Source organism: Quercus robur, chromosome 11, assembly GCF_932294415.1.
Source record: "Quercus robur chromosome 11, dhQueRobu3.1, whole genome shotgun sequence".
NCBI classification, from domain to species: domain Eukaryota; kingdom Viridiplantae; phylum Streptophyta; class Magnoliopsida; order Fagales; family Fagaceae; genus Quercus; species Quercus robur.
Window position 1 is genome coordinate 2,965,285 of NC_065544.1, and position 106,882 is coordinate 3,072,166.

At 34.3% G+C, this 106,882-nt stretch overlaps 7 protein-coding genes and 1 pseudogene across 13 annotated transcripts; 4 read left to right on the top strand and 4 right to left on the bottom strand.

Annotated features, from left to right (window-relative positions):
- The first annotated feature begins 10,933 nt into the window (after positions 1-10,933).
- Positions 10,934-15,375, top strand: LOC126705560 (suppressor of mec-8 and unc-52 protein homolog 2). The gene is made up of 10 exons (XM_050404614.1): positions 10,934-11,122; positions 11,339-11,529; positions 11,758-11,872; positions 11,961-12,009; positions 12,101-12,190; positions 13,045-13,113; positions 13,198-13,321; positions 13,747-14,117; positions 14,293-14,676; positions 14,985-15,375. Exons 1-10 carry the CDS (start codon positions 11,073-11,075, stop codon positions 15,264-15,266), a joined length of 1,725 nt encoding a protein of 574 aa, XP_050260571.1. The 5' UTR covers positions 10,934-11,072; the 3' UTR covers positions 15,267-15,375.
- A 1,721-nt stretch (positions 15,376-17,096) lies between these two features.
- On the top strand, positions 17,097-17,729 carry LOC126707121 (uncharacterized). Its single transcript, XM_050406718.1, has one exon. The coding sequence runs from the start codon at positions 17,097-17,099 to the stop codon at positions 17,727-17,729; it is 633 nt and encodes a 210-aa protein (XP_050262675.1).
- Positions 17,730-17,863: 134 nt separating this feature from the next.
- LOC126707122 (uncharacterized) lies at positions 17,864-22,570 on the top strand. The gene is made up of 3 exons (XM_050406720.1): positions 17,864-17,960; positions 20,916-22,160; positions 22,455-22,570. The coding sequence occupies exons 1-3, from the start codon at positions 17,864-17,866 to the stop codon at positions 22,568-22,570; spliced, it is 1,458 nt and encodes a 485-aa protein (XP_050262677.1).
- A 4,313-nt stretch (positions 22,571-26,883) lies between these two features.
- LOC126705480 (uncharacterized) lies at positions 26,884-46,944 on the bottom strand. Of its 5 annotated transcripts, none has more exons than XM_050404507.1 (5): positions 46,567-46,944; positions 45,006-45,438; positions 29,570-30,365; positions 29,316-29,417; positions 26,884-27,107 (listed from the first exon to the last, which is right to left on the bottom strand). In XM_050404507.1, the coding sequence occupies exons 2-4, from the start codon at positions 45,391-45,393 to the stop codon at positions 29,330-29,332; spliced, it is 1,272 nt and encodes a 423-aa protein (XP_050260464.1). In that variant the 5' UTR covers positions 45,394-45,438; positions 46,567-46,944; the 3' UTR covers positions 26,884-27,107; positions 29,316-29,329. The 5 variants fall into 5 exon arrangements, with proteins under 5 accessions (XP_050260464.1, XP_050260465.1, XP_050260469.1 ...); XM_050404508.1 differs by lacking the exon at positions 46,567-46,944 and adding an exon at positions 45,920-46,530; XM_050404512.1 differs by lacking the exon at positions 29,570-30,365 and having other exon boundaries at positions 44,231-45,438.
- Positions 46,945-57,047: 10,103 nt separating this feature from the next.
- LOC126707123 (germin-like protein subfamily 1 member 7) lies at positions 57,048-58,406 on the bottom strand (annotated as a pseudogene).
- A 6,671-nt stretch (positions 58,407-65,077) lies between these two features.
- On the bottom strand, positions 65,078-66,146 carry LOC126705481 (germin-like protein subfamily 1 member 11). Its single transcript, XM_050404513.1, has 2 exons — positions 65,978-66,146; positions 65,078-65,729 (listed from the first exon to the last, which is right to left on the bottom strand). Exons 1-2 carry the CDS (start codon positions 66,102-66,104, stop codon positions 65,194-65,196), a joined length of 663 nt encoding a protein of 220 aa, XP_050260470.1. The 5' UTR covers positions 66,105-66,146; the 3' UTR covers positions 65,078-65,193.
- A 14,589-nt stretch (positions 66,147-80,735) lies between these two features.
- LOC126707189 (uncharacterized) lies at positions 80,736-86,376 on the top strand. Of its 3 annotated transcripts, none has more exons than XR_007648856.1 (5): positions 80,736-80,938; positions 81,362-83,668; positions 84,001-84,199; positions 84,431-84,607; positions 85,917-86,376. XR_007648856.1 is itself a non-coding variant. In XM_050406784.1 (5 exons), exons 3-5 carry the CDS (start codon positions 84,143-84,145, stop codon positions 86,095-86,097), a joined length of 429 nt encoding a protein of 142 aa, XP_050262741.1. In that variant the 5' UTR covers positions 80,736-80,938; positions 81,362-83,668; positions 84,001-84,142; the 3' UTR covers positions 86,098-86,376. The 3 variants fall into 3 exon arrangements, 2 of the variants coding, with proteins under 2 accessions (XP_050262741.1, XP_050262742.1); XM_050406784.1 differs by having other exon boundaries at positions 85,903-86,376; XM_050406785.1 differs by lacking the exon at positions 81,362-83,668 and having other exon boundaries at positions 85,903-86,376.
- A 1,438-nt stretch (positions 86,377-87,814) lies between these two features.
- LOC126705440 (AT-rich interactive domain-containing protein 4) lies at positions 87,815-99,669 on the bottom strand. Its single transcript, XM_050404463.1, has 15 exons — positions 98,571-99,669; positions 98,174-98,371; positions 97,350-97,403; positions 97,087-97,175; positions 96,523-96,796; positions 96,356-96,412; positions 93,976-94,007; positions 93,616-93,751; positions 93,309-93,482; positions 90,883-91,449; positions 89,539-89,676; positions 89,368-89,466; positions 88,784-88,884; positions 88,591-88,681; positions 87,815-88,351 (listed from the first exon to the last, which is right to left on the bottom strand). The coding sequence occupies exons 1-15, from the start codon at positions 98,748-98,750 to the stop codon at positions 88,256-88,258; spliced, it is 2,286 nt and encodes a 761-aa protein (XP_050260420.1). The 5' UTR covers positions 98,751-99,669; the 3' UTR covers positions 87,815-88,255.
- Positions 99,670-106,882: the final 7,213 nt, after the last annotated feature.

Here is a 106,882-nt window from a genome sequence, read left to right on the forward strand (position 1 = left end):
AGATTAATACACCAATTAGTTTTTTGTATAGTCGGAGATTGAACCTCAAATTTCTTATTTAACTATTAAAGATTTTATCAGTTGAACAAACTGAAACCCACTACTATTACATACTTAATATAAATTTCATTTTGAATTTATATTTTTAAAATATGATTTTTGTTAAAATTGTGAAAAACAAGATTTGAGGATTTTAACTTAAAAACACGATTTCAATTTATGTGCCAATATGTAAATAGTGAGTGTGTAACAAAGAGTGTATAACTGTCATTATTCTTTAATTTTTAATGATGAAATTGGTTAAATATTTAATTATAATTTATTTACTAGAGAAAATTGATATTTAACGTGCTTTCATTTTTTTTAACAAAATTGATATTTAATGTGTTTCTAACTTTGCACTTTGCAGTTACCTATTTGCTCACCCAAAAGGAAAGAGTAAAGACTTTACTAATTCTTATTTTGGTAACTTGGCAAACTTGTTCACGTATATGTTAGGAATCTATTTTTTGAATTAGTATTTGTTAGGAATCAATCAACCCGACCACCTGCACGGTGTTATCACTATTTTTCTGCTCATCCCAAAAAAAAAAAAAAAAAAAAAAAGTTATCACTATTTCCTATTTATTAACCTTTAAATTTTTTTTTTTTTTTATCAACCTTCTAAAAATTTTCTTCTTTATTTTAAGACTGTTCTTCTTTTTTAAGAGTTTTATAGTTTTACTTACTATTCTTGATTTTTTTAAATAAAACATATAAAGACAAATTCCACATCTCTCTCAACTATTGAATTATCCATTAACTCAAAAAAAAAAAATTTGAATTATCCATATAAAAAAACATTATTGAATTATCCCAAAAAAAAAGAAGCTTTTTTATAGTAAAAATATCTTTTTAATATTGGTAAATTCCAAGAAAAAAATAACATTTTTGTGGTTGGGTTAATGGAAAGAAACAACAAATTATTATGTGGAAGTGTAGTTGTTTTAATCATATGATTCATTAAGCCTTCTAAACAAGTCACTTGACTAATTACATAGTCATCATATGATTGAAGTGCATATGAATGATTTAAAATTAAAGGAAACAAAACAGCAAAATAGGGAAAGTTACAAATTTTTCAATGTAATGTGATCTAAAATAGAGGTAGAGACAAAATTTTCTTCCATCAATTTAAAGAAATATTTTCCAACCCATTACATAGTGATCATGTGCATATTTTAATCATATAATTCACAAAGTAATTTAAACAAATCACATAACTAATTACATAATCTTATGATTAAAGCATATTAGCTTGTAACCTCATGCATATACATAGAAAAAATTAAGAACATTCACAATTACACAATATATAATATACAAATCAAATTATATGCATTCATAGTGTACATAAAGACTAATAAATTTGAATTATGTTTACATTATTTAATGCCTTTTTAATTGCACTCTTAGGTTCTTGTAGTGTTGTAAATAACTGCACCAAATTTAAGAAATATATTGAATTGGACACTTGGCATCAAATTAGTCACTAATTGAAATCAATTTGGATTCTAATTGGATTTTCTCTTAATTTTGGTTTTAAGAGATTCGAGTGTCATTATTGTTGGTCTTTTTGGCTTCTTCTATATCAGGTGTTAATGCATTATTTACTTTAACACAATAATTTTATAATCTAGATAAGACATCTTACGCAAAATTAGCTACCAAATTTAGAATTTAATTGATTTTTTTTTTTTCAATTTTGGCTTTTTCTATATATTAAATCATTACAAATACATTAATTTAATGTGATCTAAAATAGAGTTAACAACACGATTTTCTTCCATTGACTTATTAAGCTATGAAAACAAAACTCATGATTGATACACAGTGATCTAATTAATTAATTCAATATCATGCGAATGATAATCTCAAGGAATTGGCCTAGTAGTTCTTAAGAGTTAAGACCTCAAGAGGGCTTGAGTTTAAAACCTCTAACCAAAATAACAAAAATAAAAACTATGAAAAAGTTACCAATTCACCAATCTAATGTGATCTAAAAAAGGATTAATTATTGAAAAAAAATTCAAACCGATTTAAAAGAAGTCTTATCCTACCCATTATATTGTTCAAGTTCCATTATCTATAAATTTATTTTAATCCAACAAGCCATTCAAGTTGTCAAAACAACTTTACTACAAACTTATTCAAAGGAAAATTCTATCATAAAACTAATATCAATACAGACAAAATGGTTGAACACTTGAACTCACATTGGACTTGAATTTGGGCAGCCACCTTCTTTCTTGTCATATGAAAATCCGTAAGTTGATTCAAACTTATATAAAACATTTGATGTGATACGTATGACTGGCAAAGGATTGGCTAGGTAATGCCACGCATTTCCTTGAAACAAAAAGCTTCAAAAGAATCAAAACACCTACTTAATTATTATTAATTATGAGTATTATTACTTTCTAGCTAATTCAAGATTATACACACAGAAAGATAGAAATGTGTTTGCTATTTTCTACGACTTTTTCAACAAAAATTGAGTCGAAGGATCGTATTAAATTTTTCTATCTAAATCTAATCATGAATTGGGTTACAATACGTGCATCATTATTTAACACGTACGTACTACGTACAATGAATTAAATCTGTAGCCCACGTTAAAACTTATATGAGTCTCTATCACTTTTATCAAAAAGAAAACAAAGAAAGCATAAATAAAAAAACCTACGTTATAAGTCCAATCATAAGAATAATTTTCGAAAATTTATTACAAGAGTGGCTCATATATATTAACAAATTTCTTTCCTGTGTGAAGTAGCAAATTGATAGAGCAATCTCACCAAAGTCATCATTTATTGTGTGGTAATATATATAAATAGTTATTAAGATCTATTTGAGATCTGCTTATTTTGTTGAAATTGAAAACTTTTTGCTAAAAGTACTTAAATAAAAGTAAAAATTAGTTGAAATAATACAGTGAGACCCATGAATAATACAAAACGTTCATGAATGATAGTAAAAATAAACTGAATAGTAAAATAAGTTGACAAATTTCATATGCCAAACGCACACTAAGTGTATAACTACCAAAAAAAAATTATACATAGTTGAAAGTTACATACATGCATGGAGTGAGTCACTCAGTGGACTCGAGGTGGACACGTAGCTTTGACTTCAATTCAATGGCTCTCCATCTCTCCCAGAAAATTGTTGTGCAATTTAAAATTTAGTCATATCACATATGTATGTATGCCTTGGCTTTTATTTATCTATATTGGAATTAAAATAAGATTGTGATGTGCAAGGCAGTCATGTAATGAAAACCACTCTGATATGTTTGTTCACGCACACAGTTGCACCCACGATTGCCTGCAAAAGTTATTACCTGGCAGCCTGCTAATAATTGATTCTAATTGCGTTGGAGTACAATGGGCCCATCTCCATACTAAACTCCAGAAGAATGTAAATTGATGCAGTTTTTTTTTTTTTTTTTTTTAATTTTTTTTTAAAGAATCAGTTAAAATATATTTGACAAGTTGTACTTTAAAAAAATTAAGATTATATATATATATGTTAAAAAATTAAAAGAAAAGCTCATGCCAGATACTCACAAGAAGTAATAATGCATTCACATTATCTTATGTCAAAATTATTGTCTATTTTAGAATAAGAATATGCTTTTTTTTATTTTAACTATTTGTTTTTTTAAATATTCACATTTGATTATTTATTATATACTATATTTTATTAAAATACATCAAAAATTTTGATTTTTTAAAAATCATTTTCGTCTTTTTATACGCAACAATTACTATTTATTTTCTTTATTCACCCTTAAGAAACGCAACAAAATAATAAAAAGTTGTTTTGCATAAGTTATAGTGACTTGTATATTTACACAAGCACTATAACAAAATTTCACATTATATAACCAATTCATAATTTGATGTGACCATACACGTTGGTGATTTTTGGATTTCATTAATATTTTGAGCTTCATACTATTTTACTTGAGTTGGTACAATGCTCAAACCCAACAAAATTTCAAAATCAGTAATAAGCAAATAAGAGAAGTGACACGAGCCTGAAGTTTTCTACCAAAACAGGGAAAAAAAAATTAATATACATGATCACGAATCAGGTGTTTAATTAGAATAATTTAGGCTTGTCATATACCGAATACATGCCTCCTCTCTAGCTTCCTTTTGTTTACTCGATCAGATATGTGCCTGTGGGGCAGGGGACTAAGAACTCCAATCAATATGGCCTGTCATTTTTGGGAAATTGGTAGTATAAGTATATACTATTTCATGCGTGGTAGCTGAAGTATATACCATTTGCACTATTATTGATGATTTCTTTAAATAAATAATATATATTTTTTATATTATTTGTAAACCACTTCTATATTTACATTATTCCCTCATTGAGCACGTGCAAAATTGTTGTTGATGACCACACGAAAAGAGGGAGAAGTCGGCCAAAATGACAATGACATATAACATTTTACTGATTACGAGTCTGTTTGGATACAGTTTATTATTGAAAACTGAAAACACTGTAGTAAAATAATTTTTAAATGAGTGAATAGTACCGTGGGACCCAATTTTAAAGAAAAATTTGCTGAAATCTGTACTTGCGGGTCTCGTGAATAGTGCACAAGACCCACACTAAAAAAGCAAACATGCAAGTCCTTGTTTTCAGTGCAATCCAAACATAAATTTCTTCACCTCAACAAATATATTTTTATAAATTACTTAATTATAAAACATAACAATTTCTTCAATTTATTTATTGTTTTCAACTAGTTTTTGACACTTATAAATGTTTGGATTTTTGACCACTTTCGCACGAGTTTCATGTGGGTGAGACTTAATTTGCTGCTGCTGCTGCTAACAAAGCAGCTAGAGCCTCCTTGACCCACCACAGATAGTTGCATGCAGTTGGGACTTTGCATAGATAAGATGTTATTATAAACTTTTAGGTAAAACTTATTCTTGAAAATCGATTTACAAGAGTAGGGTGTCAAAGAGCTTATAAACACATGATTAAGTTTATAATAAATCCATTTAAGATACTAGGATCATAACAGATACCTAATCTACCTTCTAGTTGAGCAATAAGTACATGTCATGGTCTAAAATTTAAAGAGAGCAGAGATACCTAAACAAAAAAAGGTATTAACTAATAAGAATATTGAAAAAGTTTATCTCTAAACAAGTCTAGAATAAAATACCTCTAACCTTATTCTTTTTTTTTTTTTTTGGAGAATAAAATAAGGCTGTGGTTTCGCTGGATAGTAGACAGGGACAACGAGAATCTCATTAATCCATTCATGCGTGTCACTAATTAGATGACGAAGTATTTGGCTACCTTAAAAGAGTCATAGTCACTAATTAGATGATGAGGCATATGGCAATGAATAAAAATTATAAAACTCCTCACGTGTACTTTTAATCATATAACATATTTAATGAATTATATGGCTTGTTTAAATAATAAATGTGGATAGTTTTATAAATTATCACATGATACATTGAATGAAATTATTTTCAAATTGATTTGAAAGAAAATTTTATCCTTGCCTTTTAATAGAAAGAGAAAGAGAGTGTGTGTGGATGTTTAATTTATAGAAGAACAGTCCATTTTTATGACAATTCTAATTTTTCTTTTTCATTTTTAATGTATTTGCTCATGTACTTTAGAAAGGAGCTCATTCAAGCCCACACCAATAGGAATAACTTTCTTTTGTCCTATTACCCAAAAAAAATTAAACATCTTCTATCTAAAAATCCAAGACATTCTCTTTTTTTTATACCACAAAAGGATGATACATAGCTATCAGATTACAAAAAAAGTTAGATCAGCCCAACTTTGGTGAATTGGCATTCTGACTGCCATAGATGTAGCATTATATATAAAATCAAGCACAATCTTAGGAACCTCTAATAGCTTACAAAACATCCAGATCAGCAATGAAAGACCTTTCTTGCCAAGCTGGTTTCTTGGATTTACTTATCAGTTGGATGAGATCTTTGTTGTTGGTCAAAATAAGGATCCTTTGAAAACCACGATTTCTGACTATGATGACAGCTTCCATCAAAGCCTCTTGCACAGCCCCATTAGTTGTACTTGCTTTGCTGCTAGCAACACCACAAAATTTGATAACTCCCTGATGATCTTTAGCTTCATAAGCCCAAGCACTCTTATTGAGCCTTGAGTTTCTAGTCCCTGCAATTTTAATCAGGAGCTGCCACTATCCAATGACTGTGTTGGGTTCATTGCTCGGCCTACTACATCTAATATGTGGATTAGGTTGGCTGGAGAAGGCTTCTTTGTACCTGCAAGACAAAGTTTGGGCTGTTAGGAATACTTCCATGGGATTTGGCTGTTTACCTTCGTGTACCACCATGTTCCTATGAAGCCAAAAAATCCACAATGTGGTAAATATGTTCTGCATATATTCTAAAAAGCCTTCTTCATTCCAAGACATTCTCTAAGACTAGTGATTCTTCGATTGTTGGCATCCCTATACACCTAGACCTAGTCGGAGTAACATGCATAGAAAATAATGGCTAAGTCTAGTGATTCTTCAATTATTTGTGGTGCCATTGAATAGTATTATTTGGACACGTAGATTTAGATTTGAGTGATCAAAACTTAGATACTTTGTTTAGATAATTTTAAAATATCAAAGATTTGAATTTGACTGAATCCCCCAAGAATTTTAAACTTTTAATATCAATGTATTTGAAATTATATTTAAAATCATTAGATTTGAAATTAAGGCATTTAAAATTCAAATTCAAATCCAAATTCAAGTTTCCTAACGCAACCTTGATTTTTTTTACTTGTGTTGGCTTATTTAGCATTGATGGTTGATGATTTGGTGTTGCCTTCCATGAGAGAGTTTTTTTTTTGTTTGTTTGTTTGTTCTATGCCACCAAAATTTCCCACCTAATTGCTTCAATCTCACCTGCCTATGGATTGGTTTTACTCTTTTTAAATGCCGCATCCACCATATTCTATGATTCCTTATGGTTACAAAAATGATGAATTCCCATTTGTGGGTGTCCATGACTTTGTTCTTGAAGGTGATTCTTTGGTGGTTTACAACGCACTTTATGGTTCCTCTACACCACCATCTAAGATAGCACCTGTGATATGGGGTATTCTGATGACTTGTGAGCCTTTAGATAGAATTGATTTTTCCCATGTGAAAAGGCAAGGTAATAGACCTGCTCACTTGTTAGCAAAACATACTTTAGGCATTGCGGATTATTTGACTTGGATGGAAGAGACCCCTTGCTTCCTAGAGCAAGCTCTTCTCCATGATGTACACTTTATTTGATTTTCTGAATGAAAGTTGCAATCTTCCCATCAAAAAAAAAAAAAAATGATGAATTCCCATTTGTGAGTTTTGTTGTGCTTTGATGTTAGAGACTATGGCCTCAAGTTTCTTAATGTTGTGTTAATTGCCTTTTAAATAGAGGTTCAACTAAAGTTTTTTGACCCTTAAATCGAGGTTGTATATGAAGTCGTCACTTATTTTATCAAATAGAAGAAAAAAAAACCCATAAAAATACATCAATTTGATTGGTTGAAATTATTCCATTTATATGTCATTGGAATATGCTGGGTCAATTTTGGAATGACAAATAAATAGGCTTATCACTCTGGGTTCGAAATAAAAAGGAATTAGCCCACAACTCACTCTAGTGTTTTTTTTTTTGTTTTTTTTTTAACGCACACTCTTTATCGCTCTCCTAGTGTTGTCTTTGTATCTATGTTTCACTTTTCAATAAAATCCTTAGTTCACGAAAAAAAAAAAAAAGAAGAGACTTTTGTTGCATAGCAAAAAAAGATCCAAAAACAATAGCTCACAACAGGATGAAGAAAATAGAGGAGATGATAATTGAGAAAGGGGGAGCACTATTGTGATGACACGTACAAGTGTACAAGACACCCCTTAAAGATATGCTGCTTATTATGGTTCAGAAGCTTAGGATAGAGTAAGCATGGTTTGTGAGGTTGGTAAGAAACTAATTAATTCCGGGCATTTTAGGTTTGGGCTTTATAGCATAAACAGATTAAGAGAGCATATATTATCCATCTTCCATTGAATCAAATCTTTTGGTTGCTGGATTCTTAGAAGAATGGAAGCCTTGAGCTTTGTGCTTATTTGAATATTAGGATTATTTGATTTTATGATATTTTCATGTAATCTTGACTAGGTCTTATTTTATTTTTGAAGGAAACACACCCAAAGAACCTGTTAAATTTGTGGCAACTAGTTAGTTGGCATTAAATGTAGCTAGACTACCCCTCTTAGCCTAAGGTGATTAATTCGAAATTTGTGGCAAGTACATCAAATCGTTTTAGCGTTTTTCTTCATGTGTTGTGGGCCTTGTGGCCAATACATGGATTTGCTCTTCGGCCTTCAGACTTTACCAGTGTACCTAGCTTACCATTCAAAGTTCATGAAAATATTGTAAATATAAAATTTCTCTTAATTTTTTCATAAAAAATACATGGGTTGGGGCTACGCATGTAAAATAAAATATAACAATTAGAGATAGTGGCCCCAAGAGGAATCAGACCTTGCTTTGTATGGGTTTTTAGAACTATTAGCAAAAGAAGCCATCAATAGAATATAAAAAATAAAATCTCATCACCTTATTCCTAGATTCAATATAAAAAATAATTACATAACTTTGAGTTCTAATTACATTATAAAAGGTGAAAATTACAAGATAATGCCTACTTTGGAAACATTGATCTAAGATTAAAGGTTAAGTTATAGAATGAGAAGGTGTTAGACACTCACTCAGGTCGATGAGTCAATCTTTTAGAATATGGTGACCATGGTCTTATCATACAATTATCATCTAAACATGTCACAAAGAAGAAAATAGTATATTATGTTCAATAAAATGGTTTTGAACATAATAATATCATACAAAAGCCCTAATTCCATGCATTCATCATGTTCATCCTTTGTCATCAAATATAAACATGTTTGCAATCCTCAATCAATAGGGATTAAGATCTAACCTAGCTTACTCAGTTTGAGGTTTATAACTGCATGCACAATTAGTTTTATGAACGATTGTGAGTTTTCATTGGGATCAAGTCACTATCAGCACCTCTACCTTTGGATGGTCGAGGTTTGGGCAAAACCTCCTTCATTCAAGCTTGGAAAAGTTTGTGAAACACCTCCTTCCTTCAAGGTTCTCTTGAAATTTCCTTCGAATCTTGGAAGATTTTGGCAAAGCAACAACGTATTTTGAATGATTTGAGTATAAAAATTGATTGAAGTTTGCTTTAACTCAAATTTATGCTAAGAAAGTCATAAAATTGAGGCTTTTAAGGGGCTCCTTCGGTCCTTCCTCTCTTGTGATTAGAAGTGAGGATTCCTCCTCTGTTTATAGAGGGGAATCCCTTGGTTGATGTGTTGGAGTGAGTTTCAAACTCTCAAAGGATGATAATTTTAGATGGTTATCTCAGATAATAATTGGATTGGAGTTGGAAATTAGAACAACTAAAAATGAGAAGAAAATTCAAGGTTTGGGTTGCATGTGTTGATTGGCTAGCTCTGAATGCTGATTGACACTTGCTCTAGGTGACCAAGTGCCAATTGCACTTGAGGATCAAATCCAAGTGTTGATCGGTAGTTAAACCTTGAGTCTCGATTCAATTATGTTTTGTTTCTTTTGAGACATTTGCTATATTTCTAAGTATCCTTTGAAACTAGTTCGACCTTAGATCTATTTTTTACCCAACTTAGAGTCAAATGATGTTAAGGATCATTTATGAATTTTAAATATTAATTAATCATCTTAAATTAAAGATGATTAACTAGTTATTTAGATTTAGCCCACTATCCAATGGAATTATCTATTTCAACATTATTCAATGCATGCATTCTCATGATTATATTAGTTTAACTCAATAAGATTATTACATGTTATTAATTAAAAGTGATTATTTAAAGAACCAATCGTAATTACATATGATCATTCTATTCGAGAGAATACCCAAACCTTTAAAATCTTGATTTGACTATATTTTTTTGATCTAGTGCTCTGATTTAAGAATACGATAGTTTGTTCATACTATCATTCTGTTTGTTTTGGGGATAATGTTTTCTAGAAAATGAGTCATTTTCCAAAAATTATTTCCTATAAAACAATCTCATTTTTCTATGTTTGGTAGCAACCCTAAATGAGTTGAAAAATAATCTTCTAACTTTCGTTATTTAGCTTGCTGTGAGATAAATTTGTTTTTCAAAAAAATTTAGTGGAAAACAATCTCTAAAAATAAGCCTTAATTTTTCTGTTGACCAAAAATAGTTTTCCTTTGACTAATTTTTTCTAATACCACCAATCATTGGAAAACACGGAATATTATCTTTACACAAAGTTTTCCATCGAAACAAACGGACCGTATATATATGAATGCTTTTTTTGCCTATATTTCGACCCCCCTTAGCTTGAAATCTCAGGTCCATCCCTGGTCATGTGTGCTTAGTTTGTCAAAAAATAAAAAAAAATAATGCCATGTGGCAAAATGAAAATGGTGCTATATTTTTATTAGACAAACTAAACATGTGAAACAAGTTTATGTAATACTTAACAGAAAATATGAATGAAAAATGACTGATACAAATGGAATATAACTTCAGGGGAATAAAATCTAAAATTTGAAATTTTTAGAAATAAAATCCAAAAGATCCTCAAATTTTAGCATAAAAAAAAATTAAAAATAAATAGAAGTAGAAGAACGGCGTACCGTTTAGAGATTAGAAGAAAAAGAATGCCGTGTTGTCACTTTGCCGAGGCCGTGTCGAATAAGTAGAAGAGGGGGGGTATTTAAGTAATTCGAAAATTATCAGCCCCAATATTAATTTTGTCGGTTTTGGCTGGTTTGGTTTATTAGTTGGTTCTCAAATAGTAATGCAAATCGCAACCGGGAAAAAAAAAAGAACTAGGCTTTATCATCAGCTACCAGAAATAATTTAAAACCCTAGATTTTATCATCAGCTACCAGAAATAATTTTATGATTCGCAATCAAAATGACATCTGCTTCAAAGAAACATTATAAGGAGAAAGTCGTTCGTCGCAGGTAAAGTCCATCTGATTCCGACCTCGTAGAACACAACTCCTGTTTAGCTTTTTTCTAGGTTTCAATTTATGAAATTTATTTATTTGTGATTAATTTTTGGTTTTAGGTATAGACATTAAAATTTCAGAAGCAATATACGAATTTTTTTTTTTTTTTTAAAATTTTAATTTTGTTCTGACTTGTGAGTGAGAAGTAGGGAATATTGTGATTGTGCAGAGAGGAGAAACAAGAAGAAGCGGATGGACCCAAATATAGAGACCGTGCAAAGGAGCGTAGGGAGGACCAAAATCCAGACTATGAAGCCACCGAATTGGGTTCTTTTCATGCTGTGGCTCCTCCTGGAACTGTTGATATTCGCGCCGCCGATGCACACAAGCTATCTATTGAGAAGAGCAAGTACCTTGGAGGTTCGTGATAGTCTTCTTTATGTATCTATGTATATTATTTTGCTGAGACTGAAAATTTATTGCTGAAAGTACGGTAGTTAGATAAAGGTAAAAGTTAGTAGAACCACGAATAGAACTAAAAAAATAAGCTGAGTAGTAAAATAATTTTCATTTTTCATTGGTATCCAAACTGGGGATTAGTTTCACAAACATGTTGGTGATCTTGGGTGTGTCAATGTTGTATTTCAGGTGATGTGGAGCACACCCATTTGGTCAAAGGTTTGGATTATGCTTTGCTCAACAAAGTAAGAAGCGAGATTGACAAGAAGCCTGATGGTGGAGATGATATCGATGGAAAGTCTAGGTAAATTGAATTTTCTTTGTTAAATGTAATATGGTCTTGCGTTATTGATTGTAAGATGCATTAACACAAACTACTTATTTACTGACAGGTCATCTAAGGAGGATCAACACATGTCCATTCGGACTCCGACTGCAAAGGTGATTTGACTTCTTGAGAATGCAAAAGGGCTATGGAACATTGTTGTGATTTTAGCTTATTGTTTATTGATGTCTTGTGTTTGTGTTTCAGTCAGTGTATAAATGGATAGTCAAGCCTCAAACTAATAACAAATCGAATGAGATGTTCCTTCTGGGTCGAATGGCCTTTATTTTTAACATGGTAAGAATATTTGTTGCTTCTATATTCTTGTCTAATTTATATCTGCCTTTATTACCTTATGCTTGTCTAGTTTATAGCAGTCTTAATTACCTTAGGGTGTGCTGGGAGCCCAATGTTGGCTCTTCCTGATACAAGCTTGATTGTTTTGTCATTTTTATGCCACTTACAGTGTGTGTGCTTATTTGAAAGTACTTTAGTTTTTCTGGCCTTCATTCAGTTTAACAAACAGATATTAGTGTGCATAGTTTATAGGAAGTCAAACTGTCAAAGAAATGCGATATCTCATTACACCTCTATTGCCTGAGTGAAACTTGTAGATTGTGAGCAGATTTATTTTCTTTGAGTTGCCTACCCCTCTGTGTAAGAGGTCATATGGCCCTTGTGCTTATCTAGAGGCTTGGACATTAGGGTAGGTTATGCTGTATGTTATGCATGTTGATCTTGCACCCAATTGGTATGAGATCATGGGACTCTTATTACGTATGATACATCGTCCAATTTGAGAATGCACGAACATTAAAGCTTTAGAATATATGGAGGGTTAGGGACCAAGAATTGGTTGAATAGTAAATTATGACAGGAAACATTTTTTTACTTACAACAAAAAAAGACATGAAACATCAAGAATTCAATTTCATGGTAATGTGTTTAGGAAGTCTCATTTATAATAGATTTCTGTTTACCTATCAAAAAAAAAAAAAAATTGGTAATGTGTTTAGGAAGCTGATTTAAATGTTATATATATGGACTTATATGTTAGGACTGGTACATCATTTTAGTTTTGTGTTGTTAATCACTAGTCTACTCTGTAAACACAATCTTCTGACAGAAATGTCTCTTTTCCTGCATGCTAGGAGGGTGGATACTCCAACGAGATTCCAACAACCTTGCATAGGAGTAAAGCTGATTGTCCAGTGCCCGAGGTTTATATTTTCTTGATCCCTTTCTGGCATCTAGTCTTTAATGATGGGCAGCTTATCTGATTTAGGCGTGTACTTACTTTGCAGGAAATGGTTACTGTGAGTGTCGATGGCTCTGTGCTGGATCGAATAGCTAAGATTATGTCATATCTTCGTCTTGGCTCTTCTGGGAAGGTTCTTAAGAAGAAGAAAAAGGAGAGAGATGTAAAAGGTAATTTCTACATTCTGCTAAGAGATAAGCATTACAGTTCATTGAAATCATTGTTATAGAAGATACATGACTTTTATGTTGTGACTAAACACCTAAGAATGTGTCCTTCTGAGCTGCATAGACATTTATGTGCTTTGTGGTCGTTCAGCTGCTCTACAAATGGGCATTTCTGGTTAGCACAGTTATTCTGGAGATAAATTGAAGTGCTTTGATATATGCCTCACCAAGTTGCATGTTGAGTATGATTTGAGATGATAAATTCCAAGATTTTTTTTGATGGATAAAGAGATAGATCTTATGGTCCACTGTGGTACTCCACAAATGCAATTTTCATTGCTTTTTCTTTAGCATAGTTTTTGGTAGATCATTTTTCTTATTCATCTATGTAATATAGGTTGTTTTTGTACCTCCATTTTCTATTTCAGTAAAAATTTTAGCTGCTGGTAATGAATATGATGAAGAGGATAAGCCATCAAAGCCTAATGGTGGGATGTCAAAGAACCCAACTGAAAGCGAGCTTCTTCCGCCACCTCCACCTCCACCTCCACCTCCTCTAAGGAAAAATCATCTTGATTCAAGAGAGAAACAAGGCCCAGCAGTTGCTAGAGCAGAAGATGATGACATATTTGTTGGCGAAGGCGTTGACTATGCTATTCCTGGTAAAGATTTGAGCCAGAGCCCCCTCTCAGAGGACATGGAAGAGTCTCCTCGAAATAAGGAAAAGCCTTCCTATTTCACTGAACCTGCTTATGGTCCAGTCCAACCCTCTGGGCTGCCTCAGGAATGGCAAGGAACGGTAAGTTGATCCTAGTAATCATTCGCCTTTAGATTTGAGACGTGGGGAAGATATGGTAACTGAGCTTCCAATTTATACTTACCTTCCCTTAAGTTTCTATATTTTTCTTGTTGAAATGGACTATGTTTGTCCCTTTTCTAAGTTGATCGTATATTTATGAACCTTTTGGTTTCAGAATGGATATGATGCGATGCAAGCACAAGCGATGGCTGCTGGCTACCAGGGGGAGTGGCAGGATTACCAATATGCTGAACAACTGGCTTACCCTGATCAATACTTCCAGCAAAATATGCAGGCTTATGAAGTGGAAGGAGATTTAAATATTGTACAAGATCCACGCTTTATGACTCAAGAAGAGAAGGACCGGGGCTTAGGGTCTGTTTTTAAGCGGGATGATCAGAGACTTCAACAATTGAGGGAGAAAGATTCTCGAGAAAAGGATCCTAACTTCATTTCTGAGAGTTATTCTGAATGCTATCCAGGGTATCAAGAGTATAACCGTGAGATTGTGGACAGTGATGATGAAGATGACCTATCAAAAATGGATATGGGTGGACGAGTAAGTGATCTTTTATTTTGTTTATTATTATTATTATTTTTTTTTTGGAATCAGAAGCAGGTGATCTTTCCCAAGGTGGAAACATGTTTGGTTTTGCATATGAACATATGGTATAATTGATGCTTAATTTTAATCACTTACCTTTTAGTTGGTTTTGAATAGTATGGAATATTTATTCTGTGATGCAATGCCATATTCTTGTTCAGATGTACTTTTTTTTATATATTAATAAATGGTTACTGTAAAGTGACTGGTCTGGTATTCATAATAATTGATGCTTATTACATTATTGAAATGTTTTTGAACAGGCAAAGGGCCGTCTTCATCGGTGGGACTTTGAGACAGAGGAGGAATGGGCAACTTACAATGAGCAGAAAGAAGCAATGCCAAAAGCTGCATTTCAGTTTGGTGTGAAGATGCAAGATGGTCGAAAGACACGGAAACAAAACAGGGACCAGAAGCTCAATAATGAGCTGCACCAGATTAACAAGATACTTACCAGAAAGAAGATGGAGAAGGAGATGAATTCTGGTGAGGGTGGCAACCACTATGAAGATGACCTACAACCTGGAAAGAAGCTTCGAATATGAAATTTGATAGTTGTTCTAGTGTTTAAGAGAAGTTTTCTTTTGTAATCTGAAATTGGTGATACTCTTAATTTTATTTTATTTTTTAATACAAATACAATGGGCTTTCATAGTTCTTTCTTGTAGAATTTTCATGTGTTTTGTTTTGGTTCATAAGACAAAATACTGAAGAAGTAAATGGAGTTTAGGAACGTCGGTGTAAAGATGAAAATTTGAATTGATTGTCGTCATGGGAATTTAGGATAGGAGCCATCAAGGAATCCTCTAAACATTTTAGCTACCTTAATCTTGATGGGGTCAACCATAGAGAAGTGGGGGACATATTGCATATAATGTAATAAGTAAAGAATATAGTTTTTATGTTTTTGGTAGAAAAGGGCAGTTTTATTTATTTATTTATATAGGGAGTACAAAAACGAATGGCATCGTTTAATGGGGCAGTCTCTGCAAGTTCTCATTTGCCTTGGGTCCCATGCATAACACTGATATACAAAAGATGGGCATCGGTCTTATTCTTCCGGGTGGCTCTGTTGTCCTCTTTACACAAATACGAAGGATGGTCTAGGCTTGCTCCATAATATTCGTGCAATCACAAATCCACACAGATAATATTAATAGTTCCGCCAGTAATTATTAATTGTTTGGAGATAGAATAAATACATTTATTAGCTTATTATCTGTTTGCTTGTTCACACTTAGGCTAGACACACACTAATAAAAAACATGGACTTAGATGATATAGATTATGATGAAGGTTATAGCATAAGAGATATAGACAATAATTGGTTCAATGGTAATATGGATTATGATGAAATAGATTCTGATAGACATGACATGTAGAAAAAATGGCGTAAGAAATGTCTCAAAGACGTTTTTGACAGAAAGTAAAGAAGAATGTTACATAATGCAAGAAAAAAATGACATAGAAAGACAAAAGAGTAATAAAGATAGCCTAATAGAGACAAGTGAAGTATGGAAAGACAAGACAATAAAGAAACTAGTTCAATACAAACTATACCTAAGAAGATGGATGAGAAAGAGAACAAAAATCAAGACTTGAAAGACTAAAAAGGTAACTTTTACGGAAAAGAAGGGCAATGGTCATATTGAAATAGTGCAAGACAACCTAGACATAATTGATAAAGACAAAGAAAAAGGAATGTTAAAGAAAGGAATAGTAAAAGAAATGATAGAAAGAATGGAAAGACAAGCCAATAAGCTAACCAACTCAAAAGAAACTCTACGTAAGAAGTTGGATATAGAAAAGAACATAGAAAAAAACATAGAAAAAAAAAAGACATGATAAGGAAAGAGAAAGAAAATGATAGTTTAGTCAACAAAGGATGGATAAATGATAGTTTAAAAGAAAAAATTGATGAAAGACTAAAATCAATTGAAAGATCCATACTATATACCCAAAATGATAGTTTGGCAGAATTAATTAAAAAGATAGAAGGCCAAATTGCCACAAATTGTTAGCCAATTAATTACTAGCATTGAGTTTACTTCTAAAATAATGTGATTATATCCTAAATTCTATGCCAAATCAAGTCCATAATCCATTGATCATGCCAATTTTGAAGGATGCCCTACCTCCCCCACCTTACCAGGATTGGCTAGTACACTACCATCAGTGTTAAGAGTAATATAAGGGTTTTCCTACCGTGCTCTCTTGCCCTAGGGCTTGTAGTAGCAGTTTAGTGTCTTGCAGCGTCTTGCAAGAGTGTGTTGACCTTCCTTGGGTAAGGTCAGGTTCTAGTGGTATTTTATTTGATCCCAGTTTCTCTCTAGAGATAGGTTCCTTTCTCGGTGGTGTTTAGTAAAGGGATTATTATGGTTGAAGAACTTGAGGAGCTTTGGAAGAAACTGTCATTCACCGAGGAGGAGGATGAAGGTATTGAGCTTGGAAGTGGTAGCACAAAAGTAGCGAAAGAAAGAGGGAAAAATTGTGCAGTCCTGAAAGTGTTAACACAGAGAAGTATAAGCGTGGATGCCTTGAGGAAAAACATGAGGATGATGTGGAAACTAAACAAGGGGGTGCAAATATCCGAGATAGAAGAGGATTTATTCTTGGTTGAATTTGGAGATGGTAGGGACAAGAAGAAAGTCCTTGATATGTGTCCTTGGAGTTACGAAAAACAATTAGTCTTAATTCAAGATTTTGAGGCAGAACTAGCACCAAGGGAGATTGACTTTAAATGGTCTTCGTTTTGGGTTCAAATGTTCAATCTGCCCTTGAAGAGTAGGACAAGAGAAATAGGAGAGGTTATTGGCTCCAAGCTGGGGACGGTTTTAGAGGTGGATTTATCTGAAATAGGGGTCCATTGGGGAAAATGCCTAAGGGTGAAGATACAGATCGACGTAACAAAAAGACTGGTGAAGGGGAAACGGGTTACCATAGAGGGAGGTGAAAGCAGGTGGATTAACTTCAAATATACAACTGTGGGTTGCTCAGTCATGCACTGAAAAATTGTCCGAATAGCTCTAAAATTCCTCAACAAAAAATTAACAACCTACAATACAGGGCGTGGCTGAGAGGGGAATCGATAAGGAGAGGTTTATCGATAAGGAGAGGTTTTAAGGATCTTACAGAGTGAAGCATGGAAAGTGAAGGTGATGAAAAGAGTTGGGCAGCCGAGGTTAGACCAGAGAAAGGGGTGGAGAAACCTAGTGAGGCCAGGGAGAAGACTATGGTAGGTGAGGAGCACGTGCCTAGTGTAACGCCCCAAAATCATAGGCAATAAAAGTCTATTTAATCTGAATAATCCATAAAAAATATTACATAAAAGAAACTAGCAACCTTGAATCTGATTACAAAAGTCAGAGCTCTAATTCACCAAATACAAAATATCCTCAAAATAATTCTCCAATACAAAGTTTAATGCCATAAAATAATAATAAAATTCTCAGTTCCACAAAAATAGTTTGTAACTTCTGTCTCCCAAGAATCTCTACTCCAGTAATCCACCTAATGTATCTGTAATGGGAAATAAAGGGGGGTGAGATAACTCAATAAGTGGAATTCACTAACATTGGGGTGTGGGAACAAACCTTTCAAATGAATAATTCTTTCAACAGATTCATAACTTATAACTCATCAATATTATGTCATCAACTAATTCATGTAAAAGAAAATAATATCTTTATATTGTGAGCCATCATAATATATATATTGATACCATCACATAAACAATTTCCTAGACTTTTCTCGTGGTCAACGTTTACGCCCCGTTGACAGGGTTGTGTTGTCCCCTTTTTGAGACTGGAACCTCCTTTCATCCCATTTCTTAAGGATGGCTCCTTTGGAACCTAAAGGTACACTCCCTTGCTAAGGAGTTTCCTTTTGGATCCTCAATAGTATGCTCCCTTGCTAAGGAGCTATCAAATGTGCACTGTCCCCTTTTGGGACCGTCCCTTGCTAAGGACTAGCTGCAGCATGATTGTCCCTTGCTAAGGACTAAATACCATACTGAGTTTCTAATCACGACTTGCCATAAGTTTTCAAAACATATTCAATATGCTCACAAAATAATCCATTCATACTTCTCAAAATATGAAGACATATTCACACATACAAGTTTAAATAAAATTAGGTTGTCCCACAAGTTTTTCATAAAACGAATAGCCAATGTGCACATCAAACATTTGTAAAATATTCATTTATATATAGAATATCAACATATTTCTTTCATATAAAATAGTTTAATAATCAATACTGTTTTGGAAAAACCCCCAAAATTAGTAAACACCACTTACCTCTTAGCTGCAAAAATAAAGGAAATCAACCTCCCTTGAATCACAACAATTCAGTAGAATTAGAAGCTAGCAATACCAAAAATAGGTTCATCAATACACAATTTCCCACTTCAAAATTTATTTTCACACTTAAACGGTTTTATCCTAAACAATATTAATATATCCAAAATCCTCCATTTATTCACTTAACTATCAAATTTACTATTGGAAGCCACGTATTGCCTTAATTTGTTGCTTAGCATTCCCTCTTGATGCCACTGGATGTCCATTGACTCTAACCATTATATATATATATATATATATATATTCAATCTAACATGGGTAGCCATGAGATAGTATTCTTAATTTATCAATCCGGATGCTTACATTTTTCCCTTGAAGCCACGATATATATAAACCTATCTGATCAACCTAGTATATAAAGCTATTAATCAAAGGTAGAAGCCATATATTAAAGTTATGTCAAATCCTTTTCAAAGCCTATGGAGGACCATACGGCTATATAAATAAAAAGTTCCTATTTTAATATTGTGTTCATCAACCCAGAGACCCAAATCCTCTTGATGCCATAAAGCAAAGGACATGGCTGGACCCTTATTTGGGCAAAGACAATGGTAGTGAAAAGAGTTAAACCAAAATATATATATAAACCACAAGTAATCCTTTTTCCTTTCACATGGTGACAAAACAAATGATAAAGTCCAAGCCTATTAGACACCATTCAAAGCTCTGGACATGTAGCCATATTTGACCATTCTTATCTAATATAATACAATTATAGGAACCCTTTTTCTATTAGAATAATGATAGTCTAGGTTCATATCAATTGCAAGCTATTATACTATTCAAACTTCTTAAATCTTGAGCATGAGAAACATCATACCTGAAGACTCCAACTCAATGCCACAGTGAAGAAAGGCAGAATTCAATAGTCGGTTGAAGCAAAAAGAAATCCCGTCAGCAAAACACGTGTGACCTAAGAGGAAAGGCTAGGGTTTTCAAGGCCCATATATGTACTATGTCACCTCACTTGGGCTTCATATTCCATAGTATTTATCTTCTTTTTAATACCTTAGGCCCAAATTAATTTAATCCATTTTAATTATAGGCCTCCATTAAAAATTTACGTATAATAATTTAATTGGTATCAAAATTATGGGGTGTTACACCTAGGCTGACTAGTAGGGACGGTAATAGCCTAATTTGGATTGAAGTGAAACAAAAAACACCAGAGCATTTGACATAGGAGATACACGAAGAGGGAAAGGTTAACAAGTTTGGTGGGAAAGCAGAAGAGAGGGAGGCACAAATTCGTGCAAAACCATTAGAAACTTTTCTGGCCCAACCCGAAAATTCTGAAAGCATGCAGTGGGAGAAAGCAGCTAATCAGGGAGCCGAACCTGTTTTCAAACTCGAACTGGCGTCAAACCAGTCTCAAGAGAAGCAAGTGCTAAGCCCAGCCTAACCCGATACAGCTCAAGGCCCAATGGCCATGGCATACGACCTAATTAAGGGTTGGACTGTGGATAAGTTAGGCCCAAAGAATGGACATTGGAAGCACTTGGCAAGGGAAGGAAAAGGAGAAAAAGGCAAGGAGGGTGCTGGCCCAACCAAACAAAAACAGGAGGGTCCAACTCCACTCCAAGAGCTGGACCCAAACGTGGTAAATCAGAAAAGAAGAAAAGAGAAGATACATAGCAAACCTAGCTCCGAGGATGAGAAATAGATGGATGGCGATGAGGCAGTGACTGTGACGCAGCACCGTCGAGCCCAATGAGTATTGTTGCCTGGAATTGCCAGGGTTTGCGGTTGACCCTGGCAGTTCGTATACTCACCGATGAGGTGAGAACCCGAGACCCATTGTTGGTTTTTCTTGCTAAACTAAAGCCAGCGTAGGTCGGATTAAGGACATTCAGGCGGAGCTCAACTTCACGCAAGGTATTGTGGTTCCGAGCGATGGGAGAAGCGGCGGCCTCGCATCGCTATGGAAGGAAGGCACAGATGTAACTTTTAAAAGTTGCTCGAACACGCATATAGATGTGGTTGTCTGTGAGAGCTCGGCGTCAATTCCTTGGAGGGCAACGGGCTTTTATGGACAACCCAAGACTGAGAAGCGCTATATATCGTGGCAACTGTTGGATACGTTGAATGCTCAATGCGATATGCCGTGGATCGTATTCGGCGATTTCAACAAGATTGTCCATCCTAGCAAAAAATCAGGTGGGCAAGAAAGAGATGTGAAGCAAATGGAAAGGTTCAGATATTGTTTGAGCCGATGTGGGTTAGTGGATATGGGCTTTGTGGGGCAGCGATTCACATGGTGTAATGGGCGCAGTGGAGATCAAAGAACTAAACTAAGGCTTGATCGGATGGTTGCTAATGAAGAGTGGATGTCTATGTTCCCAGAGGCAAGTGTTTTTCATTGTTCAATGTCGATTTCAGATCATTGTTTGCTGGCTTTGTCTCTCAAACGAAGACAACCAAGAAAGCCCATGGGGAAGCGTTTTATGTTTGAGGCTATGTGGACGAGGGAAGATGGTTGTAGGGACATTATTGAGGCAGCATGGGATCCACTTGAGAATAGTGCAGTGCATTCCATCTTAGACAAATTGAAGAAGTGTCAAGACCATCTTCAGAGGTGGAATTGGAGGGTGTATGGGAATGTAAACAAAGTCCTTAGGCAGAAACAATCAAAATTTCAGCAATTAGAAGTGTCAGAATGCACTAATGAAAAGGTAGAGGTGATTCGGAATCTAGAGGCAGAAATAAACGAGGTTTTATTAAGGGAGGAAATTATGTGGAATCAAAGGTCTAGAGCGCTCCAGATTAAATGGGGAGACCGCAATACAAAGTTTTTTCACGCCACGGCCAGCCAAAGGCGGAGGAAGAACAGGATTTTGGGGTTGAACGATTTTGAAGGGGTGTGGCAGGAAGATCAGGGGATAGTTGAAGGCATAATACTGGACTACTTTGAGGCCATTTTTATGTTTGACCATCCAACCAACTTCGAAGCAAGTCTAAGCGCAATCAACAGCCGAGTCTTAACTGAAATGAATGAGGAACTGGTTGCGGAATTCAAGCCTGATGAAATAAGGGCAGCACTTAAACAAATGCACCTAACAAAGTCCCAGGGTTCGGACGGTTTGTCTCCTATTTTTTATCAAAAATATTGGGATATAGTAGGCTCTGATGTTATTAATTATGTGTTGGATGTGCTTAATGCTGGTGTATTGCCAAGTAGCCTTAATGAGACTTATATATGCCTTATTCCAAAAGTTAAGAACCCCCAAAAAATTACTAAATTCAAGCCGATCAATCTATGCAATATTATATATAAAATCATATCAAAAGTATTAGCTAACCGCCTGAAAAAAGTCCTCGCAGTAGTCATTGATGAATGACAGAGTGCATTTGTTTCGGGGAGACTTATAACAGATAACGTGCTAGTGGCGTTCGGAACAATGCATAGTATTGATCTTAGGAGGAAAGGAAAGGAAACCCTCATGGCCATAAAGCTAGACATGAGCAAGGCCTACGATAGGGTAGAATAGGTTTACTTGGAAGCTATGATGAAGAAGATGGGGTTCCATGAGAAGTGGATATCTCTCACAATGATGTGCGCGACAATAGTGAGTTACTCTGTTCTGATCAATGGGGAACCCAAAGGTAGAATTACTCTCTTGAGGGGACTTCGGCAAGGAGATCCCATTTCTCCATACCTATTCCTACTTTGTGCGGAGGGTTTGACTGCCATGTTGAAAAAGGAGGAGGCAGCGAGGAACAACAAAGGAGTGGCGGTGTGTAGGGGTGCTCCTAGAATCTCCCATTTGTTGTTTGCTGACGATAGTATAATTTTCTGTAGAGCCACAACTAAAGAAGGAAGTAGGGTGCTTAAGGTGTTAGTGGACTATGAAGGTGACTCAGGCCAAAAGCTTAACAAGGAAAAGACTTCTCTCTTTTTTAGCAAAAACATGAGGAGAGAAGTCCAAGAACAAGTAAAGAGTCAATTCGAAGCTCAAATTATTAAACACCATGAGAGGTATTTGGGGTTGCCGCCACTAGTTGGGAAGGGAAAAAGGAAAGCTTTTAATTGCATAAAAGACCTTGTGGGGAGAAAAATTGCCGGGTGGAAAGGCAAATTGCTCTCTAATGCGGGGAGGGAGATTCGCATCAAAGCGGTGTCCCAAGTTACACCTACCTATACGATGAGTTGCTTCAAGCTTCCGGACTCTTTGTGCAAGGAGCTGAATTCCATGATGAGTAACTTTTGGTGGGGGCAGAAGGAAAAAGAGAGGAAAATGGCATGGATCTCTTGGGAAAAATTGGGCACTCCAAAGAAGGAATGGGGTATGGGTTTTAGGGACTTAAGGGCCTTTAACTTGGCCTTACTCGCCAAACAAGGGTGGCGGATTCAACAAAATCCTGGTTCTATGGTCCATAGAGTTTTTAACGCAAAATACTTTGGAGGTAGCTCGTTCAAGGATGCTCAATTGGGTAGCAGACCTTCCTATGTGTGGAGAAGCATCATGGCAGCTAAGGAGATTGTTGAAAAGGGATCTAGATGGGTCATTGGTAATGGCAAACAGGTGCACATTTGGGAGGATAGATGGATTCCAACACTGGTCTCTTTCAAGGTGGTCAGTCCGAGGGTTCCTCAAATAATGTGGAGTGGGTTTCGGACCTTATTAATACTGACACTAGAAGTTGGGACACTGCAAAGGTGAATAGTACTTTTTTTCCTTTCGAAGCCCAAGTGATCTTGGGAATTCCTATCAGCCTTCGGCTTCCCATTGATGCCTTGACATGGGCATGGACTCCCAATGGGCGTTTCACTGTCAAAAGTGCGTACAAAGTAGCCTAGCAAAGTATGCATAAGACCAAAGGCAGAGCAGATGGGAGAGAATGTTCAGATGGGACAAGCCTAAGAGCACTATGGAAATTAATTTGGAATTTGAATTGCCCAAATAAGGTCAAGCACTTTATGTGGAGGGCTTGTAAGAATATTCTGCATAGGGGGATTGGGGTCGAAGTCAGTTGTGATTTGTGTGGAGGAGAGGAAAACTCGGGCCATATTCTGTGGAGTTGCAAGGCAGCAAAGGAGGTATGGAAAGCAACGAGTTCGAAACCTCCTTCTTTGCTTGACTTTAATCTGGAATTTGTGGATATAGTGTGGGAAATTATGGTGAGATTTTCGATGGTCGATTGGGAGTTATTTGCCATTATAGCCTGGAGCTTGTGGAACAATAGAAATAAGCTTAGACATGGAGGCCGAACCAAACAGTTTGATCAAATAGTTAAGGAGGAAGTAGAGTATGCAAAGGAAGTAAAACAAGTCAAGCTAATTCCAACTCAACCTCCCCTTGCTGGTAAGCCCCCTTAGATTCCTCCTAGACCGGACTGTTATAAAATTAATGTTGATGGAGCTGTTTTTCATGAATTGAGGGGTTGTGGTGTGGGAGTTGTGATAAGGAATGAAAGGGGTCAACTGATGGGAGCATTGAGTGGGAAGCTTGATTTACTGCTGGGAGCACTGGAGGCTGAAGCCAAAGAAGTTGAAGTAGGAGTGCAGTTGGCGTGGGACATGGGACTAAAGAATGTTTCCCTTGAATGCGACTCGCAAATGGTGGTCAACGGGTTAAAAGGAAGGGACATATGCCATAATTCCATTCAGAAACTGGTTGAAGGAATCCATGAGGGTTTAAGGCAGTTTAGATCGTGGGAGGTAGGCCATGTTTGCAGAAATAGCAATGTTGTAGCCCATCTATTGGCAAAATATGCCAAGGGGTTAAATGAATGTATTATATGGGTGGAAGACATTCCTCTAGTTATCTTGAACCAGGTTCATAAAGATGTATCCTACTTGATGTCCGATTCTGATTAATGAAAGTTTGCGTATGCTGTATATCAAAAAAAAAAAAGAAAAAAAAAAAGAGTAATATAAGGGCTTGATGATGCGATGAGGTTTGAGTCTAGGTTGCTGACTAGTTCAAACATGGTAAACTAAAACTGGAGTTGGAGAAAAGGTCATGGAGCAAGGAAAATATGACTTGGGTAACAACTGCTTTTACTTGATCATTCAGATCTAACATGCAGTTTTTTTGTTTGTTTTGTGATTTTGCGTGTCCTCCTTGCATTGTCTTGCATGTTTCCAATTAGGGCTTATCTTGCAGTTCATGCAAGAGATTTGACAAGGGCGATCTTTGTCTTGATGGTTCAATCTCTTGAGCCATCATATCCCGTGTCAAGAACTTACATAATAAACATTGACTAGTCGTGTTGTGTTTGTAGATTATGTTAAAGGTTGTCAATCATCAATCATTCATGTACCATTATAGGGGTGCATGAACAAGACAAGATGCCATTGAGTTGCCTTTGGAGATCCCCTTATTTTTACGCAATCCAAATATGTGAAAAAATGAATAAAGAAACAGACAGTATAAGGACACAATAAAATCTAGTAACATTTTCACGACAATCTTTTTTATTTTTTTTAAAATTTTTTTATACAAGATAAAAATTCTACTCTAGTTTAATCTAAGTGTATATGTGTGTGAAACTCCCTCCTAGAGACTTGAATCCTGGCTCTTGCCCTCCACACCCCACAAACACTTATATTTGTGGAGTGACCATCGCACCAAGGATGTGCGGTGGTACAACAATCTTGTTTTAAGTTGTAATGAGTTCTGATGTAATCTAATTTTATTTCGACATATGATGAGCCAATAACTCAAGTTTCTTGTGAAATTTTGATGTGCTAGTAGAAGTACTCACAATGAAGAGAGACAAAGCATTAAAAAAATTGTGAAAATAAGACCAACGAGTGTTTGCGTTGTGTTAGCATAAGACCCAAAATTTTCCTAATGAACCCCAAAAGACACCTACATCAGCTTATGTATCTATAGGGCAAATCGGATTTTAACTACTGTGCTTGTGTAAATTTACAAGTTATTGTATTTATGCAAAAATAATTTTTTATTATTTCTTTGCTTATCCTCAAAAAAAGAAAAAGAGTGGATGATGATTGTTGTGGGTGAAGAGAGAGAAATAATTAAAAAAATAAAGAAAATTAGTATTTTAATGAAATAAAGTATCCAAATAGATAATTTGATGTGAGTTTGTGGTCAGGTAATTTTTTTTTAAAAAAACAGGATTTTTATACTAAGAGTCTGTTTGGAAATAACTTATTTAACTGAAATTAAAAACCTTTTTACTAAAAATACTATAGATAAAGCTAAAAGGTAGCTAAAATAGTACATTGAGACCCATAACTAGTACTAAAAAGTGCAATGAGACTCATAATAGTAACAAAAATAAGCCGAATAGTAGCAAAAATAAGCTAAATAGTGAAAAAATCTGGCTTTTTAAGCCAATACCAATCGCAACCTAAAATAGAGTAATAGTCTAATATACTGAGATGTGAATGCTCTAAAAAATGTAAAAGTAACATAACTGAGGCTTAGCGTGTGAGTAACCAAGATAGTACTCTAGAAGTGTAGAATGAAAGAAATCATAACGCTTTCAACTTGGTTTTACCATATGATAAGAGAAAGAGAAACAAACGACCCCACCCTAGACTTATTCGCCACATATGTACAAAAATGTAAATATTTTAATCATCAACTAAGCCAGACTACCACTTAACATGTTAATTCCATTTGAATAATTGTATGGCAATGATGAGGAATGTGGAATTGTGGATAGCAGCATTTATGAGAGAATTAAGAGTAAAGGGTCTAAGTGCAACATCTAGGACTACCCCCTCACCATATTTCACGTTTAAATAGAGATAACAATCATGTCTAGATAATTGAAGGTACAATAATTGAATCAGCAGTCTCCCAAATGTGGAATAAAACTCTACACATTAGTAAAAACAAGGTGAACAAGTATATTTCATCCAAAATACTGCACCCTGCAAACATATTTAGTTTTACTAACCTCTAAATAAAAATAGCTTTCTACTTCATTAGAGTGTAACCTTACAAAGCTTTTAAATATAGGCAAAATATAATAGAAAAGTCAAAATAAACCCTAAAGCTCAGATAATGACGATCTATACAACCTCTGCAGAAACAACTCTTCTCATCCCTGTTGTCCAAAAAAAAAAAAAAAAAAAAAAAAACATTATTAGAGAAACAAAAAAAATTTGAACTTTCTATTTTGCCATTTAATTTCTCTAATCTTACAACATAATGAACAAATATTTGTTTGGAATTCATCAAAACAAAAGATAAATCAACCTAGTTAAGGAACCCACACACAATAATGAAGAAAAATAATGTCACAAATTGTTAAAATATAAAAGCTCAAAATCAAGACCCACTTTCAATTAAAAATGAAATAAACCCAATTACAGGAAACGAATCTGTGTGTCTCAAATTTTTGCAAGCAACAAATCCCAACAAAGAAAAACCCATTAAAATCAATATCTCACTTTTAATTTATTATTTCTTTAGCTTTTCATTTAAATATTATTTCTTTATTAATTTTTTATTATTTCTTCTACAACTCACTTTATCTATCTCTCCCTCTCTCATATGAAGATTTTGAAGAACAATTAGCAAACCCACAACCCACAGCCACCTCCACTGCCCACCGGCCCCCATTACCACAACCCAAATCCACCAAATCATCTCAAAAACCAACCAAAATCTCACATAAAAACAACCAAAATTCAACAAACACACAAATGGATTTGGGAAAGAAAGATTGGTTACTTCGAGGGTAACCACCTCCTTAGCAAAGGAAAGACTTAAAGAAAGGAAAAGAGAGACTTAGAGAGAAATAGGAAGAGCAAGTGGTTAATTTTCTGGATAATTCCCATTCAACATTTGAAATCTCCTCTTATACAATTCAATCCCATTTTCCTGCCTAAACTACCCAACCAATGCAACTAACTAACTAAGCACAGCAACTACTAACTGACTAACAAAATTCAACTAACTAACTAAATACAACTCAGCATAGCCAGTACTCAATTAACAATGCTAATCATACAATGCTTATCAAATGGCTATTAGCAATGCTTATCAAATGGATGGCTCCGTAACACCTCATGAGTCATGGTTTTTGGTGTTTGGTGTGCCAAATGCCAAAAATTTGGCACACTTGATGCCAATGCTCTAATGGCATCTAAATAACATTCTAATTAATCTAATGTGTCAATGGTAATAATTAGTTTGTAATTACAGTATGAATCTCAAACTATAATCACTACAATCTGTCAATAGTTGTGACTAATACTAGTGACAATTAGTTCAATTTGCTCAAGCCGGTGAGCTATTATAAGACTAGCCTTTTAACAACCTATGTAATGATGCTCAATTTCTTCATCTTAGTCAAATCCTACTCTTCCTCTTTGCAACCCCCACCCCCCAAAAAAATATAAAAACATGAGGAAACAATGAATTCAAAGTCCAATAGATATACTATGTCTATGTTAGGCATTTCAATTCATATGACTACATGATAAAAATAGGTAGACTATTCATTTAACTTTATTTCTATTGGACTTTATCTCATGTGTATAGTAAGATTTGTCATAACCTCCTTGCAGGTGAAAGCAACTACAAATAACAAAAAAAAAAAAGTACATGCATAATCTCAAACTATAAAGTTCTTGTAATAATGCATATTGATGCAGCACACAGTAGATAACAGGCAATAAAAGAGTAACAAAAGGAACAGAACAAACCCTAGGCTTCACCACCTAGAACCTACCTGCAAATCCTAGGCATCACCACCTGGGGGCATTTGGCATCACCACCAAACAGAGAAACAAAAGAGGAGACATTTCTCAAGTCTCAACCCATAATAATATTATTCTTATTCAAATTTATCTGTCTTTCACCATTACAGGAGTGCTAGTTATATAGTTTTAGGAATTATACTAATATGGAGAGCATCTAATAAAATCCTTAAAAACCGTCAACATTCATAACCAAATTCAAAAACAAAATTAATTGCAAATCTAACAAGTCTACTATGTCTATGTTAGGCACTTAAATTCATATAACTGCATAATAAATATAGGTAAAATATTCATCTAACTTTACTTCTATTGGACTTTATCTCATGTGTATTGTGAATGATTTGTCATAACCTCCTTGGAAGTGAAAGCAACTACAAATAACAAAAAAAATGTACATGCATAATCTCAAACTATAAAGTTTTTGTAATAATGCATATCCAAATTATTCACAAGCTCAAGCACTTACCACTAATATTTTAAAAATGAAAAAAAAAAAAGTGTCATCAATATAATAAGTGCATTGCATTAGAACAAACAGAGAATACCTGTTTTTTTTCCCTTAATTTTCCAATAGGTTGCAGGCCCTTAAAGGCCACTCATTTGATGACTTCAGTTTCTTCTTCTTTGATGTATAAGATCCTTTATCCCTACAAAATGGAGCATACAAATAAGTGACAAAAGGTAATGTTACTATTAGCTGCAAATGAGATAAACTCTCCCTAATGCAATTATTGGGCTAGATCAAAGGGCAAAATAAAATAATAAACCTCATTAGACATATAGCAGGCAAGAAACTTACACTAACACACTTTCAAGAAGGGGTATCCAGTCATCCACGGAATACTTATGGACTGACAGAATGGAAACTCTCAACCCATGTTTGCAAACATCATCATCCTCTTCTTCTTCTTCCTCTTCTTCTTCTTCTTCTTCTTCCTCTTCCTCTTCCTCTTCCTTGTCCACCTTAAGCACTACACAATATATATAATGAGAATAAAGAAATCTCCTACTCTTCTTCATCATCTTTCTCCTCATTGACTGCAAGATAAGGCAAAAATTCCCATCAGGCAGATTGAGAAGATCTGGACGTACAGAGATCAATCGTTCTTGCCTCCCAAAAATACGATCAGTGTGCAGGCTTTCTTCATAATGTTTTTGATTGACTAAATCAAATGCATTAATACGGCAAATATAGTCATCCTCCATCCGATTAGAAGCCCAATATAGGGTGCTACCAGCAGTAACAAAACTGCCAAAATCAAAGTAATCCATTTCAATTGATCTTACTGGTCTTGCAACCCTCTCATGAAAACCCATCTTACAATCAGCTAGAAGTTTTTTCCAATGACATGCTGCAACATCATAACCATAGATTTGAGCAATCTCACAACCAGGTGACATTGTAGCAACAAGAATCTTTTGATCATCCTCATCCTCTAGAGATGCAGTAAACACAAGATCCGACCTAATGCTAAATCTAGGATTTGGCAAGGGTTCCCATTTTCTTTTTAGTGGGTCAAAAACCTCCATCCAGTGAAAACGATTGTGCAGATTCTTTTTTAGGTCAAAACCACCTAAAACATACAGTTTACCACCTAGAACGATGGTATGCGGGTTGCATCTCTCGGTTTTCAACCGAGGTGCACGACTCCATCCCTCCTCAGCGTGCGCAAGGTCCAAGGTCCACACCTCACGACATAACGAATCTTCAGACGTTCTGACCGGAGCGTCCGAGGAAAGATCGTTGGCAACAAAATAAAGTTTGCCATCTAACACAGCAAAGTGATTGCATGTCTGTGCCGTTTGTATCGATACGGGTATGAGATGCTCCACCTTTTCCTCTTCCTTTTTCTTTCTCACTGTCGAAGAAGAAGAAGAAGAAGAACAAGCGTATGGAACGTTGATGACATAAAACTTAATGTCATCATCACAACCAAAATTGTCTTCTCCTTTGCCACAAAGACAAATTTCAAACGTGTTTTCCATCGATGAGAAGGAGGATGAAGTAGACAAAGCTGCTTTTTTTGAGCTGAGACAAAAAAGTATTGAAGCTGTTATTAATAAATAAACAATTGAATGGGTAAAATATAGTCTTATACAATTAGTAGAAACCATGCCAAGACTTATTATTCAAGGTTATATTCAGAGACCATTGTGATTCAATTAATCTCCTTTCTAGTATATAAACCGATCTCACTATAGGCTAAACTAACCATCCCTAATTTTCAATACCCATCAGAGAATAAACAATTTAAAACTTAACCAAATCCATAAAAACAATATCGCCAAATATATTAGTATATTTGGAAAACGTGTCATCAAACAGCAAACATATATCGCAGAACACTCAATAAAAATATCGCCAAATACATTACCTTGAGCGAGTACATACTACATAATAATAATACATAAAACAACGTAATAAGACCCATTCTTCTCTCAGCCATGGCACTCACTGTTAAAAAATTAGATATGTCTCACCTCGTGTCCTTGAACAAAAAGGCCTGTATCCGTGCTTTATCTCCGTGGACTAATGGCACTAGTCGTTGCAGCTTCTCTGTTGGCGCTGGCCAAACTGGGTCTGGTGATTCCTCTGATACTTCTGGTGCGTCTTGTCGAACTATGAGGTTGAAGTGTTTTTTTTTTTTTTTTTTTTTTTTGCACTAGAACTGTTTGTGAAAATATCTGTGAGAGTAAACCCGGTTAGAGACTAGTACATGTCTTGCGCGACTGGAGGAGACACAGAGGGAGAAGTCGGTGGCGGGTTTTTAATTTTTATAACACTGTTTTTTATAACACTTAAAAAAAAAAAAAAAAAAAAAAAAAAAACGGCAGAAATCAATTTAGGGTTTAAGGGTTTTGACTATTGTGAGAGAGAGAATCTGAGATCTCCCATACATTTAAATATTTAAAGAATCAGTTTTGTGCTGATTGGGCTCATATGTGACCGTTTTCCATTTACTGGGCATCCCGGCCCGGTATAGATGTCGGCCCAGATCCAGGACCAAGACCCTAGCAACGAAGCAATAGCAATGCCATATTCTTGTTCAGATGTACTCTTTTTTTATATTTATAAATGGTTACTGTAAAGTGACTGGTCTGGTATTCATAATAATTGATGCTTATATTACATTACATTATTGAAACGTGTTTGAACAGGCAAAGGGCCGTCTTCATCGGTGGGACTTTGAGACAGAGGAGGAATGGGCAACTTACAATGAGCAGAAAGAAGCAATGCCAAAAGCTGCATTTCAGTTTGGTGTGAAGATGCAAGATGGTCGAAAGACACGGAAACAAAACAGGGACCAGAAGCTCAATAATGAGCTGCACCAGATTAACAAGATACTTACCAGAAAGAAGATGGAGAAGGAGATGAGTTCTGGTGAGGGTGGCAACCACTATGAAGATGACCTACAACCTGGAAAGAAGCTTCGAATATGAAATTTGATAGTTGTTCTAGTGTTTAAGAGAAGTTTTCTTTTGTAATCTGAAATTGGTGATACTCTTAATTTAATTTTATTTTTTAATACAAATACAATGGGCTTTCATAGTTCTTTCTTGTAGAATTTTCATGTGTTTTGTTTTGGTTCATAAGACAAAATACTGAAGAAGTAAATGGAGTTTAGGAACGTCGGTGTAAAGATGAAAATTTGAATTGATTGTCGTCATGGGAATTTAGGATAGGAGCCATCAAGGAATCCTCTAAACATTTTTGCTACCTTAATCTTTATGGGGTCAACCATAGAGAAGTGGGGGACATATTGCATATAATGTAATAAGTAAAGAATATAGTTTTTATGTTTCTGGTAGAAAAGGGCAGTTTTATTTATTTATTTATTTATATAGGGAGTACAAAAACGAATGGCATCGTTTAATGGGGCAGTCTCTGCAAGTTCTCATTTGCCTTGGGTCCCATGCACAACACTGATATACAAAAGATGGGCATCGGTCTTATTCTTCCGGGTGGCTCTGTTGTCCCCTTTACACAAATCCGAAGGATGGTCTAGGCTTGCTCCATAATATTCGTGCAATCACAAATCCACACAGATAATATTAATAGTTCTGCCAGTAATTATTAATTGTTTGGAGATAGAATAAAATACATTTATCAGCTAATTATCTGTTTGCTTGTTCACACTTAGGCTAGGCACACACTAATAAGAAACATGGACTTAGATGATATAGATTATGATGAAAGTTATAGCATAAGAGATATAGACAATAATTGGTTCAATGGTAATATGGATTATGATGAAATAGATTCTGATAGACATGACATGTAGAAAAAATGACGTAAGAAATGTCTCAAAGACGTTTTTGACAGAAAGTAAAGAAGAATGTTACATAATGCAAGAAAAAAATGACATAGAAAGACAAAAGAGTAATAAAGATAGCCTAATAAAGACAAGTGAAGTATGGAAAGACAAGACAATAAAGAAACTAGTTCAATACAAACTATACCTAAGAAGATGGATGAGAAAGAGAACAAAAATCAAGACTTGAAAGACTAAAAAGATAACTTTTACGGAAAAGAAGGGCAATGGTCATATTGAAATAGTGCAAGACAACTTAGACATAATTGATAAAGACAAAGAAAAAGGAATGTTAAAGAAAGGAATAGTAAAAGAAATGATAGAAAGAATGGAAAGACAAGCCAATAAGCTAATCAACTCAAAAGAAACTCTACGTAAGAAGTTGGATATAGAAAAGAACATAGAAAAAAAAAAGACATGATAAGGAAAGAGAAAGAAAATGATAGTTTAGTCAACAAAGGATGGATAAATGATAGTTTAAAAGAAAAAATTGATGAAAGACTAAAATCAATTGAAAGATCCATAATATATACCCAAAATGATAGTTTGGCAGAATTAATTAAAATGATAGAAGGCCAAATTGCCACAAATTGTTAGCCAATTAATTACTAGCATTGAGTTTACTTCTAAAATAATGTGATTATATCCTAAATTCTATGCCAAATCAAGTCCATAATCCATTGATCATGCCAATTTTGAAGGATGCCCTTCCTCCCCCACCTTACCAGGATTGGCTAGTACACTACCATTAGTGTTAAGAGTAATATAAGGATTTTCCTACCGTGCTCTCTTGCCCTAGGGCTTGTAGTAGCAGTTTAGTGTCTTGCAGCGTCTTGCAAGAGTGTGTTGACCTTCCTTGGGTAAGGTCAGGTTCTAGTGGTATTTTATTTGATCCCAGTTTCTCTCTAGAGATAGGTTCCTTTCTCGGTGGTGTTCAGTAAAGGGATTATTATGGCTGAAGAACTTGAGGAGCTTTGGAAGAAACTGTCATTCACCGAGGAGGAGGATGAAGGTATTGAGCTTGGAAGTGGTAGTACAAAAGTAGCGAAAGAAAGAGGGAAAAATTGTGCAGTCCTGAAAGTGTTAACACAGAGAAGTATAAGCGTGGATGCCTTGAGGAAAAACATGAGGATGATGTGGAAACTAAACAAGGGGGTGCAAATATCCGAGATAGAAGAGGATTTATTCTTGGTTGAATTTGGAGATGGTAGGGACAAGAAGAAAGTCCTTGATATGTGTCCTTGGAGTTATGAAAAACAATTAGTCTTAATTCAAGATTTTGAGGCAGAACTAGCACCAAGGGAGATTGACTTTAAATGGTCTTCGTTTTGGGTTCAAATGTTCAATCTGCCCTTGAAGAGTAGGACGAGAGAAACAGGAGAGGTTATTGGCTCCAAGCTGGGGACAGTTTTAGAGGTGGATTTATCTGAAATGGGGGTCCATTGGGGAAAATGCCTAAGGGTGAAGATACAGATCGACGTAACAAAAAGACTGGTGAAGGGGAAACGGGTTACCATAGAGGGAGGTGAAAGCAGGTGGATTAACTTCAAATATACAACTGTGGGTTGCTCAGTCATGCACTGAAAAATTGTCCGAATAGCTCTGAAATTCCTCAACAAAAAATTAACAACCTACAATACAGGGCGTGGTTGAGAGGGGAACCGATAAGGAGAGGTTTTAAGGATCTTACAGAGTGAAGCATGGAAAGTGAAGGTGATGAAAAGAGTTGGGCAGCCGAGGTTAGACCAGAGAAAGGGGTGGAGAAACCTAGTGAGGCCAGGGAGAAGACTATGGTAGGTGAGGAGCACGTGCCTAGGCTGACTAGTAGGGACGGTAATAGCCTAATTTGGATTGAAGTGAAACAAAAAACACTAGAGCATTTGACATAGGAGATACACGAAGAGGGAAAGGTTAACAAGTTTGGTGGGAAAGCAGAAGAGAGGGAGGCACAAATTCGTGCAAAACCATTAGAAACTTTTCTGGCCCAACCCGAAAATTCTGAAAGCATGCAGTGGGAGAAAGCAGCTAATCAGGGAGCCGAACTTGTTTTCAAACTCGAACTGGCGTCAAACCAGTCTCAAGAGAAGCAAGTGCTAAGCCCAGCCTAACCCGATACAGCTCAAGGCTCAATGGCCAGGGCATACGACCTAATTAAGGGTTGGACCGTGGATAAGTTAGGCCCAAAGAATGGACATTGGAAGCGCTTGGCAAGGGAAGGAAAAGGAGAAAAAGGCAAGGAGGGTGCTGGCCCAACCAAACAAAAACGTGAGGGTCCAACTCCACTCCAAGAGCTGGACCCAAACGTGGTAAATCAGAAAAGAAGAAAAGAGAAGATACATAGCAAACCTAGCTCCGAGGATGAGAAATAGATGGATGGCGATGAGGCAGTGACTGTGACGCAGCACCGTCGAGCCCAATGAGTATTGTTGCCTGGAATTGCCGAGGTTTGCGGTTGACCCTGGCAGTTTGTATACTCACCGATGAGGTGAGAACCCGAGACCCATTGTTGGTTTTTCTTGCTAAACTAAAGCCAGCGTAGGTCGGATTAAGGACATTCAGGCGGAGCTCAACTTCACGCAAGGTATTGTGGTTACGAGCGATGGGAGAAGCGGCAGCCTCGCATCGCTATGGAAGGAAGGCACAGATGTAACTTTTAAAAGTTGCTCGAACACGTATATAGATGTGGTTGTTTGTGAGAGCTCGGCGTCAATTCCTTGGAGGGCAACGGGCTTTTATGGCCAACCCAAGACTGAGAAGCGCTATATATCGTGGCAACTGTTGGATACGTTGAATGCTCAATGCGATATGCCGTGGATCGTATTCGGCGATTTCAACGAGATTGTCCATCCTAGCAAAAAATCAGGTGGGCAAGAAAGAGATGTGAAGCAAATGGAAAGGTTTAGAAATTGTTTGAGCCGATGTGGGTTAGTGGATATGGGCTTTGTGGGGCAGCGATTCACATGGTGTAATGGGTGAAGTGGAGATCAAAGAACTAAACTAAGGCTTGATCGAATGGTTGCTAATGAAGAGTGGATGTCTATGTTCCCAGAGGCAAGTGTTTTTCATTGTTCAATGTCGATTTCAGATGATTGTTTGCTGGCTTTGTCTCTCAAACGAAGACAACCAAGAAAGCCGATGAGGAAGCGTTTTATGTTTGAGGCTTTGTGGACGAGGGAAGATGGTTGTAGGGACATTATTGAGGCAGCATGGGATCCACTTGAGAATAGTGCAGTGTATTCCATCTTAGACAAATTGAAGAAGTGTCAAGACCATCTTCAGAGGTAGAATTGGAGGGTGTATGGGAATGTAAGCAAAGTCCTTAGGCAGAAACAATCAAAATTTCAGCAATTAGAAGTGTCAGAATGCACTAATGAAAAGGTAGAGGTGATTCAGAATCTAGAGGCAGAAATAAACGAGGTTTTATTAAGGGAGGAAATTATGTGGAATCAAAGGTTTAGAACGCTCTAGATTAAATGGGGAGACCGCAATACAAAGTTTTTTCACGCCACGGCCAGCCAAAGGCGGAGGAAGAACAGGATTTTGGGGTTGAACGATTTTGAAGGGGTGTGGCAGGAAGATCAGTGGATAGTTGAAGGCATAATACTGGACTACTTTAAGGCTATTTTTATGTTTGACCATCCAACCAACTTCGAAGCAAGTCTAAGCGCAATCAACAGCCGAGTCTTAACTGAAATGAATGAGGAACTGGTTGCGGAATTCAAGCCTGATGAAATAAGGGCAGCACTTAAACAAATGCACCTAACAAAGTCCCCGGGTTCGGACGGTATGTCTCCTATTTTTTATCAAAAATATTGGGATATAGTAGGCTCTGATGTTATTAATTATGTGTTGGATGTGCTTAATGCTGGTGTATTGCCAAGTAGCCTTAATGAGACTTATATATGCCTTATTCCAAAAGTTAAGAACCCCCAAAAAATTACTAAATTCAAGCCGATCAGTCTATGCAATATTATATATAAAATCATATCAAAAGTACTAGCTAACCGCTTGAAAAAAGTCCTCGCAGTAGTCATTGATGAATGACAGAGTGCATTTGTTTCGGGGAGACTTATAACAGATAACGTGCTAGTGGCGTTCGGAACAATGCATAGTATTGATCTTAGGAGGAAAGGAAAGGAAACCCTCATGGCCATAAAGCTAGACATAAGCAAGGCCTACGATAGGGTAGAATAGGTTTACTTGGAAGCTATGATGAAGAAGATGGGGTTCCATGAGAAGTGGATATCTCTCACAATGATGTGCGCGACAATAGTGAGTTACTCTGTTCTGATCAATGGGGAACCCAAAGGTAGAATTACTCTCTTGAGGGGACTTCGGCAAGGAGATCCCATTTCTCCATACCTATTCCTACTTTGTGCGGAGGGTTTGACTGCCATGTTGAAAAAGGAGGAGGTAGCGAGGAACAACAAAGGAGTGGCGGTGTGTAGGGGTGCTCCTAGAATCTCCCATTTGTTGTTTGCTGACGATAGTGTAATTTTCTGTAGAGCCACAGCTGAAGAAGGAAGTAGGGTGCTTAAGGTGTTAGTGGACTATGAAGGTGACTCAGGCCAAAAGCTTAACAAGGAAAAGACTTCTCTCTTTTTTAGCAAAAACATGAGGAGAGAAGTCCAAGAACAAGTAAAGAGTCAATTCGAAGCTCAAATTATTAAACACCATGAGAGGTATTTGGGGTTGCCGCCACTAGTTAGGAAGGGAAAAAGGAAAGCTTTTAATTGCATAAAAGACCTTGTGGGGAGAAAAATTGCCGGGTGGAAAGGCAAATTGCTCTCTAATGCGGGGAGGGAGATTCGCATCAAAGCGGTGTCCCAAGTTACACCTACCTATACGATGAGTTGCTTCAAGCTTCCAGACTCTTTGTGCAAGGAGCTGAATTCCATGATGAGTAACTTTTGGTGGGGGCAGAAGGAAAAAGAGAGGAAAATGGCATGGATCTCATGGGAAAAATTGGGCACTCCAAAGAAGGAATGGGGTATGGGTTTTAGGGACTTAAGGGCCTTTAACTTGGCCTTACTCACCAAACAAGGGTGGCGGATTCAACAAAATCCTGGTTCTATGGTTCATAGAGTTTTTAAAGCAAAATACTTTGGAGGTAGCTCGTTCAAGGATGCTCAATTGGGTAGTAGACCTTCCTATGTGTGGAGAAGCATCATGGCAGCTAAGGAGATTGTTGAAAAGGGATCTAGATGGGTCATTGGTAATGGCAAACGGGTGCATATTTGGGAGGATAGATGGATTCCAACACTGGTCTCTTTCAAGGTGGTCAGTCCGAGGGTTCCTCAAATAATGTGGAGTGGGTTTCGGACCTTATTAATACTGACACTAGAAGTTGGGACACTGCAAAGGTGAATAGTACTTTTCTTCCTTTCGAAGCCCAAGTGATCTTGGGAATTCCTATCAGCCTTCGGCTTCCCATTGATGCCTTGACATGGGCATGGACTCCCAATGGGCGTTTCACTGTCAAAAGCGCGTACAAAGTAGCCTAGCAAAGTATGTAGAAGACCAAAGGCAGAGCAGATGGGAGAGAATGTTCAGATGGGACAAGCCTAAGAGCACTATGGAAATTAATTTGGAATTTGAATTGCCCAAATAAGGTCAAGCACTTTATGTGGAGGGCTTGTAAGAATATTCTGCATAGGGGGATTGGGGTCGAAGTCAGTTGTGATTTGTGTGGAGGAGAGGAAAACTCGGGCCATATTCTGTGGAGTTGCAAGGCAGCAAAGGAGGTATGGAGAGCAACGAGTTTGAAACCTCCTTCTTTGCTTGACTTTAATCTGGAATTTGTGGATATAGTGTGGGAAATTATGGTGAGATTTTCGATGGTCGATTGGGAGTTATTTGCCATTATAGCCTGGAGCTTGTGGAACAATAGAAATAAGCTTAGACATGGAGGCCGAACCAAACAGTTTGATCAAATAGTTAAGGAGGAAGTAGAGTATGCGAAGGAAGTAAAACAAGTCAAGCTAATTCCAACTCAACCTCCCCTTGCTGGTAAGCCCCCTTAGATTCCTCCTAGACCGGACTGTTATAAAATTAATGTTGATGGAGCTATTTTTCATGAATTGAGGGGTTGTGGTGTGGGAGTTGTGATAAGGAATGAAAGGGGTCAACTGATGGGAGCATTGAGTGGGAAGCTTGATTTACCGCTGGGAGCACTGGAGGCTGAAGCCAAAGAAGCTGAAGTAGGAGTGCAGTTGGCGTGGGACATGGGACTAAAGAATGTTTCCCTTGAATGCGACTCGCAAATGGTGGTCAACGGGTTAAAAGGAAGGGACATATGCCATAATTCCATTCAGAAACTGGTTGAAGGAATCCATGAGGGTTTAAGGCAGTTTAGATCGTGGGAGGTAGGCCATGTTTGCAGAAATAGCAATGTTGTAGCCCATCTATTAGCAAAATATGCCAAGGGGTTAAATGAATGTATTATATGGGTGGAAGACATTCCTCTAGTTATCTTGAACCAGGTTCATAAAGATGTATCCTACTTGATGTCCGATTCTGATTAATGAAAGTTTGCGTATGCTGTATATCAAAAAAAAAAGAAAAAAAAAGAAAGAAGAAAAAAAAAGAGTTATATAAGGGCTTGATGATGCGATGAGGTTTGAGTCTAGGTTGCTGACTAGTTCAAACATGGTAAACTAAAACTGGAGTTGGAGAAAAGGTCATGGAGCAAGGAAAATATGACTTGGGTAACAACTGCTTTTACTTGATCATTCAGATCTAACATGCAGTTTTTTTGTTTGTTTTGTGATTTTGCGTGTCCTCCTTGCATTGTCTTGCATGTTTCCAATTAGGGCTTATCTTGCAGTTCATGCAAGAGATTTAACAAGGGCGATCTTTGTCTTGATGGTTCAATCTCTTGAGCCATCATATCCCGTGTCAAGAACTTACATAATAAACATTGACTAGTCATGTTGTGTTTGTAGATTATGTTAAAGGTTGTCAATCATCAATCATTCATGTACCATTATAGGGGTGCATGAACAAGACAAGATGCCATTGAGTTGCCTTTGGAGATCCCCTTATTTTTACGCAATCCAAATATGTGAAAAATGAATAAAGAAACAGACAGTATAGGGACACAATAAAATCTAGGAACATTTTCACAACAATCTTTTTTATTTTTTTTTTAAATTTTTTGTGAAGTGACCATCGCACCAAGGATGTGCGGTGGTACAACAATCTTGTTTTAAGTTGTAATGAATTCTGATGTAATCTAATTTTATTTCGACATATGATGAGCCAATAACTCAAGTTTCTTGTGAAATTTTGATGTGCTAGTAGTAGTACTCACAAAGAAGAGAGACGAAGCATTAAAAACAATTGTGAAAATAAGACCAACGAGTGTTTGCGTTGTGTTAGCATAAGACCCAAAATTTTCCTAATGAACCCCAAAAGACGCCTACATCAGTTTATGTATCTATAGGGCAAATCGGATTTTAACTACTGTGCTTGTGTAAATTTACAAGTTATTGTATTTATGCAAAAATAATTTTTTATTATTTCTTTGCTTATCCTTAAAAAAAGAAAAAGAGTGAATGATGATTGTTGTGGATGAAGAGAGAGAAATAATTAAAAAAATAAAGAAAATTAGTATTTTAATGAAATAAAGTATCCAAATAGATAATTTGATGTGAGTTTGTGGTCAGGTAATTTTTTTTAAAAATAACAGGATTTTTATACTAAGAATCCGTTTGGAAATAACTTATTTAACTGCAATTGAAAACTTTTTTACTGAAAGTACTATAGATAAAGCTAAAAGGTAGCTAAAATAGTACATTGAGACCCATAACTAGTACTAAAAAGTACAATGAGACTCATAATAGTAACAAAAATAAGCCGAATAGTAGCAAAAATAAGCTAAATAGTGAAAAAATATAGCTTTTTAGGCCAATACCAATCGCAACCTAAAATAGAGTAATAGTCTAATATACTGAGATGTGAATGCTCTAAAAAACGTAAAAGTAACATAACTGAGGCTTAGCGTGTGAGTAACCAAGATAGTACTCAAGAAGTGTAGAATAAAAGAAATCGTAACGCTTTCAACTTGGTTTTACCATATGATAAGAGAAAGAGAAACAAACGACCCCACCCTAGACTTATTCACCACATATGTACAAAAATGTAAATATTTTAATCATCAACTAAGCCAGATTACCATTTAACATGTTAATTCCATTTGAATAATTGTATGGCAATGATGAGGAATGTGGAATTGTGGATAGCAGCATTTATGAGAGAATTAAGAGTAAAGGGTCTAAGTGCAACATCTAGGACTACCCCCTCACCATATTTCACGTTTAAATAGAGATAACAATCATGTCTAGATAATTGAAGGTACAATAATTGAATCAGCAGTCTCCCAAATGTGGAATAAAACTCTACACATTAGTAAAAACAAGGTGAACAAGTATATTTCATCCAAAATACTGCACCCTGCAAACATATTTAGTTTTACTAACCTCTAAATAAAAATAGCTTTCTACTTCATTAGAGTGTAACCTTACAAAGCTTTTAAATATAGGCAAAATATAATAGAAATGTCAAAATAAACCCTAAAGCTCAGATAATGACGATCTATACAACCTCTGCAGAAACAACTCTTCTCATCCCTGTTGTCCAAAAAAAAAAAAAAAAAACATTATTAGAGAAACAAAAAAAATTTGAACTTTCTATTTTGCCATTTAATTTCTCTAATCTTACAACATAATGAACAAATATTTGTTTGGAATTCATCAAAACAAAAGATAAATCAACCTAGTTAAGGAACCCACACACAATAATGAAGAAAAATAATGTCACAAATTGTTACAATATAAAAGCTCAAAATCAAGACCCACTTTCAATTAAAAATGAAATAAACCCAATTACAGGAAACGAATCTGTGTGTCTCAAATTTTTGCAAGCAACAAATCCCAACAAAGAAAAACCTCTCAAATTTTTGCAAGCAACAAATCCCAACAAAGAAAAACCCATTAAAATCAATATAACTCACTTTTAATTTATTATTTCTTTAGCTTTTCATTTAAATATTATTTCTTTATTAATTTTTTATTATTTCTTCCACAACTCACTTTATCTCTCTCTCCCTCTCTCATATGAAGATTTTGAAGAACAATTAGCAAACCCACAACCCAAAGCCACCTCCACTGCCCACCGGCCCCCATTACCACAACCCAAATCCACCAAATTTGCAACAAAATCATCTCAAAAACCAACCAAAATCACACATAAAAACAACCAAAATTCAACAAACCCACAAATGGATTTGGGAAAGAAAGATTGGTTACTTCGAGGGTAACCACCTCCTTAGCGAAGGAAAGACTTAAAGAAAGGAAAAGAGAGACTTAGAGAGAAATAGGAAGAGCAAGTGGTTAATTTTCTGGATAATCCCCATTCAACATCTGAAATCTCCTCTTATACAATTCAATCCCATTTTCCCGCCTAAACTACCCAACCAATGCAACTAACTAACTAAGCACGGCAACTACTAACTGACTAACAAAATTCAACTAACTAACTAAATACAACTCAGCACAGCCACTACTTAATTAACAATGCTTATCAAATGGATGGCTCCCAAACATCTCATGAGGCATGGTTTTCGGTGTTTGGTGTGCCAAATGCCAAAAATTTGGCACACTTGATGCCAATGCTCTAATGGCATCTAAATAACATTCTAATTAATCTAATGTGTCAATAGTAATAATTAGTTCGTAATTACAGTATGAATCTCAAACTATAATCACTACAATCTGTCAACAGTTGTGACTAATACTAGTGACAATTAGTTCAATTTGCTCAAGCCCGTGAGCTATTATAAGACTAGCCTTTTAACAACCTATGTAATGACTACTATTAAAATCTCATGCGACTCATGTATAAACCCTAGTCATCCGCTTAGGGGAGGTATACCAATGATGCTCAATTTCTTCATCTTAGTCAAATCCTACTCTTCCTCTTTGCAACCCGCCACCCCCCAAAAAAATATAAAAACATGAGGAAACAATGAATTCAAAGTCCAATAGATCTACTATGTCTATGTTAGGCATTTCAATCCATATGACTACATGATAAATATAGGTAGACTATTCATTTAACTTTATTTCTATTGGACTTTATCTCATGTGTATAGTAAGATTTGTCATAACCTCCTTGCAGGTGAAAGCAACTACAAATAACAAAAAAAAAAAAAATGTACATGCATAATCTCAAACCATAAAGTTCTTGTAATAATGCAAATTGATGCAGCACACAGTAGATAACAGGCAATAAAAGAGTAACAAAAGGAGCAGAACAAACCCTAGGCTTCACCACCTAGAACCTGCCTGCAAATCCTAGGCATCACCACTTGGGGGCATTTAGCATCACCACCAAACATAGAAACAAAAGAGGAGACATTTCTCAACCCATAATAATATTATTCTTATTCAAATTTATCTGTCTTTCACCATTACAGGAGTGCTAGTTACATAGTTTTAGGAATTATACTAATATGGAGAGCATCTAATCAAATCCCTAAAAACCGTCAACATTAATAACCAAATTCAAAAACAAAATTAATTGCAAATCTAACAAGTCTACTATGTCTATGTTAGACACTTAAATTCATATAACTGCATAATAAATATAGGTAAAATATTCATCTAACTTTACTTCTATTGGACTTTATCTCATGTGTATTGTGAATGATTTGTCATAACCTCCTTGCAAGTGAAAGCAACTACAAATAACAAAAAAAATGTCCATGCATAATCTCAAACTATAAAGTTTTTTATAATAATGCATATCCAAATTATTCACAAACTCACTTACCACTAATATTTTAAAAATGTAAAAAAAAAAGTGTCATCAATATAATAAGTGCATTGCATTAGAACAAACAGAGAATACCTGTTTTTTTTTTTTTCTTAATTTTCCAATAGGTTGCAGGCCCTTAAAGAAGGCCGCTCATTTGATGACTTCAGTTTCTTCTTCTTTGATGTATAAGATCCTTCATCCCTACAAAAAGGAGCATACAAATAAGTGACAAAAGGTAATGTTACTATTAGCTGCAAATGAGATAAACTCTTCCTAATGCAAAATAAAATAATAAACCTCATTAGACATATAGCAGGCAAGAAACTTACACTAACACACTTTCAAGAAGGGGTATCCAGTCATCCACGGAATACTTACGGACTGACAGAATGGAAACTCTCAACCCGTGTTTGCAAACATCATCATCCTCTTCTTCTTCTTCCTCTTCTTCCTCTTCCTCTTCCTTGTCCACCTTAAGCACTACACAATATATATAATGAGCATAAAGAGATCTCCTACTCTTCTTCATCTTCTTTCTCCTCTTTGACTGCAAGATAAGGCAAAAATTCCCATCAGGCAGATTGAGAAGATCTGGACGTACAGAGTTCAATCGTTCTTGCCTCCCAAAAATACTATCAGTGTGCAGGCTTTCTTCATAATGTTTTTGATTGACTAAATCAAATGCATTAATACGGCAAATATAGTCATCCTCCATCCGATTAGAAGCCCAATATAGGGTGCTACCAGCAGTAACAAAACTTCCTAAATCAAAGTACTCCATTTCAATTGATCTTACTGGTCTTGCAACCCTCAAATGAAAATCCATCTTACAATCAGCCAAAAGTTTTGTCCAACGACATGCTGCAACATCATAACCATAGATTTGAGCAATCTCCCAACCAGGTGACATTGTAGCAACAAGAATCTTTTGATCATCCTCATCCTCTAGAGATGCAGTAAACACAAGATCCGACCTAATGCTAAATCTAGGATTTGGCAAGGGTTCCCATTTTCTTTTTAGTGGGTCAAAAACCTCCATCCAGTGAAAACGATTGTGCAGATTCTTTTCTAGGTCAAAACCACCTAAAACATATAGTTTACCACCTAGAACGATGGTATGCGGGTTGCATCTCCCAGTTTTCAACCGAGGTGCACGACTCCATCCCTCCTCAGCGTGCGCAAGGTCCAAGGTCCACACCTCACGACATAACGAATCTTCAGACGTTCTGACCGGAGCATCCGAGGAAAGATCGTTGGCAACAAAATAAAGCTTGCCATCTAACACAGCAAAGTGATTGCATGTCTGTGCCGTTTGTATCGAGACGGGTATGAGATGCTCCACCTTTTTCTCTTCCTTTTTCTTTCTCACTGTTGAAGAAGAAGAAGAAGAACCAGCGTATGGAACCTTGATGACATAAAACTTAATGTCATCATCATAACCAAAATTGTCTTCTCCTTTGCCACAAAGACAAATTTCAAACGTGTTTTCCATCGATATGAGAAGGAGGATGAAGTAGACAAAGCCGCTTTTTTTGAGCTGAGACAATAAATAATATAGTTTTATACAATTAGTAGAAACCATGCCAAGACTTATTATTCAAGGTTATATTCAAAGACCATTGTGATTCAATTATCTCCTTTCTAGAATATAAACCGATCTCATCATCAATACCAATCCCAATATCTAACGTATGAATCCTAAAAAATTCAAACTCATAGCTCAGTTTCCACTAAAATTTCAAATACACAATCTCAAAGAATCAGAATTTAAAAATTCCTTATGAATTTCGAATTTATATCCAGAATTTAAAGGCTCGCAGATCAATGCCTATAGAGAAACTATAGGCTAAACTAACCATCCCTAATTTTCAATACCCATCAGAGAATAAACAATTTAAAACTAAACCAAATCCATAAAAACAATATCGCCAAATGTATTAGTATATTTGGAAAACGTGTCATCAAACAGCAAACATATATTGCAGGACACACAAAAACAATATCGCCAAATACATTACCTTGAGTAAGGGAGAGTGAACAGAGGGCTGGGGATTTCGGTTTCGGTCTGGGGATTTCGGGGAGATAGCAGAGGGATGAGATTAGAGATAACAGAGTTCTGGCGCGACTGAAGGAGACTTTCAAATCTATTTTTTTTATGACACAGCAGTCGGTGGCGGGTTTTTATAACACTGTTTTTTATAACACTTTAAAATATAATAATAATAATAAACGGCAGAAATCAATTTAGGGTTTAAGGGTTTTGACTATTGTGAGAGAGAGAATCTGAGATCTCCAATTACTTTTCGTAATTGGAAGTGGCCCCCCCAGATTTTTTTTAAATTTTTTTTAATATATATATAATCTATTATTTTTATCAATTTGTTTCAATAAAATTGCTCTTTGTCCCTTTCAACAATATTATTGATATTTTTAAAAGCTATAAATATTATCCCAACAACAAAAATTAAGCCTAAACAACAGCACAAAACAAATAAACACAAGCAAAAAAAAAAAAACCTCAAAGCGGATTCTAACTAGAAGGGGATTTCTAAGCCAACTTAAGGCAAGACACCCATATAATAAAAAGGAAAAAACAGGGGATTTCTAAGCCACTACTAAAAAAAAAAAAAAAAAAAAAGAAAAGAAAACCTAAAACCCAACTTACGGCAGAAGAGTGAAGACCTCAAAACTGAGGACTTGGGCAGCGGCACTGCAGCAGAACAGCAATGTAGCAAAAGCAAAGGCAGAACAGTGCACCATGCCTGACACCACCGGCCACCAGTCCATCGCAGCAATCAGCACCGCCCAAAGGCCCCAAACCTGGTAACATTTTATCCCTCTCTCATATCTGAATCTCTAATGCTTGGTTAGTTGGTTGATTAACTTAGATTTAATCATATGTGTTGGCTGTGTTGTGAAGAAAATTGAAAGAGAAGCAGAGATGAGAGACTCCACCACATCCGTAAATAGAAGAAGAGTCTAGAAAAATAGAGGCGGAGAGAGAGAGAGAGAGAGGTAGACTCTGCCTTGACTCCTTGAACTTTCTCTTTCAATCATTAATAAGGCCAAAGTAATATAAATATATATATATATATATTATAATAAATGGTGGTCAGGTGATGTCTTGTCTCTAGCATAGTAATTAGCTACTGTGAACCATGTAAAATAACAAAATGCCCATGTGATGTTTGAACAATTATGTGCACTTTAGTGTAGTTTTGTTTGGTAATATTGTTGTCTATTAATGTCTTTTAAAAAATTTGAAAGATTTTTTTTTGGTAAATAATTAAAGAGGTTATTTACCACTTTAAAATTTGTTGGTTATTTGTTGATTACTTGTATGCATGGTTTTTTTTTAAAAAAAAAAAAAAAAAACTTCTAATGGTTTAGAAGCTAATAATAGTGTTGCAACATTACCAACTACTAATGTTGAGGAAAATTTATGTCTTATTTTCATAAATAATTGCATGGTAATATCTTTAAAAAAAAAATTTGTATATTTTTCTTTGTTGATGGTTTATAAAATGAATATTTATTTAGAGTTTCAAAATTTTTTTTTGTTTATACTTTGGCCCCCTAACTTCAAGTCCTGACTCTTTCCCTAATTGGTGGGACTTTGAGACAGAGGAGGAATGGGCAACTTACAATGAGCAGAAAGAAACAATGCCAAAAGCTGCATTTCAGTTTGGTGTGAAGATGCAAGATGGTCGAAAGACACGGAAACAAAACAGGGACCAGAAGCTCAATAATGAGCTGCACCCTTGAAAGAAGCTTCGAATATGAAATTTGATGGTTGTTTTAGTGTTTAAGAGAAGTTTTCTTTTGTAATATGAAATTGGTGACACTCTTAATTTAATTTTATTTTTTAATACAAATACAATGGGCTTTCATAGTTCTTTCCTGTAGAATTTTTCATGTGTTTTGTTTTGTTTTGGTTCATAAGACAAAATATTGAAAGAAGTAATTGGAGTTTAGGAATGTCGGTGTAAAGATGAAAATTTGAATTGATTATAGTCATGGGAATTTAGGATAGGAGCCATCAAGGAATCGACTAAACATTTTTGCTACCTTAATCTTGATGGGGTCAACCATTGAGAAGTGGGGGACATTGCATATAATGTAGTAAGTAAAGAATGTAGTTTTTATGTTTTTGGGAGAAAAGGGAAGTTTTATTTATTTATATAGGGAGTATAAAAACGAAAGGCATCATTTCATGGGGCAGTCTCTGCAAGTCCTCATTTGCCTTAGGTCCCATGCATAACCCTGACATACAAAAGATGGGCGCACCACGCATGGGTCATATTCTTCCAGGTGGCTCCGTTGCTCTTGTCCCCTTCACACAATTACGCCAATGCATGCATCCATTGGCTTCACGGTATACTCAGTTGCTCTTGTCCCCTTTACACAAGTACTAAGGATGGTCTAGTCTTGCTCCATAATATTTAGAGGCCAAAGTGCGACGAATTGTTAGCCAATTAATTACTAGCATTGATTTTACTTCTAAAATAATGTGATTATACCCTATATTTTATGCCAATTGACCATGCCAATTTCGAAGGATGCCCTCACCTTCCCTGCCTTACCAGCATTGGCCAGTACATTACTATCGGTGTTAAGAGTAATATACGAGCATTAGTATTGGTGGTGTTAAATTGCTAAAATACTATTTTTAGCACCACAAACTACAGAAATGGGGCTGCATTGGTGGAGCCTTAGCTAAAAATTTTAGCTCTTGAGCTACAGTGCACAGTAGCTCAAATGGTAAAACAACGTAATATATTTTATGTGGTTGTGGTGGTAGTTGTGGTTGTGGTTGTTGTTATTGTAGTTGATATATTATTTTATTGTGTTGTTTATATTATTTTAATTTGTTGAATGCTAAAATAAAATTACTGATGTTGAGTGTATTGTAAAGTGAGGTGATAAAATAGATAAAGTAGTTTTTTGTGGTGCTAAAAACTAAAATTTTTGGCACAACCAATGTTGATGCTAAGAAGCTTATTGATGTGAGGAGGTTTGAGTCCAGTTTTGCTAACTAGTTTGAACATGGTAAACTAAAACTAGAGTTGGAGAAAAGGTCATGGAGCAAGAAAAATATGAGTTGGGTAACAACTGCTTTTACTTTTACTTGATCATTTAGATCTAACATGCAGTTTTTTGCTTGTTTTGTGATTTTACGTGTCCTCCTTGCATTTTCTTGTATGTTTCCAATCAGGGCTCATCTTGCAGTTCATGCAAGAGATTTAACAGGGGCGATCTTTGTCTTGATGGTTCAATCACATGAGCCATCATCCCGTGTGTCAAGAACTTATATATTAAACATTGACTAGTCATGTTGTGTTTGCAGATTATGTTAAAGGTTGTCAATCATCAATCATTCATGCACCGTTACAGGGGTGCATGAATAAGACAAGATGCCATTGAGTTGCCTTTGGAGATCCCCTTATTTTTACGCAATCCAAATATGTGAAAAATGAATAAAGAAATAGATAGTATAGGGACACAATAAAATCTAGTAACATTTTCACAACAATCTTGTTTTGAGTTGTAATGAGTTTTGATATAATCTTATTTTATTTCGATATATGATGAGCCGATAACTTAAGTTTCTTGTGAAATTTTGATATGCCAGTAGAAGTACTCACAAAGAAGGAAGACAAAGCATTAAAAAAAAAAATTGTGAAAATAAGACTAGCGAGTGTTTACGTTGTGTTAGCATAAGACCCAAAATTTTCCTAATGAACCCCAAAAGACACCTATGGGGCAAATTGGATTTTAACTACCGTGCTTGTGTAAATTTACAACTTATTGTATTTATGCAAAAATAATTTTTTATTATTTCTTTGCTTATCCTTAGAAAAAGAAAAAGAGTGAATGATAATTGTTGTGGGTGAAGAGAGAGAAATAATTTAAAAAATATAGAAAATTAGTGTTTTAAAGAAATAAAGTATCCAAATAGATAATTTGATGTGAGTTTTTGAAAAGTGGTCAGGTAATTTTTTTTTTTTTTTTTTTTTAAACAGGATTTTTATACAAAGAGTCTGTGTCAAGGTTGGATTTTTCTTAGCATGTGTACAAAAAATCAGGGCAAGACTCCAAGAATTGCTCCAAAAAAGGCCCATTATTCCTCCTCAACAAATCAATGTTTCCTCGTGCCAAAGCTGATTTTTCCTAAGCGTTCTTTAGGGGGCAAGAGGTATTCGGAGATGCACAGGGGCGACCCCTCTTGAGCTTGGCCATGGGTAGGCATACTCATGATGAGCCATCAGGCACCCAACTTTGCGTGCTCCATGGCGCGAGGTGGGCCTTAAATGCATCGACGGGGTGGACCCAGGTTGGCATTTCACATGTACGTGGTATAGCTACATACATTCTTGGTTTAGCTTGGGCACACTATCGCAATGTGGACGGTGTTAGTTTCACCCATTGCTACGCGAAGCAAGTTCCATGCGACTATTGGGCTTGTATGTGTCTTTCTTACTACGCGGTTGCGTGGTAGTAGCGACGACAGTGACGATGGTGACGATGACGACGACGACAACAGCAGCGTCCCTCAATGTCCCTTGGTGTCCCTTGTAGTTCTTGTGTGTGGTTGGTGAGCCATGCAAGCTTGGTATAGCTTGGGCATGCTCTCATAAAGCAAATGGTGTTCGTTTCACCCATTGTTGCGTGAAGCAAGTCCCATGGCGACCATCGGGCCTCTAATTGGTGCTAATTCAATTAGTACTCTCGCACTTTTCTTCCATCGATTGGTGCCTTTCAGAATTTTTGGTGTATTCAGACCCGAATATACGGGGTTGAATCCGGATCTATCTAGCTTAAGCTTAAGGTTTTTTTAATAAAAAAATATTGGATAATTAAACTCCCATCCCTTGAGTTTAAAAATATTCTAAATCATGTCATATTATATAAAAATATATATATATATATATATAAATAAAATTTGGGCTTAGACGCTGTGGTTACGCCACTTGGCTTTACCAAATTGCAGAAATTTTATTAAATTTTTAGATTTCTAAAGAACTAAAAAGGAATAGTATACTACCAAGAACTCTAATTCATTTTTATCATTAAATAGTTTATCTCTTTAAAAAAATAAATAAATAAAAAACTGCTTCACGTCTACTTCATGTAAGATTGTAGGTATAGATTAATATTAGATTAATTAAAAAAAATATTATGATTGTAAATTAATACTAGATTAATCAGGACTTTAATTCATTCTTATCTCTAATTCATTGTTATCATAAAGTAAGTATATCTCTAAAAAAAAATGAAATAAAAAACTGAAGATCAATATTAGATTGATCAGAATTCTAATTCATTCACAACTAACGCAACTAAAAAAAAAAAAAAATGCACGCAACTAACACAAGAACACAAACTCACAAAATTCAAACACAAGAACAAAACCAAAGCACAAAAATGTAATCCTAAAACATAACAAAAACCTTTGAACGCAACAACACAAAATAAAACCCAAATTAAATCACAACCATACTATCAAAAAATACACACCCAAATTAAAAGTGGACATCCAACAATTTGAAAGGTGGTGCCGTTGCAGAGACTTGCTCTTAAAAAGGTTAGCTTCTATTTTTACATTTTTTTTTTTAATGTTATGTCTCTTTGGATATGTGTGTATACGAGTTTAATTGTTGATATAATTAAGTTTCTATTTTATTTTTCTTTCTTCATGTTGCTTGGCTTCTGAAAAATTAAGAAAGGGGTACAAGTTTCCGAAATTTGAACTTAGATTTAATTTTTTTACCCTCTAATTCAAAAAAATTTCATCTTTATTTGTTTTTAGCTATTAAATTTTTTTTAGGTTCTTGCAAGGAGAGCCAAGAATCAATATACTTGGAAAGGGTTTGGTGCAATCCCTGGTGTGCTGTCCTAGGCAACCAAAAATAAAACCTATACTCCTAAAAATATATGTAGTAGTGCGAGTAAGGATCGTTCCCACGAAAAGTATCTAGATTAGTTTTATGCTACGTGAACAGGGAGGGGGGAGTATAATGAAAACAATTTTAAGAAAAAAACAACAACTAAGGAACAATTCAAATTAAAGTATCAAAATTAATCAAAAGAACAAACCTTGGTCTAAGTCAACATCCACCATCGGAATTTCACAATTGATCATCGATGCAAATATATATCAATTCACACTTTGAATATTCACCATCAGAACAATTTTCCTATCTCTCGTAGTTAATTAGAAAACAAGCGATTTAATAAATCCTATCTACTAAACAACCTAAGACAAGCGCTAAAGGTTTAATTTAATAGCAGCCTTAAGAATTAGAGAGATCGATGAAACTAAACAACACAAACACAAGTGGTTGCATTTAATTTAGTCGAGCATTCTTCCTAAGATCTAATAATTTCTGATGCAGCAAATCATTAAATCTTGGTTGCTTCACAAGTTAGGGAGATCAAACAATTACGGATTTGATATCTAACCTAGCAGTAGATTGCAATGAATAATAAACTAATAGGCCTCCTAGTAATTAAACGAGACAATCATGAAAATAGACACAGAAGAAAATTCGATATTCAAAGCATAAATTGAACAATAAAAACAAATTAGATCTTATAGTTTTATTGATTCCGAGGCTTCAGTTTCCTTCGACCAAGTATAAAAGTTTAGCCAAGTAGGGTCATGATGAAAACTCAAAGGAAAAAATCAGAGAAGAGGGGAGAGAGAGGCGTGTGTGTCCAATTCTAATTTTTCCTCCCCCTTTTACATGTTAATTCCCGCTTTCCCAAGCCTACAAAATCTCCTAAAAATATTCTCAATAATAATATCCAAATCTAACTAATTAAGGAAAAATATTAAAAATAAAACAAAGTCCTAATATAACTAGGAAAGTGTTGTTTTTCAGCTGGAAATTTTGTGCACCGGATCTGGAAGCTTCTAAAAATAAACCCCATCAGATTTGTAGAATTGCAGGCAGAGGAACATTCCAGAATGTCAGCAGTGCAAGTGTAGCAAATTCAAGCCCGATTTCAACCTTGATGCAGCCCGTATCTCTCGAAACTCAAAACATGAAAGTTGTAGAGCTTTTTCTTGGTGTTCCATAGCATCTTGAATCATCTCAATCGAAGCTTAGATGAGAGAGTTATGCCCAAATTACGAAGCAATGTTAAAGCTGTTCAGAATCGCCCAATTAGCTACGTTTTGCACTTAACGCCTCCATTTGCATCATAAATCAAAATACAAGAATAATGAGTGCATTTAGGCACCAAATAAATATAAAAGACTAAACATTAAGGGAGAAAAATATGACAATTTGAATTCTCATCAATCCCTCTAGCCTTAAAGGAACTTAAGGTTAAGGCCTACATAATTTTACATCATGCCCACAACTAGTCAAATGGGGTAAATCAGAACCCAACAGGTACAACTTTTCCCTCTTTGTAACAATTTGGGTTTTGAAAAATTGTTTTGGGTATTTTAATCAAGACTCTAATTTATTCTTATCTTTAATTCATTGTTATCATAAAGTAAGTGTATCTCTAAAATAAAAATAAAAAACATACTGCTTCCCGTAAGTTAGTTTTTTTTTTTTTTTTTTTTTTTTTTTTTTTTTTTTTTAACGTAAACCAAAAAAAAAAAAAAATCTAATAACAATCTAGCTAATAATGTTAACTATTTTTTTGGGATAAAGTATTTAAAAAAAAAAAAAAAAACTAATATGTAGTTAACCTAAACTCTTGATTAGGTAATTTCAAGGAGTTTAGAATATTTGATTTTTACTTAGACTCCTTTTCTAGGTGGAGTATGTATATATATACACCGTTTGTTGGTGTAGTTTTTCATTCTCCAACTTATTGTACAGTTTTTTTTTATTTAGGCTTCCATTTTTCTACCTACAATCATGCAGGTATGTATTTTTTACTCTAATTTTTTATTATAATAAATTAAATACATTTTATGTATTTGTTGCCTTTTGTTTAAGCTAATTTCCTTAGGGGGGTAATTTTCTTATGTTTGATCTAATTCATATGTTAATGGTTTGATCCAATTTAATTATTTTCTTGTCCAATACGTATGTAAGTTGTCGTAGTAAATTCCAATCATAGACTATTAAATGTACATACAATTTTGCAATTTGTATAGTACTTTGTTTTTTTAACTTTGTTTAATTTTCTTCCTGATTTTTTTTCCAGGTTTGTCAAAAATGATTTCAAGCATCCTAAGAAAGGTTTGTAATCTAGATGTAGAACTTTGCAATTTTTTTTTAAATTAGAACAAAGGTTTTATTCCTCAAATAGTTCTATCTTTAAAAAGTGGCCAATTTTATGTTACTTTTTCTAAAGATTTTAATCATTAATATTGTTGTTAACGATACTGCAAATCACTTATATTATAGATTCATTAGATATAAATTCATATACGAATAGTTTGATACATGTAATTACAAATGATATTATAGCACAATTGGTATGTTAGAAGATAATTTTGTATTAAGGTGCTATCATTTTATATTTGATTGATGTTATAGCAATTTATTCCTTTCATTATAATAATTACTTATTTGGTTATAATAATTATATATATTCTAAAACTTTTAACATAAAACCATGCAACGCTTGAGCCTTTAACTAGTTTTTATAAGAATTTCTTAACAAAAGTTTAGCCATAGTTAGGTAAAAAAATAATTAGTAAATTTAGAATAAAAAATGAAAAATTTATCAAGCACGAAAACACTTGCCAGAGCAAATCTCTCCATAATTGGTTGAAAAAAGAAGAAATAATAATAAACAAAATTCACACTTAATATTTTAAAATATACTTTAATTAAAAATTAAAAATAATAAATTTAATTACGAAATAAGATAATTTTATAAACTTTTCTTGTCATTAAGCAAACATCATGTTAGTGCACATCATTTTTAATATTAGTTTAATAAATTTTCTTCAATTGAATGTTAAGGAGGAAAAGTTTTTTTCTCTTCAAGTTTGGGATAGAATGTCATTTTTTCAAACCTTAAGGGAGGAGAATATAATTACCCCTAAAAAAAAAATTATTATTATTATTATTATTAATACAATGTATTTGAGTACAAGGAGAGTAGATTAGAAAAGAAAAGAGGATCTATAACAATTTTTTGTCTAAAGTCTAAGCCATTAAGTTAGGAAGATTATAGAGAGGAATCAGTTCTATCCAATTGAACATAGCTATCCACTGGGCCAAAACATCGCAGGGAAATTACCCTCCCTTAACACAAAAGAAAAATAACAATATTCAAAAGTACTAATAAGCTCCTTTGAATCTATAGTGTCGGACCAATACTGATTATTTTTTATCATTAGAATCATCAATTAACTTTTGATGTAGATGAGATCTAAAAAAAAACACAAAATTTCTTCTGTTTTTTTGGTTAAGTTTAGTGTAAATTTTTTAAAATAATTTATTAAAGATATTAATTTTAATTTTCAAGAATATTAGAGTTAAGTGATGTTATTTGGTTTTCCTTGTAAAGAGAATTAGTTTGTAAGTCGTGCTTTCGTATAAAAACATTCAATAGTAGTGATGATGAACTAGTCTTACTTAAATTATTAAGGTGATCGTTTCAACTTCAATGATAAGCTTTCTGATGGATCACTTGACACCAAAATGTTAAGAAAAATAAATTGAACACGTGGTGTAAAATTTGACACCAATATTAAATAGACAACAATTACTCTACTCCAAGCTTCAAAATAGAGAAGAACAAAATAACAGAAGAAAAAAAAAATGGCAAGAAGAAGGGAAATTTAAGATTTAGAGGAACTACTATTTAGGTATTCGTCTTAATTTGAGTTTTTACTTTACCATTTCTTTTGGAAAATCATATAATCTAGGGTTTTGATTTGCTATTTTTCTTCCTGTATTTTATCAAAATCTTGGAAAAATTGCACTGACCGCCCTGACATTTTATGTTATTACACTCCCCTCCCCTCTATTTTAGAATAAGATGCCCACTTCCTTTAAAATGTAAACTACTTACACTGACCTCCTTTAAATAGCTTGAAAAATGTTCTAAAAAATTCCTCAAAAAAGGCTCTAAATTAAAAAAAATCCAAATTTCCTATTAGAGGCGTTGTAGACAAAAATTTAAGTGGAGGATAAAATATGAAATTCTAAATTCTAAAGGTCCAAACGCTTTTACAATTTGGTGATATTGGAGAGGTAGTCAATTGGGAAGTATGGTGATTCAACATGGAAAACTTAAAAATGGAAAACTTAAAAATTAAGTTGCACATGAGATATCTAACAATACAGAGATGATCTTGATGTACAATCATTGTAGTGCCTAGATAATCAACTGAATTTTATGAAAGTAACAACTTTTATGATTACTCATGCATGGTTCGTGGTGAATTTGTTTTGGATACAAAAAGTGGGTTTGGCTCAGTTCTTTTTACTTTTGCGAACTTACCTTTTGTCCTTCTAAACATTAATTTAATTCAAAAAAAATATTATTGGAAACTTTATGACGTAAATTTTCTAAAATATCCCATTATTATATAGCTACTATCATCAATAGCAATTGATATTGCTTTATTCCATTGGCCATTTAAGAAGAATATGAAACATGTGTAAAATATTTACAATTGCGGAACAAATGGAAAATATGCTTAATATGTGATTATACTGAACGTCACAGCATTATCTAATTGAGGTTTAGTTGTGTATTTATTCTTCCATTGTCACACTGTTAAAACATATAAACAACGATTTTATTTGATAATAATTATACCAAAAATTAATTAAGGACAAAGTTTAGCTACAAAATTAGTAGTAACCTTAAGCTACAAACTTACTTAATATCTTTTTATTGGATGTGAATTTTGACAAATCCACCATTGGATTACATCTTCTTCTTATATCCTCTATGCTTGCAAAATTTCAAGAAAATTAAAGATCAATAGCTATTAATTAATACTCTCCATTGTCAGATATTAATTAATTATTACTCTCCATTGTCAAATATTAATTAATATTAATATCTGACAATGGAGAGTAATAATTATAAAACAGAAATTACAAATTCAAATCATAATACCTTTATAAAAAATAAATAAATTGTTACTTTCAAATACAACAATTAAAAATGCCAAACTTTATTGGAACTGTGTAATGGTTCATCATTACACTAGATTTTTTGTTGAAGATAATTAATCACACTTTTGTCGGGTTGGAATGCCTTGGTGAGAACATAAGGATTGATAGGAGGATTAGATCCAAAAGTTGCATTTGCTATTGTGATAAGCCCAGGATTTTGGCTATCGAGACTAGAAAATGCAATAGAATCGGTCTCTCCTATATTGAATTGAAAGTGGATGAGACCCATTGGAAATACAAAGATGTCTCCCTTGTTCAAAACTTTGGTGAAGAGCCGATTATCAGGATTAGATGTGACAAAGCCAACTAGAAGTGTACCCTCTATGACTGTCAAAAGCTCAGTGGCACGAGGGTGAACGTGGGGAGGATTTAGGCCATATGGTGTATAGTCAACACGAGCGCCAATGCTATCCCTAGAGTGTTGAGGCCAGGAAACATTTCCAGGTTTACTAGAGTGACATTTGACCCAAGTTGATTAAGGGTGTTTCTAGGAACATCAAGCCCCATGAAGATAAAGTCGTCAACTGTAGTAAGCTTTGGGTTCTTACAAAACTTTCCATTCACAAATACTGCAAAAGAAAAGATTGTTAATATCACAAATGTGAGGCTTCAATGATAAAGGATGATAAAATGTCATGCATGTACGTTAAAAAAAAATTAAATTAAATCCCATCTAGATATTATATATCGCTTCTAAGAATAATTCCATTAATTTTTTAGATTCCCAATATCAGAAAGTTTTCATTAATGTGTAGAATCTAAACGAGAAAAATAAATCCAAATAGCTTGAAACGACTCCAAGAAGTCGTTTCAAATAGATAGAGTAGGTACATACCAGCAGAGTTGGGATTGTTAACTGCAACACAAAAGTCTTGCAATGGACTGGGGTCAGGGCGGCGCCACCTTAAGGCCAGGGTGATCCCAGGACCTGACCTGAATTTTTTTTCTTCTTATATATAATAATTTAAAATTTTTTATTTGTCTACCCTTCAAAAAAAATTTAGAAACACCCTCAGTTTTTTTTATGTCAATAAAATTAAATTTTGCTCCATAATTTGTTCTACATTATGTGGATGAATGATTGTTGGTTGTGTACATTGAAAGAGATGCAGCTTGTAGCATTGATAATGACACTATCATGCATTGATTTCAAAATATGAAACTTGTAGAAGGCAATTGTAGACTTTATGTGTTTGCGTGTTTTTTTTTTATTGTTGTTGTTGTCGATATATGAATTTCTCTTTTTATTAGATTGTATAATTTATGATTTTTAAGGAATACCCTGAGAAAAATTCCTGGAACCGCCACTGCTAGGATCATGAGCAGAGACAAGAGAGGATGCCAAAGCCAATAGCGCAACAGTTAGAATGCAAGTAAAAAGTTTCTTCATATTTGAGGCTGTATGCTTGGTTTATTTTTGCTGAATGCTTGGTTGTGGTGTGAATGATATTGCAGATCAGAACATGTCTATTTACAGAGAGGAGTCACCGGATTGGTCTATGTATTTTCTCGCAAATAGCATATAGGACTAGGTAAATTTAAACGGTTATGATATTTTTTATGTAATGCGTGAACCATTTCTTAACAACTACTACTAGCCCATGTTAACCAATTTAATTGGAGCACTTCATTGTCATTGTTCAGGGTAATGTTTCTTTGACTAATTATCACACATGTTTTATTGAAAAGGTCAAATACTAATAATTAAACCTTACGTACAACGATACTTCATTTAAACTTGAAATGATTGAAGCGAATATGTGCCAGACGAGAAGGCTAAGTCTCAGACGTCCTTGGCATAGTAGCAAGCGACCTGGTGAGATAAGTCTACTTGGTCACTTGTATACCTCGTCTAGGAGAGACAGAGTTAGAGTCTATTTGGAATTCGTTTATTTTGCTAAAACTGAAAACTTTTTGTTGTAAGTACTATAGATAAAAATAAAAGCTTGAAAAAGTTAACTGAAATAATACAGTGAGACTTATGAATAGTACTAAAAAGTACAATAATGCTTATAATAGTAACAAAAATAAGCTGAATAGTAAAATAAGTTAGTTTTATAATAAGTGGCTTTTTAATTGTTGTTTTGTAGGGATGAAGATTATTGGACCTTGTAGGTCTGCATGGGCTTGGGAGTTCTAGTATGAGCCATAGTGTTTGTCAAGCCTGAGACACGTACGGTGGTGAGGTCGACCAATGATGCATAAATGATAGAGCCTAGCTTGAAGCTTGACAGAGTGAAGAACAAGCTGGCCATTGACATTGGCTTCCGTCGTGTTCAGCGGTATTACTCATCTTCCATGCTTCCGTCGTGTTCAGCGGTATTACTCATCTTCCATGCTTCATTCTCGTAGAAATCTAAGATCTCAGTTCCGAGAACAATACTCCATGGTGTTGTCCCCACCCCCCCCCCCCCCCCCCCCCCCCGGGCGCCGGTTGCAACCACCAATTTAACCCAACAAAAAAGCAAAAATATAATTGACAAAACTTAAGTACAATACCTAAGTGTTATTTCTTAAGTTTTTTATTTAAAATTCAATCATATGGTTAATTAAAAATACATTTCTATCATATGAGAAAAAAGCCATATAGCTAAATTTTAAAAAGAGAAATCTAAGGAACAACACCTAAAACATTGTACCTAAATTTTGTTCAAATATAATTTTACATTATAAAGGGAAAAAGCTTCATTTTGACCATTGGATAAACACGAGATTAATTTTAAATAAAATTCAAAACTCTTAACAAACGAAAAGACATTTTTGAGTGCAACAATTAATCGGACCACTAAATATGAAGCCACGTCAAATTTCAATGGATAATATACATTCTTGAAACCTAAGGTTAACCACAAGTGATTATGAGTGATTAATTATAATTTGAAATTAAAAATAATTAATTATAACTAATTACATGTCAGGATATTATCGGTTTGACTTTAAAGACAAAAAATGTACATGAAGTGTGAAATAACAATATGTAGATAGGGTTTATTAATGTTCTAAGTAATCTAGCTTTGGCACTATGTTAGAATTGTTTTTGAGAATGTGAGTGCATGAGAAAGAAAAGAGAGAAGCAAAAAAAGTAAGAGGTTTGACGTGATTTGCCTTGACAGACGATGTCCAAAATAAAAAGCCTTCAGTGACTATATCTTTATTATATTACATATATGAATAGTATTTTCATAATGAATCCACTGTAAGATATCAGTCAATAAGTCATGTAAATATGTACAATGCACAGGAGAGTTTAACGTAATAAAACATATATATATATATATATTTTTTTTTTTTTTCTTTTTTTTTTCTAAATATAAAATATGATAATTTTAGTATTTATATTAATAGTAATTTATTATAATTGTATTTTAGTATGGAGCTAAATGTAAATAAGAAAATATGATGTGCCAAGATTTTATTGACGGGTTTAAATATTGAAAAGAAGATGGGTATATATATATATATATATATATATAGTGACATGTGAAATTGTGGCGCCTTTAAATTAAGCTGATGTGCATAATATTATTTCGGCACGCAAGAGTCAAGCTACTTCAATTTTATATATATTATAAAATATATTATACTTTTAGTAACTAATTCTAGACTACTCCTACAGTTATAATATAATTGCACTATAAGTAAAATTATGATTAGTTTTCTTGTCATACGTATACATATATACATGAGCCTACTATGATTTTATGCTTGTTCATAATAATTTCCACAAGTACAGATTTTGCGCAGCCTTCAATACGAATGCAACTTCTGGTTAACTCTTCTGAGGGTTAAGATTATTGGAAATGTGACCCAAATGCTTTTCACTTGTAGGTTCTATATGTTACTATATATAGAAAATGAGTTTTTTTTTTTTGTTGGTTTAAAGGAAAGCTTAACCTTCATTAATTGGAAATAAGGGATAGATCCAGTAATAATCGGTGCTGTAAAAACAAAATAGGCTCTCCTCTAGCTAGCTATCAAATGATACAACATTTTGACCATGTTTAATTAGAAAGGATGTGGCCTCACTTCCCAGGTGCAAAATTGGCGCAAGGAATGTTGAATATCTTGAAAGGAAAGTTAACGGATGCTTTAAATGATTGATTTAAAAAATATTTTTTGAAATTTTTATGGAAAAAAAAAGGTAATTGAAATTTTTTATAGCTTTTTTATTTTTCTTATAAAAGTGATCAATACTTTTTTAAAATAGTCTATTAAAATATGCTTTAAACTTTAAAGATAGTCGTTAGCGAGACTCTATCTTGAATCACATGTTGCCTAGCTACTAGCTAGTAATGAGAATTCTTCATTGTGAGATTGTATCGCGTCTATCATATTGATTGAAACTCCCTCCTAATCAATGTCACGACTGTCAACCTCATAGGCAAAGATCAAAGCTCTAACTTTTATGCTTAAACCAATCTATGAAATCATGCCCTTTGGAGTTGGGAGTCTCGCACAATAACCCTAAGTTTCAAGCAAGTCAGATTTTTCGAGTTGTTAATCGTGAAGAAGAGTTCAAACTCATCGATGCATGTTTCTATTATCTACCCATTGCCATACCAGGTGCAAGGCGAATCGTATTGATCATCTTCACGTATCCCATTAAAGCACAATGGTCTAGCTAGCTATGCTACCAACTCTTGAGCTTCAGAACTACATGACCACGTACAAGGCATGCTCCATTAATAAATTCTCTCTTCCTGTAACCCATAACTAGCACACCATCAATCCATTGGTACATGTCTACTCAATATCTTAATGTTCTTGGGTTGTTTTGTGCCTTTGTGTTTGTAGTGTAATAAAACAGCATTGAAGAGGCTAAACGATAGGTGAAGGCTGAAAATTTTCAATTCATATATGCACCGTTCCATTCTCTGCCACCAAACACTAGCCGTTCAGTCATACCATCAAAAAAAGAAAACACGGTGGAGTTGGTGAAATTGAGATGGGATAGAAATGACAAGATAAGAAAAGAGATGTCTTGATCTATGAAGCACGGGTGCGTTTTCGGATTCGGGTGCGGGACTTGACAATTTTTGAAAAGAGTAGGATGCGGGTGCGGTAGGGGTGGCGATTAAAAAATTTTTAAAAATATTTATATTTATATTTTCTATATATTTTTACTATTAAAATATTCTTAAAAAACACATTACAATGCTTTGATTCACAAAACAAAGAAAGAAGAAGGCAAGAAACACAAAACAAAAAAGAAAACATAAAAGAAGCAACAAATATTCAGAATAAAATTGAGGAAGGACAAATTTAGGATGTTTGGGCCTCATTCAAAGCTAATTGGCTGTTCTGGCATGATTCAAGACCGATTTCAGCCTGTTTCGGTCCGTTTCAGTTGCAAGCCGATATGGCTTGATTCTGGCCGAATCGTTCCGGTTCGGCACGAATCGGCAAGAATAGAAGCTGAGTCGGCGTGAATAGAGCTAAGTCGACGCGAATCTGTGAAAAAAAAAAAAAAAACTCAGATGCAGCACTGACGCGCAGGCAGCCACGTCGGACACCGCACCTCACTTCAGGCCGCGTCGGACTCTAGTGTGGCACCCTCCCAGCCACATCCGTGCATCATAGGTCTTGATAGGTATGGGTTTTTTTTTTTTTTTTTTTTTTTTTTTTTTTTTTTTGTGGATTTGTAACATGAGTGAAATTGAGAGAGAGATACTCTACATGCTATTGATCATGTTGCCATTCTCTCCAAATCCTTTACTCCATATATCAAAGAAGAGAGGGATGGAAGAAGAAAACCAAAAAAAAATGACAGGAAGAAGGGACATTTAAGATTTAGAGGAATTACTATTTAGAATTAGGTATTCGTTTGAAGACTCATTGGAACCAAAGGTGGCCACGACCCACCCAAAATTTTTGGAAAACAATTAGTATGTATGTGTGTGTGTATATATATATTGGAGTTATCCTAACTAATTTGAAAATTTTAAGGAAAATTATCATTTTGGCCCCTCATACCTAGATAATATATACAAGAAAGCCTAAAATTAGATATATAACTTTAAATAAAATAGAATCTAATTAGTGATAAATAAATATATATGTCAAAAAATTACAATAATTAGACATTCATAATTTTGAGATGCACAAGTATTTTAACAATTATCTAACAAATAAAAGGGGGAAAAAATCTAATTTCATCTTAACACTTCTAAGGCTTACTTGCCCCACAACAGAGGTAAGATCGAAGGTTGGAGGCACCGCATCACTACATAGTTGTAGACATTTTTCTACACAGGTGACTCTCTCACCCTCTCTCCCTCTCACTCTCCCTATCTCTCTCTTGCTTTCTTGTTTGACTGCTTCTATCTTTGGCATGGCATTTTAACTCTCATTCTCTCAACAGCTCAACTCTGCCTTCTTCTTTTTCTTTCCTCTATGTTCCATCATTTACAATGTAAAGTGTAGCAAAGCTTCCATTCTGTGTGAACAGTGAATAAATATTGTAGCAAACTAGACATAAGACAACCACCCATGTGTATGGTTAAAATTTTTTCTACAAAAGTAATTGTGTTTGCTGTACCCGTGTAGGTCCTTTGGGCTAAAATGGTCAAATACCACTATTGGTCGAAATATGTAGTAATCTACTACTATTTTGGAACTATTTGGGCTATCTGCCACTATTTTTGAACTCGAGTAAGAGTTTGGCATGTTACTCGAGTTCCATTAAAAATTGTCACCATGGTGGCTGAGCTGGAATTTTTTAACTTTAAAATGCCACCTAGAACTCGAGTTCCTTGTAAATAGTTTACAAAAATTCACTAACTTGTTGTAAATATTGATCTTGTTCAACCTTTTCAATATTTTCTTCAACATTTAGCTTAAAAATGTCTAACTCTAATTTCTTGCTCACCAACATCAGCCTTCCTTTTCTTCCTATTTTTTTTTCTTGCTACTCTAGTTCTCATAGTATACACTACAAGATTTTAGTACTATGTGTTTGTTTGTTTTTTTTTTTTTTTAATAAGTATTGGGTCTTTCTTTTTTGTGTTACTTTTCTTGTTTTTAACGTTTTGGTCATAATTCTAGGGTTAGGTAGATATGGTCTTTCTACTTCATTTGTCATTGTTTTTGAGTTCCACTATGTTATTTTGTTCCCAAAGATGCATTTCTATGTTCTGATTTAGCTGACCAGCTTGAAGAGCTTGAACATTTTTCTGTTTTAATTTATTTTTATAGTACTCTAGCTAGGTTGAAGAGAGCTCAAGTTGTATCAACAAGGAACTCAAGTTTGTAGAGCTTGAGTTCTAGGTGGCATTTTAAAATGATAATAATCTACCTTAGCCTGCCATGGTGGAAATTTTTAATGGAACTCGAATTCCTAGAACTCGAGTTACATGACAAACTTGAGTTTGAGGAACTTGAATTCCAAAATAGTGGTATATCCCTATATAATTTGTAAACAGTTGTAGATTACTATATATTTCGGCCAATAGTGGTATTTGGCTATTTTGGCTAGGCCCTTTGATTGTGAAGCATGTTCAAGCATTCACACACTACCAAAAACGCGTTTTTAAGCTGCGTTTTTCAAAAACGCAGCTACGGGAGGTAATTTAAGCCGCGTTTATGCAAAACGCGGCTCCACCCTTGGACATATAGTCACGTTTTATAAACGCGGCTATAGACCAGCTCTGAAGCCACGTTTTGAGATTTTTACTTTCCATTTGTTTCAGAAAATCATATAATCTAAGATTTTGATTTCTAGTTCTTTCTCTATCAGAAGGGAGATGTCTTGCTAGGTATGGCGTATGGATTAGTATAAAATGTCATTGGAAAGTTTGTGATGTAAATTTTCTCAAGATATCGCTTTATTCCATAGCAACCATCAATAGGAATTGATTTTCCTATATTCCATCGATCAGTAAGGACAATATGAAACTTGTGTAAAATACATACAATCTAGAACAAATGAAAAATATGCTACATATGTGATATACTAATAGTCACAAGAAGATCTAATTGAGGTTTAGTTCTTTATTTACTCATTAAACACTATTTGGTATCTTGACTTGATAATAAGGAATAATAATTATAAAACAAACATCATAAATTCAAATCATATCACCTCTATAAAAAAAATAATTTAAAAATTGTTACTTTTCACATTACAACAATAAAAAATGCCAAACTTTATTGGAACCATCTAATGGTTCATCATTGCACTAGAATTTTCGTTGAAGATAATTAACCACATTTTTGTCAAGTTGGAATGCCTTGGCGAGAACATTAGGATTGATAGGAGGATTAGATCCAAAGGTTGCATTTGCAATGGTGATAACCCCAGGATTTTGGCTACTGAGACTAGAAAATGCAAGGGCATTGGTCTCTCCTATATTGAACTGGAAGTGAATGAGACCCATTGGAAATACAAAGACATCACCCTTGTTTAGAACTTTGGTGATAAAACGGTTATCTGGATTGGATGTAACAAAGCCAACTAAAAGAGTACCCTCTATGACTGTTTGAATCTCAGTTGCACGAGGGTGAATGTGGGGAGGATTTAGGCCATATGGTGCATAGTCAACACGAGCCAAGGCTATCCCTAAAGTGTTGAGGCCAGGAAATTTGTCCACATCTATAAGAGTTACATTTGACCCAACTTGATTTGAGGTGCTTCTGGGAATGTCAAGCCCCGGAAAGAAAAAGTCATCGGCTGTAGTAAGCTTCGGGTCCTTGCAAAACTTTCCATTCACAAATACTGCAAAACAAAAAATTGTTAATATCACAAATGTGAGGCTTCAATAATAATTGTTGAAACATGTCATGCATGTACGTTTTTAAAAAAAAAATCTCATGTATATAATATCACCTCCAAGAATAATTCCATTAATATGTAGATTCCCAATATCATGAAATTTTCATTAATATGTGAAATCATAACTGAGAAAACTAAATCCAAATAGCTTGAAACGACTCCAAGAAAACCATAATAGAGTAGGTACATACCGGCAGAGTTGGAATTGTTAACTGCAACACAAAAGTCCTGCAAAGAACTAGGGTCATGAGCAGAGGCAAGAGAGGATGCCAAAGCCAATAGGGCCACAGTTAGAAGGCAAGTAAAAAGTTTCGTCATATTTGAGGCTGTATGCTTGGTTGTTCTTGCTGAATGCTTAGTTGAGGTGTGAATAATATTGCATATCAGAACATGTCTATTTATAGAGCGGAGTCACTGAATAAGTCTATGTATTTCCTCGCAAGTGGACACAAGACTAGGTAGTTTTTAACGGCGATTTTTTGTATTATAGTTTATGCGAGAACTATTCCTTAACCACCACTACTAACCCATCTTAAAAAACCAATTATTGGGGCGGTTCATTGTCATTGTTTAGGGCAATTAATGTTTCTTTGACCAATTATCATGTGCATTTTTTTTTTTTTTTGTTGAAAAGATCAAATACTAATTAAACCTTAAGTAACATGAATATGATAGCATATTTAAACTTGGAAATGATTGAAGCGCAAGCGTGTAAGCTGACTTTGTCCTTTGTGAACTCTGAGGCATTTATATATTGGTCAAGTGATCTAAAGGTTCAAGTTATCCAGGTCTTATTGTTCAATCGCACTAAATGTAATACCTGGTACTTAAAAAAATATTTCTTCAAAAGGGTTTAGCATATATATAATCTAGTTTTGAAAACTCTAGCCTCCATTAGGCTATTAGTTTTTTTTTTTTTTTTGTTTTAAGCCCAAACAGAAGACTCTGTAAAGATTCAAAAAAATAATAATAATAAAAGCAGGCCGGAAGATTTTTGAAAGGGAAAAACTTGTTACACAGGCATGGGATCCACACATGTATATAATAAACAAAACGAAACTATCTCAAAGAAAAAGCTCTAAGAAGTAAGACCTTCTTCATCTTAAGGCCAATACAGAATATATGCCAAACAAAACTCAAAGTTTTAGAATTTTTTAAGGGTAAGCGGCCAATTTTGAAGAAATCTAAATCTTTAATGATTTTTTTTTTTTTTTTTTTGGATAAGGTGCATCTCCATCTACATATCATAGATGGTTGACCGTATTAACTATCTTGACTCATCAGTTGAAGCAACGTTTACCATGTTGATCTGCAAACTGCAGCCACAAGTGGTGAAATTCCTTACTTCTTAATTTTTTGATAAGTGTGAAATTCCAATATTACATTCATCGATCATTCATGCATGTCAAGTAACGGTGAAAAAGAAAAACGGGCTTAATTAGAAAAGGAGCTTTAGCAAAATTAGAAAATGATTCTCTCTGCCTATTTGAGGTGTAAAGATTGTCATGTAATTAATGCATTCATATGACATTAGTCGGACAATTGAATCCAAAAAATAAAATCTTAATTATAAAATGAATTTTCTTAAATAAAGAACATATTTGTCTTAGCCAAATATGATATAACGGATATTAGCATTATTGGGCATTACCTATTTACACCAAAATTAAATTTTCCATATCAGCAAGATTTTAAGATTGATACGTGTAAGAGCTTTAATAAAAAATAAAAAATAAAAAACTGTAAAGTGCTGCCACAATTGGTGCACTATCATTGGTTTGACGGTGAATGAATCTTTTAGTTTTTGGATAAAACCAAAGGATTGATGCTTGATGCATTCACATTATGACATGTTCTAAAGGAATAAATCATCAATAGTAACATATAAATACTAAGAAGACAAAGTTGACTTTCTCAAAAAAAAAAAAAAAAAAAAAAAGACAAAAAGACAAAGTTGAAAAGTCTTCAATACACTTTATTTCACTAGAGTACAAGACCAATTTAACATTTCCTTTGTGTTTCCTATACTTACATTTAATGTGAACTGAGATCCACAATATTTTTATAATAAATCTTAAGTGATAAGTTGTTATGCACTACTACATATGGTCCAAAAAATAATTTAAGTAGTAGATTCAAATTAAAACCAGTAACAATTTACTACACTACAAGAAATCTATACTATTGCAGTGGTTTTTTTGTAACGGGTGCAAAAACCGCTGCTATATATGTTTTAGCAGCAACAACTTAGATATAGCGGCGCTCCAAAAACCCGCCACAATAAATATATCATTTTGCGTAGATATTATAACAGCGGTAGAGAAAAACGCCGCAATATGCGAGCTGTAGCAGCGTTTTTATGACCACCGCTGAGGCGCTTTTCCTTAGTTATAGCGGCAAGTTGGGCCGCCACTATAGACCTTCTAACTCCCCAAATCTTCCCTCTGTTTTTTTTGGCTTTTCATTTTTAGCGCCTTTTTCATTTTTGCTAAAAACACTGTATCTCTCTATCTCATTTCACTCTTCAAATACCCAAAAATGTACTATTCACTGTATCTCTTTCTAACTCTTCAGAGACCTAAACACCCAGCTCTCCCTCTCTAGCTTTCACTCTCCCTCACAGACCCAAACTCCCACCCAAACACTCTCTCTCTCTCTCTCTCTCGCAGACCCAAAATCCCACCACCGCCGCCGCCTTCACAACAACCCCACCACCACCACCAAACCATGTCGACTTAGTGGCCACCACCTAGCAACCCCAGTCCACCTCGTTGCCGCCACCTCATTTCACTCCCAAAAACCAAATGCTCTCTCTGTAAGTTGTCTCTAACACTCTCTTTGTTTTTTAATTTTTTTTTATTTGATGTGTTATGTTCAATGTGTTATCTGTTTTTTTGTTGTTTGTTTGGTAATATATTAGGATGTTTTCTAGTCAAAAACCAAATTATTCCTCTAAATTCTTTGATTCTTTAATTTTTGAAATGGGTTATTGATGTTGGGCTTGTTTATTGAGTTGATTGTGTGATTGGTTTGGTTTTTTTGGGGTCTAAGAGATTGTTTTGATTTAATAAACATTTCATATAAAAGCAATGGGTTTCTCATTTTATCAGACATAATGAAATATGTGGATGTAATTGTTAGAAAAAAAGGGAAAAAAAAATATGTGGATGTTCTTCATGAATAACTTACTAAGTGAATAATTCATGTTTGTATATCAGTTGTTCTTAATAAAACAAAAGGTTCAAGTACTTTGGTGCTTCCATGAATTCCATGTTATGTCTCTATATTTTGTACATCGTATATAAGTGTGAGACTGTTATATATTTGGATTTTTTGGATTTTTATGTTTGATTCTTAGTTTCTTTTATTGGGGTAAGGGATTTGAGGAAAAATCATACGCATTGGTAGACAATCTACACTGCATTGCATTGCTTGGTAAAGTGTCTTAAGTGTTACTACCATACTTTTGCTAAAGGTCGCAATATGTGAAGATTCTCCTTATAGACCCTTTGTTGACTATCTTGTTTTCTATTCAGAAAGAAGCAAATTTAATTAATGTTAAGTGATATGAGACAGATTTTGATGTGATTTTTTAAGGAAAGATTGTCTTTGGATGTTGAAAATTTACATGAGGGGTTCCTCATTTAATTATGTAGAGCTGTTCTTGTCCTTGTGTGATTGCAATGGTTGTAAATTTAAGGAAATTTCATGATGTACATTCGTACTATGGTAAACTCATTTAGGCCCATATTATATGAAATTCTATGCCTTTGTTCTGTAAGATGAAAATCAATTGCATTTATGGGGGTGTAGCATAAAAGTTTGTAGTTACTTGTTTAAAATACTCATGGGCTCACAGTGCAGGCAACAACCATGAACAACCTTTCCTTCAACACCTTCTTATGGGGAGAGGAGGTGCCATTTGTTCTAGAACTCATTGGCGATGTGTTTCTTCTTTCTATTAGGAATAAATGAAGCCATATCATGCATTGTAGCCTAATGCAGTCTGCTTCTATTATTTCTGTTTTTATAAGTTCATTTTTCATATATCCAATTTCTTGTCATCTATGTGTTTTGTGCCTTATACTTATCTCATCTATTATTAATTATGCATTTAAAACAAATCCTACATATTGGATATTTGTTAGAATGTAAAAATTGTGAGCATTAAATATTACCTTTATATCATGATTCAACATTTTCTAACAGACGAATGAATTATTAGTGGAGGGCTATTTTTGTTGTTGTTTCCCTCTTTCTTTTTTCTTTTTTCTTTTTCTTTTTTTTTACAAGTATTGCTGTTGTTAATAATAATTAGTTACATGCAACATTATATTTCATTCATATTACATTTTTTTGCTTTTGTTTTTGTTTCGTTTTTGTTATGTTATGTAATGTGTCCAGCATTATATTTCATTCATATCAACTTGTTTTTTTACTTGTCATTGTGCTTATATGCTTGTTTTTATTTTACACTTTCATAGTTGAAATGGCAAGGCGAAAAACAAATTTATGCACGCATTCCAAGAGCATAACCGTGGAAGGAGCTTCTACAGAACATGTGGATCAAGAAACGAACCAAGAAATGCATGAAGTTTCTACGCAAGGTATGGGTTTACAACTTGATATCAAATTTGCTATTAGTTTGATTAAAAATTCTATTAAAAAAGAAAAGAAAAAGGAGCAGCCTCTATGTCTCAGCCCCTGCCCTATATGTCTCATGATGTTTGTTGTCATATGTTCTTTAATTGCTACAAAACTATTCCTTGATATCTTTCTATGGTAGAACTGATTTATATATATATATATATATAAATTTTTTTTTTTTGATACATGATAGAATTTATACTCTAGCCTAATCTAAATATATATATATATATATATATGTGTGTGTGTGAAGCTCCCTCCTAGAGACTTGAACCCTGGCCTTTACCTCCCCCACCCCCCACACCTCACAAACATTTATACTTGTGGAGTGACCACCGCACCCTATATATATATATATATATATTTTTTTTTTTTTGATACATGATAGAATTTCTACTCTAGCCTAATCTAAATATATGTGTGTGTGAAGCTCTCTCCTAGAGACATGAATCCTGACCGTACCCCCCACACCTTACAAGCATTTATACTAGTGGAGTGACCACCGCACCAAAGGTACGCGGTAGTTATATTCTTTAATTGATTTGGAGGATATTATTCAAATTGTTAGTGTATCAAATCACTCTCTGAATGCTTTGCTTTATTTATTTATTTTTAAATAATTATTTTAAGCCTCTTGCATTATATAAGGAGTTTTTTTTATCCTTTTATTGTACAGATTGGGAAATTTTTTTATGCTGCTTAATTTTTTTCCTGGAGCTATTGTTTTTTGTTTCAGTAATTTGTATTAGGATTGTGAATTTATTTTTATATGATTCTCAACTTTGATTAGATTAAGAGGTTAGTCTAAGATGAGGAGCATAGTGAAGTTTACTTAAGTTTTTTTTTTTTTTTTGAATAAATTGTGTTACTGTTGCATGTCTGAAACTTCAAGGTCAAATATTAAAGGATACTTGATGAAAAATGCCTATGATATGGTCACTGGTTGCTTATTGGCTCTCACTCACAACATAAATTGAAATAAAAATCTCATGTAGAGTCTAACTCATCACTAATCATACCCTAGTCATGCTATGTCTCTATTGGTGTTGTATTGATTACATGCTTAGCATAGCATGAGACAATCTTCCATTACGATACAATTAGAATGAGGTTTAGAACTTTGCTATTTTCAGGCTGTATATTGGTATGTCTCATTTCCAATTGGTGTATAATCTCCTATCTTGAACTAATTTCTGTAAGTGCTCTAAAGAGCAGACTCTATCACAACATCAACACATATGTATCAATCATATTTGCAAATTTAATAAGCAAAACACATATCCATGACTAAATTAAAACAGTACATGCAAATTTTATTTCATATATAGTTACTTACTTTAACAATATTGTCTCCTTTAAATTTCAGATGTGCAGCCACCTGTACGTGCCACTCGCGGGCCAAGCAAGTACTTGGATTTTTGGGATCTTCCCGACGACCAAGTAATTGGATTGCTGCTAAAAAGCATGCATTAGTCAGTTGATGAAGGGGCGAGGGTTTCAATGCTTTATTGGGGACGATTGTGCGGAAAGCCCACATGTGCCCGATAAGATATCTGAATTGGAAGGACATGCCAAAAGAACTTAAAGAAGAGTGTTGGTGTCTTGTAAAGGTAAACCAGGAACTTATAATACTTGTAATTATGACATTTTAGCATGCTTGTTGCAGTTCTAATTCTAACTCAACTATTTGATTGTAATTTGTTAACTCAACTATTTAATTGTAGCGAAAATACGTCGTCCCTACTAATCCTACTGCATATGCAGGTTGGAAGACATTTACCTTACAAGAAATTGGGAAGGCTTGGAGGGATCACAAGTGTAGGCTAAAAACGGCTCATTACATACTGCATCTAAGAAACAAAGCACGGGTGAAAAGCAACCGACCCAAGGGATGCATACCAGAAGATTAGGATGTTCTTGTTGAGCATTGGTATACTAAGAATGCAGTGGTATGTTGCTTAGAGCTCTCTCTCTTTTCATTTTTTAATATTAGTATCCTAACAACTTATACATAAGTATTTTGTGCTGGCTTTTGTTTGGCTAAGTATTGATACCATTTAAGATAAGTAATTAAGGTTTTATATTTGAGTCAAAGTTCTAAGTCTGTCGTTTTCTTGGGTAAGTTTTTGCAAATATCTAAGATTTTGTTTTTATATGTTTAGTAACTCTTTGATTTACATTATATTGTCTATGCAACTTATGGTAATTTAAACATAAGATCAGAATATGCATTTTGAAGATGTGAAAATATGACTTTGAGTTGAACTTTTAACATCTGAAAATATGCATTTTGAAGATCTGAAAAGAACCTTGGACATCTTGTTGGAAAAAGAATAAAAGAAAAATAATAATAATGTTTTTACATTCCTTGCAGACTTTGATTGGCATATTGTGCTTGAAGGTTTTGTAAGAGTGGTTTGGATATTATTAGAGAACTATGTTTTTCCTATGCAGTATGTACAGTTTCACGATCTTTCCTTTGGCCTGAGTTACAATAATATTGTCATTTAACCTATCTCTGAAGACTTTCTGTTGTAGATTCTTTACATGTTGTCACATTGTGCCTTGACTAAATTATGTTATGATTTTACCTAGGCCTTGACTAAATTAGGTTGTGTTATCACATTGTGCAATCTTCCATTTTGTGTAGTATGTAAGATCAGTTCAAATATGCCAAACCTCTCAGAGTAGAATTAGTAGTTCATATTGGCTTGTACATTTGTGTTTGAAGTTTTAGGTTGATTATATTTTGTTCATTGAAAAGCACCTAATCACGGTTGGCATTATTGTAACTATTCTTGAGGCTTGACATTGGGTTAGCTTTGTCTCTTGCATGATTTGTGAAACTTTTATTGGTCTAATTAGACCAACTTTTATTGGTCTAATCTTAGTTTGTGATAGAAATGCTAGTGAGATGGCAGAACCTCCTTTATGCAAAAAAAATCCATTTCATTCTTTAAAATATTAATGATCTTATTATGATTTTACTCTTTCATATGTAATAGTGTAAAATAAGAAATGTAGATTTTTATTCAGATTGTTTATCTTTCACAGATTAGATTGATAATAGGTTGGATAACCTAATTAGGAGAAGAGACTATGTTAGATCATGCTTCTTTTAATAGCTTTTGCAGAATTTAGCACTTACCAAGCGCGGAGCTGTAGAACCTCTTTGAGATTTTTTAAATTGCAACTTTGATGATTTACATTATCTATGTGTTGTTAGATATCAAATTTTGTAGAAGTACATAAGAAATGTTATACGATGGCTGTTATATAGAATGTAGTAGGCCAAACCTAGTCAAAATATTGAAGTACCCTATTATCTTACAAACGTAGCTTAACTGCCAAACTTATTTTCTTTTTGATAAGTGCTTAATTGCTAAACTTATGCAGCAAGGGATTGCTAACAACCTAATGAACCAGATGACTTTATTTTGAAATAAGCTCTTAATTTTCTTCTTTTGTAGCTAAACTTATACTTTAAGGTGTTTGATAGTTGTATTGTGATTTCCATATTGTAGTTGCAACCTTTGAAACTCCAAATTTCCCTTCTAATGCTCATGCATTAAGCAATTTTGGATTCCAATATTTGATATCATTGTGTCCTAACTATTGTCCTTTTTTTTTTTTTTTTTTTTTTGGTATGTAGTTTCCTCTGATCCTACAATCCCCAGCTCTCCTACAATCTCCAGCTCTCCAAAAATCATCAGTTGTATCCCATCAACCAAGCAACTTATAAATTTTATGTTGGTGTTTGAGGACATTTTGTGTACAAAGAACCACATTTGAACAAACACATTTTTTCCAAGTGTTGAAAAATATTTTGAAACACTTTGAAATTTCGATTATGGTATTAGTTCAATTTAAGTGTTGAAGGACTTTCTGTGTACAAAGGACCACATCTTTTCTTTTGTTAATTTTATGATGATGGTTACAGACAATGTTATGTATTTAATAATATATTTCTATGTTAATATAATGTTAGTTTTAAGACATTTGTGGTGTTATCTAGTTAAATTTGTGGTATTGTCTTAGTGGAGCTAAAATTATTACAGGTTATTTGTAATAGAAATGTGGTTTTAGAACCTAGGAGGAAAAAAAAAAAAAAAAAAAAAAACCTATAGTGGCGGGCAAAAACCATCGCTAAAGCCTCACACATATAGTGGTGGGTGTAACTGCCACTAAAAGGTGCGTAGAGTCTATTGTTTAATAGAACCCTATAGCGGTGCTTAATGCCCGCTGCTAAAAGGTCACTTGACCTGAATGGTAACCTCATATGGCGGTGGTTTTCTACTCACTGCAATAGGCCAAAAGCCTTGCTAAATGGGTGATCTATTGCGGCACTTTTTGTGACCGCTACAATAGATCAATAGCGGCACCACAACAGTGGCGGGTAGAACTGCCGCAATAAGCCAAATGGACCTTTAGCAGTAGTTTTTTGGGCTTTTGCGGCGGTTTTGGCCCACTGTAATAGTATAGTTTTTTTTTTTTTTTTTTTTTTGTAGTACTATCTATTTGTTGTGAGTGTTATGAAAATATTATGGATATATCACTTTTCATGTGAAATTTCTTACTTGTTTTTCTTATCTTCTAATTATTGTTTGTCAAATTCTCTTAACTGAGCCAATTCCGAACCACAAAATAAAAACGATAAAACTTTGGGCAAAATTAACATCATAATTAGCAACCCTTTTTCATTTTTATTTTTATTTTTTATGGGAGCAACCCTTTTTCATGTTAAATGAATTTTAACTCTAATTTTTATTTTTGTTTATCAGAGATGAAATGGAATCAGAGATTTGCTTTGATATTATGGTAACTTATTGCTACTATTCGAGTTAAGGAAGCATTTTTACTCATATCTTCCGACTCTTCAATTGCCAAGAATCTTTCCAATCTTCTCTCAAATGTTTTCTTTGTCTGTACTCCAATTGTACCATGTATATGCAAATAACCCTTAAACCCCCAATCAGCTATGGCAAAAGTTTTCAATTTCAGCTTATTTAGCTGAAATTGAAAACTTTTTTGCTGAAAGTGTAATAGATAAAACTAAAAGGTAGCTGAAATAGTACATTGAAACCTATGAATAGTACTAAAAAGTGCAATAGGACCCATAAATAGTAACAAAAATAAATTGAATTGTAGCAAAAATAAACTAAGTAGTGAAAAAATCTGGCTTTTTAAGTCGATACCAAACACAACATAAAATAGAGTAATAGTCCAATATACTAAGATGTGAATGCTCTAACAAAATGTAAAAGTAACATAACAGTAGAAAGGTTAGATGATGGCCCAGGACCAAGACCCTAGCAACGAAGCAAGTAGCAATAGTGTGTTTATTAAGCCTTGGAATGGCCGCCCTAAAGTGTAGCCTAGGAACCATTATAGTGGGCCTAGACCTAGGACCAAGGACCGAGGCTTAGCATGTGAGTAACCAAAATAGTACTCTAGAAGTGTAGAATGAAAGAAATCGTAACGTTTTCAACTTGGTTTTACTATATGATAAGAGAAAGAGAAACGAACGACCCTTCCCTAGACTTATTCACCACATATGTACGAAAATGAAAATATTTTAATCAACAACTATGCCAAACTACCATTTAACATGTTAATTCCATCGAAAGAATTGTATGGCAATGATGAGGAATGTGGAATTGTGGATAGCAGCATATGAGAGAATTAAGAGTAAAGGGTCTAAGTGCAACATCAAGTACTACCCCCTCACCATATTTCATGTTTAAATAGAAATAACAATCTTGTCTAGATAATTGAAGGTACAATAATTGAATCAGCATTAGTAAAAACAAGGTGAACAAGTATATTTCATCCAAAATACTGTACCCTGCAAACATATTTAGTTTTACTAACCTCTAAATAAAAATAGCTTTCTACTTCATTAGAGTGTAACCTTACATCACTTGATAATTTACAAAGCTTTTAAATATAGGAAAAATAAAATAGAAAAGTCAAAATAAACCCTAAAGCTTAGATAATGACAATTTGTACAACCTCTGCTGAAACAACTCTTCTCATCCCTGTTGTCCAAGGAAAAAAAAAACATTATTAGAGAAAAAAAAAATTGAGCTTTCTGTTTTGCCATTTAATTTCTCTAATCTTACAACATAATGAACAAATATTTGTTTGGAATTCATCAAAACAAAAGATAAATCAACCCAGTTAAGGAACCCACTCACAATAATGAAGATAAATATTATGTCACAAATTGTTATAGTATAAAAGCTCAAAATCAAGACCCACTTTCAATTAAAAATGAAATAAACCCAATTATAGGAAACGAATTTGCATGTGTCTCAAAATTTTGCAAGCAACAAATCCCAACAAAGAAAAACCCACTAAAATCAATATAACTCACTTTTAATTTATTATTTCTTTAGCTTTTATTTAAATATTATTTCTTTATTAATTTTTTATTATTTCTTCCATAACTCACTTTATCTATCTCTCCTTCTCATATGAAGATTTTGAAGAACAACTAGCAAACCCATAACCCACAGCCACCTCCACTGCCCACGAGCCCCCATTACCACAAACCAAATCCACCAAATTTGCAACAAAATCACCTCAAAAACCAACCAAAATCACACATTAAAACAACCAAAATTCAACAAGCCCACAAATGGATTTGGGAAAGAAAGATTGGTTACTTCGAGGGTAACCACCTCCTTAGCAAAGGAAAGACTTAAAGAAAGGAAAAGAGAGAATACCTCTTTTTTTTTTTTTTTCTTTTTTCTTTTTTTAATTTTCCAATAGGTTGCATGCTCTTAAAGAAGGCCACTCATTTGATGACTTCAGTTTCTTCTTCTTTGATGTGTAAGATCCTTCATCCCTACAAAATGGAACATATAAATAACTGATAGAAGGTAATGTTACTATTAGCTGCAAATGAGATAAACTCTTCCTAATGCAATTATTGGGCTAGATCAAAGGGCAAAATAAAATAATAAACCTCATTAGAGGTAAAGCAAGCAAGAAACTTACACTAACACACTTTCAAGAAGGGGTATCTAGTCATCCACGGAATACTTATGGACTAACAGAATGGAAACTCTCAACCCGTGTTTGTAAAAATCATCATCCTCTTCTTCTTCTTCTTCCTCTTCCTCTTCCTCTTCTTCTTCCACCTTAAGCACTACACAATATATATAATGAGCATAAAAAATTCTCCTACCCTTCTTCATCCTCTTCATACTCCTTGACTACAAGATAAGGCAGAAATTCCCATCAGGCAGATTGAGAAGATTTGGATGTACAAAGTCCCATCATTCTTGCCTCCCAAAAATACTAGCAGTGTGTAGGCTTTCTTCATAACATTTTTGATTGACTAAATCAAATGCACTAATACGGCAAATAGAGTCATCCTCCTCCCGATTGGAAGCCCAATATAGAGTGCTACCAGCAGTAATAAAACTTTCAAAATCAAAGTACTCTATTTCAATTTCTCTTATTGGTCTTGCAACCCTATAAAGAAAACCCATCTTACAATCAGCCAAAAGTTTTGTCCAAACACATGTTCCAACATCATAACCATATATTTGAGCAATCTCACAATTACTTGAAATTGTAGCAACAAGAATCATTTGATTATCCTCTAAAGATGCAGTAAACACAACATCCAACCTAATGCTAAATCCCGGATTTGGCAAGGGTTCCCATTTTCTTTTTTTGGGTCGAAAACCTCCATCCAGTGAAAACGATCGCTCGTATTCTTTTTTAGGTCAAAACCTCCTGAAACATACTGTTTACCACCTAGAATGATGGTATGCGGGTTGCATCTCCCAATTTTCAATCAAGGTGCACAACTCCATCCCTCCTTAACACACGCAAGGTCCAAGGTCCACACCTCATGACATAACAAATTTTTAGACATTTTGATCGGAGCGTCCACGGAAAGATCGTTGGCAACAAAATAAAGTTTGCCATCTAACACAGCAAAGTGATTGCATGTCTGTGCCTTTTGTACCGAAACGGGTATGAGATGTTTCACCTTTTCCTCTTCCTTTTTCTTTCTCATTCTCAAAGAAGAAGAAGAAGAACCCTCTTGATGGGCGTATGGAACCTTGATGACATAAAACTTAATGTCATCATTACAATTACCAAAATCATTTTCTCCTTTCCCACAAAGACAAATTTCAATCGTGTTTTCCATCGATGAGAAGGGGGATGAAGTAGACAAAGCCGCTTTTTTTGAGCTAAGACAAAAACGTATTGAAGCTGTTATTAATAAATAATAAATAAATAAACTATTGAATGGGTAAAATACAATTTTATACAATTAGTAGAAACCATGCCAAGACTTATTATTCAAGGTTATATTCAAAGACCATTGTGATTCAATTAATCTCCTTTCTAGTATACAAACTGATCTCACCATCAATACCAATCCCAATATCTAACATATGAATCCTAAAAAATTCGAACCCATAGCTCAGTTTCCACTAAAATTTCAAATACACAATCTCAAAGAATCAGAATTTAAAAATTCCTTATGAATTTCAAATTTATATCCAGAATTTAAAGGCTCACAGATTAAAACACCAAAATCAACAGCACTATCAAATTATTCAGAACCATCATAATCAGATCCATCATCCAATATGTAAGAACAATAATCAAATACAAGAAACCCATATCAAATACACTAGAACCATCATCCAAGCACCACGAAACCCATAATCAAATACATGAATCCCACGAAACCCTAACATTCAAAGCGAAATACCCAAAACCAATCCAGAAAATTCAGAGTAAAAATTGGTAAAAGGAGTCACACCTAGACGAAAAGAGCAAACATATATCGCAGAACACACAAAAACAATATTGCCAAATACATTACCTTGAGCAAGGGAGAATGAACAGAGGTCTGGGGATTTCAGGGAGATAGTAGAGGGATGAGATTAGAGATAACAGAGTTTTGACGTGACTGAAGGAGACAGAGAGGGAGATAAGCAGCTAAAATAGAGAGTGGACCTTGGCGTGAAGTCGGTGGCGAGTTTTTATAACACTATTTTTTATAACACTATTGTTTAAAAAAAAAACGGCAGAAATCAATTTAGGGGTTTAGGGTTTTTGACTATTGTGAGAGAGAGAATCTGAGATCTCCAATTACTTTTTGTTAGGTTCTAAAAACTTAGGATTTTATGTATTTAGAACTCTAATGTGTATTGTTGGCAAACCATGATCAAAACAAGATATTTAGTCGTGTTTAGACTTGCTCAAAGTTGGTTCGTTTATGTAAAGTTGGATTTAAGTTGTTGCAGATTTAATAAAGCATTTCGGCCTGGTTCGATCGATCGAAGCTTAGGCTCGATCAATCGAAATTCGGGCAGAATGCATTTTCTGCAGAATTCCAACTCAGCCCTAGTTTATTTAAAATGTTTAGGGTTTTGTATTTTTGCCCTAGGTATATAAGGCAAACCCTAGCTACGTTTTAGTGTTGCTCATATTGTTGTTTGTGTAAATCTCTTGTGAGATCTGTGAGGAGCTTTCCTTTACACAAGCTTAGGATTATCAAGAAGGAGATTCATTCAAGAACTTGATGATCATTCAGTTACTGTCATAAGAACTTAAAGAAACACAAGCGGGAGTGCTCGTACTTGCTGGAGAATCCAAGAAAGAAGGAGTCCGTGGTTTCGGAGCTTGCATGTGGTCGTGTCAGTAAGTTTCTACTAGTGGGTACCAATAGGATGTTAGTGGTCTAAGTTCTATTTTAAAACTTCGATTCTTTCATAGTGGATTCAGGTTTACCTTGAGGACAACTAAGTTAAATCCTCTCCAGGTTTTTACCGGTTTGGTTTCTTGGGTGATCATATCATTGTGTTATTTATCTTTCCGCTGCTTTGCATGGTATGATTATTTGATTGTGTTAACCAAGATTTGTTAATTTGACTAAGTAATAACTTGGCTAATTACCTAGGTTAATACAATTGTGTTTTTTAAGGGGTCTAAAAACTATCACTTTTCGTACATTTAAATATTTAAAGAATCATTTTTGTGCTGATTGGGCTCATATGTGATTGTTTTCCATTTACTGGGCATCCCGGCCCGGTATAGATGTCGGCCCAGGCCCAGGATTAGGACCCTAGAAAAGAAGCAAGTAGCAATAGTGTGTTTTTTTGGAATGGACCCTTAAAGTATAGCCCAGGAACCATTAAAGTGGGCCTAGACCTAGGACCAAGGACTAAGGTTTAGCGTGTGAGGAACCAAAATACTACTCTAGAAAGTGTAGAATGAAAGAAAGAAATTATAATGTTTTCAACTTGGATAGACTTTTGATAGTGTTTGGATGGCAATTATCTTTTCTAAATAAATAAATAAAACACACACGACAAAAAGGGTCAACATAATCGAAATTTTAAAATCCTTCTCCTTCCTCATGGTTTGTTCATTCTTTGTTTTGGGGGTTTCGTTCAACATTGAACATCGAAGTCCGAGGAGGCCAATCCATAACCTAAACATAATCAAATTCGAAGTCTAATAATAAGGTATCGTATCATTTTTTTTTTCTTTTTGTCATTTTTAATTTCCATGAAATTAAGGTAACCCCAGTCTATAGAACATGATGTCTCTACCGTTTTCAAAACCCTAATTCTTTCTATGTTCTTATTGTTCTAGGACCTTAACATGATTGCCAAGCTCATTTGAATTGAATACTAAGCTTTATTATGAATCAACAGGCTTGCTTGATTCTAAATGGTGTTTGTTTATTATTGTATTTGTCTTGTATTTGTAGTTGAGATGGGCACCAATGTTATGGAAATTTTAATTTATAATTCCAATCCTAGGCTAGGACCTTGATATGGTTGCCAAGCCCAATCTAAATAATTGGGTTAATGAATTTAATGGGTTTGCTTTGTTTTATTGTTAATTGTTGTATAATTTGTCTTATATCTATGTTCAAATTTCAGTGCTTTACTTAGGCCTTTGCCGAGCTCTGTTTGTTTAAAAGCACCTAGCGAGGTTAGCTTTAATTGTAGAAAAAGAAAAGTGTGTGTATGGGCCAAGGCAAACTTTGATACAAGCACGCTTTCTTATTCTTCACTTTCTAAGGTTGTTGAAAGGATAATAATAATGCCCAATTCCGCCGGATCACATGTTTTACGAGGATGATTTTGCTGTTGATAGAGAAGGATCTGATTCAAGCGATGACACTTGTAATGTGCAACCTTATAATAATAATAACAGTATGCATCATCCTGAGGTTCACTTGAAGAATGTGCTCAATGGTATGCTTGCCATTGTGATTGGCTGGAGCAAACTTTCGAGTTTCATTTCAAATCAGCAGTCACTACTCCTGTTAGGATTAGTGCCCTTAAATCCTATTGTATGATGCTATGTATGACATTATGTATAACTTAATGTTGTGATTAATAAAGTTGTTTTATTATTATCTAAAATAATGGTAACATGAATATTTGGACATTATCATTTAGTCTATGAGATGCATAGCATGTGATTTAGTCACAGGAAATATAAATCACAAGTTCTTTGTAAACTTAGAATTTTAATTTGTAGTTGGTGATGAAATTGGGCATTTCATCTACGAAGACTATAACATATCAACTAAGATGATTTGTCTTGATCATGGAAGTGGAGATTTCTAGTTGGTATGTTGATATGTTTTAAGAGTTAAGACATATGGAATTGGACTGCTGTGAGATTTATTATTCTCTTAATGACTGTCAAATGAATAATAAATCTCATGACTTCTATTTATATGAACACTTAATCCTGAGAGAATAATGGACCTGATTATGAAGTGTAGGTTACTTTGATATATCAGAAGTGAGATTTAAAGTCACAATCAAAATCTCAGTATGTTGGATAGCCACATTTAGTGTTAATAGAACATATATTCTTAAAATGAAATTCATAATCTCTTAACGGAGATATAAAATATTCCCTTTAGATAAGTTTAATGGGTTCGGTTATTCAAAGTGTTAAGCCTAACCACTTTAGTAAGGAATTACTAGAAGTATATTTTTATGAAATTGGATTTCATAAATATATGATGAATAACTTAAAGGATTAAATTGGGTCCTCAAGAATTAAGATGTAGTAATCTTCAAAGTGGCAATCTACATTTATGACTTTGTATTACTATGAATATTTTATGAAGGGGTTGCATGTACAATAAAATCTTGGGATATAATTTATTAATAAGGCATAGAGTGCAATTATATTTATATAGTGGTATTAAATATAATTAATGGTAACTTTGAACTTATCAAGAGTTGACAGAATAGCCCAAGGCCCATTGGAGCTAGTGTCTTATTTGTTCCCTTTTGGTCCCACTGCAAGCCACATACTAAAGCCCAATTGAAATGGCCCAAAAGGCTAGCCCAATTAGATAATCAATTACAAGGAGAGAAACATATAGAATTTCGTAAGTGAATGAAATGGTTTGTATGTGAGTGTTGGACACTCTATTATTCTCCCTTAAACACATTCATATAAATTGATTGAGAGATCACATTTCTTGGGTGTTAGTGGAATTGGAGTAAAGATTAAAAGCGTTCCCAAGTACTTTTAATCTTTGTTTTGAAATTCACCACACCAAGGTATGCTATCTTGTTCTTATATTCTAAAATTTACATAGTACATGTTATCAATTGCGAATGAAGTAGATCCGTTAATTTTCTGCTGCGTATGTTTTGTATGCAAAACAAACATGTATTTTTCCAACAACTCCCTACTTCAAATGTTTCATTTCTTGGGTCCGCAAAGGATGGTGATACCTTCTTGAACTCCTCCGTTTACATACCTAGTGCCCCACCACTCCTTGAGCCCAATGGATCAATTGGGGTTAATTATAGTGTTTACAAGGATGTATTGGAGGCTGAGCCTCCTGACTGGCTACCGGATAGTTCTACTACAGTTTGCATGCAGTGCACTGTTCGTTTCACTGCACTTGCTCGTGGCAGACATCATTGTCTGTTTTGTGGAGGAGTTTTCTGCAAAGTATGTACCAAGGGGGGTGTTTGTTACCTGTTAAGTTCAGGGAGAGGGATCCCCAGAGGGTCTGTGATGCCTGCTATGATAAGTTTGATCCATTATAGGGTGTTCTTATTAACTCCATCAGCAATGCTGTGCAAGTAGCAAAGCATGATGTGATAGATTGGACTTGCACAAGAGGATGGTTGAATCTTCCACTTGGTTTGTCTACGGAACATGAGACATACAAGGCCTCCAATACTTTGAGAAGCTATTGCCAGGTGTGATTATCATTTGCATCTCAGCTTCTTTTTACATGTCAACGTATTTTATCTTTGTAAAACTAACATCTCTTTCCTGCTTTGTAATGTCAAAGAGATAGGATTGTAAAATTCTAATGAGTAGTTCTGGCTAGGTCATAGATTCTATTTTGGAGCTTTGCTTCTGTGTTTACTCTTTGCTTCTTTTCATGTACATGTCAACTGGACTATAATGGTATTTTAGAAATTCATACTTTGCATCAACATTCTAAATATGCAATCCTTTGTAAAGCGGTTTTCCTTTTTTCTTTTTTTCTTTTTTCTGACTTTATAGTTTTTGTTGGAATTGACAGGTTGCTAGGTTGAATCCTGACAAGTCGATACCCTTAGCAATTTTGAAAGGAGCAAAAGGCCTGGCAATTTTAACTGTAGCTAAAGCTGGTGTTCCACTTGCTTACAAACTTGGCACAGGCTTGGTCATTTCTCGAAGGTCAGATGGATCATAGTCTGCCCCATCGGCCATTCTCTGTTGGTTTAGGATGGGGTGCTCAGGTAACAACAAAATTGTAATGTTACTTCTAGTGTTCATTTTCTTTTTGTTATTATTACTACTATAATGTCTGTAAGCATCAATATTTGACAGAAGGCTTGAAAATAAAAAATCCAAGATATGCACGAGTTTGGCAAGAGTTCCTTTTAACTATTTGTGAAATTCTAATCGTTTATCAAGACTTCTTCAATTTATGTTTCAGCTAATAATTGTACTTAAATATGTGTTCGCAGATTGGAGGAGAGCTCATGGACTTCATAATTGTGCTTCATGATTCAAAAGCTTTGAAGACATTTTGTAGTCGCATGCATTTTTCTCTTGGTGCTGGTTGGAGTGCTGCAGCAGGACTCGTAGGGAGAGTGCTGGAGATTGAGGTTTTGGAATGTGCTATACATACAGTTGTAGCAAAGGTATTGTGTCATGATTTAAGTTGTGTGTGTTTGTAACTTTTGGTTACATGATTAATTAGAATCATACATGTATGTAACGTGCTAGTGTGTATGATGGCTTAGCATGAAAAGAAAAAAATGAAGATCTGTAGAGGTTACAAACTGCGAACCTTTTATTATAGTATCATTGGCTGTGATCTGAATGTTCCTAAAATCTTTTTTTTTTTTATAACAAAAAATTTTATTAGAAAAAGGCAAACCTAGTACACCAGTGGTGTACTAAAAGAGAAGTACAATCAATTCAAAATACAATGATCAAACAAGTGTAAGAGGGAAAAACAAGGGGGAGAGAGAAAAGCAGCACTGAATGTTTAAAATCTTGTTCAAATCTTTGGAATGTACTAACAGTTGACAACCAAATGGCTAAGGATTGTTCTTTGGGCTCTTGAAAGCATGCCGTAGGCTTCTTTTGGTCAATCATTTTCTGCTATTTGTTGATTTTGCAATCTCTTGAAATGGGAGAAAAATTGTGGGAACTTTGGAATTCGCTTCCTCATATGGTTCCTGTTTATGGCTTCATATCAATTAGTGACTTTTCTAAGCCTTAATCCAGATGATTAAGGCTGGGCATTGGCTCCATGAATTGTTGGACTTAAAACTAAAAGAAATTGTTGTGAAAAACATCTTAAGTGGATGCTAGCACATTAGTTGATGGTAATCCACCTGTATTCCAGTGATTTATGGTAGAATTACAACATTTAGATGTCCACATGTTTCTATGCGGGCATTTGGTGGTAGGGTGGGTGGGGGAAGGCATGGTTCTGTTAGGACAGTTTCTTTCAGGTGAGGGAGGCAAGATATATATCATAGTTCTAATTTCAATAGATTGTGGATTATCTTGTATTCTCCTATGCGACCATAACAACATTACTTAATTTATTCTTGTTGTTTTCGTGTTTGCTTTATATCTTTGATTCTTTTAAGATTAAATCTTCTTGATTGTTTTAATAGTAATCAACTTCTTAAAGTTTTGAATTGAATTGGAAGCGTAAGGATTTTTTAAAGATTGAGAGCCTAAAATAAATGCAAATAGTGAAGTAACTAGAGGAAGACACCAAAATCTTTAGTTTTAGAGATCAGCCTAATATATGTATATATAGGGGGTGGGATAGGGGGAGGGTGGAATGCAATATTCATTTTTGCAAGGTAGTACTGCTCAAGGATATTGTTCTCTGTACTTTTCCCCATTCTAGTATGATTTGTGCATTTGAAAGTAATTTTGCGGTAGCCTGAATATTGATAACTACTGACACTAGAAAACTATGGCAAGTGCATTTGTGGGAGTGTCATTGGAAGGGAATGTTGTTGCAACAAGGATGGATACCAATTTACGTTTTTATGGTGATCCTTATCTCACTACCTCAGATATTCTTCTTGGGATGGTGAGCAGACCAAAGGCTGCTAAGCCCTTGTATGCTGCACTTGAAGACCTATTCTCCAGTCTACGGTGATAATTCCTGTTGTCTGCAATTTGGCATCTTTCTGATGCATGTGAAGCATCTTAATCCTATTCAGACATGCTTGGATTCTGATACATATTCCTCATCTTAGATCTATAATTGTAAAAAAGTTATTTTGGATTGTTTCATCTTCTATCTGTATAAAGGGATATACTTAATGCCACAGGCAACTTAGTCTACTGTTTCTATCTTAATCCTATTCATCTATGATTGTCAAACTGGTTAGAATAATATGATGTAAATATACTAAGATTCATTGGGACTTCTACATGTATATATGCAATAGAATGATAAAAAGTAAATTTAGTTGGCATGAATCAATTATTTTAAGTTCAAATATTATTTAATACTTATCAAATGGTTTGACTAGTGTATTTGGATGAGTTCATTTTCATTGGTTTGTTTTGTTTGAAAAATAAGTAGTGTAAAAGTACAATTGTCTGCTAACGACATAAAAAGAGTGTGAAGATGCTTAGGGGTGTTTGGTTTGAGCATCACTCAAAACTCAGTTTTCAAAATTCTAACCCATATCTCATTTTTTATTCTCTATTTTTCTCTTCACCTACCAAATGATGTGTTTGGCTCAAATACTTGCTTTAGGAATATTTTTTTTTTTTTTTTTTTTTTTGGGGTTAAATGAAGATTTTCTAATAGCTTAATTTGCATTTCAAAAAAAAAAAAAAATTTATATATATATTGGAACTCTTTTCACGTGACCTTATCATTGGAATTTGGAAGTGGTTTAATTTTTGAATTGATGTGTTTTCTCCAAAATTGAATATAAGGACCTGAGCCTTCAAGAAATTGAGGGGTTTGCTCGATTTTTTATTTTGCCCATCAAGCCAGATTTCGATTTGTTCCTGAAATTGGAGTCAATTTCTTGGAAGAACAATCGATCTAGGATATGGTTAAACGTAAGTGAAGAATTGAAAGTCTTACATTTGAATTGGCTGTGGGTTACTCATAAAGTGTTTGATAGAATTCCTTAACCATATGCTCATTGGTTTTGATAGGTATTTGTTGGGTCTAGAGATGGCACAACAGATTTTGTGGGCTACTATCTGTATATTATAAGTTGCATTTCTTTCTAATACTTAAAAAAAGATGAGGTTCAAAGAACTTGTACATAAGGTAAAGATGAATGTACATACCATGACCAGAACTATTTGGAAGTTTCAATCTAGGGTGAATAATATGGTTAATGTTGTTATATTTTAAACAGTAAAAGGTCTATTTCACTTTCTTGTAAATTAATGTCAAAATGCCCAAGAGCATGTGCTCAATAAGTTGAATAAGAATATGTTAAGGAAGTATGCCTTAATATGAGCCAAACCGAGAGCAACTTCAGCCATCACCTCTACAATTGAACTCTGCATGGCAATTGGATCAAAGTGATAACTATAAACTTTGTACGTGACTTCAAGGACATGGCTTCCAATTGACAGGTTTGGACCTGAAAATGCTCTAGCAGCTGATTAAGCAAGCAACAACAACTTGATTAATTTATACACTAATATAGCCTTCAGTATTTTTCACACTAGTGGAGAAATAAATAAGGAGAATGCATGTGAAAGTTATGATAACTCGATAAAGTCTCTTGATGTCTTATCAGATATATATCAAATTGTTATCACGATCAAGTTACACAAATTTAGCAAAGTTCTAAGTTACATGAAAATGAAATCTAAAATGTGAGAACTGTCATTGCTAAGACTAAACAGCGGGTTGTATTATATAGACAACGTACCTAGTCCAATGGGGAAAGATGATTTGTGATAATGGGGAATACACCTTAACACAAGGGAAATTATTTGACTGTTTCAATATCATACAGCTACAGAACTATGTTATTGAATTTTGCATAAACTGACATCTACAATTCTATTTTGAGACTCCTCCTTCTGCAGGGTACAGAGAAACAATGGGAAAATTTAAGGGGCTTGTGTTGAGCATAATCTATCTATAATTAAAAACAATGGGAATATAAAATGATAATTACATTCCTACACCCACCTTCCCTCAGATTATATTTGGGAGAGGGTTGGGGGTATTTTCTAGAGCAAAAAGAGCATGGGGAGGGCATGCAGGTTGTGGGCTAAAGCTCATCAATATTCACTAGCAGTTTCCTGAGATGTCTTCCCGACATCTATTAATATCCGTTAGTTATTTTCTGAGATTTTTTCTTGAAATTTGTGATGCTGCAATGCGGACAAATGTACTCCAGCCCATCCGTTTTAGCATAGTCCTGCCAATCATCATAAAGACGTCAAGACATCAAATATACATTTTTGAATCTACTCATGCTGTCTGTATCTTCATGCAGATGGATCAAATAGGGAAAGCCAAATGGAAGGAAACCCAAAGCTAAGGTAAATTTGCAATTCATGACACCATTGAATTAAAAGAAACCTTACCAAGGGTTCATGTAAATTACCACAGCATTCACCCAAATTTTGTATAAGAACTCAAATAAGGCAACCATACCTTAAAAGCACCAAGCCCCTGCCGCCTATCACAGCCAAAGTGAGCCCACTCGCCACATATTCCGCAGTTCACCCAATCACCAGCTGCGCTACTGTTATATCATGCAGACTCAAATTATTTAGTAAGGCATTCAGTTTTGTGCGCATGCATACGGTAAACAGCAACATGGAGAGAGAGAGAGAGAGAGAGAGACCTGTGACACAACAAGCAGCATTCTCCATCTACATCATCATGAGCCAGTTCATATTCTAGAAGATAAGTTTCGTAATGCCTTTTTAGTGTATTCCCCACACCCTAATTAATTATCAACAGAAATACAACTTTAGTCCTCCAAAAGTTTTCCAAAATCCTTGTAAGTTACAACAGGTTAATGAAAAATTTGAAGTATGAAACAATAACATCATATGAAACCAATCCCAAGAGAAAATCGCAATTTATAAAAAATAAAAATAAATAAAAATAAAAACCTGCCAGAGTTACTTTCAACCTATCTAGCCCCCTTGAGTAAAGTCATACAGCTCAACAGAAAATATTGAAAATAAATTTGTGTTAAGAACATTTTGAAAACAAATAGTAAAAAATCATCATTAGCAAACACCATCTCCCAGATACTTCAAATGTTCCCAATTAGATAAGCTTGCAATCACAAAAGGCATTTACTACGCAATGTGACATAATATTAATTTTGTACTTTGTCTAACCTTCAATTGCATATCATGCAACATAAAGCATCTCAAGAATAAAAGAGGAAAAAAAATGAAAGTTGAAAAACCATACAGTCATTCTATTGGTCAATGTGTGATTACGCATCTTTGAGAAAACTTGTCCTTTCCAATTGATGCCATTCCCGACATGAAAGCCTCCTCGTGAAACCACCTGAGGGACCAACTTTTTAAAAGCTATTTCTTGGCATATTTTCAATAGCCTTTAATAAGGTAAAGAACTTACTTCTCTATACAAGTTGAAAAGGTCAAGGCGCTTAGCATTGAGAACGGCATCAGGGAACTCAGCTAACCCACCTTGAGGAATGAGACGAGTATGTCCACGAAGGGTCAGAAACTGCATTACATCCCTCAAAAATTCCTCCTGCCAGGATAAGAAAGTTGACATATAAGTATTACTACTCCTTGCACATAAATTGCATTATATCAAGAGATCCAACATTTTGATCCAAGGTAGAAACATTCATTTGCATAAACAGCTAATTCATCTACAAGATTTTACTGCCAAAATCTATTCAAACTAGTAGGTTTTGGCTCTCAAAAACATTGTGCAAAAATATCAAACCGAAGCTGATTGGAATTACACAAGGAACTGACAGTGAAACTATTGATTAAATCATCAGCTAAGAATCATATGGCTTTGTTTTTGCAATTACGAGCACAATCTGGTCATATAGCATGTTTGTTATATTTTTAATTGCTGACACTATGATGGCAGTCCCAAGAACTCAGACATGTTTGTCAATTAGTTTTCCAAGTCACAATAGAGACAACACACACTCTTTGTTTATGTCCAAACATAAATTCACAAGAATGCAACTTATGTTAAAAGTTGAGATAGCCTGGAAAAAGGTAAAGTGTTGCGATAGGTTGATATTCAGCGTAAAATTTAGTCATTTTATTACGAATGGAACCTTTACATACACAAGTTGGAGCATCCACTACCAACAAAGCACTAGATTGAATCCTGGATGTAACAAAAAGTAAGCAGTAAGCAACACGCAAGATTGGCATCTGGGTTAATACATGTGGCCAACCCTGATTAGCCTGTTGAGAATCCATAGTTGACCCCAACATTTTGAAACTAAAGTTTTGTTGTTATTGTTGTAGAGACTAAAACTATGCAGCACAGATACTTCATAAGTTCTACAAGGAATCCTTACTGATATGGGGTATATAATATACCTCATAAACGTGTAGAGAATTTTAAGGGAAAAATCAAATTTAAATAATCTTTTTATAAGTAATATAACTATCACAAGTACTTAAGAACCTGATACTTCTTGAGCACTTGTACATAAGCATTGGATACACATTAAAGATTAGTAAATGACTATTTATTCCAGGACAGGAATATATTGCTGAGTAAAAGAAGTTTTATGACACAATGTTTTGATCAATGAATAAATTTTATATAAAACTTCAGAACATTTAATAACTTGACATGTGTGTGTGACTTTAAAAGAAAATGGTTCTCTAACCCAAGAAAATGAAATATGAAACCACTTCAATAGTGACATGGAAAGCAATGCCTAACCACCCTCTTGGAACTGGAGACCAAATGACTAACCTCCAAGCATACTTGAATTGGAGATCTGCCACAGCCATGTTTTTTCAAGGGAAGTGGATTTAGAGAAATTATCTGCTGGGCCTGAAAAGAGCTTGATTTCCGGTGTGTGACAGCAGTAGGGCCAGGAATACTATGCTTTGCAGGGGCAACTGGAAAGTTTTTTTTCCCTTGGTCTCCATCTAATCTCTCAGGCTCAGAAATTCCAGAAAAAGGAACCATCTTCTGACGATGACTCTGCGGGATTGGCCTCATTGCAGCAATATTCATTTTTTGTCTACCATTACGTTTATCTCCATTTTTCCTTTTCAGGCTACTAAAGGTGACAGGTTTTGTTTCTTGGCATGGTTCCGATCTCTTTCGACTAGGTGGAGGAGGCATCAACCAGCTGGGAGACACAGCAAGAACAGAATTGTTTGGATGGATTACTTTTCCCTGCTTCGTACAAAAGAAAAGAAGGCGTTCAGCATCATCATTTTCAAATGAAGCCACTGACAAGCCTTCAACACTGGCAATGCCCAACATAACTAAGCTGCGGTAGGAAACATCTGGTGCCAGCTGCCTCAAAACCTGCAGAAAGCATTCCAAGAAAAATGTTGAATCAGTAAAAAGAATTAACTCACATCATGGCATGTGCTTCAATCAAGTATATCGAATGTAAAAGTCCTTAGTTATCAAATTTACATCCTTTTTCATTTAACCACAGATTATATAATTAAATTCTTACATTTTGGGGCTTCTGTAGATATTAGCAAGAGATAAATGCTTGATTAAGCCACAAATGCAGAAAATATTAGACAAACAAATACTATTTTCTCAAACATCATGAAGGGAACACTTTCATTTAACTATCACATGCACCCAAGGATGTCAAAATCGGAATCCTACATAAGATCGTTAAAGGTAGGTGGGATCGTAGATCATAGGATTGGATCGTGAATCATAAGATCCTACATATTTTCAAATTTAAAGCAAAAAACACATTGATAATGACTTTGTATGTTGAATAATCACGTAAATTATAAATCCATTCATAAAAAACTAAGATTTGCATCATATGATATAATTTGCATATCATACATAGCTAAGTTTATACTAACGAAAAAAATATATTAAAATTTTGATCCAATGTATCTAAAAAGTTCAATAAATGTTTTAATTAGCAACCAAATACCAAAATATTTATCAAAACGTAAAGAAAATATTTTCCAAGTTCTAAGTTCCAAGTTTGAAATCCAAAATAAGTTAGCAAATGGAAACTAACTAGCTACAATATGAAATCCAAAAGCAAGATGAATATTAAGGTAAAGTGGACATTTAATTATTTCCATTCTAACGTTCTTATAACCACCGTCCTAAATTCCTAATCATCATCTATGTAGACATTATATATTTGTATTCTAGAGTTGCAAAAGACATTAAGATACAATTTCACACTCAACTATTCAAGTTATACCACTCAACAACAATTAAAGAGCATGCTAATAAAAAATCAATCAATCAATATACAAATACAAGCATAACTAATAAAATTATATATAAAAAAAATATTTTAGTAATATTAGAACACAAATTAGTATATTGATCAAATAAATTTAACAACTTTATAGCTCAAATTCTTCATTTAAAAATGATGAAGTATTCCTTCTTTTTTATTACAAGTGAACTAGAAACTAGAAAACATTTGCTTAGGTTAACATAATTTTATAAAAATAAAATAAAAAGTCATACCATCACAACATGAAAAAACCCTTAAAGCTTCATCAAAACAAAAAATTTATCCCAAAAAAAAAAAAAAAAAAAAAAAAAAAACCCCAAAATTTGTGTTTTTGGTAGGATCGGTAGGATCCCATACAATCTTATACAATCCTACACGATCCTACCATTTTTACAATCCTAGTGTGATCCTAAATATTTTGGTGAGGTGGGATTGTAAAATCATACGATTCTACGATTCAGATCGCGATTTTGACAACCATGCATTCACCACTTTAGGCTTATCTTCTTTTTTATTTTTCTGAAATGATAGTGAGCCAGCATGAAGATTGATTTGAACCCAATACCTTTTACTATGCAATGAGGCTAGAGCAGCCTAGGTGGCATCTTCACTGTGCCACTTAAACAAACCCATAAAAATAGCTATGAAACCAAAAAACACTCGAGATTTTGCAATCTACATTGATAAAATAAATATCATTAGACACCAATATCTTGGCTAACAATTAACTAGAATATATTTTACCATGGCCAGGAGCATACCCTCACTAAGGAAACTAACTATGCTAATGTATTGTAATCTTCCAATGTATGTATTCTTTTTTATTGAATGAAATCTTTTACTTATCAAAAAGGAAAAACAAAGAAATAAACTATGTTAAAATCAACATGAAATAACTATGTTAAAATCAAAAGCTTAGGAGAAATGTAACCTGTGAAGCCCACGTGGGAACCTTCATGCAGACTTCAAAAACACTTGCTCCACAGGCTATTGAGGTGGACTTTCGTGGCTCAGACAAAGGAAGTTTAGTTTCCTCAGAGCTGGGCAGTGCATGGACTAACTGACTTTTCTCAATGAGCTCATTCTTTATATGATTCTCCAAAATCTGAGAAGATCCAATAATAATAAATAAATAAAACAGTTACATAATAAATTCATGTGTACTTATGAACTTGAAGAGCCCACAAATGGAAACATAAAGACACAACCCAACTTTTGTCAAAATAAATTCTCCTTGCCTGATCATTAAAACAAGTTTGTGCACTGCCAGAAACTAAAAGTGATATGTGGGCAGAACTGCAGGTTGATAAATCACACCGCATAGTCACAACACCACGAGAAAATGTCCCTGCTTGTAAAGGAGGAGGTGGAGCACTGCAAATAATAATGCATCAGTAGCTGAAAATGCTCAATAAAATTTGATGCAAGTAAAAAACTAATTAATTAACTAATAAGATATAACATAAAAAGTGAAAAAACAATATCATAGCACTGAATAAAATGCCGTATGTGGGTTGATATTGTTAGTCACTAAAAAATCTCTCTCAACCAAACAGGTGTATGTTCAAGCTGTGTAACCGATCTACTTTATTTAATACCTTGCCCGATTATGAAGTTTACTCCCGCGTATCTGAAAAATAAGGGGCAAAAGGTGAGATTTGAAAGGAAACAAGAAAAGGAAAATTTAAGAGAAAATAAAGATATACATCTAGCAACCTTAAAGAAGGTACGGTTGGAAAAAAGAAATGCTATAATAATAATTATTATTTTTTTATAAATAGAAATGGTATAATAATATATAATCCTAGAAATACATATGATGATAGGCTACTTGGCAAATGCAAACTATACAATGGCATTGGCATTAAACCAATATATAATACTAGCCTCTAAGCATGCGCTCACGCACGTGCTCAGAGGCTCTTCTATTTTTTGAGTAAAGATTAATAATTTGCATTTATTAATAATTTTCATTTTTTGGGTAAAGAAACAAATACATCGTGATGAAGTAAAAAAAAAAAAAAAAAAAATGAATAAGTGGAGTGAGTTTTGCAGATTGGAGAAGTTTTAAAACTAACAAAAGAGTAATCATATTTTGTGGGAAGTTAGTGAGTAGAAGTAAGAATTTAAATCAACGTAAAAGTAGGAGTTTTTAGAAGTAGGAAAGCATTTCAACGTAGAAGTAAAAATTTATTATTTTTGTCAATTTACTATTTTAACCTCATTTTTAAGTTTTAGGTAGGGATATTTTTGTCAATAAAAAAAGCAATAACTAACTTTCTTTTTCCAATTTATTATTTTAACCCCATTTTTAAGTTGTTGGTTAATTAATTTAAGGGTATTTTTTACAGGAAAAAAAGCAATAACTAACTTTCTGAATCCTTTTAATATATACAAATAATATTAAAGACACATATATAAGAATCAAATTGTATATTGGTAATGACTTGCTATAACCATACTAATTTAACTTTGTATGGTATTTGGAGATTACCAACTAAATATGATAGGAGAACCCGATGAATTTAACATAAAATTTTGGCAGAACTACACTATTGGTCCTTCAAGTTTAAAATGAGCATTATTGGTTCCTAAAGTTTAAAAAAATGAGCGTGATTGGTCCTTCTATTAACCACAGTTAGTTTAAGCACCTACGTGGCTAATGGAGGAATGATGTCGCATCAAATTTAATATTAAGAAATTAAAACCCAAATTTAACTCATTAAAAAAACCCAACCCATTTCGAATTGACCTGTCAAATGAGTATTCCAAAATCAAACTAAAAAATGCTAGCCCAAATCTGAGATTTGCTTTGCCTACCCAAAATACCAATCTGCTTTGTTCAGGGCCACTAGTATCATTTGGCTTGCTCTGCCACCACCAAGATCAAGTTAAAACAACGTTGGCAACTCATTATTTAAGATTTTAAGGAAATAATAAGGCAGCACCACCTCCTCAAACAGTAATGAAGTCAAAGACAAATCATAAGGTAGTGGGCACAACATAGAAAAATCAAGTCCATATAACAATTGGCAACTCTTTATTCAAGATATTAAGGGAATGATGCACAGCTTTAAGATTTTGTTTATCCTGGACCTAAAGCATTCATAAATTGTTCTTCTACATTTGGTCCCATTTCCATTCCCCATTCAAACCATTCGATCCATGACTAGGAAATTATTTCAGCCAATTCAAACAAAGCAATGATTAGCGTTAGCAATTTTAAGAAAACCAAATTTGAAAATTTCAGTTCACCCATATAAACAAGAGAATTTCAACAAAAAAACAAGGAGCATTAGCAATTTTGAGTTTGATCTGGAATATTCGTTTGTTAACGGATTAGTTTGAAATGGGTTGGCTTTTAATGGATTGGCGGGTTTTTTAATGAGTCAGATTTGGGTTTTAATTTTTTAATATTAAATTTGATGCAATGTCAGCCAAAATTTGCCATATCATTCATCTGTTAGCCAAATAGGCGCTTAAACTAACTGTGGTTAATAGAATGACCAATTGTGCTCATTTTTTAAACTTGAGAGACCAATAGTGCTTATTAGGCAAAACTTGAGGGATCAATAGTGTAGTTTCGCCTAAAATTTTTGGGACAATTAATTTTTCCCAGCTCGTGAGGCAGAGGAAGAAAATTAAAGTCAAGAATCATTTTACGTCTACAGGTCCTCTGTGTTCTTCTTTCTTGCAATCTGGTTGGGGTTCTGTTGGTTTTTTTTTTTTTTTTTTTTTTGGGGGGGGGGGGGGGGTGACCTGGGGAGTGAGGGTTGTGCCACCACCCACCAGCAAGGCTAGTTAGGCTTTAAGTACTAGGTCATACCCACTATGCACAGTCTAACCAGCCTAATGCAAAGCCATAATAACATTAAGTCTGAAAAAGTGAAGATGCCCCAAAGATATAGGACTGTTATATACTTATAAAAGGTCATATTCAGGAATTTGGAGGAAAAAATATTGGTGCATGATACTTACTTCTATGCTTAAGAGAGCATTAAGTCCATCCTCCAAAGATCCTAATAAGCATGCATCCTGGAGGAGTACCATTTGTAAACAGTACATACCACAAGGATATATTCAGAATGTATTTCAGCCAAGTGACAAGTAAAACATGTAACTGGAAACTACAAAACCACACTTACCAGTGTGCATGGAACTCCACAAACAAGAAACCGCATGGTCACATCATCATCATATATCTTGATAGCAGAAAGAGTCCCAGAAGAGCTTTCTTCCTCCTGCCCATCTACCTCAGCTGGAGCAACATCAATCATGGGAGGGTCCCCAAGCAAGCAAGGTCCTGGCTTACCATTAGTCTTCTGGCTATTGGAAGGTAAGACATTGCTGTTTCGTACACAATACAGCCTAAAAGATGCAAGAGCAAGCTGGAATGCATCCCATGTATGACTGCATGAACTGCAATGCACAATAGAGCCTAAGATTACACAGGTCATACTGGCATACCAGGAGAATTTTTAGACATTTTCCAGGAGATCGATAAACCTAATTATGGATTCACTGGTCAAGATCAACTAAATTCAGTCCATAGACCAAAACACACATACAATTGAAAAATCCTTTGAATCCAAGTACTTTCCTTGCCTCATTTCTGATTTACTCATTTGTTATACTTATATCACACTAAGGGTACATAAGCCATATTGTGTTTATCTTCAATGAAAACATAGAATCATTTATGAGTATACCTTTGCACCACCGACAAAAGTGAGTGACGAAAATGGCATGCTGCATAACATGAAAATGCATTTTTCCAGTATATGATGTAAGGAACTCCCTGCAAAAGACAAACACTGAAATTTAAAAAAAACCTTTAATTGAAAAGGCATTAAAAGTGCGTATAGTAGAGGTTCCAACTTTCAAATCCCAACAGACCATCTCTCTTTCCCCCAAGTTGACAATATCAGCAGTAGCAGTAGTAGTAGTAATGACAATTGAATTGCCTACAAACCTTAGAATGAAGTGCCTCTGCTAATTTTTGACCATTGGGTATTTCTAAATAAACCTGCACAATCATTTAAGAGGGGGTACTATAAATAATTGTGTCAAATAAACACAAAAAAATTGCATCGCACACACAAAGAAATTATTAGACTTAATTGGTTAGGGAAAAAAAAAACTACAATCAATCTTGTGGTAGCAAATATGATGATTGGATACAAAGATGCGACTTAGAATTTATGGATCTTAATTTGAACCATCACAAGAGGGATGGCAAACTGCAAGGATTTTCCTTGCCCTGAAAAGGTGATGAAATAGGAATAGGTCTTGCTCTCTCTCGACTGTCTCTACTTTTTTTGTTTCATTTCCACATCATTAATGTTGAAACTACCTCATTAGAGATGGCAAAATACCTCTAACCAGCCCCAAACCCGACCCCTCCCACAGTGGTTTTCCTTGTCCCAGAGAGGGCACCCCTGATCTGACCCAACCCTGCCCGATTGCCATGCCTTCATATGCTATCTCATTGACTCCCTCTCAAGCTAATTATAGCAAGTGGTGTCAGAAACTTGTCAAATTCGTAAACTAACAATCAATTTCTAAACTGATCTACATGGCCCCAATACAATGTCTTGATAAGCTACACAAGTTCAAACATAATCCACCAAACTCAAGTTGAAGTTTGAAAGTATAGTAGATTAGATTAGAGCTGATGAATACAATCCATAAAATTAATGATAAAGAAGTTGAAGTTAGAAAGTATAGCAGATTAGATTAGAAGTTAGAACTGACAAATACAATCATAGAATGAATGATAAAGAAGTAGACACTCACAATGGTGGGCAATGTGGAACCAAATAGCCTGCACAAGGCTTCTGGGGTGGACAAATCAACGTCTCCCCATACAAGAGACCCAATTTCTTCACTAAATGCACCTGGTTGCTGCTCACCTTGCAGATAAACAAAATTGGGCTCCGTTGATTCAACAACTCTCCTGAACTCATCAGTGCTAGGATTGCTCAGAACTTGAACCTGCATTGCATTCATTCTTCAGTTGCAAACATTATATTATATTATATACTATGCAACTAAGCTTTAGTTCAACAATTTTGGTATATGAATCCTCAACAGACTAGTCAAAAACACACACACAATTCTGCTTCTTTTAAAAAAATAAAAAATACCCATTATCAGAAACAGCAAATTTAGAAGAATGGATGAAATTATATACCTGGAGACGACCAGAATAAGCAAGGTCCGGAAAAGGGTATCTGGGTTTATTATCTGAAACTGAAACCACCTGTTTGAGCTTTTGCTTCTTATCAGAAACAGAGACTTTTCCACACACAACTGCTAGCAAACTACACTGATTTTTTGAAAGCCCTTGCCCTTGTGCCGCATGGAACATCATGTATGTGCATACCCAATTGCCCAAACCACAACAAAAATTCAAAAAAAAAAATGCCCAACCCACCACCTTGTTTCTCACAATTTAATCATTGCATCCAAAAAAAACAAAAAAACATTGAATCAGAACTTTCAAAGAATTGAAATCAGAGAGAAAGAGAGAGAGAGATCAGAGACCTAACACAAAAATCGAATGAAGAAAAAAAGTAAAGTATAAAGTAAAGGAACCCTAAGGTTAGGACTAATAATAAAAATAATGATAAGAAGAATAATAAAGAAATCTCAACGAAACCGCATAGGGCATGTCTCTCTCTCTCTCTCTATAATAAAAATCCAATTCACTCTCTCACTCACTGCTTTTAAAAAAAATTGAAAAATCATGTACATAAAAAAACTAAGTCGCGCAATTAATTAAAGAAAAAAAAGTGTCAGTTTTTAACTACAGTCACAATGAGGACATATTATTATAGTCATTATTATTAGCGTATGTATTGGGAATGAGAGTTGTTTGAATTATTTGATCCATCTTTTTTGACGAACTAGTAAAGTGATAACCCAACCAAAAAAAAAAACAGATAGAATCTAACTTATAAATAAAGGAAATAATGAATGAATATAGTAAAAAAGGAACAAATCCCATTTCATGTTTGATTCCACAAACTCTCAAAACATCCAAATCCCAACACATTCGGATGTTATTACAACAACAACACCAAATGAAATGAGTACTGTTGCCTTTGGTTTTTTTTTTCTTTTTTTCTTTTTTGGTTGTTGGGTTTGGGTGTGAGTGAGTGAATGATGTGGATTTTGGACAAATTCCCATGATGCGATTTTCTCTGGTTGTTATCCAAAACATTGCTTTCTCGTTCGATCTATCTTGTTATTTTCGATTCGGCTGTTGTTGGTATCTGGTGATCACCGATGATGAGCATTGATAGATAGAGGTTGTGTTTTTTTTTTTTTTTTTAACCCAGTTACTGTGTGGGCCCCGCTTACCTGAACTGGGTGCCTTTAAACCTGTTCTGTTTAAGGAAATCAGACCAACCACTTTGAGCGCGTGTCAACTGTTAACTAGAGTGAATTAAAAATAAATAAATAAATAAAAATTTGTTAAAAGTAGAGAGAATAAATATTCATTCTCTTTTATTTTCCCATTGTTGTTTTTTAGCCTCTTTAAAAGGCATTTTGTGCAAGAAATGGAAAGTTATGCACTTTGGTTTATGGTTTAATTTGTAAGGTTTCATCACATAATTCTTTTGCTAACTTAATTTTTGGAGTGCCTTTAGCTAATCCCACTTATTAGACCAGCCAAATTAATAAGCTTGTTCCCCTTTGCAGGTCTATAAACCGACGAGTCATTGCTCCTTGGGGAGTTCAAACTATGTTTCAGTTGAAGTTCTTGCAATGGTTCTCTCTCTCATAATTCTACCTAGTTCTTACAATATTACTCCTTAATTTGGATAAGTAATTGTGTTTGGTTCCATGGATAGAGGGTGGAGTATCTGTTGATAAAATTTTGGTTGAGGCAGAAAATGGTTTACAGAAAATAAAAGCATAAACTAATTTTCTCAATAAGTGCATTTCTTTTACAGTCAACTAGAAAGCAATTTTTGGTTGACCAACATTTTCTGTCAAACCAAACACATCATAGCGGTAAAGCAATATTGTGAAAATTACTCGATTGTTTAAAGTGAAGGCCAGGGGTAGCAATTATGTACAATCATTTTCAAAATATAGAGACTAGAATTTAGATCTAATATGGTCCATATAATCAACAGCACTTCCTTTTAAGATGATAAGAAGTGTATGTGCCAAATCCCAAATGATAGGGAGGGATTAGAATTTAGAAATCATGTAAGAGGCGATATCACCTTATGGTAAATTCTCATATAAATAGGTTACAAAATAATGATAATAATAATAATAATAATCTCATCTGAATTAGATTTTAGAGTGGACCAAGTTCAGCGTTTCACATTAGATAGTGATTTGTTGAGGCCATAATAGAACAAACTGTAGAAAGACTAATTTCAAGATCGACTAAACTTTTTCTCTTTTAGATCGACTAAAACTCTTCGTATGGAGAAGATCAGTTTGAATATTCTTCCAAGTCGAGAGATAATAAATTCAAGATTTGTAGCTCAAGTAGTATGGTCTCTCTTAGGGGGCTGACCTATCGTAACATAGTTCCTATATAAGCCTCTTAATGGGTAAGGATGTTGTTCAATGACAACCAAGCTTTCAACATTCCTCTTGATGAATCACATGGCTTTTTTCTTATTTGTTGCAATATTTGGTGATATGTTGTGGTTGGAAAAGTAATGAGCAAATCCATGAGCCAAGTTGTATTGACCCTATGGAGATAGAAAGAAACACCATTAAAACCTTTAAAGCACACAATGGCGTGAGAGTTATCTAGATCTTGTAAAAGACACATTGGGTATGTACTATACAAGTTATTAAACTATTAGTAGTACTCTTTTGAAACGTACTGGAAAAAATATTGAACCATACTGGTTGTATTGAGGTCTTTTTAAGTGTTTTGTCTAGTACAATATTAAGAAATAGTAAAAAAAAAACAATTATAGACTTAAAAGAACATATATTATAAAATATATTATTTAAGCTAATATATTAGGTTAATGTACTTATGCTAATATTTGGGTTATATAAATAAATAAATAATATACATATATAAACAATGGTAACATCAAGACGATACATCAGTATGGAAATATTTCATTCCTCTAATAAACTCAAAATGGCCTGCGGTACAGTATCAATTGATTGGTGATCTTCTACATGTAGAAACTTGAATTGCTTTATTTGCATGTATAAATGGTGCGAGAATAAGGCTAATCTTAGATTATTCACAAAGGTGGTGCTATTTTTCTTGTTATTCTCTACTGGTGTCTCACTATACTCATTGGCATTCTATTTTTTGGGTATTATAGAAGACATTAGGGCCATATTAACCTATTCCTTTTGCTAGTCAAATTGAAAAAGACCCTTGAATTTAGTTCAATTGCAAACACCCCCCCCCCCCCCCCCCACAACATACTCTTAATTAAGTGTCATTATTCCTTTTTTAACCTATGTATAAAAACTTTCTCAAAAAAATAAAAAACCTATGTATAAAAAAAAAGTAAAAAAATAACCTATTCTATTCTGGTGTCTCACTATACTCATTGGCATTCTATTTTTTGGGTATTATAGAAGACATTAGGGCCATATTAACCTATTCCTTTTGCTAGTCAAATTGAAAAAGACCCCTTGAATTTAGTTCAATTGCAAACACCCCCCCCCCCCCCACAACATACTCTTAATTAAGTGTCATTATTCCTTTTTTAACCTATGTATAAAAACTTTCTCAAAAAAATAAAAAACCTATGTATAAAAAAAAGTAAAAAAATAAAATCATTTTTAAACTATTTGAAAATTTGAAAATTGATCCCTTTATTAAATTTATGTTGCTTATAATTGACCAAAAAAAAAATGATCATGCGCACTACATGCGACTCCTTTTATAATAAAATATTTATTTTCAAATTTAATTTTATAATTTTAAAATAATAAATAATTTAATTTAGTTTTAAAAGAAAAAAAGGGGCTAGAAATGTAAAAAAATCCATCTTCTCCACTTCCTCTCTTTATCTACAACATACACCTACTCTCATTACTACTTTGTCACATAATAAATTACTCCCCAAATCAATCATCCAAGACTTCACACAAGGATAAGATCCTCCCATTGAATTCTCAAATATTTATTTAGATGTAAGATATGTAGCATTTAAAAATCAAATAAATGTCACGTATTTCACAACAGGCTAAAAATAAGAGGGAATTTGAGGATTCAATAACAGGGGATCCTTTCCCTACAAAAATTGGCTTCACCCATAACCCATAAACCCATGCCACCACCAACCAGCCAAAACCCAACCAAACAACCACACTTCCAAACTCACGCTCTGCAAATCAAAAACCAAATCATATTTGTCATTAACGTAATCTGATCGGGTAGTAATGAGGCTCGTGACCACCACAATTGGCCTTTCAGTGGTTCATGGCTTGCCATTCATGTGGTGGCCAGATTAGAGAACAAAGGAGGCATTTGCTTGAGGTTGGGTTAGGGCCCACAAACTTCAACATAAATTAAAATTTATTAAAAAAAAAAAGAAGGTTTTGAATGGGTTGTATTCATTTGGTTGGATGGAAATTGTGAGAAATTGAAAGACATTTTTTTTTTTTTTTTGTATGGCTTTGAACTATGTTTGGGTGGTTGGTAAGAAAGTTTGAAAGAAAAACTTGTTTAATTTTTTCTAACTATTTGGTGTTGTAGTTTGTTATGAAATTTTTATTGTTCAAGTTTTTCCATACATTTCCTTAGTTTTTTCCTTTAAACAAACACCTCTCTCTCTCTCTCTCTCTCATTTTAATTTTTATATTAAATTTTAAAAGGATTATTTATTGATATTTATTAATAAAATAAATTGGGGATATTTTTGGAAGAATATACACTTGCTCATTCATAGTCTCTATTATGTTTCCTTGAAGCCATTCCTCTTTTACTTTGCTTTGAATAAATTGACATTATCTCTAGATAAACAAAAAAGATGTCTTTTATTTTGTTTTGAATAAAGTGACATTAGCTACAAAGAGAAAGGAGTATTGTTAAATATTGTCTCAAATTCCTAATTAGTTTTGGTTTGAGTTTCTTTGGCGTAGAATGAAAGGTTTTTCCGTGGTGTGGAAGACAAGGATTCTCTTTGACATAGAAGGAAAAGTATTCCTTATTAAAGCAGTAATTTGTATTCCTTATCCATCAAAGAATAGAATTGAAGTCTTATAAATATGCATTGTTACAAAGGGTTTGGTGGCTTTTGCCCAAAGTTCCTCCTGAGTGGAAAAATTCCTAGAAGAACATGACTGGATTTCTTGAAGAGTAGTTGGTAGATTATTTGGGGTTAAAAGATTATCCGTAGTTTTGTGTCAAGAGTTTGTTTGTTTGTGAGTGTGAGAAAGTTATTGGGTGTTTTGAGGCCTTGGGTTTGTGAGTTCATGTTGGTGAGGTTTGTGAGTGTTGATTAATGTCTTTGTAATCCATATTGTTGATAGTGGATTTTTGGTTGGCATTGCCTGTGGATGTAGGCATGAAGCTGGCTGAACCACATTAAATATTGTTGTCTCTTATGAATATTTTATTTTCTTGTTCATGTGAATGCATTTTTGCTAGTCCTAAATCACAATATAATTGATAATAGAGCAACAGTTGTTGCACAATTATATTGTGTTTCCTTGAAGCTATTCCTCTTTTTATTTTGCTTTGAATAAATTGACATTATCTCTAGATAAACAAAAAATATGTTATCTCTTTCATTTTTTATTTTTTGAATAAACTGATTTTTTTTTTTTTTTGGACTAAAGAAGGTAGACTAAACTGATATTAGCTGTGGAGAGAACTGTGTGTGTATATATATAATTTTTTTTTTTTTTTTGGTTATCACTAGTATATAAGAGCACAGAGCATTCACATTGGTTTATCCAAAATTTTCTCTTAATTATAGACTAAGAAATTACTTTTTGTATTTTACCTAATCACTTTTCAAATTAACAGGTGATTATTTGTTCTATACTATATATCTCATTTAAATATTGTTTTCTTATTATTTTATTTTAGTATTTTTTTTTTCTCCTTTCTTTCTTCTACAGCCTAGTATTCTCCATTTCCACACTACGAAATCAAACGCAGAAGCATGTCAATCCACAGCCAAATCACAATCCATCTTGGAATCCAAAAGCTATATCAATCCCTGTAAAATGATAGACTCGTTCAATGAGGTTCATGATCAGAGAGAGGAAATTTTTTTTAAAATACTTAACTAAGAAAGAGGTACTTGAGTTGAAACTCTCACATTAGCTGGCCCTGTTTGGTTAAGGTGAAAACTGAGAGGACGGAAAATGGAAGAGAGGAAGTAGGGAGAATAGGTGGTCTAATGTTGGAAGTGAAAATTGGTGGTCTAATGTATTTTCTCCTGGGCCCACCAAATCCCAATATTTCCAAATTTGAGAGAAAACTTGGAAAGAATGTGAAAGACCATTAGATCCCTTACTTATTGTTACAACACCTGATTCGTTATCCTTCTTTCTTTTTTCTATCATTGATTCTACTTCCTTATTTATTGTCTGTTCTTTGCTTCTACTTCTTTTTTCGTTCTCCAACATTTTTATTTTTTAATTGAAGGATATGTTTCGGTTTTATTGGATATGTTTGTGGTTTTTTTTTTTTTTTTTTTTCCATGATATAATATTAAACTAAGAAATAATAAGTCTATTACAAAACATGCTAGCTTTATCAAAAGCCAACAAATTTTCCACCACAGGCGGTGGATTACAAAAAACCACAAAATGAGAGCTGGACTGTGCTCCAAGCTTGGCCAAAGAGTTATTCATACTTATCCTTTTATTCTTTTTCATTGTGTTGTTTATTTATTTTTATTTTTTTATTAACAATGTATTTTATTTTATTTTATTTTTGTGTTTATCCAAAAAATTTATAATAAATTGTGTGTATCTGTTTTATATAGGCGTAAAGCACATTTTAGTCTATACATTTTCAAGCTATTACCATTTTAGTCCCTACATTTTATTTTTGCCACTTTTAGTCCCTATCTTGAAAAACGTTTCCCGTTTTGGTCATTGCCATTACATTAGAAACGGAGAAAGCTGGCGTGACAAACGGCAGGAATAAATAATACTAAATTAATGTCCACGTGGCCTAAATTAATAATAAAAAATGTTTTTTGGCATTAAAAATGCAACGTTAGCATCTAAATTTAAAAAAAAATTAATTTATTAATTTTAACTAAATAAAAAAAATTAAAAACTAAAAATCATATGAATTGAGATCTAAGTGTGTCTTGAACAAGAACAACAAGAATACAAACCAAAAAAAAAAAACCACAGATTAGCCACAGATCCTCAACAAACCCCAAAAAAAACCTGGATCCTCTATGCTTCTCTCTTTCAGATCTGGACTGATAGACCACCCAATCACTACCGATTGGCCATGGGGTTAAAGAGAGAGACAAAGATGATGAGTTAGAGAGAGAACGAACTAGACATCAAGAGATTGAACTAAGAAGATGAAAGATCTGGGTTTTAATCACAGAGTGAGATCTTAGTTAAATACAAATTCATAAATCTCAAAACCCCCATTTTCTCAAACCCAACAAAATCATCAAAGACCCATAACCATAACAGGCCACACCTAAAATCTAGGTTTGTTTTCACTCACTCTCTCTCTAGCAGTTGCGAGTGAGAGAAGTTTTTGTGGGATTTTTTTTTTTTTTTTTGGTTCTGGGTTCGATTAGAGGAGGGATGGTGATGGCGGAGAATGATCAGGAAGCAAGTGGTATCAAGTCAAAGTCGAAGTCTGCGTGGAAGACATCGGCGGTGACGACGATGAATGGCGACGATGCTCCTCCTCCTTCTCCTGTAATGATTGGTGCCTCGCCTGATTCTTAGCCAGCTCTTTCTGATGCAGCTGCAATGGCGGCGACAGCAAGAGGAGTAGCCTCAACGCCTTGAGGTAGAGGTTGGAAAGCGAGCCAATGGAGTGGCAACAGGCGGTCGAAGAGTTTCAAAAGAGAAGTCAGGATTTTTTGCTTCAACTCCACCATTGCTAGGTGGGTTGATATGAAGGGAGATCTTGTGTTTTGCTTTGTGGTTTTTGGATTGGATTTGGGTTCTTGGCTTCTTGTTGTTGCTGTTGTTGGGATGACATTTTTGAGAGAAGAGAGAGAAAGAGAGGTGTTGTTGGTGTTGTTACATTTGAGATCTAGGTGTTGTTTTTTTGAGTGAGTTTGAGCGAAGGAAAGAAAGTGTGTGTATGTGGGTGTTTTTTTCTTTCTTTATTATTAGATCTGGAATTGTGTTCTTGTTGTTTTTGTTCAAGATACACTTAGATCTCAGGGTTTTTTTTTTTTTTTTTTAATTTCTAGGTTTGTGTTTTTGGATCTAAGTTTGTGTTCTTGTTCAAGACATACTTAGATCTCAATTCATATGATTTTTAGTTTTTAATTCTGTTTTTAATTTTTTTAATTTAGATGCTGACGTGACATTTTTAATGCCAAA

What these genes read in the sequence shown, in the direction of transcription:
- LOC126705560 (XM_050404614.1), top strand. Translation starts at nt 11,073, where the DNA reads ATGACATCTGCTTCAAAGAAACATTATAAGGAGAAAGTCGTTCGTCGC. An exon ending in GAGAAAGTCGTTCGTCGCAG is followed by an intron (nt 11,123 to 11,338) that starts GTAAAGTCCATC and finishes GTGATTGTGCAG; the next exon opens with AGAGGAGAAACAAGAAGAAG. An exon ending in AAATGGATATGGGTGGACGA is followed by an intron (nt 14,677 to 14,984) that starts GTAAGTGATCTT and finishes GTTTTTGAACAG; the next exon opens with GCAAAGGGCCGTCTTCATCG.
- LOC126707121 (XM_050406718.1), top strand. Translation starts at nt 17,097, where the DNA reads ATGGTTGAAGAACTTGAGGAGCTTTGGAAGAAACTGTCATTCACCGAG.
- LOC126707122 (XM_050406720.1), top strand. Translation starts at nt 17,864, where the DNA reads ATGGAAAGTGAAGGTGATGAAAAGAGTTGGGCAGCCGAGGTTAGACCA. An exon ending in CAGGGAGAAGACTATGGTAG is followed by an intron (nt 17,961 to 20,915) that starts GTGAGGAGCACG and finishes AAGCCAGCGTAG; the next exon opens with GTCGGATTAAGGACATTCAG. An exon ending in AAAGTCCCAGGGTTCGGACG is followed by an intron (nt 22,161 to 22,454) that starts GTTTGTCTCCTA and finishes GACTTATAACAG; the next exon opens with ATAACGTGCTAGTGGCGTTC.
- LOC126705480 (XM_050404507.1), bottom strand. Translation starts at nt 45,393, where the DNA reads ATGGAAAACACGTTTGAAATTTGTCTTTGTGGCAAAGGAGAAGACAAT. An exon ending in CCCGCATACCATCGTTCTAG is followed by an intron (nt 30,366 to 45,005) that starts GTGGTAAACTAT and finishes CCATCGTTCTAG; the next exon opens with GTGGTAAACTGTATGTTTTA. An exon ending in CTTCTTGAAAGTGTGTTAGT is followed by an intron (nt 29,418 to 29,569) that starts GTAAGTTTCTTG and finishes TCCATTTTGTAG; the next exon opens with GGATAAAGGATCTTATACAT.
- LOC126705481 (XM_050404513.1), bottom strand. Translation starts at nt 66,104, where the DNA reads ATGACGAAACTTTTTACTTGCCTTCTAACTGTGGCCCTATTGGCTTTG. An exon ending in TAACAATTCCAACTCTGCCG is followed by an intron (nt 65,730 to 65,977) that starts GTATGTACCTAC and finishes TTTGTTTTGCAG; the next exon opens with TATTTGTGAATGGAAAGTTT.
- LOC126707189 (XM_050406784.1), top strand. Translation starts at nt 84,143, where the DNA reads ATGGATCATAGTCTGCCCCATCGGCCATTCTCTGTTGGTTTAGGATGG. An exon ending in GTTTAGGATGGGGTGCTCAG is followed by an intron (nt 84,200 to 84,430) that starts GTAACAACAAAA and finishes ATGTGTTCGCAG; the next exon opens with ATTGGAGGAGAGCTCATGGA. An exon ending in TACATACAGTTGTAGCAAAG is followed by an intron (nt 84,608 to 85,902) that starts GTATTGTGTCAT and finishes TACTGACACTAG; the next exon opens with AAAACTATGGCAAGTGCATT.
- LOC126705440 (XM_050404463.1), bottom strand. Translation starts at nt 98,750, where the DNA reads ATGATGTTCCATGCGGCACAAGGGCAAGGGCTTTCAAAAAATCAGTGT. An exon ending in TGCTGCTTGTTGTGTCACAG is followed by an intron (nt 88,682 to 88,783) that starts GTCTCTCTCTCT and finishes ATGATATAACAG; the next exon opens with TAGCGCAGCTGGTGATTGGG. An exon ending in AGGGGCTTGGTGCTTTTAAG is followed by an intron (nt 88,352 to 88,590) that starts GTATGGTTGCCT and finishes GATGATTGGCAG; the next exon opens with GACTATGCTAAAACGGATGG.